Below are 144,179 nucleotides of genomic sequence, written 5' to 3'. Positions count from 1 at the left end.
GTGTGTGGGAGATCTGAGGAGAGATGAGAAGGTGACAAGTGGTCCACTTGAAAAGCCTACATGAGGGAAGAGTAGGTTGTCTGGTATTATAAAGAAATCATTTGAAAGGTGTGGAGGTAATTTTGAGGGGAGTCTAGTCAGCACAGTTATGTGCAAATGCCAGCTGCTCCAGGCTGGGAACAAGCTGACATTGGCTTTAATCAAGGCTGGGGCTTTAACCAAGGAGAACAGTGGAGGGGGTAAGGGAGGGGGCAGAGAAGTTAGAGGTGTTTTGCAAGGGAGTGTTTACTCATATGGACTATTTAATTTAAGCCGGATAATGAGGCATGTGAAGAGTGGAGTTTGGGGGTAGATGAAAAAGTAAATAGGATGTCTTATTGATGTTGGGAAGATACTAGTGTAAGTGGGCTAGAAGAGGACAGTTGAGGAGTAGGATGGGGACATCCAGATGCTGGAGGTGGTGATCTTATTGGTGATGGCGGGATCTAGGATATATGACCACGGAAGTGGGTAGCCAAGTTTGGGGTGGAAGAAGTGATGATTGGTATTACAGAGGCCAAGGAAATGTGAGGCCTGGGTGTTGGGGTAGATGGAATGAGTAAGGACAGTGATGGAGATGAAGATATCAGCCAGGAGTGAAAGTCCTCAGAGAATGTGAGGTGTGACCAGGAGAGTGGTGGAGGATGGCCACAGGAGGGGTGATGAGAAGTCAAGTTGGAAGACATGTGCTTCGAAGGCAGTGGGATTCTGAAGGAAAAGAAATAGGTGGAGGTAGCTATAGGGTTCAAGGAGGATACTTACCCTGCACCCAGGCCCTGAGGTATGTGGGAAGTGAGAGAGTGCTGAGGGGAACATGTTCAGGGGAGAGGCAGACTTAAACCTTTTTGATTTTTGGATTATAGAAATGGAATTTATGTAGTTGGATTAGGAGGAACTCCAAAGAATGATGAGACTGGTCAATGACATTGGTTTCTAAGCAGAAAGGAAACAACAGAAGGGAGGCATTATTGACTTCAGGCTTGTCCAAAACTCAATTGAAAGCAATTAACAGGATCTGGTGTTGTTTACCAAAGCACTAGTCTCATGAGGGAGCTCCTAGGAGTTCTTAAGAATTGTAAGAAGAGGAAGAAAACTCCCTCTCCAGAGGCATCTTGTGTTTTTGTTTCATTAATTCCTGCATTACCCCCCTAGCCATAAATCTCTTGGAGGGGACAGGGGTTTCTGTCCTTTCTTATCACCATGGTGCTGCGGCTTCTTGGTGACTTCCTTGTCTAGTGTGGCTTTGTGGATGGTGATGTTTAATGTAATAAAATGCCTATGGGAATAATGAGGATTGATGAAGAAGATGTACTTTCTTGTGATTCATGGGTGTATGCTTTTAGAAAAGGACTTTTTTGGGAAATGAAACATGTTTCAGGAAAGCCTGGGTTTTTTAAATGCGTGCCCAAAAATCTCAAAAAAGCACTCAGCAATCCCGTGGATGTTCACTTTCCCACTCTCCAAAATGACTAAATGTTCCCCCCTATACACTCTCCTTGGAAACCTCATCCAGACCTTGGCTTTAGACTGTTTATAAATGATGAGTCCAAAGCCTCTCTCTTACAGACATCTCAGAGCAAACTTAACATGACCCTATTTGAGCTCTTGATTGCTTTTCTCAAACCTACTTCTCTGCATTTTCCTTACATCCTTCTCCCAGTTGCTCAAGCCAAAGATTTTGGAGTTGCCCTTGGTTTCTCTCTTCCATTCCTTCTCTTGTCCAACCCAGGAGCAAATTCTGTTGGCTCAGTCCTCCAAAACATATTCCAAATCTTTCCATTTGGCTCCATAATAATAGCAGTTAGCCAGCATTTATTGAGTACCTTCTACCTGTCAGGCTCTGTGCTGATGGTATGTATTCATATTTGTATGCATTTAAAGCCTAACCATCACGAAATCCCGTGAGGTAGATGACATTATTAATCTCATTTTTGGAAGGATGAGAAAAGTCAACACATAATGGGCAATAAATATATCTTTGTGGGTTAAGTGAATGAATAAACTTTATAACTTATAACTAGGTAATGGTTACATAAACCTCTGGTTTATGATTTTTAAAAAACCAATTAATTTTTTTTGGTTTATTTTTCTCCTTTGTTGTAAATATAATAACCACTAGTGCTACTGATATACTTAGAGGAAGGTTTCTATGTCTGCTAAGCACAAATTACGATCTAAGTGCCCACAGGCAAACGTCCAAAGGGTGTGGGTATTATAGAATTTGTAGTCTCTTTGGCTTCCTCAAACCCTTTTTGACAATGGTCTTATGCATTTAAAACATTGAACATATTTATGTCTGGTAATGCCAATATTGTAATGTGCCCTACTAACACATTGTATCTTGTATGTCCTTGAGAAAAATAAGAATTCTTTTATTTATTACACCACTGCATTTCCTGTAACCTGTGCATATATTGAGAAAATGATATTGAGGATCCAAGATGTATTTTTTTCCTAAGCTTCCTTTCTGTGGAACTATCTTGAGAGTATTGTGCTCTGTGTTGGTCATCATACTTAACAGGGGGATGATGAGAAATGGCTGGGGCTCAGGAAAAACCATCTAAAGTGGTCAAACAGATGGAAACTAGTTCCTGTGAGATGGTTTAAAAGAATTTGTATTATTTAGACTGGGGAAGAGCAGGTTAAACAACTACTTTATTATGCTGTTTAGTTTAAAGGAAACCTTTAGTACGTTTGTACATAAAATAAGACCATCTTTTGTAATGTGAATAATTTATCTAGCTTTATAAGAGTAAGTCCCTTAGAGGGGAGAGAAGGAGACACACATTCATTTTTTCTTGGTAATTTCTGTTTCAGAAACCCTGGTGGCGTAGTGGTTAAGAGCTACGGCTGCTAATCAAAAGGTCGGCAGTTCGAACCCACCAGGCACTCCTTGGAAACTCTATGGGACAGTTCTACTCTGTCCTATAGGGTTGCTATGAGTGGTAATCAACTCCATGGCAGTGGGTCTGTTTTTTGTTTTTTTAAATTTCTATTTCAGCACTCTCTAAAGAATAAACCCTCTCTTAGAACTTCCAATGTGCCAAGGTATATATAACACCCTTACTATAGTCCTTCCCCTAGTTCAGTTGAAAGAAATATCCTGGGGAGTTTTATTCTGGGCAGTAAGATTCTTATATACAAGTGAACTCAGAAAAACTCAAAAGGAGCCCTAAGCCTCAGCGAGGGCCTGCTGACCTGACTTCTCATTCCAGCACTGCCTGTCCTTATGTTTATGGGTGACATGTGTCAGGTGTTATACATGTGAAACATTCCCACTAGAATTCCAAGATGTCAAAATAGAAGGGACCATAGAAGTCTTCCAGTCCAACCCTTAATTATAGAGATCAGACAAATGAAGCTGAAGAAGAAGCACTTACCCAAGGCCAGGCTGGTAATTAATGGCAAACTCAGGACTCTTGAAAAGCTATATTCTTCAGGGCCTTTCATTTCAAATGGTACAATCCCCCTTTTTAAATGTCGGTGTTTTCAGAATACTATTTGATTTCAAGAAGAAGAGTCAGGAAGAATATAAGTTCCTTATGTGTTCTTGTTGTGTACCCTCTAGTTGATTCCGACTCATAGTAACCCTATAGAACAGGGTAGAACTATCCCACAGGATTTCCTAGACTTTTTTTTGTATTGTTTTTAGGTGCCATGGAGTCCATTTTGACTCATGGTGACCCTGTGTGACAGAGTAGAACTGCCATTTAGAGTTTCCTAGGCTGTAGTCTTTACAGGAGCAGATTGCCAGGTCATTTCTCCCTCAGGACAGCTGGTAGGTTTAAACTGCTGTCCTTTAGGTTAGCAGCGAGTGTTTAACCACGAGGGTGGAGATGAGTGGGACCCAGGCAGTCTGTCTAGGTGGCCAAACCTCAAAGCTGACCCTTAGGTCTCATCTCTGGACTCTGGAAAAAGTTACAATGATTTTAAGAGTCAGTGATAAAGTTTTATATTTTAACTTTTGCTAAGAATTTATGCTTGTATATCCTATAAAGTCATGTCATATCTTTGGGTTCAGGAAAGAAAGAGAGAGAGAAAATACATTTAGAGCCCTGTTTCCCAAAGTAAATTCTATTCCTAAGATGTTCTATGAAATAAAATTTCCATGGTCAAAAGAATTTGGGAGAATCACTGAGCATCTAGGCTACAAAAGGCTCAGAGAGGTCCTGTAACAAGGACTTGTGTCTACTCTATTGATTTCCACACTTATTGGACAGGGAAAATTTTTGTTTGTATAACACCCTGTATTGGTTAAGAATTGCCAGCTGAATGAAGAAGAAACCAAGCCACAGTGGCTTAGCCAAGTAGGGCTTTATTTCCCCCACCTAGGTAGGCAGTCCAGGGAGCCCTAATGGCATGGTGGTTAAGAGCTCGGCTGCAAACCAAGAGGTCAGCAGTTTGTATCCACTGTCCACTCTTTGGAAACCCTGTGGGGCAGTTCTACTCTATCCTATAGGGTCACTCTGAGTTGAAATTGACTCAACAGCAATGGGTTTTAGGGAGCCCAGAGGCCAGCAGTAGGGCTGGTGCAGCAGCTCATGATGGCACCAACTCACCAGGCTCCTCTGTCTCTCTGCTCTGCCATGCTTAGCAGATGGCGTTCTTTCTCATGGAAGTTTGCAAACCAGCTACTGCATTTCCAGCCTTCCACCCACCCTCTAGACAAAAAGAAGGAAGAGGAAGTGGTGAGGGAGAAGGGGCAACACTTCCATGAGGAAATTAGACTTTCCCAGAAATTCCAAACAGGCTTCTGCTTATATCTTATTGACCAGAATGGTATTAAATGGTCACCTCTAGCTTCAGGGAAGGCTGAGAAATGCAGTTATTAGTACTGTGAGCAAAATGGGGTTTTGTTATGAAGGTTGAAAGAGAGCTAGTACTGACTGCCACACACATAACTTCCCATACATTAGTGACCAGGAGATCTCCCTTGTTAAACATTTGCTCCAGTTGTCCTCCACAAGAGTCTGTTTCGTATAGAATTCCAGATTTTAGCATCAGCCTCCATGTTTAATCCTGCCAAACATTTAGCTCAGCACAACTCAAGCAGTTGAAGAGTGCCTGTACTTGCATGGCTCCATGCTACACTAAGTGCTTTGTAAATTATTTAATGGCTTGATGTGTGTTTGCACTCCTAAGCTAATTTTATTTTCTTTAATGTGCTTTAATGGAATTTGGAACTGACCTCTCCACAACCCAACAAATCCCTTAAATACATAGCTGCCCTGTTTAAAGTTATATACTGGGAATGCGTTGTAGAAGCAACGCCATTTCTTCTGACCAACATTTAAAGCAGTGGGAAGACCGAGGCCTCCACCTTCTCAGAGCCAATGACTGCTGAAGAGCAGCTCAGGGGACCTCATCAGTGCCAGGGATCTTAATGATCACCATCATGGCCACACTTCTAATCATTAAGGGAGCCAAAACACATGGCTCCATTCTCAGCTATGGTGGACTTTTTGAATATAGATAAAATGAACCTGCAACGAGAAGCCAATTGAGGTACGAGAAGCCTGAGGCCATCTAACTTTTGAACTGTGTGGTTGCCCTTGTGAGACCCAAGGGAAAGGAAATATGATACTTAGACTCATCCCGTATTGAGTCTTAGGGTAGAAATAGGCTCTATTCCTATTCAACCAATGAAGTAATAAAATCCAAGGGCAAGATAGGATGGCCATGGGGCTCAAGCCAACCCTCATATTAAGTAAGCTAAAAGGGCCCTCGAAACCTTCCTGATCTAGCCCAGCACAGCTACTAATAAAAAGTATAACTTAATCTGAAGTGTCCTTCAGCTCTTAACTCTGAGATCAAATCCATCAGCTGTAGGTGTCTCTATGGGTTCAGCGACCATGGTAATCTATCATAATTGGACAGACCCCCAAATAGGATTAATTCAAATTCTCCACTGACAGTTGTTTTCAACCAACAACTATTGATTGTCTGCGGTATGTCAGGTGCTGTGTTAGGTCTGGGAATAGAAGAAATGAACAAGGAGATGTGGTTCTTGTCCTTCTGGAATTTAGTGGGGAGACATATTGGACAGGTCATACCAGTGTAATGAATATTACAAGGGAGATGGGCAGAGAATGAAAGACAAACCAACTAACAGAAAAGTGGGCCAAGGACAGGATCAGGCAATTCACAGGATAGGCAATTTTGCTGGCCAACAGACATGTGAAAAGATGTTCAACCTCACTACTGGTTGTTGTTGTTAGGTGGCATCGTGTCGATTTTGACTCATAGTGATCCCACGTGACAGAGAAAAACTGCCCCGTATGATTTTCTAGTCTGTAATCTTTATGAAAGCAAATTGCCAGGCCTTTCTCCCATGGAGATGCTGTGTGGGTTTGAACTGCCAACCTTTCGGTTAGCAGCCAGTGCTTAACCATTGTGCCATCAAGGCTCCTTTACTAAGTAAAATGAACATTGAGATACCACTTCCCACTCAACGGATAGGTAAAAATTAGAGTTATAATACCCCGTGCTGAATGTGTATAAAGGGCTGATGACAATAGGAATTTTGTGCCTTTTTGGAAAGTAATCAGGCAATAGGCTCCAAAACAAATTTGCAGTTTTTGATCCAGCAGCCTCATTGCTGGGAATATAGACAAGGATGTTATGCATTATTGTTTCTGGTGGTCAATATTTCTTTGATAATCTGATTCTACTGTATAGAAAGAGTTATTCTAAAAGCAACCAAGGAAGATACTCTCACCTCTCTGTGGAAAATGAGAACATGGTTTTTTTTTTTTTAAAAAATGGTGTTGTCAAATTTATGGCACTAATATGTTTGCCGTGATGTGGATCATACACCATGCTGATTTTCCTTAAAATCAGCAACTATCTCTGAAGGGAAGCTTTTGGTGGGGAACTTAAAGAGCTCTAGAATCATGACCTAATTCACCTTCATAACAACACGACACAAAGACGCAGTTCTGTTTAGTGGCTCAGGAATCACACAGATTTGGGTTCTGGCTCAACCAATTATAAAGTTTACAACTTTGAGTAAGTTATTTAAGTTCTCTAAACTGGTTCCTTACCTACAAAATTGAGACAAAATTTCTATGGTGGGCTGTTGAGAGGATTACTGATATGTGTTTTGTGCTTAGCATTGTTGCCTAGCAGGTAGTGTATACTCAACTAACAAGAATGTGGTAGCCTGTATTATTGTTCAAAATATTAATACAACTCACTGGGGAAGGATTATATACTTCCCTACTCTACTGATGTCAGGTTTGGGAGGGGGAAAAAAGAATATCTAGGGACCAGAAGGTTGATTATACTAAATTGTATTACTGTTCCATTAAATATTCCAGTTTTTCCCTCTTCAGTGCCCTTCCCTGCCCTGAGGATTACATATCCCTTTCCTGTTAAAGTCAGTCTTGACTATGCCATTTGCATTGGCTTATGAAATAGGGATAGATGTAATATATTCACTTCTGAGTGAAAGCTTTAAGAGTCTCTTCATATTCTGTAATACTTTCTTTTCCCTCTACAAAGAAACTGGCCATGTCCCAGATGATGCCTGTTCCATCAACTTGTGCCCTGGTATGAAGACCTGGTGGGGTAGAGCCATTGCCAACCCATGAAGAACATGTAATGTGAGAGAAAAATAAATGATTGCTGAAAATGTTGGTGTTGCTTGTTACTGCAGCACAGCCCAGCCTACCCTGACTGATACAGTAGATAATAATGTCAAAGACAGAGATATAGAGACATAGAACAGATTCCAGAGATGGTTTCCTATTTATCTCTGCTTGAATATGTGACATTTTTAATCTTTTCTGGAGACTTGGGGTGAGGTGGAGGAAAGAATTCACATCATAAGACAATTAAGCCATCAAACCTGAGAACAGGAATGTTCTTTAGAAGTCAGCAAGTGGAGCATGGTGGCACAGGGGGAAAACAACTGTGGATACTGTGTTGTTCTCTATACCCTGCTACGAATACAAGCTCTTTCCTTGATTCTGGGTGGAGGTAATGAATCTGGGATGTCAAAACTTCTGTTTTTCCTATCAGCACAAACTTGTCAAGATTTTTTTAAAAAACTTTAAAATTTCATGCTGTTACAAGTTTCCAAGAAAGCACAGTATAGATACCGGTCTTATATCCAAATGCAGCAGCTAAAAGAAGCAAAGGCCTTGTACCATTTTGATAGTTGACCTACTATTTAAAAAAAAATTAATTTCAAATTGTAATCACCCTGCATGCAAGGAGAACGATTTGTCTATCTCTGAGGAATATTTCAGAAAGGTCAGTCTGAAATTATAAATGGTTCTCAAGCCATTGATCCATAAAGAGATACCATCCCTGGAACACAATGTGTGTGTAGAAGGGAAAGAGTAATTTAGGAGAAGACAGGATGAGGTTTCTCTTGCCTGAGTGACTGTGCTGTGGCGTGATGGGAAAGCATTTACCACGTAGCTCTGGATTTTGATCTTGAGGCTCGTCTTCCTTGTGTGAATTTCCTGTTGGACTCTTAGCTCCTGGAGTGCAGGGGCCATTTGCTAAATCTTTGCTGTCTCCCTGGCACTTAGCCCAGTATCTCATTGGGATTTCAACAACTGTGAGAGGAGTGAAGAAATCAGGAGAGCAATGGTGCCCAAGTATGTTGTTATTGGGTGTTGTCGAGTTGATTTCAACTCATAGCAACTCCATGTGACAGAGTAGAACCATTCAAACAGAGCAAGGGGATACTGTGTGGTTTAAAGTCAGGAAAGGTGTGCGTCAGGGTTGTATCCTTTCCCCATACCTATTCAATCTGTATATACATAAAAACAAACAAACAAACAAAACCATTGCTGTCTAGTCGATTCCGACTCACAACCACCCTATAGGACAGAGTAGAATTGCCCCATATGGTTTCCAAGGAATGCCGGGTGGATTTGAACTGCCGACCTCTTGGTTAGCAGCATTCAACCTGTATGCTGAGCAAATAATCCGAGAAGCTGGACTCTATGAAGAAGAATGGGGCATCAAGATTGGAGGAAGACCCATTAACAACCTGTATTATGCAGATGACATAAACTTGCTTGCTGAAAGTGAAAAAGACTTGAAGTGCTTACCGATGAAGATCAAAGACCACAGCCTTCAGTATGGATTATACCTCAGCATAAAACAAAAATTCTCACAACTAGACCAATAAGCCACATCATGATGAACAAAAAAAGATTGAAAAATTTCATTTTACTTGGATCCACAATCAACACCCGTGAAAGCAGTAGTCAAGAAATCAAAAGATGCATTACATTGGGCAAATCTGCTGCAAAAGGCCTCTTTAAAGTGTTGAAAAGCAAAGATGTCACCTTGAAGACTAAGGTGCGCCTGACCCAAGCCATGATGTTTTCAGTTGCCTCATATACTTGTGAAAGCTGGGCAATGAATAAGGAAGACCAAAGAAGAATTGGCGCCTTTGAATTATGGTGCTGGCAAAGAATATTGACTATACCATGGACTGCCAAGATGACGAACAAATTTGTCTTGGAAGAAGTACAAATAGAATGCTGTTTAGAAGCAAGGATGGCAAGACTATGTCTCACATACTTTGGACATGTTATCAGGAGGGATCAGTCCCTGGAGAAGGACATCATATTTGGTAGAGGGTCAGTGAAAAAGAGGAAGGCCCTTAACGAGATGGTTCGACACAGTGGCTACAACAACGGGCTCAAGTGTAACAACGATTGTGAGGATGGCACAGGACTGGGCAGTGTTTTGTTCTGTTGTGTGAGTTGCTATGATTCGGAACTGACTCGATGGCACCTAATAACGACAGCAATCTTTACTGAAGCAGATCTCCAGGTCCTTCTCCTGTGGAGCCTCTGCATGGGTTCGAACTGCCTTTTGGTTAGTAGTCAAACGCTTAACCATTGTACTACCAGGGCTCTTTGATACCTAAGTAAATCCATCCAAAATCATTTGTCTGAGGCTAGGATGCTGATCTGGCAGCACTAGGCTTTGTGTCACTGGGGGGAAGCCCCACCTGGGGGCTGTTGCTATATTCCAGGTGAGTGTGGGTAAGAGCTGGAACTCTGGAAAGGGTGGGAAATTCTGATGGCCAAGGGCTCAATATGAGTGTGCTATGTCTACACAGGAACCTGGTGGCATAGTGGTTAAGTGCCACAGCTGCTAACCAAAGGGTCAGCAGTTCAAATCCACCAGGCGCTCTTTGGAAACTCTATGGGGCAGTTCTACTCTGTCCTATAGGGTCGCTATGAGTCGGAATCGACTAGACGGCACTGGGTTTGGTTTGGCATTTTTTTACGTCCACACAGCTAGTAAACTACCAAGTAAAGACTTGAATCCAGATATTTTGACTGCCAAGCCAGTGTTGTTCTGTCCTACCCGTCTGGGAAGCGGCAGAATGTAGTGGGTAAGGACATAGCTCTGGAGTCACATTGCCCGAGTTAGAATCCTGATCGTACCACCTACTAGTGGTGTGATCCTGGGCACGTCTCTTCATCTCTTTGTGACATGGTTTCCTCATCTTGATGGTACCTACTTCATTAAACTTACTGTGAGGATTAAAGGAGTTAATGCATGGAGTTGGTGCCTGGCCCTGTTAGCTGTCCCACAAGTGTGAGCAACTGCCAGCTCTACTCTACCAGTGCTTTTAATATTTGCATCTCCCTTAAAGCTCCAAAATGAGAAGGAAGATTAGTAGCGAGCAATGGGAGGGACCCATCGGAGAGACTGGCCATGACAAATATGTCCACTCCCCCGTGATGAGAGTTGTAAGGGCTCAGAGGAGAGACTTATTAATTCTGCTCTCAAGATCAGAGAAAACTTCAGACAGCGGCTGACATTTGAGCTGGGCCTTGCAAAGCAAGTTGGAATTCTCCTGCTTGGTTTGATTCCTTCTTGGAAGAGTCATTTTAAGCACAAAAGCTATTTTTTATTTATTGGTGCTATTTTATAAGTGATAATCACAATTGCTGGGAAGAAAAGGTACCAGGCTCACTAGCATGTTATTATTATTTGTATTCTGTCAAGTGGAAATCTATTATTTAAGACTTTCCCCCATCATTTACACAAACCTATTTTACCTGTAGGTTTTAAAATAGATTTGTTTCACAGTGAATTTAGGTTCAAACAGTCCTTGTTTTGGCAATAATCTCCATTGAGAGACATTTGTACAATGCATACAGTTAATCTGTTTCTGTAGCTATTGGCTACAGGGGTTGACTCAATTTATCTCCTCTCCGCAGGGTCTTTTGTTGCCCTTGGATACCTACCCTGCATATGTCCATGAGCGTATGTAACTGATTAATCATAAAAATAGTGACACTCCTTAGAGTAATTGGACATTATATAAAAACTGCCTGCTGTGCTTTCTCAAGAAAGAGGGGCAGGCAGTCTACCAGTTAGGACAGACAGCTGTTCTCCAGGGAGGATTAGTCTGGCTTAGGAAAGGGGTTTTCCCAGCACATGGTGTTTCTCTGCTTTGTGCTGGGACACTAGAAACCGTGCTAACCTCAGAGGTGGCCTGTGCCCCAGGAGGAGACCAGCCCACTTTATATCTAAGTACCATTTCCACGTTCCTAAGGCCTGCTCCCCACGGTGCAAGCTTGCTCAGTCTCTGATTCAGTACTTTGTGGCACTGTCTAGAAATGGGCTGTGGGAATGAAAAACAAGTAAGAAATGACCCTATAACAAAGATGGGGTTGTTGCTGTTACTTGCCATTGAGATGGCCTCTGACTCATAGCCAGGGTCAAATTATCCAAAAGGTATTCACATGGGTTTCATTACATCTGTGATGTGAAATTGTTCACTATGAATTAGTAAGTAGGCACAAGTAAGCCCATGTTTACCTTGGTTACTGGGTCATCCGCCCCTGTCAATGACTGTAATTTTGAAAAAGGCCACAAAGTACTGCATCAGAAACAGCAAGTTTACACTTGAGGTGGAGGCGTTAGGAGCACGGAAATGGTGCTTAGATATAAAAGGGGCTGATATTTTCCTGGGGCACAGGCCACATTTGATTCTGTAGGAAGGTGCTGTGGCGTTGGGAGAGAGACAGATGCCAGCCATTCCCAGAAGCAGAGTCTTTGATGTGGTGAAACAAATGTGAAAGTTTTTACTGGAGATGATCTGGTAAGCATGGTAAGCACTGTGCTTACCTTGCCTATTGGATAATCTGCCTTTGCTCTTGGTGACCCCTTGCACAGTGGAACAAAATGCTGCCCGGTCCTCCACCATCCTCATGACTTGTTGTAGATTGGACCATTTTGGATTTTCAGTGGCCAATTTTGGGAAGTAGATAGCCAGGCCTTTCTTCCTGGTCTGTATCAACCTAGAAGCTCTGGTGAAACTGTTCAGCATCATAGCAACACGCAAGCCTCCGCTGACAGGTGGTTGGTGGCTGCATATGAGGTGCTTTGGCTAAGAAGCCAACCTGGCTCTCTTACATGGATAGGATAAAAAACCCACTGCCATTGAGTCGATGGATAGGGTAGGGATACTTTAATAATTCACCTTGAAATCTTAGGTTCAGTTCCATTACCTGATCCGAATCTTGAAAGAAGAAAACCAGAGGGCACATCTAGGTCACCACCAAGCCCTGGTTGATTTTTGTCTCCTAAACATCCCCAAGGAGCACTGAGGGCGGCAGCTTGAACCCACCAGCCACTCCTTGGAAACCCTATGGGGCAGTTCTACTCTGTCCTATAAGGTCGCTATGAGCGGGAATTGACTCGACGACAATGGGTTTTTAGGCGGCTCCGAACCCACCCACTTTTCCCCATTTCCCCTGAGTCCCAGCCCCATCATCCCCACCTGAATACCTGCAGCAGCCTCTAACTGGTCTCCCCATGCTGACTTTATTTTTCCTGCTGTAGCCAATGTGAGTTTTTCAAAATACAAATTGGGCTTTGTGTTTTCCTGTTTAAAACCCACTAGTTATTGTTGTTGTTAGGTGTTGTTGAATCGGTTCTTATTCATAGTGACCCTATGTACAGCAGAATGAAACACTGCTCAGTCCTGCACCATCCTCACAGTGATTGATGTGCTTGGGCCCATCGTTGTAGCCACGGTGTCAATCCATTTAGTTGTGGATCTTCCTGTCTTTTGCTGACCCTCTACTTTACCAAGCAGCACGTCCTTCTCTGGAGACTAGTCCCTCCTGATAACATGTCCAAAGTATGTGAGACATAGTCTTGCCATCTTTGCTTCTAAGGAGCATTCTGGTTTTACTTCTTCCAAGACAGGTTTGTTTGTTCTTCTGGCAGTCCATGATATGTTCAATATTCTCCACCAACACCACAATTCAATGACATCAATTCTTCTCTGGCCTTCCTTATTCATTGTCCAGCTTTCACATGCATATGAGACAATTGAAAATACCATGGCTTGCGCCAGGCACACCTTAGTCCTCAGAGTGAGGTCTAGCTTTTCAACACTTTAAAGAGGACTCTTGCAGCAGATTTGCCCAATGCAATATGCTGTTTGATTTCTTGATTGCTGCTTTCATGGGCATTGATTATGGATCCGAGTAAAATGAAATCCTTTACAACTTAATATTTTCTGCATTTATAATGATGTTGCTTATTAGTCCAGTTGTGAGGATTTTGTTTTTTTTAAGTGGAGGTATAATCCATACAGAAGGCTGTAGTCTTTGGTCTACAAATTGGACTTTGTATTTCCCTGTTTAAAACCCACTAGTGCTTCCTGTTACTCTTAGAAAAAGAGCGAAAGTCCTCTCTGATTACACTTGCCTCTTGCCCACTCAGCTTCAGCCACACTGGGCTTCTTTTTACTCCTTAATTTACCAAGTGCTTTCTAGCCACAGGGCCTTTGCGCTAGCTGTTCCCTCTGCCTGAAATGCCCTTTCATGGGGTCCTCCTTGGCTAGTTCCTTCTTGTCATTTATATCTCCTCTTCAGAGGTGAATTCTCTCTCTCTTTCAATACAGAAAAATTTTGAGAATATAGAAAAATAGAACTGTTTGAAAATAAGTTGCAAAGATAATGGGCATTTACCCCTATATGATCAATTTTTTTTTTTAAATCCAGTGTGTATTTTCTAAAAAACTGTTATATAACCAAATGTAATGATCAAAACCAGGCAACTAATATTGGTACAATAAAAAAAAAAAGGTACAATACTATTGCTTAATCTAAGACTTTGTTTAAATATTGCTAGTTGTTCCATTAATATTCTTTTAAGCAAAAGAAAACTTTTCTTTTTTTCTGGTCCAGGATTTGATCTGAGATCATGCCTCTTTGAGCTCCCTTAGTCTGCAACAGTCTTTATCTTTTGTTAACTGTGACATTTTTCAAGGGTCCAGTTATTTTGTAGAATGTTCTTCAGTTTGGATTTGTCACGTGATTCTCATAAATGGGCTCAGATTATGCACTCTTGACAGGAAAACCACAGCGGTGATGCTGTCTCTTCTCGGTGTATCCTATCAGGTGGCACATGTTGGCTTTACTGGATTATGGTGGAGTCTACCAAGCTTTTCCACTGTAAAGTTACTGTTTATCTTTTGTAATTACTAAGTATCTTGTAGAGAAGATACTGTGAGACTGTAGATATCTTGTTTGTCATCATAGTTTTGCCTACCAGTTTAAGCACCCACTGATGTTTCCTGCTCGAAACAGTTATTATTATGGTGGTTGTCAAATGGTGAATACATCAACCTTCTTTTCTATTCATGGCTCTTATCACACTTTTGGAAACCCTGGTGGTGTGGTGGTTAAGAGTTACGACTGCTAACCAAAAGGTCGGCAGTTCAAATCCACCAGGTGCTCCTTGGAAACCGTATGGGGCAGTTCTACTCTGTCTTTTAGGGTCGCTATGAGTCGGAATTGACTCAACGGCAAAGGGTCAGGTATTACACTTTAAAAAGTGTGTTATTTATTATATGCATCTACGGTGTAAAAACCTAAACATCAACCCAATTGCTATTAAGTGGATTTCAACTCATGGCAACCACATGTGTTGCAGAGTAGAACTTTTCCATAGGGTTTTCTTGATTGTAGTCTTACAGAAGCAGATCTCCAGGCCTTTCTTCTGTGGCTCTGCTGGGTGGTTTGAGCCACCAACCTTTAGGTTAGTAGCCCAGAGCAAACTCTTTGCACCACCTGGGGACCTACATAGGATCCTTCCTATCTCGTCACTGCTGTATCTCCCCTGTTGCCTGGAACAGTGTCTGATCCATAGGGGAAAAAAAAAAAAAGGCTCTTAGTAAATATTTGCTTGATGAGTGAGTACGTGAATGGCTGAATGGCTGGATATAACCCAACAGAGTTTGGCTCTTAAATGTCACCCCCACTGGCCTCTCTAGGCTCCTCAGTTTTGCTCTGCCCACACTAGCCTTCCTTTGATCTCATGTGCTTACTTTGCTCTGATCCACCACAGGACCTTTGTACATGCTTGTTAGTGCCCCTGCCTGAAACAGTTTCTCCTTCTGCTTCATTGTTGATTTTTGTTATTTTCTACAATGTCAGCTCAAATACTACTTCCTCTACTAGGAGCCAATTTCTCCAAGTATAGATATTCCTGGCACTGTGTGTCTGTCCTTCATACCACCTATCACAGATTCAAGTACAATTGTTTCTGTGATTATTGAGAAATGCCTGTTTCTTGCACCAAACTGTAACTTCATCTTTGCTGGATTTTGTTTAAATCTTGCTAGTTCTTCCACTAATACTCTTTTTTTAACAAGAGTTACCTGGTTTTGCTCACCATTCAACCTTGTACATAATCACTTGTTGAGTGCTTTTTTCCTCAAAGTTGAATCACTGTCAACATCTAGCAGCAATGCTCATTTCTTCTCTGCAAGCGTCTAATTTGGATGGAGTTAATTAAATGAGCTCTGTAGTTAATTTAAGTCTCCAGTGTTTGGTAGAAAATTCTTCTCAGTGTGCTTTTAACACTATCAAATATTCAACAATGCTATTAAAAGTTTCCTTAGCCTTATTTCTGTCAGATACTTCCTTAGAGTTTTAAAATCATCAAATGCATTTTGTTTGGAATCCTAAGTCCAAATGTTTTTATTTTCAATGCTGAATGAATATGTAGGCAGGTAATATTATGACCCTAAGTTGCCAAATGAAAACTCATTTGATTTATCAAAAATATCAACAAGATATGCCAACGAGTGCACTCTTGTTACGTTTCAGAGACCTTTAGTTAAGATCTTCTTATCAGAAAAATAAATTCAGAGTAATTTTTTGTCTCATCTGAAATATTTACACCAACACCTTGCCTTGGAACAGCTAATCAACTTTAGAATGCAAAATGAATATATGGGCATTCACCGCCCAAAGTATTACAAGTAATTCTGAGAAGCAAGCCGTTTAAAGACAATGTGTTCATTTGCTTGGCAAATTAAAACCTTGATCAGAAAGGCACTGACACCTCCTTAATAGCCTGGCTTGTCTGTGCCAGCACAGTGAGTAAGATGCTGCAGCCAGAGCCTCCAAGAGGCTCTACCCCTGGTATTTTCCTCTGACAAATCTTTCAGACGTTTACAAACTTATTTGATAGTGTTAGACATGGAGCCAAATGCCTAAAACTGTCTTATCTTCTGCTACGAATTTTAAGTATTTTGAGCCAGGTCTTCCCCCTGTAAATGACCTGGGTGGCTGTAAGGTACCAAAGAAGTAGCATAGGGAGAACCACGTGACACCTCCTTCTTTACAGAAACCAAACATTTCCTGGAGAGCAGAGATGCCTAATGCTTACATTGATCTCATAGGAATTCAACTCCAGGAAAAACAGTAAAAATACAACCAAATTCTATTTTGCACATGTCCCTCCTTGAGTGGTACACTACACACATATTATACAATTACACATGCACATGGCAGTGTGGGGGTGATACATACAAAACCACGCTCTGCAAATCACGGCCATTGAGGAAATACATGTTCAAGAATAATTTTGAAAGAGGACAATACAAGGTGGGGCCAAGATGGCGGAGCAGTCAGACACTTCCTGTGGTCCCTTTTACAACCAAGACCCCCCAAAACAAGTGAATTGATTATATATGACAGGCTAGGAGCCCTGAATATCAAAGGCAAAGTTGAGGAATTAGACTGAGCAGCAGGGGGAGGGAGAGATGGTTCAGAAGCAGTGAGGAGTTGCCAGACCTGACCTGGTGGGAACGACACCCTGCAGGTGCCATATATGGGATGACATATATAAAGCCTTGAAGGAAAAAAAAAAATTGCCAGCCAAGAATTATATATCCAGCAAAACTGTCTCTCAAATATGATGGCAAAATTAGGACATTTCCAGCAAACAGAACTTTAGGGAATTTGCAAAAATCAAAACAAAATTACAAGAAATACTAAAGGGAGAAAGTAACATCAGATAACAACACAAAACTAGAACACAGGACAGAGAAACCAGATATCAACGAAGATAGGGAAATCACAAAAATAAATTAAAGCTAAAATACTCAAAACAGGGAAACAGAGATGTCATTATGTAAAAAATGACAACATTAAAACAAAAAAGAGGGACTAAAAAGTGTAGTCATAGATCTTTCTTATGGAAAGGAAGTCAAGGTGATATAAAGAAATAAAAGATTAGTTTAAACTTAGAAAAATAGGGGTAAATATTAAGGTAACCAAAGAGGAAACTAACAATCCTACACATCAAAATAAAAGACAAGAAAAACATAAAGACTCAGCAAATACAAAATAAACAACAATGAAAAAGAGGAAAAGAAAATGTATAAAGAAAAATGACTCAGCACAGAAAATTAAGTGGAACAAAGAAACTGTCATTAACACACAAAAAAAGACATCAAAATGACAGCACTGAACTCAGACCTATCAATAATTATGCTGAATATAAATGGACTAAATGCACCAATAAAGAGACAGAGAGTGGCAGAATGGATAAAAAAACATGATCCGTCTATACGCTGCCTACAAGAGATACACCTTAAAGACTCAAACTAAAACTCAAAGGTTGGGGAAAAATACATCAAGCAAACAACAATCAAAAAAGAGCAGGAGTGGCAATATTAATTTCTGACAAAACAGACTTTAAAATCCAAACAAAAGATAAGGAAGGACTTTATATAATGATTAAAGGGTCAATATAGCAGGAGATGTAAGCATAATAATACTTATGCACCCAATGAAAGGGCTCCAAAATACATAAAACAAACTCTAACAGCATTGAAAAGAGAGATAGGCAGCTCCACAATAACAGTGGGAGACTTCAACACACCAATTTTGGTGGAGGATAGAACATTCAGAAAGAAGCTCAATAAAGACATGGAAGATCTAAATGCCACAATCAATCAACTTGATCTCAAAGACATATACAGAACACTCCACCCAACAGCTGCCAAGTGTACTTTCTTTTCCAGTGCACATGGAACATTTTCCAGAAGAGACCACATATGAGGACATAAAACAAGACTTAACAGAATCCAAAACATTGAAATATTACAAAGCATCTTTTCTGACCATAAAGCCATAAAAACAGAAATCGGTAACAGAAAAAGCAAGGAAAAAAAAATCAAACACATGGAACCTGAACAACACCTTGCTAAAAAAAAAAAAAAAAACCCACTAGGTTATAGAAGATATTAAGGACAGAATAAAGAAATTCATAGAATCAAATGAAAATGAAAACACTTCCTACCAGAAACTTTGGGACACAGCAAAAGCCATGCTTAGAGGTCAATTTATAGCAATAAATGCGCACATCTGAAAAGAAAAAGTGGCCAAAATCAGAACATTACCCCTACAACTCAAACAAATAGAAAGAGAACAGCAAAAGAAGCCCTTGGACACAAGATGAAAGCACATAATAAAAATTAGAGCAGAATTAAATGAAATAGAGAATAGAAAAACAATCGAGACAGTTAACAAGACCAAAAGCTGGTTCTTTGAAAAGATCAATAAAATCGATAAACCATTGACCAAACTGACAAAAGAAAAACAGGAGAGAAAGCAAATAACCCAAATAAGAAATGAGATGGGCGATATCACAACAGACCCAACTGAAATTAAAAGAATCATAACAGAATACTAAGAAAAAGTGTGCTCTAACAAATTTGAACATCTAGAGGAAATGGACAAATTTCTGGAAACACACTACCTACCTAAACTAACAGAAACAGAGGTAGAACAACTAAATAAACCTATAACAAAAGAAAAGATTGAAAAGGTAATTTAAAAACTCCCAACGAAAAAAGGCCCTGACCCTGATGGCTTCACTGGAGAATCCTATCAAACTTTTAGAGAAGAGTTAACACCACTACTACTAAAGGTATTTCAGAGCATAGAAAAGGATAGAATACACCCAAATTCATTCTACGAAGCCAGCACGACTCTGATACCAAAACTAGGTAAGACACCACAAAAAAAGAAAATTACAGACCAATATTCCTCATGAACTTTGACACAAAAATCCTCAACAAAATTCTAGCCAATAGAATTCAACAACATGTCAAAAATATAATTCACCATGACCAAGTGGGATTCATACAAGGTATGCAGGGATGGTTCAAAATTAGAAAAACAATCAATGTAATCCACAACATAAATAAAACAAAAGATAAGAACCACATGATCTTATCAATTGATGCAGAAAAGGCATTTGACAAAGTCCAACGCCCATTCATGATAGAAACTCTCAGCAAAATAGAGTAGAAGGGAAATTCCTCAACATAATAAAGGGCATTTATACAAAGCCAACAGCCAACATCATCCTAAATAGAGAGGTCTGAAAGCATTCTCCTTGAGAACAGGAACCAGACAAGGGTGCCTTTTATCACCACTCTTATTCAACATTGTGTTGGAGGTCCTAGCCAGAGCAATTAGGCTAGAAAAAGAAAAAAGGGCATCCAAATTGGAAAGGAAGAATTAAAAGTGTCTCTGTTTGCAGACGGTATGATCTTATACACAGAAAACCCTAAGGAATCCTCAAGAAAACTATTGGACCTAATAGAAGATTTTAGGTATGTATCAGGATACAAAAATCAGTTGGATTCCTCTGCACTAAGAAAGACAACGACAAAGAGGAAATCACCAAATCAATACTATTTACAATAGCCCCCAAGAAGATAAAATACTTAGGAGTAAATCTAACCAGAGATGTAAAAGACCTATACAAAGAAAACTACAAGACACTACTGCCAGAAACCAAAAGAGAACTACATAAGTGGAAAAACGTACCTTGCTCATGGATAAGAAGACTCAACATTGTGAAAACGTGTATTCTACTCAAAGTGACCTATAGATACCACGAAATTCTGATCCAAATTCCAATGGCATTTTTTAATGAGATAGAGAAACAAATCACCAACTTCATATGGAAACAGAACTGACCCTGGATAAGTAAAGCATTACTGAAAAAGGAGAACAAAGCAGGAGGCCTCACGCTACCTGATTTTACAACCTACTATACCACCACAGTAGTCAAAACAGCCTGGTACTGGTACAACAACATATACATAGAAAAATGGAATAGAAGTGAGAATCAAGACTTAAATTCATCTACCTATGGGCAGCTGATATTTGACAAAGACCCCCTAAGTCTGCTAAATGGGGAAAAGACAGTCTTTTTAATAAATGGTGCTGGCATAACTGGATATCCATCTGCAAAAAAAATGAAACAAGACACATACCTCACACCATGCACAAAAACTGACTCAAAATTGATCAAAGACCTAAATATAAAATCTAAAATGATAAAGATCATGGAAATAAAAATAGAGACAACACTAGGAGCCCTTATACATGGCATAAAGAATATACAAAACATTTCTAACAATGCAGAAACACCAGAAGAGAAACTAGACAACTGGGAGTTCCTAAAAATCAAACACTTATGCTCATCCAAAGACTTCACCAAAAGAGTAAACAGACAGCTCCAGACCGGGAAAAAAATTTTGGCTACGATGAATCTGATCAGCATCTAATCTTTAAATTCTACAAGATGCTGCAAAACTTCAATAATAAAAAGACAAATAACCCAATTAAAAAATGGGCAAAGGATAAGAACAGACGCTTCACCAAAGAAGACATTCAGGCAGCTAACAGAAACATGAGGAAATGCTCACAATCATTAGCCATTAGAGAAATACAAATCAGAACTACAATGAGCTACCATCTCACCCCAACAAGGCTGGCATTAATAAAAATAACATAAAATAATAAAAGTTGGAGAGGTTGTGGAGAGACTGGAACACTTATTCATTGCTGGTGGGAGTGTAAAATGGTACAACCACCTTGGAAATTGATTTGATGCTTCCTTAAAAAGCTAGGAATAGAAGTACCATATGATTCTGTAATCCCACTCCTTGGAATATATCCTAGAGAAATAAAAGCCTTCACAGGAATAGATATATTCACGCCCATGTTCATTGCAACACTGTTTACAATAACAAAAAGATGGAAATGACCAAGGTACCCATCAACAGAAGAATGGATAAGTGAATTATGGCATATTCACACAATGGGATACTACAAAATGATAAAGAGTAACCATGGTTTCAGGAGACATCTAGGTCAACTGGCATAACAAAGTGTATTAAGAAAACGTTCTGCATCCCACTTTGTTGAGCAGAGTCTGGGGTCTTAAAAGCTAGCAAGCAGCCGTCTAAGATGCATCAATTGTTCTCAACCCACCTGGAGCAAAGGAGAATGAAGAACAGCAAAGACACGAGGAAAATATGAGCCCAAGAGACAGAAAGGGCCACATAATCCAGGGACTCCATCAGCCTGAGACCAGAAGAACTAGATGGTGCCCAACTACCAGCGATGATTGCCCTGGCAGGCAACACAACAGAGAATACCTGATGGAGCAGGAGAAAAGTGGGATGCAGATCTCAAATTCTAGTAAAAAGACCAGACTTAATGGTCTGACTGAGACTGGAGGGACCCCAGAGGTCATGGTCCCCGGACTCTCTCTTAGCCCAAAACTAAAACCATTCCCGAAGCCAGCTCTTCAGACAAAGATTAGACTGGACTGTAAGACGTAAAATGATACTGGTGAGGAGTTTGCTTCTTAGCTCAAGGAGATACACGAGACTATGTGGGCAGCTCCTGTCTGGAGGCCAGATGAGAAGGCAGAAGGGGACACGGGAAACACAGGGTGCAGAGAAGAGTGTGCTGTCACATTGTAGGGAGAGCAACTAGGGTCATATAACAATGTGTGTATAAGTTTTTGTATGAGAAACTGACTTGAACTGTAAACTTTCACTTAAAGCAAAAAAAAAAAAAAAAAAGATGACCCAAATTTTAAAATGGAAAAAAAAATTTTTTTTGACAAGAGCAAATTTGGGCCCTGCTAATGGACTTTGGAACCTCAAATATCATAAAATATGATGTTGCTGTGATAATTTTAATCTGCCTAATTCATTAAATACACAGCCTTAGATTCTCCCATAGACTGCTATCACATAGCAATACCACTGGCATTTTTGAAACTGGCTTCTTATTTAACGCATGTCCAGTAAGAGAAGGGACCTGGCTATCTGCTCCTGTAATGATAAACACCCTCCCTGCCACAAAACAAAAAAAACAAAAAACCAAACCCGTTGCCACAGAGTTGATTCCAACTTATAGCTACCCTACTAGACAGAGCAGAACAGCCCCATAGGATTTCCAAGGAGTGGCTGGTGGATTCAAGCTACTGACTTTTTGGTTAGCAGCCACGCTCTTAACCACTAGGCCACCAGGGCCCCAAAGCTCTTGCCGTGGGGTGGATTCCGTCTTATTCTACCCACAGGACAGAGTAAGACTGCCCCATAGGATTTCCATGGAGCCGCTGGTGGATTCGAAATTGCTGATCTTTTGGTTTGCAGCCAAGCTCTTATCCACAGCCTAGAAAACCCTAGGCGGCAGTTCTACTCTGTCCTGTAGGGCTGCTATGAGTCAGAATCAAAGACTGGGCACACGACAGCAAGCAACAGCAGCAGGGTCCGTAGCATAGGATTTAATAAGCTTTTTAGAGGGTTCATATGTTTTTCCCTCACGGGCAATGTTATACATGCATTGTCAGACTTAAAGAATATTGTGTGACTTAAAAAAATGTGTATATTAAGATGTTCTATACTGAGTGTGGAAACCCTGGTGGTGTAGTGGTTAAGAGCTTGGCTGCTAACCGAAAGGTTGGCAGTTTCAACCCACCAGGCGCTCCTTAGAAACCCTAGGCGGCAGTTCTACTGTGTCCTATAGGGTCGCTATGAGCTGGAATCGACTCGATGGCCACGGGTTTGGTTTGGTTTTGGATACTGAGTGTAGCTATGGACCTCAGTTTTAGGCTCACTGAGTACTGTTCAAATGATAGTGTATGGCAGGGACTGTTGGATTTCTCCATACCGAGCACGTCGAGGACTTCAGTGGATTTTATTGGCCAAAAAGGTGAGCCCCAAAGGCAGATATTAGCTGCTGTACTTTCTCGTCTTTGAGGTTTTTGGCATTACTTTCATTTCGTTCACTGTTCTGTGGCTACAATAACTGAAGAATCTGTAGTTGCCAGTTGAGTCTGACTTGATGTTTCACCTTGAACTTGATCAGTCTGGTCGCAGGCACCATCATGTTCTTTTTTAAAATTTCCTTTTCAACCAAAAGTCCATTTCTCTTTTTAAGGGCTATTGTTTCATCTCACCTGGAAGAAACATGCATAAATATTAAAAAGTTAAACACAAATACCTAGAACCAAGTTTTACCATGGCAAGAGCTGACTCTAAGCTGTTCATGGCGTTCACTGGGCCCAGTGCACATATTCTCAGGTGGTGTACTTGCTTTTTGAGCAGGCATAACAGGCTTTTCTCTATTAAAAAATGACCAGCCCAGAGATAGAACTGTCTTAGTCAAGGACATGTTTTAGGTAGTTCTCAAACCTATAGTGGCTGGCAGAGAAGCTTTACTCTGAAGTCGGAGAAGAGTCAGCACAAGATATTGCTGGTCTCAGGTATATTTAAATTAGGGATTTTAAAAGAGTGGTTTATTATAGTCTTTCAAATAGTTCCCTGGTGGCGTAGTGGTTAAATGCTGCGGTTGCTAACCAAAGGGTCAGTGAATCCACCGGGTGCTCCTTGGAAACTCTATGGGGCAGTTCTACTCTGTCCTATAGGGTCGCTATGAGTTGGAATTGACTCGACGGCACTGGGTTTGGTTTTTGGTTTTCTTTTTTTTCCAAATAGTTAAAGCAGATTGAGTCAAATGCTTGTAGAACACCTGATGTTCCTTTCTGGAACCCTCAGGGTTCTCAGAACACAGTTTGAAAACTTCCAATCCTGTCCAAAATCCTCACTTTATTGCCGATTAGAGAGGTGTCAACATTGGTTACTGGATTTGCCTGTTAACCCACAGCTGAGTGGAGTGTATGTGTGTGTGTGTGGGTGTGGGTGTGGGTGTGTGTGACTGGGATTATGATTCTGGCCTCCTGAGTCTAGGGTGGTTAAGAGCAGGTCTGAGGGGCAAGTGAAGTGAGGGAAGGAGGGGGAAAGGGAGAGAGGGTTGGATGTTAATTAAACGACAAAGGAGAGCAATAAGTAGTGATGCTTAGTTAGAGCTGCAGACGAGGGTCACTAGTTAGATTTTTTAAGTCCCTGAGTGACACAAACAGTTTGTGCTCAACTACTAACCTAAAGGTTGGCAGTTCAAACTCATCCGGTGCCGGGAAGGAAGGCCTGGTGAAATGCTTCCACAAAGATTACAGCTAAGCAAACCCTATGGAGCAGATTTCTACTCTGTAACACATGGGGTTGCCACGAGTTGGAACGCACTCGAAGGCAACAGGTTTGTTTTTTGTTTTAGTTAGATTTTAAGGAAGAGCTGAAATTGGAGGAGGGGTTTCCCTGGCCCTGGAAGGAGAGGTAGGGTCTGGATCCTCACCACCCACAAAGTTTTAGTGCACACTTGTACTTACATCTTGGGGCAGGTTGTTCCCCAGGTAGACTGCGGCTCCCTCTCACCTCTCCAATAACTAACGGTACTTGGTAAGCCAGTCCCATCTGAGGCGACCATGTTGATCTGAGGCAGTGTGACGCATGAGGAACTAGTCATGAGAATGCATCTGTTCTTCCCTCCCCAACAACTGCAAACCAGAACCAGATTGTTTTCTATGTTTAGAATGTACATGGAGTTTGTTGAAAATCTGACTCTCCCTAGAAGTTGCCAGATTAAATGCTAACATCCCATACAAATAAACAGCCATTTTCCAAAGCAAGGCCAATCCCTGTTTTCGTCATCTAGTGCTGCTGTAACAGAAGTACCACAAGTGAATGGCTTTAACAAAGAGAAGTTTTTTCTCTCACTGTCTAGTAGGCTACAAGTCCAAATTCAGGCCACCAGCTCCAGGAGAAGGCTTTCTTGCTCTGTTGACTCTGGAGGAAAGTCCTTGCCATCAGCCTTCCCTTGGTCTGGGAGCATCTCAGCGCAGGAACCTCAGGTTCAAAGGACGTGCTCTGCTCCTGGCACTGCTTTCTTGATGGTATGAGGTCCCCATGTCTCTCTGCTCACTTCTCTCTTTTATATCTCAAAAGAGATGGGTTTAAGAGACTACCTAATCTTGTAGACCTCATCAATATAATTGCCGCTAATCCATTTTATTACATCATAGTAATGGGATTTACAACATTTAGGGAAATCACATTAGAAGATAAAATGGTAGACGATCGTACAATCATACAAGGGAATCATGACCTAGCCAAGTTGACAGATATTTTGGGGGGACACAATTCAATCTATGACACCCTCCCTCTTGCGCCCACCTCCACCTCTCTCACTCATGGGCTGAGCTGACTTTGTTTGCTGGTGGTCTCTTCCTGCTCCTTTCTCTCACCACCCCCAGCCCTCATGAGTTTTTGTTATCTGTATATCATTTGATATATTCCCTTTCTTGTCTCCAGTTTTACATATTTGCTGCTTCTCTTTACTGAATCGCTGAGATGTGTCTGTTTAATTGTTACGAACTCTAGGCTGTATTTATCAATCTTTCTTTTTGTTTTACATTATGGTATTAATTCTTTCGTCTTAGTTATCTTTCGTTTTTCTAACTTTAAAGTTGAATGCTTATTTTATTTTTATTCTTATTTGTTAACAAAAGATCTAACATCTATAAGTTTGTTTCTAAAAATGACTCTAGCTGTAGCCCACAATTGTTGATACGTAGTGTGCTCTTCAGTATTTTCTAAAGAATATAAGATGGCAGTTTAGAATTCCTTTCTGAACAAAAGTTATTAAGGGAGAGTTTTAAAACTTCTTGGTGGCAGTTTTTTTTTTTTTTTTTATTGCGGTTAAAACTTATCTAGTTTTAATCTGTTTTAGTCAGAGAATGTCTTTTTCAATTTTTTGGGTGTATTGGAATTTCCTTTGTTGTCTAATATGTGATCAGTTTTTATAAATGTTCCATGAATGTAGAACCCAAGTATCTTCAAGACCTCCAGCCTGCTTTTAATATGCAGTTTACCTTATTTGTTTATTTATTATTATGCAATAGAAATGACTAAAACCCCTACTCTACAAAGTGTGGCAAGTGCGTTTTACAGATTCCCTGAGGTTTTCTGGGTGGAGGGGCTTGCCCTTCTCTCTTTACCCCCACTCCATGTTATTGCTGTTTCTGAGACTGTGACCTCACTCTGGCTAGTAGTCAGGACGGGGGAGCTACACTGTAGTATCGAGGCACCCCATGATCTAAATGTCTGAATACAACAGAGTTGTATTTCTTGCCCCTTCTACATGTCGGTGGAATGTTGATGGGGGACCTTACGCATGTCTTCCTTATCTGGAGACCTAGGCCGATGGAGGTGCCACCACCTGCAAAATCGCTGGAGGCTGCAGCAGAGGAAGGGCTTTGGAATGCTGCTTCCCAGAACTCCTGTTTATATTTCATTGACCACAAAAAGGTACACAACGCTGAACTGGAAGGGGGTGGAGAATTGCCATCCTCTCTTGTGCCGGAAAGTGGAGAGGACCAGACACTGGTAAACAAATAGTGTCCATCATACTTGAGAGCTTGCTTCCCAGAGGAGCTGCCCTCTTTCTATAATGCATTTGCCCTCGCTAAGCACTGTTCTTTGTCCTTTATTCTCCCAAAGCACCACTAACACAAGGCTCTTCTGCAGGTCAGACTTTTAATCAAAGGATTAGGCACATCAGAGGGTAATTAGAGCACAGGGCAGGAAGCCACTTTTAAATTCAGTGTCAAACATAAATGATTCTTGAAATTTATTGGTCGTTCTCTGTCAAGCAGAATTTCTCGCCTGCTGTTTCCTTCTGTGGAGTCTCTTGGTGGTGCAAAAGGTTAAGTGTTGGAGAGGAACTAAAAGGTTGGAGGCTCAAGGGCATCCGGAGGCACCTTGAAAGAAAGGCTTGGTGACCTACTGCCAAAAAACCAGCATCGAAAACCCTATAGAGCACATTGTACTCTGACACACATGGGTCGCCATGAGTTGAAATCAACTCAATGGCAACTGTTTTTTTTTTTTTTGTTTTTGTTTGTTTCCTTCTCTAGGTTTCAGTTCTTTGCCACACTCTTGCCCCTACCCTGCCACCTTGGTCTATCTTTAGATCACCCATCTTTTCCCCATTTGCTGTTGGTGCACCACTTCTGATTTCCTGATACTTGTTCTACAGGGCAATTTATCCCTCTTTTTGACCATCTTCTTCCACTCAGGCTGGTGAAATCTGGCAGGGGAGGGAGAAACTCATTTTTCATTTTTCTAACTTTTTAAAAAAATTTTGGTAAAATAAATATAACATAAGATTTGCCATTTTAATTAATTTCAAGTGTTCAATTCGCTAGCATTAATTACATCCAACATGTTGTGCAACCATTACCACTATTTCTAAAACCGTTTCTTCAGCCCAAATAGAAACTCCATACTCATTAAGAACTAACTCTCTCTTTCTCCATTCCCCAGACCGTGGTAACCTCTAAACTATTTTCTGTCTCCAAAGTTGCCTGTTCTAGATATTTCACATAAGGAGAATCATACAATATTTGTCCTTCTGTTTCTGGCTTTTTTCACTTAGCACAACGTTTTCAAGGTTCATCTATTTGTATTGTAGCATGTATCAGAATTTCATTCCTTTTCATGGCTGCCTAGTATTCCATTGTACGGATATACCACATTTTGTTCATGCATTCATCTGTTGATGGACACCTGGGGTTGTTGCCAGCTTTTGGCTAATGTGAATAACGCTGCTATGAATATCTGACTCCCTGTTTTCAATTCTTTTGTATATATACCTAGGAGTGGAGTTGCTGGGTCATTTGGTACTGCTGTGTTTAACTTTTTGAAGAACCGTTTTCCATGGTGGCTGCACCATTTTACATTTCCATCAGGAATGTATGAGGGTTCCAATTTCTCTACATCGTCAACCAACACTGTTATTTTCTGCTTTTTTTTTTTTAATAGCCATTCTAGTGGGTATGAAGTGGTATCTCTCTGTGGTTTTTATTTACATTTCTCTAATGACTAATGATGTTGAGCATCTTTTCAAGTGCTCATTAGCCATTTGTAGATCTTTGGAGAAATGCCTATTCAAGCCCTTTGCCCATTTTTTAATTGGGTTTTGTCTTTTTGCTGTTGAATTGGTGTTCTTTATATATTCTGGATGTTAAATCATTATCAAACACATGATTTGCAAATATTTTCTCCCATTCTGTGGGTATTCTTTTCACTCTCTTGATAGGATCCTTTGAGGCACAAAGGTTTTAAATTTTGAACTCCAATTTATCAATTTTTTCTTTTGTTGCCTGTGCTTTTGGTGTCATATTTGAGAAACTACTGCCTAATCTAAAGTCATGAAGATTTTTTTCCTTATGTTTTCTTCTAAGCAATTTATGGTTTTAGCTCTTAAATGTAAGTCTGTGATCCATTTTTTTTTTTTTTTTTGTATATAGTGTAAAGTAGGGGTCCAGCCTCACTCTTTTTCAAGTGGTATCCAGTGTTCCCAGCACTATTTGTGGAAGAGGCTATTCTTCCCAAATTGAATGGTCTTGGCAACCTTAAAAGTCAATTGATGATTTCTGGGTTCTCAAGTGTATTCCATTTGCCTATATGTCTATTCTTATGCCAAAACCACACTGTTTTGAGTACTATAGTTTTGTAATAAATTTTGAAATTGGAAAGTACGAGCCCTCTAACTTTGTTCTTCTTTTTTGAGATTATTTTATCTATTCAGGGTCCCTTGAAATTCCATATGAATTTTAGGATGGAATGTTCCATTTCTGCAAAGAACACCATTGAGATTTTAATAAGGAGCGTGTTAAATCTGTGTATAGCTTTGGATAGTATTGTCATCTTAACAATATTAAGTCCTCCTATCCATGAACATGGATGACTTTCCATTCATATACGTATTCTTTCACTTCTTTCAGCAATGTTTTATACTCTTCAGTGTACAAGTCCTTTACCTCCTTGGTTAAATTTATTCTTTTGATTGCTATTGCAAATGGAATTGTTTTCTTAATTTCCTTTTGGAATTGTTCATTACTAGATGTCTTGGGCTGGGTTCTCTAGAGAAACAAAACCAGTGAAGCATATATATATGTATGTTGGGGCCAACTCAAGAGCAACTAACAATGACAACCGCATCTTTGTTATAGGGTTGTTTCTTATTCCCACACCCCATTTTCAAACAGTGCCACGAAGCACTGAATCAGAGACTGAATAAGCTGGTGAACCCAAGATTGGCAGGTCAGACAGCAGGCCTCTGGCTCACAGGCTGCAGAGGCTGACCAATCTCAAGATTGGCAGGTAAGATGGCAGGCCTCTGGCTCACAGGCTGCAGAGGCTGAGAAATGCCAAGATCGGAAGGTAATCTTCTAGCTCAAGTCCCAAGAACTGGAGGTCAGATGCAGGATCCAGAGTGAGTAAAAGCCCACAAGTTTTGCCAGAAAGTCCACATACATTGAATGCAGGCCACGGACCCTTTCAAGGAAAGAAAACTCCCTTTCAACTAATTGGCTGCTCATAGCAGATCATACCATGGAGGTAATTACATTATTACATAACTGCCAAACTACATCATAATTGCCAAACCACTGAGAATCATGGTCCAGCCAAGTTGACACACAACCTTAACCATCACACTAGAGTATAGTATTTTACTGGGTGGCTTGCTTTTTGCTGTGATGCTGGATACTATGCCACTGGTATTTCAAATATCAGCAGGGTCATCCATGGTGGACAGGGTTCAGTGGAGCTTCCAGACTAAGACAGGCTAGGAAGAAGGACTTGGCAATCTACTTCTTAAAAAAATTGGCTAGTGAAAACATTATGCATAGCAGTGAGACATTGTCTAATATAGTGCCAGAAGATAAGCCCTTCATGTTGGAACTCACTCAAAATATAACTGGGGAAGAACTGACTCCTCGAAGCAGAATTGACCTTAATGATATGGATGGAGCCAAACTCTCAGAACATTCATTTGCTGCTGTGGCATGACTCAAAATGAGAAGACACAGCTGCAAATATACATTAATAATTGGAACATGGAATGTACGAAGTATGAATCTAGGAAAATTGGAAGTTGTCAAAAATGAAATGGAATGCTTGAAGATCTATATCCCAGGCATTAGTCAGCTGAAATGGACTGATACTGGCCATTTTGAATTAGACAATCATATGGACTACTAAGCTAGGAATGACAAGGCAAATTGTAGAGGAATGGCATCACATTCATTCTCAAAAAGAATATTTCAACATCTATCCTGAAGTACAGCCCTGTCAGTGATAGAATAATATCCATATACCTACAAGGAAGACCAGTTACTATAGCTATTATTCAAATTTATGCACCAACCACTAATGTCAAAGATGAAGAAATTGAAGATTTTTTACCAGCTTCTGTAGTCTAAAATGATTAAACATGCAATCAAGATACATTGATAATTGTGGTGATTGAAATGCTAAAGCTGGAAGAGACTTGGCAGCTGGAAAATATAGCTTTGGAGATAGGGACGCTGGAGATGACTTGATATAATTTTGCAAGACTAATGACCTATTCATTGCAAATATCTTTATTCAACAACACAGATGGTGACAGTACATGTGGATCTCTTCAGATGGAATATACAGGGATAAAATAGACTACATCTGTGGAAAAAGACAATGGAGAAGCTCAGTATCATCAGTTAGAACAAGGTCAGGGGCCAGCTGCAGAACAGACCATCAGTTGCTCATATGCAAGTTCAAGTGGATGCTGAAGAAAATTAAAACTAGTCCACCAGAGCGAAAATATGACCTTGAGTATATCCCACCTGAATTCAGAGACCATCTCAAGAACAGCTTTGACTCATTGAATGCTAACGACTAAAGAACAGACCAGTTGCGGGATGACATCAGGGACATCATACATGAAAAAGCAAAAGGTTATGAAAAAGATAAGAAAGAAAGGACAAAAATGGGTGTCAGAAGACTCTGAAACTTGCTCTTGAACACAGAGTAGCTAAAGTGAATGAAAGAAATGATGAAGTAAAAGAGCTGAAGAGAAGATTTCAAAGGGTGGCTTGCGAAGTCAAAGTAAAGTATTGTCTTAGTTATCCAGTGCTGCTATAACAGAAATACCACAAGTGGATGACTTTAACAAAGAGAAATTTATTCTCTCACAGTTTAGAAGGTTAGAAGTCCAAATTCAGGGTGCCGGCTCCAGGGAAGGCTTTCTCTCTCTGTCGGCTGTCGGGGAAGGTCTTTGTCATCAATCTTCCCCTGGTCTAGGAGTGTCTCAGTGCAGGGACCCAGGATCCAAAGGACGATCTCTGCTACCAACTCTGCTTCTTGGTGGTAGGAGGTCTCCCTGTCTCTCCACTGGCTTCTCTTTTGTATATGGCAAAATAAATTGATTTAAGACACAACCTAATCTTGTAGATTGAGTCCTGCCTCATTAACGTAACTGCCTCTGATCCTGCCTCATTAACATCTTAGAGGTAGAATTTACAACACATTGGAAAATCACATCAGATGACAAAATGGTGGACAATCATATAATACTGGGAATCACAGCCTAGCCAAGTTGACACATATTTTTGGGGACACAATTCAATCTATAACAAATTTTATAATGAAATGTGCAAAGACCTGGAGTTAGAAAACCAAAAGAGAAGAACACGCTCAGTATTTCTCAAGCTGAAAGAACTGAAGAAAAAATTCAGGCCTCATGTTGTAATATTGAAGAATTCTATGGGCAAAATATTGAAAGTTGCAGGAAGCTTCAAAAGAAGGTGGAAGGAATACACAGAATCACTGCTCTAAAAAAACTGGTTGACGTTCAGCCATTTCAGGAGGTAGCATATAGTCAAGAACCAATAGTATTGAAGGAAGAAGTCCAACTGTACTGAAGGCCTTGGCAAAAAACAAGGCTCTAGGAAATGACGGAGTACTAATTGAAATGTTTCGGCACACGATGCAACACTAAGTACTCACTGGTCTATGCCAAGAAATTTGGAAGACAGCAGTCTGGCCAACGGAATGGAAGAGATCTATATTTCTGCCCATTCCAAAGAAAGGTGAGCCAACAGAATGTGGAAATTACCGAATAACATCATTAATATCACACACAAGTAAAATTATACTGAAGATAATCCAAAAACAGTTGCAGCAGCACATCGACAGAGAACTGCCAGAAATTAAGCCTGATTCAGAAGAGGATGTGGTACCAGGGATATCATTGCTGCTGTGAGATTTATCTTGGCTGAAAGCAGAGAATACCAGAAAGATGTTTACCCTTGTTTTATTGACTACACAAAGGCATTTGACTGCGTGGATCGTAACAAATTTTGGATAACATTTTGAAGAATGGGAATTCCAGAACACTTAATTGTGCTCATGTGGAATACCAAGAGGCATTTGTTCAAACAGAACAAAGTGATCTGTATCACAAGGTGATACTGCCTGGTTTTAAATCAGGAAAAGTGTGTGTCAGAGTTGTATCCTTTCACCATAGTTATTCAATCTCTATGCTAAAAAAAAGAATCTGAGAAGCCGACTATATGAAGAATGTAGCATCAGAATTGGAGGAAGACTCATTAACACCCTGTCATATGCAGATGACACAACCTTGCTTGCTGAAAATGAAGAAGACTCGAAGCACTCATTGACGAAGGTTTAAAACTACAGCCTTCAGTATGGATTACGCCTCAACATAAAGAAAACAAAACCCTTCACAACTAGACAGATAAGCAACATCATGATAAACAGAGAAAAGATTGAAGTTGTCAAGGATTTCATTTTACTTGGATCTATAATCAAAGCCCATGGAAGCAGCAGCCAAGAAATCAAATGATGTATTGCACTTGGCAAATCTGCTGCAAAAGACCTCTTTAAAGTGCTGAAGAGGAAGGATGTCACTTTAAGGACTAAAGTGTACCTGACGCAGGCCATGACATTTTCTATTGCCTCATGCATGTGAAAGCTGGACAATGGATAAGGAAGACCAAAGAAGAATTGATGCCTTTGGATTATGGTGTTGGTGAAGAATATTGAATGCCCGAAGAACAAAAAAACTGTCTTGAAAGAAGTATAGCCAGAATGTTCCTTAGAAGCGAGGATGGCGAGACTTCGTCTCAAGCACTTTGGACCTGTTATCAGGAGGGACCAGTCCTTGGAGAAGGACACTATGCTTGATAAAGTAGAGGGTCGGTGAAAAAGAGGGAGACCCTCAACTAGGTGGATTGACACAGTGGCTACAACAACGGGCTCCAACATAGCAATGATTATGAGAATGGTACAGCCCCAGGCAGTGTTTCGTTCTATTGTACACAGGGTCACTATGGGGTGGAATCAACTTGATGACACCTAACAACAACACTGTTTAGAAATAGAACTAATTTTTTTGTATTTATTTTGTATCTTGCAACTTTGTTGAATACTTTTTTTAGTTTTAACAGTTTTTTGTGTGTGTGGGGAGACTCTGCAGAGTTTTCTCCATATAAGATCATGTCATCTGTGTCACTTTTCATATTTTAATATGTGCATCAAAAACATTTTAGACCCCCGAAATTAAAAAAAAAAAACAAAACTGTCTACCTTTGGATAAATGATGATTTCCCTAGAATGAAGAAATACTTCGCTGAAGTGTTTGTTTAACTAGCATTTCAGCCTACTCTAGATGCTTGCAATGAAATTACTTACTGTAACATAAATGTTGAATATACAAGTATATCTTGCTACCCAAATCTATGATTAGATTCCTGAGTTTGTATTGTGAGAATGTGAATAGTGAGGGATACTTTTTAGTCTAGTTAATCAACTTTATTAGTTTCCTAGGCTGCTGTAACAAAATACCACAAATTTGGTGGCTTATAAGAACAGAAATTTATTGTCACACAATTCTGGAGATTACTTGTTCAAATTTAGGGTGTTGGCAGGGCCATGTTCTCTCCAAAAGCTCCAGAAGAAGATCCTTTCTTGTCTTGGCTTCTGGTAGCCCCAGGACTTCCTTGGCTTGTAACTGCAGCATAACTCTGTGGTCACATGGTTATTTTCCCTCTGTCTCCGTGTCTGTTCTCCTCTTTTATAGGACACCACTCAGGTTAGATTAGGATCCACCCTACTCCAGTACGACCTCATGTTAATTTAACTGACAATGTCTTCAAAGACCCTATTTCCGAACAAGGTCATATTTATAGGTCAGGGATTAAGATGTCAACATAAATTTTTCTGGAAATCTATAACATCAATCTACGCAGGCTTTTTTTTTTTTTTTTTTTTAATACCTGCCCTTCCTCCTTTTTAAAACCTTTTAATCTATCAAGGAATGAGAATCTTATTAATATAATCCATTATTATTGTTTTTCTGTTATTTTCTTACCCATTGCTGACAGTTTTTGCTTTATATAGTCTAATATTATGTTATTTGCCACATGATAGTTTAATTCAATATTTCCATTGTGGAACTTACTCTTTCCAAATACAAAAACAATCTTTAAGTCATCTAGAGCTTTATCTAGAATTTTATTGTCTCTGATGTAAATACTACAATCTACAGTTTATTTCAATTTATTTTTTCTTTCCTGGTACATACATATCCGGCTGACCATTTTTAACCATTTTGTATGACTCTGACATGGATATATCTCCTTACAAGTAACTCACAGGTGGATTTTGTCTGACTCCCACACACATCCTGTTGCAGCCAACACTTATTTTTGTCTTCAAATCTCTGGTTGCAACATAGCATTGGAATCCATGCCTGCCCCTGGCCATATTGCATGCCTGACCCTGCAGTCCTGGTACAGGTGTGGCAAGAGAGATGCTAACAGGGGCTGATCTATGTGTGAAATGACTGTGGCCACTGGAGGTGCAACATCACAATGGGAAGGTCGCTAAGTATTTGGGAGGGTACAGACCCTGAACCAGGAGACAGGTGGTGGGGGAGGAACAAGGCCTCGCCTTCCAGCGCAAAGACAAGTGCCTGCCTCAGTCACTGTTGGTGCCTCTGTTTACAGCCTCATATATCTTGTGATGAGTAAATAAACGTTCCTCCATCATTCTGGCTGTAGGCTAATTGTCATTGTTGGAGTACTCAGGAGTGGTGATCTGATTTGTGCGTGAGCTGATGCTGGATTTTAGTGAGGAGATGGGGGAGGGTGAGTTATGAATCAATAGCCAGTTATGATCCTAAACTGGAATTTCTTATAACATTTGTAATAATTTTAAAGATTCTGGTCTTTTCCTACTGAATTTTTATTCTTGTTTAGAAGTAAGTCTCTGATGTAGTGTTTAATTTATTTAACAAAATAAGCTGTAGAAATGACTGGAGGCCTCATAGTGCACAGGGCTTTGAATAAGACAAAGTTCAGCTGCTAACTGAAAGATTGGCAGTTTGAGTCTACCACCTGCTCTGTGGAAACCCTGTGGGGGTTCTACTCTGTCCTACGGGGTTGCAATGAGTTGGAACCGACTCGATGACAGCAGGTTTTGTTTTGTTTTGTTTTATTAGACAAGTGTTCAGCTCTGCCAGTTACTGTGTGCTCCTGAGCAAGCTGCTTAAACTCTCTGGGTCTCAGTTTCATTTTCGGTAAAATGGGGATAATAACAAGTGACGGTAAAGATCACAACCTGCTCTCTTTGAGATTCACATGGATATGACAAGCTGAATCGCAATCAGATCTTAGGGAGATGAGATCAGAACACAACTTGGATGAATCAAATGTTTCAAAACAGTATCAATCCTGAAGAGTCCTTTTTATAACAAGGATGGTCTCCCTGTCTCCTAAATTGTGCTTTCATGGGCAGGGAGGGACACTACCTGTGGGCATCCTAGGTGAGCTAATGATTCTGCCTCCCTCTAAGCTGATATTACTTAGTTATTCATTCAACACATTTTTAAAAAGCAAGAATGGGGATAAATAGATTGTCTTCATGTCCAAAATAATGAAAATATTAAAAATTTTAGAATTAAAAATATTAAAATTTTGTGAACTAGGAAGCTTCTTGATAGGTATATGAAACAATTCTATTGCTGTTGTGTGCCGTCGAGTCAATTCTGACTCATAGCAACCATATAGGACAGAATAGAACTGCCCCATAGGGTTTTCCAGGCTACGGGAGCAGATTGCCAGGATTTTTCTCCTTTGGAGTAGCTGGTAGGTTCGAACTGATGACCTTTCGGTTAGCACCCAAGCACTTAACCACTGTGCCATCAGGGCTCCCTGAATCAAGCCTAAACATTATATAATAAGCTAAATCACACGCACATAGCACTATGTCATGTCTTACTTGGTTTAGAAATTTTGGTTGAATACAGTGGCCACCTTCAGGGGACTGTCATGGTTACACAGTGTCATGGTTATACAGCGAAACATAGAGGGGTAGTTTGCAAAACTACGTAGAAATTCTAGGTCAGAACAGACAAGAAACTATCACAAGTTTTCTGCTCAGGAGGGCTGTCCACTCAGTGGGAGCAGGACCAGCTTAAATGTCACTATAATGTGAGTTGTCATGCACGGAAACCTGAGTTAACTGGCGTTTTATTTCTACCTTATGCCAATCCTGTTTTAACACTGCTTGATGATTAGCGCTCCAGGCATCTGCCCAGCTGGCCCACCCCTTCATACAGCTCTGAGCACAGATACTGCCAACTACTGCCCCTGTGAGTCTCTCGTTTCTGCCTTCATGCCTGTCCCATTCTCCTGCTTCCTCATGTAGTCCCCATGTGATGGGACAAAAGTCATCACCATCTCTGATTGTTCTCAACATTTCTGCACCTCCCACCCCTCGGCAGTTAAAGAAGACTGTTTTTGTAGACATGGTTTCTTTACTTGCCCTGTTCTGCCCTCTTGAAGAGGGAAGTAACAGCTGCCTGTCAGCCCAGTTCTTCTGGCTTTTGTGATGGAAAATAGGGGACTGGAGATGGGGCTTGGGAGGTGAGGTGGGCAGAGTTGGTGCAAGAAGCCTTTATTCAATGAACTCTTTACATGATAAAGTTGAGGTTTGCAGGGAGAGGGAGAGGAAGGAAGGCAGGCACAAGTAAGAGTAAGTTAGAGCAGGCTGGGGGCCAGGAAGGAGGAGCTTTTTTTGTGTGGGGAGGTTGGGGGTTCGATCAAAAAGGTATGTGGGTAACTGTGGTGAGCGTGTAGAAACCCTGGTGGCATAGTGGTTAAGAGCTATGGCTGCTAACCAAGAGGTCAGTGGTTTGAATCCACCAGGCACTCCTTGGAAGCTATATGGGGCAGTTCTACTCTGTCCTAAAGGGTCGCTGTGAGTCAGAATTGACTCCACCACAACAGATCTGGTCTGGGGTGGAGAATGTGCAGAGGACAAAGGGGTGTACTTAATGGTTTTTGGTAAATTCATGTAAAAGATTTATTTTAAACTTTGGGTTGCATGAGCAGTGTCGCTACGACTATGCCATCCCTCCAGGATTGACCCAGGTGTGTGATGGCGTTTTGATGTGCCAGACACTGTCAGGTGAAAGTGGAGTCCTACTGGCCAAGGAGTCACTTTCTCTTTTAGTTAATCATTATGCAAATCTGTGCCCCAAAGCAAGGTGTGGGTCTCTTAGGGTTTAATCCATAAAAAAAAAAAATCCATAAGGTGATCTTATTTCCCTCATTTCTCTGTTCAAATGTCTCACTATAGCTTTTGTCACTTTTGCTAACAAAAATAATCATCACTGTCATCATTACTCTTGATAATAATAAGGCAACCACAGTCACAGTAGTTGAGGCGGTAGGACAAAGCCCCAGTAGAAGTGAAAACCCAGCTAATACTTTTTGAACTCTAAAGATGGGAATCTTGTGAAATTCTTTCTCACAATCATTTCAAAAATTTCAACACCTTCTGCATGTGGTTTCTTCATGTTTAGAATAAGAATTCATTCATTTATGAATACTCAGCAAACCCTCATCAGTCCCTAGCATGTGCAAGCTGCTCTTCCAGGGCTATGGGGGGTGGAAAGATGGGTCAGAAATTGATCCTTCAGGGCTGTGGTTTAAAAGGGCAGATAAAATACGTATCTAAATAGGTAAGGTAAACCAGTTGCCATTGAGGCAGTTCCTACTCATGGCAACCCTATGTGTGTCAAATAGAACTGTGCTCCATAGGGTTTTCAGTAGCTGATTTTCAGAAGTAGATCACTAGGCCTTTCTTCTTGGCACCTCTGGGTGGACCTAAACTTCCAATCTTTTGGTTAGCAGCCAAGCATATTAACCGTTTGCACCACCCAGGGACTCCAGTAGGTAAGGTAAACCAAAAAACCAAACTTGTTGCTGTAGGGTCAATTCCGACTCATAGTGACCCTATAGGACAGAGTAGAATTGCCCCGTAGGGTTTCCAAGAAGCAGCTGGTAGATTCCAACTGCTGACCTTTTGGTTAGAAGCTGAATTCTTAACCACTCTGCCACCAGGGCTCCTTGGGTAAGGCACCAAAACCAAAACCCACTGCCATCAAGTCAATTCCAACTCATAGCGACCCTATAGGACAGAGTGAAACTGCCCCATAAGGTTTCCAAGGAACGGCTGGTGGATTCAAACTGCTGACCTTTTGGTTAGCAGCAATAGCTCTTAACCACTATGCCACCAGGGTTTCCATAGGTAACATACCAAAAAAAAAAAAAAAAAACCCAAACCCGTTGCCATTGAGTTGATTCTGACTCATAGCGACCCTATAGGTAAGGTAAGAAAAAAAAAAAAAAAATAGGTAAGGTAAGAGGAGTGCTAAATTATTAAAGGGGGTATAGACAGAACAGTGGCTCTGGAAGTTCAGATCAAACCCATGGGTTGTTTTCTGGGCAAGATTATCATCAACAGATGTCATCTCAGAGCCCCCTTTAATTTATTCTCTGCCACTTGGTTTTCACAGAGCATATCTCTGAAGATACCTTTCTCCCTCTGTTCACTCCTCTCTATTAACTTGTTTCCTTTCCATGTCTGACTCCCCCTTCCTTGGTGTTAGTGATATTGGGGCCCTCCTCTCCCTCTCAGACCCTCATGCTACCTTGACTTTCTAAGGACCCCCTGGAGCTTTACCCCCAGGCGCTTCACCCCAAAAGGCTCCTGTGCACCCCACTCCTGGCCCCAGGTCAGAGTATCAGGTTTGGCTGATCGATGGGTGCTCGTGGTCTAACTCTCCCATTTGGAGAAATGTGGGGTAGATGTTCTGGAGGGAGAAAGTGCTGGGCTGGCATTGGTGGTGAAGTCTGTTCCCTTAAGCTTTTCCCAATAGCACAGGTCAATCACTTGGCACTTGTCACAGGCCCTTTCCAATAGTCCTCTCCCTTGCTGTGTTTTTTTTTTTTTTTTTGCTGTGTGGATTGGCACCCTGCTGGTACAGTAGTTAAGAGCTACAGCTGCTAAACAAAAGGTTGGCAGTTCAAATCCACCAGGGGCTCCTTGGAAACCCTATGGGCAGTTCTACCGTGTCCTATAGGGTTGCTACGAGTCAGAATCGATTCAATGGCAATGGATTTGGTTTTTGGTGTGTGGATAAATTCATTTTTGCATGGGTTTGTTTGTGTGACTGCTCATGTGTCTACTGTTGGTTTGGGCTGTCACTGGAACCCCTACTCCACTGGCCAATGCTAGAGATTTTGGGAAAAGGATCTTCAGTGTCCCCTGTGGCAAGAGATGGCAGGCGCACCAGGAGCAGTGGGCAGAAGGCTCTGCTGAGGCCAGGCCCAGGCTTTCTAATTTTAGTGCTAGCAACAGACGGGTTTCCTTGACAACAGAGACAAGTCTGCTCATCTGCTTCTGGGGGTGGGCTCTGGTGTGTCTGTGAAGAGCACATGAACTTGGGGACAGGAAAGGCAATCCATTCTTTATTGGTGCTGCAACCCATGTCTGAAAACCCACCAACTCTTACTGTATTGTTAACAATATTAAAAACTTTCCAGGTGGCACAGTGATATCAGTTATGTAACCTGCAAATTGGGAATCCAGATATAAAATCTTCCATTCCTTTCCACTGATCCTTGCCTCTGATCTTTGATGTATTTTATCTGACCTGCAGCACCTTTTTGACAACATGTTTTAAGCTGTCAGTCAGATATGTACTCACCCCTACCACTCTTGAAGGCTAACTCAAAAGCATTTCTTCCTCCTTCGGCTGGTGCTGATTTGTGTGGTCAGCTGCTGGGAGGCAATTAAAACTGGCATGTTGGCTCAAACTACCGCTTGTCAGATGACATCTTAAGAAAAGGCTTTGTGATCCAAACCCACGTTCTTGATGCAAACCAGAAGATTCAGGCTACAAGCTGGCCCATTTGTTTTCCTCACCAGGCCCGATTTCAAGGCAGTGAGTCTTGGTAGCAGCTTGGTGTTTTATTCATGCACCGCCTTTCTTTCCCATGCATGCATTATTAAAGCCTCCTTAAAAAGCAGCCTACAGCCTACGATCACAGGGAGAAAGACGTGGTGGCAGTGATTTCACGTCTCCCCCCAAGAAGCAACATCTGCTGCAGGAAAGACCCAGGGAAAAGAGCCTGTAAAATTGCAGTCCTATGGCAGATCTAATGGCCCTTGGCCCCCAGCTTATAAAGGAGCTAATTTGTTCACATGTGTCTTGTTTTTTTTCTATGCCAATGTGTGGAACTCTTGACTGCTTGATAAGATAGATGGGAAATTGTGATCAGGACTTACATGCCGAGAATGATTGGGATGAGATTGGAATTTAGCAAGGGAAGAAGGATTCAGTACGAAGACAGGTGGAGGCTAGACCCTGGTACCTTTTCCATCAGATGATTCCGTGACTCCATTTCCTCGTGTGAGGTTCACAGCATTGTATGTAGTTCAAGTTTAACTCCTGCCTGTCCCCCTCCCTCCAGTAATCAGGGGTGAGATGAGGCATTCCAAAGCCCTCTGCGCAGCTCCTTTGTTTCCTTCATCTTTCTGTATGAAAGACACTGACTTCCCCAGGCAAATAGTGGGCTCAGCTCAGAGGGGGCTTCAGCCTGCTGAGTCCTTTGTCTAGAGGCAATCTCCTTGTCCCCTCCCGTGCAGCTCTGACTACACTTCCCAGGACCCACGTCTCCATCCCACCTCTTGTGCCCCAGGATCAAGCTGGGGAGGCATTTCCCACAAAAGGGCATTTTCTCACTGACCTCAGGTCTTCCCTGACAAGGACAAAGCACAGAGACACCACTGGATATGCCTGAATCACAGACTCACACGAAGAGAGCATCTCTGAACTGGAAGGAATGCCAGAACCTGTCTTGTTCAGCTCTTTGTTTCACAGGTGGGAAGACAGAGGCCCAGAGAGGAAACAGAAGCTTGCTGTTGATCACAAAGCAAATTAGTTGGTGACCCAGGACCCAACCCCGGTTTTCTTGATTAGTCCAGTGGTCTTTCCCCAGGATGCAGCGCCTGGAATGCCATCTTAGTGCCCTGCCTTCTCTGTATGGTGGATAGTTCAAGGTCTACCCAGGGATCTGGAAAAGCTCTGTTTTATACGTATATTATCTGGATTGGTCAGGATACACATTGCGTTCAAATGTTCCTCATTTGGACAGGAATTAATTGAGGACTGACTGTGAGCTTAGCACTGAGTGAGGAGCTTCCTTGTGACTCTGGATGTCTGTAGATGGGCTTTACTTAGGAGTATCACTGGTCAAAGACAGTGCTGTTTTTGGTTGGTTGGCAGAATGGTTTTGTAAATTGTAAGGTTAAGATCCGTAAGTCACATGCTATATATTTTTGCACTATTTTATGGTTTGGTTGTAAATCATTAACTTTGTTTACTTTCCTACAGAATCATGACTAGGGTCTCACCTGCTGCCTCTCTGCCCTTTAATCCTCCTAGCCCAAGGAGAGGTGAGGAGAAGATTAAAAATATGGCCTTAAGCAGCACCTCAGGAGCGCTGGCTCCAACAGAATATCCGCACAGTTTCATTTTGCCTGCGTTGCCTCAAAAATAAAGGGTAGAAAATACCCCAAAGAATTTCCTTTGCTTGCCTTCTGGTTCAGAGCCTGCTATCTGTTGAACAACAGAAAGGTTCCATTAAGAGAAACTTAAGGTTAGTGCAGCCATAGTGCCATCAGCCAGGAAGAGGCCAGGGATGCCTGATGTGACAGGATGAAGGCTGGCAGTTTAGCAAATGCTGCCTAATGAAGGCAGCAAAAAGCCAGCAGAGTTCAACATCACATCTCTGGAGGGGTCTGTAGAGAGATGTTTCTTTTCTCCAGGAGCCCATTCATAACTCCTAGCTAGAGATTGTGCAACCATGAATGACCAGTGGGTCTTGAGGCATGACATGATTAGAAGGTCCTTGAGTGTTATCTTAGCACTTTGGTCTGCACTATCCCATTCAGTCAACCTGTATTTATTGAGCACTTCCTCTCTTTCAGGCGCTGTGCTAGGTGGCAGGGATACGGTGATGGGAAAAGTCAGACAAGGTCTTGCTCTCTTGGAATTTCCAGTCCAGTGACAGATAAATCTTGGTTTTGCTTTATAGTTTTTGGAGTTTCAAGAAAGAAGGTTCCACACAAACAGCTTCCCCCCAGGCACGCTCAGTCTTTGCTGTTATTTTTGTCTTCTGTCTCAGTGTCAGCCTTCTGCTCACGTCTCCTCCTTTCCCAAAAGAAGAAGCAATACTGGGGTGATATTAAGTCTGCATAATGGGAGCCTGTCTAGGTAGGGTGATCTTAGCAGAGCCCTGGGTAATCAGAGATTTCCACCATCCCATCTTTGGATACCTCATCAACCTCTAATTTCCCTTTTCCCTAAATTCCCTAGGTGTCCAGGGCCCCCTTGTTAAAATAAAATAAGGCAGCCTGGATCTTCCCAGTACCTGTCCCTAAGAGCTCCATGTTCTCTTTGGGTTTCCTGGCCCCTCAGGCCTCTGGTCTCTGCAAAGTACCAGGAAGAAAGCTGTCTCACTAGGTCACACTGATATAGGGAGGATTAGTAAGTATTTGAAGTCCCTAGGTAGCACAAATGGTTGAGTGCTTGTTTATTAGTGAAAAGACTGGAGTTCAGATCCACCCAGAGACACCTTGGAAGAAAGGCCTGGTGATCTACTTCTGAAAGGTCATGGCCTTTGAAAATCCTATGGAGCACAGTTTTGCTCTGACACACAGGGGGTTTCCATGAGTCAGAATTGAGTCGATAGCAAAAAAAAAAAATCTGTCTCAGGACTATTGACTTTTAAAAAGAAGAGACATATTAGCCAAATATACCTTTACTTGATAGACTTCCAGGCAAAGAGGAGCGGGGAGAGGGTGTTGAGATTTGAGGGCAGAGTGCCCCTAGCCCCCATTCCACACCTGTGGATTAGTTTGTCTTGCCTCCCAGGCTCACACAGACTAGGTTAAATTTGCCTGACTGACTGGCTTTTTCTTACAAGTGCTGTGGTTACGCCTTTGTGTGCATGTGCGTCCATTCTTGTTGTTAGGTTGCTTTAATTTATGTGCATCTGTGTAGCTAATCTTGGCCTACAGGCCTCTGGTGGGGATGTACCTTTTGAAGAACCTCAGTGTTCAAGTGTCCAGTGTGGTGCTGTGCTCACGTGTCCCCATCATCCAACCCTAGGGGATCACGTTCATCTTTCCCCACCACCCCCTTCACACGGGGTGGAATAGATGAGATATTTCACATATACTATCCCAGTGCTGCAATTTGGGAAACAAACGGGATTCATTTTCTTGACACTATGTTTCACCAGTTACAAACGGTACAAATTGCCTCTGGGACTCTCAAGAAATTATGAAGTGTTAATTAGCAGAAGGCCTGCATAGTTAAAATATGTGACATATTTAAATAACTATTAAATCAAACCTACTTTCCAGATTTGAGAAACCATCTGGTCAAAAAGTCTGAGGAGTTGAATTTTGTTGCATCTATTGAAAGAAATTTCTTAAGTTTTCTAGAAATGGTAATTCTGTATCATTTAACTTCCTTAAGTATGGAAACTGAGGCACAGAAGCAGGCTTCTAGGCCAGAAGCCTGGCTATGGTCACGGTCTGAACTATACTAATTGATAGAGAGTAGGGAGCCCCATCTCCCAGGGTGAAGGCTCAAACAGCTTCTGGTATCTAGAGGGCAGGTTTGGAAAGTGAAAGGACTAGAATTATGACTATAGTTGTTCCACATATTTAAAATTGTTGATACCATGATTCTGGGCACTTTTGAATTTAAAAGTGAAAAAAAAAAAAAAAAAGGCATTCCCTGCCATTTTGCAGAGGTGTGGAAGACAGAAATCAGGAAACCCAAGACAAGTAAATCTCATTGTGTCTTTCTTTGGACAAATCATACCCCTCTTGGCCTTGGTTTTCTCATAGGTTTAATGAGGGGAGGGTTGGGCTGTGTATGAATCAGGGTCTAACAAGGAATATAGAAACCACTTCACGTATTTCAACAGAGAGAATTTAATGCAGGAAATTTACACAGATAATAAACGAAAAACAAACCCTTTGCTGTCAAGTCAATTCCGACTCGTAGTCACCCTATAAGACAGAGTAGAACTGCCCCATAAAGTTTCCAAGGAGCAACTGGTGGATCTGAACTGCCAATGTTTTGGCTGGCAGCTATAGCACTTAACCACTAAGCCACCAGGGTTTCCTACACAGATAATAGGTGAGCTAAAAACAAAACAAAAACAGAACAGGATGTGACGGGGTAAACAGCAATTAGCCACAGCAGGAAGATACTTTCACCCTGAGGCTGGAGGGTAAAGGAAAAAAAAAAAGGAGAGGAGGTGGTATTATCCTAGCCTGGGGCCCAGGGTCACTCTGTAGAAGCTGGAAGCATGGTGGCCTCTCTGGCAGAAGCTGGTACCACGGAAGAGATGCCACGTGAGGCAGAGAACAAGGGAGGAAATACCCTGGCATCTCCCTTCCTCCTGGGTAGTGCCTCCCATTGCCCCAACCCAGCAGGCAGCCAGCTGACTCTGGAACTGCAGGGACCAGCCCTCCCCGAGACACAGGGAGCTGCAGGGAAGGCTGAGGAAGGGTTCTGAGAGCAAACAGGCTGGGAGAGGCACAGGCCCCTACTGTAGCTCTGACATTCAACGAGAGCTAGAAGCTCAGTGCAGCCTTCTGGGTTCCCCCTGGGAAAATCATGCCAATTAGGCCAGAGTGGCCCTTAATGAGACTCCGCCACTCCTACCATCAGAAAAAACATTACCAGCTGCGTCTACCTTTTTGTGCACTGGACTTGTAAGCCTTCAGGGAAGGGATGTGTGTGTGTGTGTTAGCATTTGTGTTGGGGTATAAGGGGAGGAGAAGGAAAAAGATAAAGAAGAGGAAGCATGAAAGGGATTATAACTGTGGGTGGAGAAGGAGAGATGAGACCAAACCCAAAGGCAAAGAGTTCAAAGGGCCTTATCCATGACCAGAGATGATCACTGCCTGAGAAAAAGGTGCTTCTCTTCATAAAATAATTCACAAAAGGGCAGTGTCCATAACAGGCTTTTCTGGAATGCTTATTTTTCACACAAAGCATCTTTTTGAGTGTCTTTAATCAATCAAATGGGACGGATTTGATATCCCTCTCTCCTGACAGGTCCCTGGGTGGCGCAAATGGTTTGTGCTGGACTACTAACCTAGAGGTTGGCAGCTCAAACCCACCCAGCAGCTCTGTGGGAGAAAAGCCTGGTGATCTGCGTCCATAAAAATTACAGCCAAGAAAACCCTATGGAGCAGTTCTACCCTGTGACACACGGGTCGCCATGGGTAGGAGTTGATTCAATGCCAGCAGGGTTGGCTAGGCCTCCTGACGGGTAGGTGGTATTTACAGTCACATTCTGATGTCAGCAGCTGCAGTGAAATTTGAGGTGTCAGCTGACCCCACTTCTCTGGGTCTCAGTCTCCTTCTCTATAAAGCAAGGGGGGAGGGGTGCTTTAAGGGCCTTCCCAACTCCATCACCCTGGGATCCACCCTAGTCCCTGGAAAATAGGTGCAGAAGATGGCCTTTCAAGTCATGTCAAAAAGTGAGCATATGAGGCTTAAACCTGTTTCAATTGCCACACCCATGAGGTCCAGACTGAGAGCACTGCTGTGGCCACAAGGACAGAGTTAAGTAACCAAAAGCTCTTTGTAATAGTCTGAGGTCCTGTGTTTCTTGAATATGAAAAGAGGAGTATGTAGACCATAGCAATATGTCTTATAAATCCATTTTCTCTGCTACCCAATGCCCTCGCGCCTCACAAAGCTGATCCTTTCTCAAAATAAGACCACTAAAAATGGACAAACTTCCTTGAAGTTCCCATCCTCTTGTTCTTTCCCATCTCCCTTCCCTGCGAATTCTACATCATAAAGCCCACTTGAGCCAGTGAGGTAAAGCAGGATCTTCTTGAAGTTCAGGAAGGATAAGGGCCTAAGGGGAAGGAAATGCTAGACCTTCACCCATTAATCATTTTTGTCCTGACTCACATGCAAAGATGAGTAATAGCTAAGAAGAGACACTGGTTTAGGGTCAGTGAGGGGTACTAGAGACAAGGAGAGGGAGAGAGAATTAGGCAATGGAGAATGGAAAGACCTTAGATCAGGCAGAGAGGCAAAGTTTGGCCTGAGCGCAGCCAGAGGCAAGGATGCGTGTGGAGCGTTGGGGGCTGGCATGGGTGGACAAGATGGGTGCTTGTCTGGGGTGGGTGTTTCATGTATAGAGAGGAAATGGGAGATGACGCCTTAGTGGTAGCTTGAATTCAATTGTTAAGGAGCTTGAAAGCCAAGATAATATGTTTTTACTTTATCCTGTTGTCTAGAAAGAAATGGACCCCCATGCCCTGAGCCCATGGCAGACACTGGAAATCAATCCCAATGTTTTTTCTGACTGAATTCAGTGGAGGACTCAAATTCCTTTTTACACAGCCTTTCAGACAGCCACTACTGATCAACTGGACTCAGTTCATCATGTAAAGCTTTGTGGCTACCTTGGCAAAGGGAAGTCATGGATGGTTTTGTGAAGCATTTTAGAAACATAACCATGTATGTGGGGTGGGTTGGAGGAGGGAAGGCTGGAGAAAGAGACCAGTAGGAAAACGTAGTAAGAATTCAGGCTAAGAGGTATCAGTATCTTCTTTTGACCATTTCTGCATTGGAATGGGGGGAATCAACATTTTTTTTTTTAAACCTAGGCTCCATTAGTGGGTAAAGCTACCATAGTAGGCTGAATTGTGGCCTCCAAAAGATATATGGACCTGGAACCTAGAATGTGACCTTATTTGGAATAAGGGTCTTTGCAGATGTAACTAAGGTAAGGATCTCAAGATGAGATCATCCTGGATTAAGGGTGGGCCCCAAATCCAATGGCTGGTATCTTTATAAGAGAAGGAGAGGGCGATTTGAGACACAGACACAGAGAAGAAGCCCCATGAAGATGGAGGCAGAGATTAGAGTTATGTAGCTATAAGCCAAGAGACACCAAGGGTTGCTGGCAGGCACCAGAAACTAGGAAAGAAGCATGAAAAGGATTCTCCCTCAGATTCCTCTAGAAGGAACCAATCCTTACAAAGCCTTGATTTTGTGGTTCTGGCCTCCAGAGCTGTGAAAAAATAAATTTCTGATGTTGTAAGCCACCCAGTTTGTGGTAATTTGTTATGGTAGCCCCCAAAACTACCCACTTCCACCCTCATCCTGGGGCATATAGGCCAGTGGTTTATCTCTCATCTACCAAACTGAGCTTCTCAGTACCCAGTCCAGGCTACGTTAGCATCAAATTCTCATCTCTTTCTTGGACTAAGTGTTTTCCACGCCATAAAAACACGAAGATAAAGTACTGACTTGTGAAAGTCCATCAAGTTAACTGAATTTAGGAAACTGTGGTTCTATTAGCACAGTTTCCATCCTCCCTGGAATTGTTCTGGGATGAGATAAAGTTTTTTTTTTTTTTTTTTTAAAAAAGGATGAGACCACTTCTTGGATGACCCTGTTAGAGAATGATAAACTGGAGCAGTCAGAACTCATCAGCATTGCCCTGGTGAGCTGCTGTTCAATTGAGAAGCATCGATCCATCCCAGGGAGAGGTGCCACCAAAGGTCAATGATTTGCATCTATTCTTTATCCTGTTGCAGGAAAACTGCGCTCCAACAATGGACTCAGACACAGCAATGCTTATGGTGAAGGTGGCACAGGGCTGGGCAGCATTTTGTTCTGTCATTCATAGGTCGCTATAGTTGGAACCAACTCAATGGCAACTAACAACAACAACACTGTCACAGTGGCCCAACATTGTGGCTGGCTGGGTCTGCCACTTCTGCACCTTCGTTCCAGTGGTCTCCTTCATCATCGTGATGCTGCTGACGATAATATGACCTTAATCCCTTGCTACTCAAAACGGGTGGTCCGTAGGCTAGGAGCATCAGCATCGCCTGGGAGTCTTTGAGAAATGCAGAATCTCAGGCCCCATCCGGACCTGCTGAATCAGAATCTGCAGTAAAGCAAGATCCTCAGGGGGTTTGTATGCACTGTGTTAACCGTTACAATATACTGAGGGGACAGGTATTTAGAACTTTAATCTGTAAGAACGCTGTATTAGTGTCCTAGGGCTGCCATAATAACTTACCACAAACTAGATGGTTTAAAATAGCAGAAATTTATTCTCTCACAGTCTGGAGGCCAGAAGTTCAAAATTAAGATGCCCATAGGGCTGCACTCCCCTTAAAGACTCTAGGAGAGATCCCTCCTTGCCTCCCCCAGCTTCTGGTGGCTCCAAGCATTCCTGCATAAATGCATCAAGTTCATTGCAATTAGGAAACTGGGATTCTGTCCCCCAAGTTTCCATTCTCCCAGAAATTGTTCTGGGTCCTACATAAGCCAGGGATGAGAAAATCCTTTTTTCACTCAAAAAGGATGAGTTGACCCTTGGTTGACCCTGTTAGAGAATGATAAACCAATCTCTGCCTCTATTTTCACATAGCCTTCTCCTTTGTGCTGTGATTGGATTTAGGGCCCACCCATATAATCCAGGATGACCTCGTCTCAAGATCCTTAATTTAATTACATCTGCAAAGATCCTTTTTCCAAATAAGGTCACATTCACAGTTTCTGGGGGTTCGGACATGGACATATCTTTTTTTTTTTTTAATTGTGCCTTAAGTAAAAATTTACAAATTAAGTCGGTCTCTCACACAAAAAGTTATACACGCCTTGCTATGTACTCCTAGCTGCCCTCCCCCTAATGAAACAGCACACTCCTCTCCACCCTGTATTCCTCGTGTCCCTTCAACCAGCTCCTGGGCCCCTCTGCCTTCTCATCTCGCCTCCAGACAGGAGTTGCCCACATAGTCTCATGTGTCTATGAGCCAAGAATCTCACTCCTCACCTCACTGGTATCATTTTCTATCTCATAGTCCAGTCCAATCCTTGTCTGAAGTGTTGGTTTCAGGAATGGTTCCAGTCTTGGGCTAACAAAAAGTCCGGGGACCATGACCTCCAGGTCCCTCTAGTCTCAGTCAGACCATTAAGTCCAGTCTTTTTACGGGAATTTGAGATCTGCATCCCTCTGTTCTGCTCCATCAGGGATCCTCTGTTTTCCCTGTCAGGACAGTGATCGGTGGTAGCTGGCACCATCTAGTTCTTCTGGTCTCTGGCTGATGTAGTCTCTGGTTTATGTGGCCCTTTCTGTCTCTTGGGCTCATCTTTACCATACGGACATATCTTTTGTTGGGCCACCATTCAAACCACTTTGAACATTCAGTCCATTCAATCTGCCTTGGAACATTCCTAGACAACATTCTCCTAGCCCCTTGCCATTGCCTACCCTGCTCAGCTGGACCAGCCTAGTTTTCTGATTTACCCATAGTGACTGAAAACTGCCACATTACGCCACCGTTGTTGAATGTTTACTGTATGGCAGGCATCGTCCTAAGTGTTTTACATGGATGAACTCATTTAATTGCAACAACTCTTTGGGGTTGCTACCATAATTACCACCCCCCCCCTTATAGGGTCGCTATGAGTCGGAAGCGACTCGACGGCAGTGGGTGGTGGGTTTTCACAGATGATGAAACTGAGTCACGGGGGCGTTTAGCAGCGTGCCTAAGTTATCATAGCTGGTAAAAGGTGAACTGGGGATACAAAGCAGACAGTCTACACCAGAGTCAGCATACTTTGCCATTATGCAATAACGTTCCTGAAATTATAAAGGGTTCAAAAGGTCATCTTCCAGGCAGAAAGGAAAAGAGGTGGAGGAGAGAGGTGGCATCGGGGGATTTTGTCCCACTTCCTTTGGAGGCTTGGGCTCTAAGAAGGCCAAGATATAGTGTGGGAAACTGTCCGGTCCCCTATTCTGCATGGTATGAAGGTTGGGAATCCCCCAGCTGTTTGTGCCTGGGGGTGGGGACCACATAGTACTCACCAGTGTGTCACTGGTACCTAGCACAGTGCCTTGCATTTGTGTCAAAGGAACACACGCATAGCCATGGCCAGAGACATTGCTCAGGGCAAGGGCTGGCAGGGGTCTCTCTCCAACCACTCACCCAGGGTGGATGCCCAGATCTCTAGGGGTTACAGAGCTGAGTCCTGCAACCCTGGGAGGGAGTTCAAGTCAAAGAGACCCAAAAGCAAAAACTGAGTCCAGGAGCCACAAGAGGAGATGCCACCAGGCCCATCGTGGTGTGCTCATTAACAGCCCGTAGAGCCACAAACCCTGGCTTGAGCTCTAGACAGCTCACATGCATGTGTGTGTTTGCAAGGGTTGAGGGGGAGGTGGGGGCGGTGCTCCATACATGCCCTGCACAGATGCACAGCTTCCTTAGGAAACTGGCAGCTGAGCCACATTCTGAATCCCTCATGAAGAGGCTACCCAGAAAGGGAAGGAGTGGGGTGGCCCCATCTTGATGCAGGTGGGACATTTCCCACAAGATATGTAGTGCTATAGTTGCCGTTAATAAATGAGGCGCGCAGTGGTGGAGGGGCTTGCTCAAGACCCTCAGCCCCAGCACAGGGGCAGGCTCATGGCAGGACAGAGTCTAGCACAATGCCTGGACATTGTGGCTAGCAGGCACTTTAAAAATATTTATTCCACCCAGCATCTGTTTCATTTAATGCTGCTGTAAGTACACATTTCCATGAGGCAGTTTTTTTTTTTTTTAACTTTTATTTATTGTGCTTTAAGTGAAAGTATACAAATCAAGTCAGTCTCTCATATAAAAACTTATACACACCTCGCTATGTACACCTAGCTGCTCCCCCCATAATGAGACAAAACATTCCTCCTCTCCACCCTGTATTCCCTGTGTCCATTCAACCAGCTCCTGGCCCCCTTTGCCTTCTCTTCTCACCTCCAGACAGGAGCTGCCCACATAGTCTTATATGTCTATTGAGCCAAAAAGCTCACTCCTCACCAGTATCATTTTCTGTTATAAAGTCCAGTCCAATCCTTGTCTCAACAGTTGGCTTTGGGAATGGTTCCAGTCTTGGCCTAACAGAGAGTCTGGGGACCATAACCTCCAGGGTCCCTCTAGACTCAGTCAGACCATTAAGTCTGGTCTTTTTATGAGAATTTGAGATCTACATCCCACTGTTCTCCTGCTGCATCAGGGATTCTCTGTTGTGTTCCCTGTCAGGGCAGTGATCGGTTGTAGCTAGGCACCATCTAGTTCTTCTGGTCTCAAGCTGATGTAATCTCTGGTTTATGTGGCCCTTTCTGTCTCTTGGGCTCATATTTACCTTGTGTCTTTGGTGTTCTTCATTCTCCTTTGCTCCAGGTGGTTTGAGACCAATTGATGTACCTTAGATGGCCACTTGCTAGCATATAAGACCCTAGACACCACTCACCAAAGTAGAATACTGAACGTTTTCCGTGAGGCAACTTTCATGGATAAATGCCATGTGGGTGTTCATCATCAAAGAAGGTTGTTAGATGGGTATTTAATATGGCTTCATCCTTTGGCACTTGTGGTCTGTTTTGTGCTTTGGGCTAGCACATTCCATCTGTTTACTAACCAGTATGTGAAACCTTATTTAATTTGCTTTAAATGTTCTTTTTATGAGAGGTGAGAAATGGGGCCTCCTCTACTGCTCCAATGTTAGGATATGGTGAGTAAATTTGCACTCACTGTCTCCACATCTGTTATGGATTGAATTGTATCCCCCCTAAATATGTGCTGAACTTCTGGCCCTTGTACAAGTGGATGTGATCTTGTTTGGAAATAGCAGGGTTTTTGTTGTTGTTGTTATGTTAATGAGGTCATACCAGTGCAAATGAGATCAAACCCATTGCCATAGAGTCAAGTCTGACTCATAGCGACTCTATAGGACAGAGTAGAACTGCCCCACAGGATTTCCAAGGAGTAGCTGGTGGATTCGAACTGCTGACCTTTTGGTTAGCAGCCGAGCTCTTAACCACTGCACCACCAGCACTCCATACCAGTGCAGAGTAGACCCTAAACCCAATCACTTCTAAGTTATCAAAAGACCAGAATAGACACAGAGACACACACGAGAGATGGCAATGCCATGTGGGGACTGTCTACAAGCCAGGGAACGAAGGAACCAAGGAGCACGTGGGGCTCCTGACAGGGAAGGAATCAACACAGCTGAGACTCTCATTTGGACTTGTAGCCTCCAGTACTCTGGGAACGTAAATTTTTGTTTTTCAAAGCCACCCACTTGTACTATTTGTGTTACAGCAGCCTTAGACAACTAAGACAACAGCCTTCGTAATTTTTCTGCCTTGGTTTCCCCTTCTTTGCCACATTTATTTTTCCCAGACTTAAAAACCCACCCCTTTCTTATGAGTTCCATACTTGATTGTCAAGAAGAACCAGAGCCCTTCTGGAGGCACAAGTGTGTCAGGAGATGGTCTGAGCACAGTCCCTTGTACCTATAATGAATTACCGGTCAAAGAGGTCAGGGAATTAGCTAGAAAAACCTCCAATCCAGGCATTCTCACCAGTGGTGTAAGCAGCATCGTAATCAGCTCTGGAAGCTCTAGATTATCTGCTAAGGTGGAAAAATTGTACCAACCATTTAAGACTGCACATTAGACAAAAATCTACCTGTATTTAGAGTGCAGGTCAGAAATTTAGCAGCAGATGAAACCTGCCTAATTCTATTACATTCAGCTTCAAGGATTCATTGAGATTCCTTTGAGAACATTTGATGGGGCGATCAGCCCTGACATATGCTTGCTGGTGAGATGGAATCCAGACTGTGATTTAAAAAAAATCAATTGTTACAATGTCAATAAACCATATGTGGAGTAATGTTGTCATTAGGTGCTGTTGAGCCGGTTCTGATCCATAGTGCCTCTATAAGAACAGTAGAACTGCCCCACAGGGTTTCCAAGGAGTGGCTGGTGGATTTGAACTGCTGACCATTTGGTTAGCAGCTGAACTCTTAACCACTGCACCCCCAGGGCTCCATGAGGAACAATAGCACCTAACATTTTTTGAGCCCTCGCTATTTCTCAGGCCCTGAGCAAACCCATGAGTCCCTGGGTAGTGCAAATGGTTAAAGTGCTTGTCTGCTATTCAAGAAAGGTTGGAGGTTTGAGTCTACCCAGATGTGCCTTGGAAGAAAGTCCTGGTTATCTGCTTTGGAAAAATCTGTCACTGAAAACCCTATGGAGCAGTTCAACTGTGACACACATGGTGTTACTATGGGTCAGAATTGACTTGAAGGCAACTGGATGTTTCGGTTGCGCAAAGCCTGAGCTTTCATGTATTGTCTCCTTTAATCTTCACACTAATCCTATGAGACGGTACTGTTCCTCTCCCTATTGTATGTATGAAGAAATGGAAGCTCATAAAAATGGCAACTTGCCCAAGTAAGGTCACAAAGCTACAAAGATGTAGAAGTAGGATTCAATTCCTGGCCCTTCGTGCGACCCACAGCCTGGATCCTTAGCCAGGAACTATATGGGGGAATCAATTCCCTGGGCCCTTATGTTAGTCATCTAGTGCTGCCGTAACAGAAATGCCACAGGTGGATGGCTTTAACAAAGAGAAATTTATTTTACAAGTCCAAATTCAAGGTGTCTGCTCCAGGGGAAGGCTTTCTCTCTCTGTCTGCTCTGGAGGAAGGTCCTTGTCCTCAATCTTCCCCTGGTCCAGGAGCTTCTCAGGCACAGGGACCCCGTGTCCAAAGGACGCGCTCTGCTCCTGGTGCTGCTTTCTTGGTGGTATGAAGTTCCCCCAACTCTCTGCTAGCTTCTCTCTTTTATATCTCAAGAGATTGCCTCAAGACACAGTCCAATCTTGTAGATTGAGTCCTGCCCCACTAACATGACTGCCGCCCATCCTCTCTCATAAACATCATAGAGGCAGGATTTATAACATATAGGAAAGTCACACAATTCTGGGAATCACGGCCCAGCCCAAGTGATACACACATTTTGGGGGGGACATAATTCAATCCATGACAGCCGTTAATGTAGTGAGGTAGTTTGGAACCTACACTGTGTTAATTACACCCCACCCCGCACCCCCCAAGTCCTTAATTTTCTCTCTGCCTGCCTTAGATCTCTCTACTCCCAACATTAAGAAAATGCAGGGCAGACTTGAACGGCAGAACTCAACAGTAGTTGGAGGGAGGACATAGGGGACAGGAACTAGCTTTGGTTGAGCACCTACTATGTGCTAGGTCCTCTGGCAATTGTGGTCTTCACTGGCTCAGCAAATCTGAAATCCAAGTAGTGGGCCTGTCTCCATTTTTCTCTCGTCTTGCTGTCTTTTAAACTTGGGTCTTCTCCTAGTCTGTTTTTACCTTATGACTTTATGCTCCTGTCTCACAGAAGAGGAAGATGCCTCATCAGTAAAACGTGGCTGTGCACTAGATGTTGGGGAACTGCACACATTAGTCTGCCCTGCTGCTGTAGATCTGAGGACACTGTACTGGGCAGAAGGAAGGGCTGACAGTCAGAGACCTTGTCTGTGATAAACCCTGAGTCAGGGCCTCTAGAGGCTTTCGTAAAGCTCTGTGGCCTGTTTCTCCTGTCTTATCCCTCAGCTTCGTGATCCAGTACATGACCCGCTGCCCTTGCTGTGATAGGCAGTCCCAAAGTGATGACATTAGTTTCTTCGTTGGGTTCCCTTTCTTCCCACATTTTAACATCTCTGAAATTGGGATTGTCCTGGAATCCATGATGACTTACAATTATCATTGGCAATGCCTTTTTTTTTTTTTCCTCTTAGTAATAATGGTGTGTCAATCAATGATGTCTTAGGTTTGAAAAAGTAAAGCGATTACAATGTTCACTTTATTTTTACCCTTCACTATCATATCAGTTCCTGGGCTTGTATCTCTCTGCATTCACTTCTGAGACCTGTATTAAATATCTTCCTTGTGCTTGCCTGTGTGACTCACCTCCCAAGTTATTCCTTCAAGCAGGAGATAATCTGGAAGGAGGCTGATATGAGTTTCCAGGATCTGATAGCCCCTCAGTTGGCATCACGATGTTAATTGCTCATTCCCTTCTTCCTATATCTTATGAATAGTTTCATGGTGTCCCAGGGAGTAGTAAAGCTGAGGGTCATATTTTAAGATTTGTGGGTTCATCTAAGTTATTCATCAAGTCTGCTGTTAATAACCCAATTGCCTCACCTAGAAATGAGTTTGATTGAACTTTATTACGTTTTCTATAAAAGAAGTACCCATTTTAGAGCCTGGATATGGGATTAGGCTGGTTTCCTTGATCATTGTTTTTTTAGATCCCTGATCTTAAGTGAACTGATCATTAAGATAATTGCCATGGTCAGGTTAGTGCAAAAATTACCTGGAGACATTAAAAGTCATTGTGTATTTATACTCCATTAATTATGTGTATACCACATGATCTCCAGGAAACATGTAGCTTCCTGATCACTTTTGACTAGAAACTACTTTTCCTGATGTTCATATCTTAGGGAACTTGATGTCCTCTTATTTGAGAATAGAGAAAAATAAAACATTTAGAAGTGTCTTAAGAAAAGAGATTTCAGAGGAAGAGAAATGATCTATCTGGAAGACTCAAAAGGAACATTTATCTCTGATAATAATCTGCTACAGGAACCAGAAGAAAAATGTCAGAGAACTGTTTGGCATTCTTCGTATAATTGAAAGACATGGCTTCTAAGAAACAGGAACAGACAGTCATAAGGAGAAAATAGACTAAGATGAAAACGTCTAAGGTGAAAATGGAGATATATAGAGTAAGGAAGATACATAAAAAGATAAAATGTTCAGTATCTGAATTAAAATCCACATTAATTCTGCAGAATTAAAATCAATGAAGTAGGCAAATAACAATGACAAGCCATCAGAATGCAAGGAAATGGTCGATGATAAAAACAATGAGAGGAAAAATGATAAATTTAGAGAACAGAGATTCAACATATGGATAACTGGTGTTTCTGAGGAGCCCTGAAGGAGACTCTAGAGTAAATAGAATGAAAACGGTAACCACAGATTTAATAGAAGACTATCCTGAGCTAAAGAAAAGGTGTGAGTGTGCTATTTAGGATATGTCTGTAACGATAACCCCTGAATCTCTAATCAGATGTCCAGCAGGCTCCCTTTGTGACACCCAGGCTTCTTCCATCTAGGGCTTTGGAATTTCCGCTGGGCCCTCTGCATCCAGCAGCGAGACAAGGAAGGAGAGAATGAGCTCTGGTCTGAATTGCCTCAGCTACAGGGGACACTCAGCACTTCTACTTACATTCCATTGGATAGAACCAATAGCATGGCCCTATCCAGATGGAAAGGGGGCTTGGAAAAATGTGGGGTAGGTGGGTGTCCAGGAAGAAGAGGAAGTGTGTTTGGTGAGCACATGGTGTTCATTGTCTCTGACACACTGGAGGTGCAAGCATGCACACACATTAAGTTTAAAATAGCTCTTCCCTCGATATCTCCATGATAAAATCAACTATGCAGAATCACAGGGGAGGAGAGTGGACAGTCAGACACTGTGCCTCCTAAATGACCATCTTGTTCCCGACACTCTGACAGCCTGGACCTCATTGCTCAGGCTTCTGGGATGTCTCCACATGGATGTTCCTTAGGCCAGCGGAGTTCCCCATGGGAGTGTTTAGACCCTCCCACCGTTTAACATATTGCCTCCAGCTCCCACCATCCCCTCTTCCTGGTTCCCACTAACTCTCCCCCTCCCTCAAAACAGCAAGTCCCAAGTCTTAGCTGTGAATTTTCACAAGTTCCCCAGTCTGAGGAGGAGAGAGATATGCCAGATCCCCCTCCAGTCCTAGATGCTAGGTGTTTTTAGTATTTTCTCTGTGGCCAAGCAGTTAAAAACAACAATAAAACAAAATCACTCTGACCTTAATGTTGGAAAAGAACACTTGTTTCCCCCTCTTGTGGCCTAGGATGTGACTTATTGTATTACAGATACAGAAGGACATTCTTGCCTAGCAGTGGGGATGGCAGCAAGGATAGTCCAGCCACATGGTTCAGTAGGTTAGACTTCACTTTCCTTTTGAAGGACAAATGCTCTCAGATTGGGCTACAACAGAAATCAACTGTTTTATGTTTGAATTTGACTAGTGTGAGACTCCTCAAAATATAGCTACATTGGTTTTAGGCACAGTCCTGCCTGAAGGCAAAAGGTAGACGTGGCAACCTCTTAAAAGTATCTGTGATGGGATTCTAGCGCAGCCTGAGGTGTGGAGCAGTGAATTGAAGGACGTGTCAATGCAATTAGACGGCCTTTTTGATAAGTGTTTATCTGCACAGTATCCAAGTTTGATGACATTTCACTGAAGGGACTGAATATTTGAGGGCTGAGTCCAGGCATCCTGCTAGTTCAGCACTGTCTCTGCACCTCCAAGGCTTCCTGAATGTCTCTTTCTTTCCCCTACATTGAAGACATGAGCTCCACGTGGTTCTGTGATCAGTGGCAGAGGCCTTTGTCGAGTGGTTGGGACCACCACGGAACTCCACGGTCACCTTCCTGAGCTGCTCCTGATGCACTGTCCACCCAGTGTTGTAATGATCTCTCTGTGGGCTCCCCCCACATGGTGGACTTTTTGAGAGCAGGGATTGTGAATTACCACCCAGTGGCAAACCGGGTCCCAGCTCATGGCAGGCAAAGGATTGTGTTTGAGTCAAGAAGAAACAGGTATGAGAGGTGGGTTGTATCTGCATTGCCATGACCTGGCAGCTGGGGCAGTGGGTGATCCATGGCCAGCAGTCACCCCTGCAGCCCACCAGCTCTCCTGTGGGGCCAGCAGCATCTTCTTTCCCTAACAGCATGGCACCCCTCGTCAGAGTGAGTGCTGGAGGTGCCCATTTTCTCACTTGCCTCCTAATCCCCATCTTATTCTGGGTGGGGAACAGCTCAGTTCTGAGCCCACATGTGACAGAAACAGGAACTGGAATCGTCCTTTCAGGAGCTGATCAAATCCTTAAAGCTTCTGCCAGGAATATGGAACCTGGGCTTTGGTCACTTGCTGGTTCCCATGCCTCACCTTCCTACCGGATCCCTTGAATCTGCTCACCGTAATTTGGATGAGGGGAGGAAAGTGACTCTACCTTTCACTAGCTCTGTGGCCCTGATCAAGTCACTAAATTTCCTGGATCCTTAATTTCCTCACCTGAAAAACCAGGACAATGGGTTCACCACTGCAGGGCTAGGGAGAAGGGCCCAGCACAGCACTGGGCACCTATTTGGGTTTAATATCTTTTGTTGATTGAATAATTTCTTCCTTTAAAGGTCTAACTCAGGACCCTGGTCGTTACAGATGTGAACCTTGAGTTTCCAGTCTCCCATTTCAACAGGCATTGAACACATTCATTTCAGATCACAGAATTTTCAGTTACCTGTATATTGTTTTGAATTTGGCAATTGATGACATATCTATGTGTATGTATCTATATCTATATGTATGACTCACCACCCTTCTGTCAGCTTGTCATACTGTGGTGGCTTTCATGTTGCTGTGATGCTGGAAGCTATGCCACCAGTATTTCAAATACCAGCAGGTCACCTATGGTGGCGGGCTTCAGTGGAGCTTCCAGACTAAGAGACTAGGAAGAAAGGGTTGGCAATCTACTTCTGAAAATTAGCCAATGAAAACCTTATCGCAACAGATCACAACAGAACATTGTCGGACTCACTTGCTTTGGACACATCATCAGGAAGGATCAGTCGCTGGAGGAGGACATCATGTTCCGTGAAGCAGAGGGCCAGCATAGGCATGAGAGACCTCCTGTAAGATGGCTTGGCACTATAGCCACAATGATGGACTCAAACATGCCAGTGATTGTGAGGATGATGCAGGACCGGGCAACATTTTGTTCTGTTGTACATAAGGTCCCCATGAGTTGGAGTCGACTCAACAGCAGATGACAACAACATATATGATCTTGTTTGTATTCTCTTTTACCTTAACATGACTGTGGGCCTCTAGCAGGCAGGGACCATGTCTCATTTCTTTCAGGTATCTTCTCTCTCACATCCCATTCCAGTTCTTGCTCACTCCCAGCCACCAGAAGATACTCAAGAAATAACTGTGCTTGTCCAGTGGAAGGGAATAGAACTGATTCCAACTGAATATAAAGAAACCTCGGTCCATTCATTCACAACTGTGCAATTCCTGGGTAGTAGGAGAAATGGCAAAGATGGCCTACTGACCATTGAGCTCTGGGCTCCTTGCTGGAAGGATTTAAAGATATACGAGGCTTCGTTAGAAGAAGGTGTGTTAGGGATGCTCAGAAATAAGCACTTGTTGGGTCTGCAGCACTCAGGGGATTAAAAGATATTTCCAGTCAAAGGAATTTCCAGAGATCGGACAGAAGGAGGCTTCACCACCTCTCTTCTTCCTCCTTCTCCCTTTATTCTTTAAAAAAAAATTTTTTTTTTTTTTTTGTCCTACATCATTACAGTAGTTACTGCCCACCATGAAATTTTGGAAAACTCAGAAGCCTTTTAAGAAGGTAAAGATAAGCTTTACCCATGATCTTACAACCCAGAGGTGTGAGTTCTTCTTTATCGGAGCAGACCAGGCAGGGTGTGGCCCACTCCTTATTGAGCCATCTCCATTTCTTCTGCGAAGTGGCAGAAACAAGGCCACACCAGTCTCCTCTCTCCCCTTGAGAAGTCTCACTCAGGGATCGGTGAGTTTGGGCTCCAAGTCCAGGGCTTGGAGGGAATGCTGTCCTTGCCTGGCATTGACTCGTGGGGCAAGGAACCTGGGGCTTTGAGATGCTGGCATGGCCAAGGGGGCAGCCGTGCCCATGTGGTATGTGGGGCAGGTAGGAAGTGACAGCTGTGGCGTCTTCAGGCTCAGGATGCTGAGTGATACAGACTGTCCCTGTCTGAGACGCCCACCAAGGTGGCAGGAGATAGGCACCGCCTCTCCTCAGGGTACACGGAACTTTAACAGATTTTAGCAAAAAGTTGGACAACTTGGGCATCTGTCACTCCCCTCATAGGCTTTTTGTTCCTTTTAGAGTCACAAGGAAAGATGCATAAAAATGTAATTTTATACTTTAGTGATTACGTATATCTGATCCTCACGAGCAGGGAAGAAGACTGTGGTAGGAAGCATTGCTTCGTCATTTATGGTCACTGCTTCCCAGGAGGGTGAATCCTGAGCAGGTCTTTGCTGAGTAGGGTTCAAGGGTGTGAGGATGCAAACTGGAGATGCTGTGAGGGAGCTCCAGGCTCCTGGAGCGAAGGGTAAAGGGGGAGGTGGGAGCAGGGGTTGGGGAGGGGCTGCGTGAGGGGAGGAGTGAGGGAGTCAGATAAGGTGTGTAGCTGAAAATGAACTTTGGAGAGAGAAGGGCATTGCTGTGTCTGGTGTGCGATGTATATTACTTTCTCCTTTGTCTCCCCATAGTCAACGTGGAGTTGGATTTGTTAGTTTAAGAGCTGCAATCAATTGTTGGAATTCTGTTTCAAAATGGGCAAGAAAAGCAGCTGCCAGAAGGAGCCCATCCATTTGTGTTATACTACAAATGAGCATTTTGTGTAAAAGGAGGTGACTGGTTCCTAGGAAACTGGCCAGATTACCTGCCAGGCAAACCTCCGTCAACACACGAGGTGCCTTATCCTGAAATGGGCTGCTTAGGGGTCCGTCTGCTGCCCTGTGCTGTGAGCTCCCCAGGGCCTGACTCACTCCTGGGACCTGTGGGCCTGGCACAGAGCTTCTTTATTAAATTGGCCTAAGTTGTCCCAATTCATGTTAGTTGAATTTTAGTTCAACTAACATTGATTGGGAGTCCCTGAGTGGTATAAATGGTTAACATGTTCGGCTGCTGAAAGGTTAGAGGTTTGAGTCCACCCAGAGGTGCCTTGGAAGAAAGGCCTAGTGATCTACTTCCAAAAAATGAGTCACTGAAAACCTTCTGGAGCACAGTTCTACTCTGACATACATGGGGTCGCCATGATTCAGAATTGACTTGAAAGCAATGGGTTCGGGTTTGTAGGATATCTGGGTAGACAAAGGCCCCCGAATGCTTTAATGACGTGGCTAGATTCACAATCCAGTGGGTGGCAAAATAGGACAAAATCCAGTGTCCCGGCTCCCTCACAGGCCTGCCATTTGTCTTCCCACCTTGCAAGATGACCAGTCCCATGGCACAGCTTGATGGCACACTGAAAACAGGATGCAAGAGGCTCCGATCACTTAGGAACTGTCAGGTACCCTGGGGCTGATGGCCCTGCTCCCAGTTCTTGGGGTACCATGGCTCACACTGCCCGTTGCTTCTCAGCTCTGTCTGATGGTACGGATGGCTGGAAGCTGGGGTGAGTGAGGCTCTCAGAGTTTTGGGTAACCAAGAAACCAGCCATGGGACACAATGCTGGGGAACCTGGAGGCTGATGGGTGGTGATGCTGGGCTTGATGCTGGAGCTAGAGAAGGCTCAGAGGGTCTGTTAGGTCAAGATCCTTCAAGGCCTACCTAGGGTGGCAGCCCTGCCCCAGGTGCCGGGACCTCCCTGTGTGGCATTGGTGTCAGGCCTTTCTCTCTGCCCTTTCCCTCATTACCTCTTGCTGCTCTGGGCCTGGTCAGGACCTGCAATTAGAGATCTGACAGCTTCATTGCCACAGAATAGTTTACGAATAATACATTCGCTTACAGTACCTCTCAGGACTATGTTCATCCTAATCCGGGGTCATACCATAACCCAAGGGCTGGAGCCCTAATAATGGGTGGGATTGCAACACCAAGGAGGACTGGGATGGGAATCATTTTGTTCATTGTGTACTCACCTGGGGGATAGGTATACAGTGTGTACTTATCTGTACTTGTCTGTGTTCTTACACGAAGGGCAGAGGTCACTCCTGGGGTGAAAGATTAATTCTCTCAATGGACACAAGACATAGTTCAGATTCTGAAATCTTAAAAGGTTGCTGCCATAGGGTATCCTCAGACCTCCGTGGCCAGCTGCTGGGGAAGGGAGGGAAGTTAGTGCTTCAGGGGAGACAACTTACCTGGCTGCAGGATAGGCCCTTAGGGAGGGCTGTGGCCACCCATCCAAAGAATGGCCTCCAGAGGTGTGTCAGCAAATGCAGCCCTAGGCCAGTCCTGGAAGGGAGGGCTCCCGTGTTGGTGGGGATTGGACAGAAGCAGCAACACGTGGTGGCTGTGACCCTGTTCTAGCTACCAATAAAATCACTGGAAGGAGGGCCCTAGCTGGCAGCTGGACGTGCAGAGCATTGAGACTAGCTCTTAGAAGCAACCATTAAGTCCCTAACTAGAGGGGCAAGCGTGAGAACTGGGCTCAGGAACATCCAAGCCCTGAAACGCTACAGCCTGGGTCTTTTCATTCTCCTGAAGAGGACGCTGTGCCTCTGGGTCCGTAGGTGTCCAGGGCTCCCCTTAGGCACACCATACCTAATAAAACAATTCTTGTCCCTCGTTGGTGGGGCAAGTGGGGCAAGTCTTTGCAAATGGCTCAGCTCTGGGCAGCATCCGTCACAGCACCTGGAAGGAGCTGAGCTGGCCAATGGTCCTGCCGTGCATGGCTTCGACCCCAAGCCATAGCGGCAGTGCGGGTAGGGGCAGGTACTGGGGGTGCTGCCAGCCTTGGGTGGGACAGCCCCAAGCACCTCTGGGTCTGAACAACAGGGTGTCCAAGTGAAAATGGAAAACTATCATTTGCCATTTAAAGAAGAAAAACAATTTAATAATTAACATTTTGAAGACTTTGATCCCCAGGATTTTTGGGGTAGTCACTCACCCTTGTTTGTAAGATATTAACAACTTTGCATTCCTCCTTCAGTAGTATTTATTTTTACTACCCAGGTATTAGCCAGTCATCATCAAGCCAATTCCAACTCATGGAGACCCCATGTGCATAGCTGAGGCCTTTCTTCCCCTTGAACTCTAGGTGAAATTGTCTTGAATCCACCAATTCATGGCCTGTGGAACTCTAAAACCTTCCTACTTCCCAGGGTGTGATATTCTTCAGCCTCTTGGACTCCATCCCAAATCCCTCACACCAGCATCTGAGTTCCACAGCTCTTAGTGAAGTGTTTTGGGGAGTATTACGAAGGGGGTCATATTCCTTCCAGCCCAGCAACTTGTGGTTCCCTCTGGGCTCACCCAGGAGCTCCCATTTGCTCCCTCTCCCACTTAGCAGCCCCCCTTCTCTGAAGCCTTGCCAGCCAGCTTCAGCACTGTTCCAATTCCTTCCTTTAAAAGGAACTCTGATCCCAACTATAAAGATCATGAAGCATTCTTGACCTTTTTATAGACATAATTAAAAAAACATATATCTATTTATTTATTGAGCTTTAGGTGAAAGTTTATAAATCAAGTCAGTCTCTCATACAAAAAGTTACATACACCTTGCTACGCACTCCTAGCTGCTCTCCCCCTAATGAGACAGCATATTCCTCCTCTCCACGCTGTATTCCCCGTGTCCATTCAGCCAGCTCCTGTCCCCCTCTTCCTTCCCATTTCGCCACCAGACAGGAGTTGCCCACATAGTCTCAAGTGTCTGCTTGAGCCAAGAAGCTCACTCCTCACCAGTATCCTTGTCTATCTTATAGCCCAGTCCAATCCCTGTCTGTAGTGTTGGCTTTGGGAATGGTTCCAATCTTGGGCTAACAAAGGGTCTGGGGACCATGACTGTCAGGTCTCAGACCATTAAGCCTGGTATAGACATAATTTGCTTTTAACATAAAAATTCAATTCAAGGTAATTCTTAAGAATTTGCCAGCAGTCCTTAAAATAAATCAGTGCTGCAAAAATAAGTGCTCCAAAAACATTGTTTAGAGTTCCAGTGGTGCCAACAAAACCCTGATGTTTGTCGTTTTTGTGTTTTCCAGCTCCCTTCAGATGTTTGAAGTCCTGTAGATGTGGTCAGCATCCCTGAGAGTGGAGCAGGTTGTACAAGCCAAGCACTGAGAAGAGCGAGTCTTGGACGAGGTTGGCCCAGGGTCCTGGTAATTAGTCGGCAGTTTGGGTGGTGATGGAGGGATGCACCCTTTTAGGTTGGGTATAGCTCACCAGGATGAGCTTCCTGACACTCAGGCCATTGCCATGAACTCCCCCCTCTTGCTCACTCATGAAGTACCACAGACTTGGAGAGACCTTAGAGGTCACTGGTCTAGCCTCCAGCAGTGGCAGAAGCTCCCTAGGACATCCCTGCAGTCCTGACCACCATCAACAAAGCAGCCTGTTCCACCTTCCCATTCCTGAGCTCTCCTGCTGTTAAAAAGCTCTCTCTCACGCACTCCGATCAAATCTGCCTTTCTGCAACTCCCACTGGGTTCCTAGTTCTGCCCGCCGAGGCTATAGGGAATCAGCCTAATCCCTCTTCCACATGGCTGCTCAACAGATATTTGGGGACAATATGATAGAGTGGAGGCAGGCAGGATCTGCACAGACAGTCCTGGATGAAATCCTGTCCCTACTGTTCTCTGTGCAATCTCAGGCAAGTTACTTAGCCTCTCTGTGACTCAGTTTCTTTATTTGTAAAACTGGGACAATAGTGTCTGCCACATCAAGTGGTTCTGGGAATGAAAATGAATTATGAATACAAGCTGCCTAGAACCACGCCTGGTCCGACAAACGCTGGTCGCCTCTGGTCTTCAGCGTCCTGCTGAGCCTCTTTTGTGTGGTCTCCAGTTGACACGTTCCCACAGACGTCCGATCAGAAAACAGTAGGCATTCTCAGTCTTTCCCTGGATGTTCTTTTTGTTAATATAGCTCAAGATTGAATTAGTTTTTTTGGACTAAAACATATAATTATAGTTATATTATTATTTTTATTTTTTTTTAATGTGCACCTGTTTACAATTGAATCCCAAGCCTCTCATTGCTCGAGTTCTAACACTAAGATGATTCTAGCCCATAAATGACATATAATGATAACAAATGCTTCAGGCTCTGTTTGAAGCACTTCACATACATTAACCCATCTAATCCTCACAATAACCTTACCAGGTAGCGAAATTGTTATAACTTCCATTTTATATATGGAGAAACTGAGGCACAGACAGGTTAAATAACTTGCCCAAGATCACACAGCTGATAAGAGGCATGGCTGAGATTTGAATCAGATAGTCTTGCTCCAGAGTCTGTGCTTTTAACCACCAAGCTTTGCTGTCGACAACTTTGACCACCTACATAACATTTTGGGAAAGGAAGGAAAGGACACAAAGGGATGCCTCTGGATCATAAGGCTGAAAGGGTTTGCCCAGGCCCCTATTGTCATGGAAGTGGAATCAGTGCTTCTCTGTCCAACCCCACCCCCATCAGAGCTCCTCTGGGGCAGCGCTCTGAGGGACGTGAACGCAGGCCAGTACATGGTCCTGAGGGCTCTTGCCCATCAGGCCCAGAACTTCTTGGTTCCTGGTACTCTGGAGACGGGAGAACTGCTTCAGGGCCTTCACAGGCCTGACCTTGGGAAGTGGAGCCACTCCAAGGGGAAGGGGAAAGGATCAGCCTTTTCCTGATCAGATGGAATGGGTTTAGGTTGGGAAGCCTCAGTCCCAGGCTGTGTTGGCCAAAAGGCTCCCAGTCCCGGAGAAGTTGAGAGTTCAGGTGTTTCTGGAGCTGGTGGGACCGGAGTTATCATTTTTTTTTTTTTTTTACAGTCCTCAGCTCACCCCCATGTCATGTCCAATCATTGGGGGGTGAGGAGGGGAGTTGCTTGTGGTTGTTTTAAAAATACTATCAAAGGTTCAGGGCTTTGAAAGTGCAAGGAGAAATTAATTTGCTTCGATAAGTCACTCAACAGAAAGGAGGTAGGGTGCAGTGGGGCGATGCCTCTGGAAGAATTCTGGTTGGCAGAGCTGCCTGCCCAGGAGACTCTGGGATGTGGCTGCCTGTCTGAGAGGCTCTGAGCACGCCTGTTGTGTTTGACCTTGCATTCCGTTCTTACTGCCTATGTTCCAGGGATGAGGCTGGTGGGGAGGGGGAGAGCACAGTGGAGGTGAAGTGTTATTAACTCACCGCACACACATGAGATTGACTCGAACCCACAAGGTAACTGCCAGTTGCTCACATGTGTTATTTCCAGATGTTTCTCTTTGGGCATCTGGCTTGAGGGAGAGGCATGGGGGGTTAGGGGGGTGGAGGGAGAGCAGGAAGATGGTTTCTTGCTCCGGGAAACTTGAATCATCCATCCTTCTGCCTTTTCTATATGAATCTGTCCCTTTGCAACTCAGACATATCATATTGTATCAGAGCTGCAAGGGACCCCAGAGATCATTCTGTTCACCCCTGAGTTAGAGATGAGCAAAATGAGACCCAGAAAGGGGAAATGACTTGCAGAAGCCCATGCAGCTAGAGAAGCAGAATTGTGACTTGAGTCCAGAGCTAATTCCACCAGGAACATCCCTTTTTGACTCAATTACTCTTTCTCCAATTAGATGAAAAGAAAATGTCTAGCTTTAATGGTACTCAGTACTACATCAACCATTCTAGCAACCTGCCAATTCTGTTTCAAAGTATTTCTTTAGAGAATCTTTTTTTGGCTGCTATTCCTAGCAGGCTCCCTCCCCTGGCCCCTACTCCCTGCTGCCAAACATCTCATCATGACTGGTAAGGGTGATGCTAGTTGGGAGCAATCCAGCGAGGGTTTTCATAAAGAGATGATTAATGAATGAAATAATTAAAATCAGGGTCATGGTCTGGCAGCCTTGGAGTGGTAGGGTCCAGGTGGCCTGTGGAGCCTTGTCCTGTCCCAGGCCTGGGTGTGCAGTGCCAAGTGGTGGTGTGAGGGGAGGAGGGGGCTTGGACAGCCATGGGAAATGGCCTGCGGCCCTAGAAACATTTCTGTGATGTCTTTGGCAGGCTTGCCAAAAATGGCCAGTACCTGGAACGGATACCTTCCATTACATGTCACAACATTTAACATCTAGGCCAGTGGTAGTTCAACCCTGGCTGCTCATTGGAATCACCTAGGGGAGTTTTTAAAAATCCTGATGTCCAGGTCACATCACAAACTAATTACATTAGAATCTCTGGCATCAGTATTTTTTTTTTTTTCAAAGCTCTCTAGGGTTGTGCACCCAGGGCTGAGAACCACTGCTTTAGGCCAATCCTTGGGGACCCTCTCCGTGTGCCTTTCCTCGAACTTGATATGGATGATGCTATTTGCCTGTCCCCAAAGGGAAGAATGCGGGGGGAAAAAAAAAAGTCCTCTGGGTATTCGGGGATGGGGTAGACTCCCACTTCTCCTCTATGGGCTTATCTACTGCACCACCCTCCACTCAGAGGGGCTGTAAGGGTGGAGTCCTGACAGCAGATGGAAGGAGAGGTCACATGCAGTTCAGGGACAACCAGAATATGCTTACCTGGCCATCCTTTGTAATGAGTTGCTGGCCAGAATAAAGGCTAAAGGCTGGGGCAAACAAGACTGTTGGAGCTAGGACCCTGGAGGCAGCTCGGCCCTGGGCAACCAGCAACTGAGGATGAAGGGCAGATAAAACCTGGGAGGCCAGGGGGGTAGAAAGAACAAGCAAGCACTCTACCTCCTCACAAAATGGAAAACCAGGAAGGTAAAGTGAGGTAGTGGCAGATTAAGGAGGTGTCCTGATCCCAGCTTAATGCTCTTTTGTTTGTATATATTAAGGAGTCCCTGGGTAGCATAAACAGCTAAGCACTTGGCTGCTAACTGAAAGTTTGATCGTTTGGATCTACCCTGAGTTGCCTTGGAAAAAGAGTTTGGTGATCTACTTCTGAAAAACCAGCCACTGAAAACCCTGTGGAGCACAGTTTTAATCTGAGATACATGGGGTCGACATGAGTTGGAATTGACTCAACAGTACCTGGTGGTTTTATATATGTTAAAAAGCTATTTACTGTTCAATCACCTATTTCTTTTTGCTGAAAAGGGGATTAGCCAGCAGGGGAAGGCTAACCCTCCCTAAGGCTGCCCAGGGTGTTAGTTCAGATTTAAGGGCCTAGCAGTGCCGACCCAAGGGAGACTGTCTTGGCCAGAGCCACACAGCTGGGGAGTGGAGGCCGGAGCTGCAGCCTGCTTCTTCAGAGGGGCCTCCACTATTGCAATGAAGGGCATCCATTCATTCATCAGTCATTTAAACAAGCATGAGTAGAAAAAATATGTGGCTTTTTCCCAGTTTAACTCTCTAAAGCCTGCCCTAGTCTTCACTCCAGGGATCATGTCAACGACACATGCAGACCTCTGGGTGGCCTGGCAACTTGGCACTCTTCAAACAGTATTTATTCTGTTAATATTTATGCATATTTATTTAGTGAGGTTTGGGAGAAGCTCGGAGACCTGGTGGCACAGTGGTTAAGAGTTTGGCTGCCAACCAAAAGGCTGGCAGTTTGAATCTACCAGCCACTTCTTGGAAACCCCGTGGGGCAGTTCTACTCTGTCCTATACAGTCACTATGAGTCAGAATCAACTCGACAGCAATGGGTTTGGTTTGGGAGAAACTAATTTTCCATTAGCAAAAACTGCATACCTCTTTTAAACTTGGAATAAGGATCTCATTCTGCATTAAGAAACATTTTACTGAAACAGATTCACCAATAGCTCCCTTCTAGAAACCAAAGCAAAGTCAAGGTTTTAAAGAAAAGTATTTAGCAAAACATTTCCCACACATTAGTAGTTCTTGTTCTCTTTTGGGAATTTCCCACCAATTTTTTTTAGGAGGCTTATTTTTTTATTAGAGGGTTTGCACTTTAGATGAAGTACTGGTTCCGAGCAAACAGCATTACACTACGTAGGAACGCACCACAGAAATGCTCAACGAGGTGTGCAAGTCAAGTGCAAGTCAAGGTCACCATCTATTCCAGTTGGAGTGTGGCCAGTTTAAACCTGGCCAGCTATTTAGTGAAGGTGTGGTGGACACCCGAGCCCTATACCAAAACCTTTATTTAGTCTAGTAATGCTTTAAGTGGTGGCAGTGGCTAAGCACTTGGCAGCTAACTAAAAGGTTGGTGGTTGGAACCCACCCAGCAGCACTGCAGAAGAAAGGTCTGCCAATCTTCCATAAAGATTACAGCCAGGAAAACCCTATGGAGTACAGCACCACTCTGTAACGCATGGGGTCGCCATGAGTCGGAATGATGCAAGGCAAAGGGTGATGATGCTTTAGCGCTCTCTATAGATGCATTCTGGGCTTCTGTCGGGGTCTTGCCCTCTAAGCAGCAGCTCTGGGGGATAACTGTGTCCCATGGTGAACTCAAGAGAATCCGACCCCTCTGCCTTAAGGAAAAGCTTACCCCAATTGGGAAGATTAACCTGTAACCTCACCTTCCCTTCTCTGCAGGGCTCCAGGAGTGGATTGCAAACCCACCAGGAAAATGAGTGAAGAGACAGTCCCCGAGGCTGCCTCCTCGCCGCCGCCCCAGGAAAGGCAGCCTTACTTTGACCGCTTCTCCGAGGAGGACCCTGAGTACATGCGCCTGCGTAACCGCGCAGCGGACCTGCGGCAGGACTTCAACTTGATGGAGCAGAAGAAGCGCGTCACCATGATCTTGCAGAGTCCTGTGAGTGGGTCTGCTGAGGCGGGGGTGGGAGGAGAGAGGAGAGTGGGACTGAGGTGAGGGTGCAGAGATGCGAAGGGGAGAGGGGCAGCGGCGCTGATTCATCACGGTGAACCTGTAAAGATAAGTAGCTCCTCTTCGGCTTGCTCAGGGTCGATAACAATTTAAACCAGTTGAGCTAGACAGTCTGGCAAAGTGGGTGTTTGACTCTTCCCTAACCCCGGAGGGCAAAACCTGATCTGTATGCAAGCAGTTTGGCTTGATGGTCGGAGGAGGGAGTACTGAGAGACAGAAGCCCCACCTCAGTTGCCTGTGCCCCTTCTGAGCCTCAGTTTCCATTCTTCCCTCCTCACCAAAAGCTGTAACGATGAACTAACAGACAAATTAATGTAAACTAGAGGCCAGGGGCCATCAAGTGGAAGGCTTGGGGCTCCCTTTACCAAACACCACAAAGCGGAACTGGCTGTGGGGACACATAAAGCTTTAGAATGCATAGGGCAGAGGTGGGGAGGGCCTGGAAGCCCCAGAAAGTGGGAAGCATGCCGGCTCAACAGGGCACAGGGGGCTATGCTGGGGACGGGGGGAGGAAGGGCAAATCGGCGTGTCCTCTCTGTAGCTCCAGACGTGAGGTGATTGGCGCCTGCCTGGCACGGGCACGGAGCTCATCCTTGAGAAGGGCTGGACTTGGGCCTAGCGGGCCCCTGAAGTAGGGTAGTGACGCAGGCCCTTGGGTGAGAGAAGGGAGAGCAGCGTGGAGGGAGGCAAGGGGCCATCTGTGGGTTTGGGGTCCTCAGGGAACAGTGATGATCCCAGGGATGGGAAGCCCCAAGATGAAGCTGCATACCCAGGTGCTTGCCACATGGGCGCAGGAGGGGACCTAGCTCTGCCTTGGGCGCTGCTGGGCTTTGGGGGTGGGTGGCAGGGCGTGCACGTGTGTGACCCCAGCTAAGACCACACAGTGAGTGCTCAGGCCTGTGTAGGAGTATTGAGGGGGGTGAGTCTGAGGTCCGGCAACATTGTGTTCAGGACCCTGGAGGAATATTTGTTGTTGTTGTTTTTATTTGCTCTGGAGTCAGTTGGACTCATGGCGGCTTCACGTGTGCAGAGAGAACTGCTCAGTAGGGTTTGGAAGGTACTTAAAAAAAATGAGGTGAGGAACCATTTTGGAAAACTCCAAGTGTGACCAGGCGGGATGGCAGGTGTGATAGGAAGGGTGGCTGTCAGCCCCAGCCCAGGTTTCAGGCCTGAATGGATGGGATTCCACTCTGCATCAGGAGATGGGAATGGGAGGAGGCCTGCTTCTTCCTGCCCTTTTATAGGTTCACCAACACTTAACAGGCTATTTCCTCCTGAACATGACCTGCTGCCACCTGGTGGAAAAAAGAAAAAAAAAACCGTTGCCGTGAAGTCAGCTCCGACTCATAGCGACTCTATAGGACAGAGTAGAACTGCCCCATAGAGTTTCAAAGGAGTGCCTGGTGGATTCGAACTGTCGACCTTTTGGTTAGCAGCTTTGGCACTTAACCATTACACCACCAGGGTTTCCACCTGTGAACAGCAGTGCCTTATTTGTGACCTAGTGTCTGAAAATCCAGGATGCCAGAGTGGAAGGGACCTCAGAAGTGATCAAATCCTACTCTTTTGTTAAGCAGAGGAGAAACTGAGGACCAGAGGAGCATGGCTAATGGAGAGGGAAGGTGGCACACTTTTTTATACAGTTCTGCTTTAAAACTCTCAATTTCTAAAGTGAAATTCTGCCATTTCTGGTATGGGCGCCCTTGGGCATCACTGAGACCTAGGACCTGGGCTGCTGTCTACAGGGCAAGGGGATGCAGGATCCATTCCCAGCATCGCCTTGTTTGGAGAGCCTCCTGAGGTCCCAGTGGACTTCGCACAGGGCTGGGGCACTTGGAAGACCTCTGAAGGGGCCCCGTGAAAGGCTGTGGTGGGACCAGCCCCTCGGGGCTCTGTTTCAGTCTTTCAGGGAGGAGCTGGAAGGCCTCATCCAAGAGCAGATGAAGAAGGGAAACAACTCCTCCAACATCTGGGCCCTGAGGCAGATCGCGGACTTCATGGCCAGCACCTCTCACGCAGTCTTCCCAACATCTTCCATGAGTATGTGGGTGGCTGGGGAGCTGCCAGGAGCAGAGGTGGAGGGGTGGTGGGGTGGGGAGGAGAGGAGAAGGAGCAGCCAGAGCAGCTTGGTCGCCAGGCTACAGAGTGGCACAGTTGCATTAGCAGGCCTGGGGGAGCTGAGCACTAGCTGGGGAGGTATCTGGCTCTGCTTCTGCTGCTGCTGCTAATTGAAGACTCGCCGGAGATTTATCCCAGATGTCCAGGAAAGGGAGAAGCTGGGGAAGGGTGGTGCTGGTGCCTTCAGGGAGAACCTGTTTCTGGCTCTGCTGGGGAAGAGGACACTGCTCTGGGAGGGAGAGAGCAGCCTGAATCTGACCCCCCGATAAGTGGATCAGTGGGTAGGGAATAGCTTTGCAACTCGAGGTCCCTCTGTCCTCACTGTGCTTGAAGGCCCAGGAGTTGAGAGTGAGGCTCCTGCTCCATGTTACTCTAAACCAAAAACAAACAAACCGCTTCTGTTGAGTCTATTCCAACTCATAGTGACCCTATAGGACATGATAGAACTGCCCCATATGGTTTCCAAGGAGCACCTGCTGGATTCAAACTGCAGACCTGGTTAGCAGCCGTAGCTTTTAACCATCATGCCACTAGGGTTTCTGCCGTGTTATACCTGCTATGGGTAAAGAAAACCCTCATGTCCTGGTAGCATCCGTCCCTGACTCAGGCTGCTCTTTCCTCGGTTCCCTGGAGACCGGGTGTCAGGGCTGGGAGGAGGCCCCTGAAGCCTGGCTCTGTGCCATAGACAGACTGAGGGGAACCGGGGCTATGCGTGAACCTTCTTTCCTGGGCTAGGAAGCTCTCCCCACAATCTTTAAAATAATGTGTCAAAAAATACTTTCCCCCAACAATATGAATACAAGACTATAGTAGAAAATTAGGAAAATAGTTGAGAATAAGAAATAAAAATCACTGTGCTACGTTCCTTAAAGAAAAAGAAAAACAAACAAACAGAAGCCAGTTGCTGCCCAGTGAGTTCCAATTTGTGGTGACCCTATGTGTGTCAGAGTAGCACTGTGCTCCACAGGATTTTCAGTGGCTGATTTTTCTGAAGTAGATCGCCAGGTCTTTTTCCCAGGCACCTCTGGGTGGACTTGAACTGACAACCTTTCAGTTAGCAGTAAACGTGTTAACCATTCGCACCACCCAGAAATTACTATTGTCAATATTTTGGTGTGTGTTTTTCCAGCCTTTCTCTCTTAACATATTTAGATTATGCAGACAAAAATAGAATCGCAGTAGACATACAATTTTAATAGCCTTACTGTATCTTGACTAATTTTTCATAAAAAATAGCTTTACCGTACAACTCTTAGTGGGCGCGTGTTATTCTGTGGCATGGCTGAATCAGTTATTTAATCTATTTCCTATTATTGGACTTTTAGGTTGTTTCCAATTTTTTGCTATTATGAACAACAAGGCAGTAAACATCTTTTTAAGTAAACCTGTGATTATACTCATGACTATTGACCTAAGATAAATTACCAGAGGAAGAACTGCTGGATCGAAGTATATGCACCTTTTAAAGGCTTTAATGTGTAGTGCCAAACCGCCCTGGAGACAGACCTAAGCAATATACTTTCCCACCACAACGCAATTTTCTCCACCCTGATCTGTAGTAGGTTTTATCGTTTATTTCTCCCCCCAATTTGAGAAGCGATAAATAGTGCTTTACTGGTGTTTTAATATGCATTTATTTGATTACTGATGACGTTGAATATATTCTCATGTGTATATTGGGAATGATTTTCTTTTGGTAATAAATTGCCTATTCATGTCTGTTGTCGATTTTCTTATCGGTGTATTTTTTTTTCTTACTGATTTGCAAATCTTTTATAAAATAAGGCTATTTCCCTGTTATCTGACAAATCTATTGCATTTTTTTCAGTTTGTATTTTGCCTTTTAGTTTTGTCCATGGTGTTTTTGTCTTGTAAAATTCTTTGATTCCCACGTATTTGAATCTGTTGTGATTTTCCTTCATGCTGTATGCTTTGAATTATGCTTAGAAGGACCTTCCCCGTATTTTATCATCTGATGGGTCAGATACACTTAATTATTCATTTGCCAGTTTTTCTTGGCTGTTTGTACTTGTTTATTCTTTCTACTCTGAAACAGATGGGGTCACCATAAGTCAGAATCGACGCAACTGCAACTGAGGTTTGTTTCCTTTTTAGTATGGTTTTAGAATTTTTTCATCAGGTACCCCCCCCAGCCTCAAAAAATTTCTTTTGGGGTTTTGATTGAAATTACGTTACACGAGTAGTTTAATTTGGTGGAGATTTGATAAATTTACAATTTCGTATTAGATGTAAACTCCATGGGGGAAAGAATATTGGTATGTTTTGTTCGTTGCCATATCCTAGCAGAGTGTCCTAGAGCTAGAGTGGTGTCCAGCACGTGCTAGGTGCTCAAAAAATATTTGCAAGAATACCTTTTAAATCCTTTCAGAAACAAAGTATGTCTTCCATTTATTTATGTCTTCATTAATGTCCATGAGAAAGGTTTTGTTGTTATCTTCATAACATCCCTACTAATTTTTTGTTGTTTTCCCTAGATATTTCATGTAACTTTGATATTGTAAATGAATTTTTCTCTATTCAGTTTTCTTTCTGGTTGTATTGGGCATTTAGGAAATACCATTGGATATATATATTTAAACTAGCCCCTTACTGAGCTCTTATGTAAATCCTAATATCATATCACTAAATTCTCTTGGGTTTTGTATGCAGAAAATCATATAATCTGCAAATGATAACTTGGCCTCCGTTGTTCCAACATTTACCCTTTGGTTTATTTTTCCAGTTTTCTCATTGTAGCCATTAGAACTCTCAGAATAATGTTTAATAATAGATTAGAGAGTAATCATCCTTGTCTTCTTTCTGACTTTAATGGAAATTTTTTTATCCTGAGAGTTCGAGACAGTTTTTCTTCATCATGTGAAGGAAATGTCTTTATTCTCATTTACTGTGAGTTTTTCTCAGAAATGGATGTTGAATTTTATAAAATTCATTATGGGCATTAATTTATTTTTCTTTGAACTTTTGAGGTGATGAATTGTATTCATAGATGTCTGAATATTGAAGTTGTCTTATCCCTGAAGGAAATCATTCCTGGTCAGGCTGCATTCTTTTAAAAAATACTCTTCCAGATTTGATTTGTTAGAATTTGACTCAGGAGTTTTGTATCCATATGCACATAGGAAATGGGTAAGCTGTTCACTCTTCTGGCTGTCTTCGTGTAGTTTTGGTATGAAAGCTATAATTTCATAGCGTGAACAGGATGGTCCCCAGCCTTTTCTTTGCTCTGATGGAGCTTAAACAATACAGGAAATATCTGTTCCTTGACGATTTATTGTCCACTTGTAAAGCTATCCAGATCTGGGATATTTTTATGGGCTACTTTTTGGACACCATTTTTTTTCTAGCTTCAGCCAGGGTGTTGGATTGATTTTGCTGCTTCTTGAGTAAATTTTGGTCATGTATTCCTACAAAATAATCCACTTCATGTAGCTTTTCAAAAATTGTTAAAGTGGTTTATAGTATTTTTATCATTTAGAACTTCTGCTGTGGATGAGATGACGTCTCCTTCTCTGTCTTGATGTTGTTTATTTCTACCTTTTTTTTATTGGCCTCTCTAGATGTTTGTCTACAGAATTTCTCACATAAGCCAATTCTTGTATTTATTTATTGGTTCTACTAAGTTTCCTGTTTCCCAATTCATTAATTTTTGCCTTTATATTTATTAATTCATAACTTTTCTTTGGTTTCTTTTGTTCTTTATATTTTTTCCTAGAACCAGACATAATAGATTTGATTCTTTTTCATATTTATTTCAATAATAAAGATATTTAAGGCTATGAATTTTTTTTTCCCTCTAAGCATAGCTTTGGCTTCGTTCTATGAAATTTGACAAATAGTATTTCGAGTATTAATTTCTAGGTAGTTTGCAGCTACTGTTTTGGTTTTCTTTTTATTCTAAGAGCTATCCAGCAGTATGTTTTTTCACTCCCAAGTGGTTGAATTTGTATTTTTAAAAAAAGATTTGTATTAACTAAGTCTAGTTTTATTGCATTGTGATTAGAAATGTGTCCTATTTAATTTCTGTGTTGGGGATTTATTGAGATTTTCTTTGTGGCCTAAGATTACAGTTGTTAAATACTATATGAGCAGAGACTCTATTTCTAGGGGACAATATTTGATCTATATCTTCATTTATAGTTTTTTGATTTTGTAAAAAAACAGAAATGTGTTGTTTGCCACTATAGTTGATTTCTGTTCATTTCCTTTTGTAATTTTTGATAGTTTTTGCTTTATGTATCTTGGTGAAATGTTATTCAGAGCATAAGCATTCTTTATAGCTATATTTTCATTATGGATTCTATCTTTAATCCTTATAAAGTGACCTATAAAATTTCCCTGTTTGCCCAAGAGAGTATTGTTTTGCCCAATTCTACTTTGGTAACATTCTTATAACCTCTGTTTATTTTTTGGTTTATAGTTGCCTGGTATACTTTTGATCATCTTTTTTTCCTTTTTTTGTGTCACTTTATTTTAGGTTCATCTCTTGTAAATCTCCCATAGCTTGGCCTAACAGCATCTGTGGCTATAGCAGAGAAATCCGAGGCAACCTAATTTTTGTTCCTTTGTAGGTAACCAAATCTTTTTTTTTTTTTTTTTAATGCTTATAGATTTCCCTCCTCTTCATTGTATTTCAGAAATGTTGGCAGGAAATGTGTAATTGGAGGTTTCTTTTTATGGGCGTTTTCCCCATGGAATGCAGTTAAGTTCTTACAATTTGTATACCCAGGTGTTTTTTCAGTTCAGAAAATTTTTCTTCAATTATATCGATCCAGATTATCTGTATGCTGGCTCCTTGGTCTTCATCTGTCATAGTCAGCCTATTCTCTCTCGTCATTTTCATGTCTCTGTCCTTATATTCAGGAGACTCTGGTGGTATAGTGGTTAAGAGCTAGGGCTACAACTCCACAGGGTGGGGGAGGGGGCCTCTCTTTGATACGGGACACAGAAGATGTGATGGAGTGAGTGTTCTCAGACCTATTCTGGCTTCCTTGCCCTCACTGGGACTCCATAGTTATTTTCAAGAAAAGGGTTCAAAGACGTCTGGGCCTGAATACTCTCTCAAAAACAGCCTTATTTGCCTGAGAGACTTAATGCTTTTGGTGTGCCTACCCCTGCTGCTGTCAGGGATGAAGCAAAGAGACCAGCCTCTTGCCTGGGAACTCATAGAAAGGATGAGGGAATCCCAGACTGGTCAACTTGAATTAGAAATCCTTGGCTTTGGAATTTCGTTGTTGTTCTTCTTGCCAGTCTAACTGGGCGTTTGGACCACTGCAGTCCTTGTCGACTACGTGTACTAGACACATGCCCTGGGGGAGTATCACATTGGTCAGCACAGGCCCTTCGTATGCATGCTTCTGACATGAGGTCTTTTGAGGCATGCTCTACTTGCTTGATGTTAGTCCAACAGCACCCATTCGCACTCACGTTTGCAGACCAGCTCATCATTTCAGCTAATGGCAAACCTGATACAGGACATACATCACATTGTGTAGCAACAAGGTTTACTGGGATGGTGAAAGCTTCCGAATAGCATTTTAATCTCATTAAAGTTTTTAGAGGGAAGCTGGGAAAGGCAGCGTCAGGCAGCTCCTGGCCAGAAATCATTTTAAGCCGGAACCCCTTCCTATTGATTATTTTATTGGCTCCTAGACACAGAATAGTCAGAATGCTAGGTATCAGATGCCCTGTTCTGCCTTCCTGAGGTGAGCAGGCAGTGGGCATCATGTTTAATGGAACAGACTGTATGTAATTCCTGGACCCACCATGAGGATAAGACTATCAAACCCCCTAAGCTCATTTCCAAATTCCATCCATACCACCAAAAAGTTCCTAGAAAGAACCATAAAGTCTCCAATGTACTGCATACTCGGAGAGGAGCAGACATGCCCTGTCTGAGACCTCAAGTCCTTCAGCCAACCTCAGACACACTGACTTCTGGGAGTTGTGACTTATCAGAAGAGCTGAGGATTTACTTCCTGATGACAGGGCTATTTGTTCTGTTTCCAAATCAGAGGAAAAGCTATTTTACGTGGTATAGTTAAAATAATATGATAATAGCAGGTATAACGATTAGTAGGAGCCCTGGTGGCGAAGTGGTTAAGAGCTCGGCTGCAAATCAAAAGGTCAGTTTGAATCCACCAGCTGCTCCTTGGGAATCCTATGGTGCACTTCTACTCTGTCCTGAAGTGTCACTATAAGACGGAATTGACTTGATGGCAGCAGGTTTGGGTAATGATTAGTAACCTCTTCATTAAAACTAACTTATGAAATATACCCATATTTCTACTCAGAAATTTATTCTGGCTTTTATTCGATTTTCACCTTTAGGATTTATGGTAAGCTTAGCAGTCTGAGAACCCTTCATTCTGTGATCTTGAATTTTGCCATGATTTTTGACCAAAAGCAATGCCATTCTTACCCTAATAAACAGAGGACTTATTGGACATAAATATTCAGTCTATGGATTTTCTCCTCCTGTATAAGGGCTCAGCCCTGAGAGCCAATGAATATTTAATTCCTTGCCTAGAAAAGTCTCTTGTGCAGTTGTAGTACTGGTGAGAATTTGGAGAGCACAGGGGCAAGGAAGCATAGGGCAATGGGAGCCCCTAACCCTGAGAGCTGCACCGTCCTTTCCCTTGCCCCCCGCAGACTTTTCCACGATTACGCCCATCAATGACCTCCATACGGCTGACTCCCTGAACCTGGCCAAGGGGGAGCGCCTCATGCGGTGTAAGATCAGCAGTGTCTACCGACTCCTGGACATCTATGGCTGGGCCCAGCTGAGCGACACCTACGTCACGGTGAGGACAGCATCCTGAGTGAGGGGCAGCACCAACATAATTCAAAGGGAGAACTCCTGAGCCTTGGCATGGCCATGGCACTGCTGGTGGCCTTTGGCTAAAATGCACTGAACCCTTCCAAGGTTTCTAACTTCTGTAGTCACCTAAAATAGCCTGTCCAGAGGATACTTCTCTGGATGAGGAGCCAAGAGCTCCTGGATCCTATTTCTAGGGCACCCCTTGGCCATTTTCAGATTCCTCTTGTGGCTCCACTTCCCTGGCTCCAAGTAAAGGGGGGAGTCCTCTTCAACTCCCATGGATGGGGAGGGAGATAAGAGTGCTTTGGAAGAAGACTTGGGCACAGTGGAATCAGGAAAAGAAGGGCTTCAAGCAGAGTGTCCTTGGAAATGACCCCTTTCCCTCCTTGCCCCTGAGAGTCTGTATCTTTCCTCCAGATGCGGGTCAGCAAGGAGCAGGACCACTTCCTGATTAGCCCTAAGGGAGTTTCTTGCAACGAAGTCACAGCATCCAGCCTGGTGAGTACAGGCCAGTGCCTCACTGCCCACACCTTACTGAAATGTCAGAGTCCCCTCTCTCCTGCAGTAACAGGTCATCTCCACATTAGCCACTGTTGTCCTCTCCCTCATGGAGCTTGCAATCTGACTGGGCAGAGAAGACACATGAACATCAAAGGAAACCAAGCAGCCAGTGCATGATGTGGCCAGGAGGCCAAGCACAAGTGCAGGCAGCAAATTCAACAGGCAGGAGCACAAAATAAGATGGCTTGGAGTCCTCAGAGCAGATTCGTGGGATGGCAAAGCCTGGGAATGGACTGCAAAGGCTGGGAGTAGAGAGGCCTTGTAGATGGGAGAATATATTCGAATGAGAGTCAGTGTTTTGTCTTGTCTAGCCCTGGTCCTAACAGGTACCTTCTGGATCCCTTTCAGTTCTTTTATGTGTGGTATGAAGATTCATGAAAGTGGTTTAGATCAGGAAATATTTTTAGGCGGGAGGAAGAAAGCATTGGAAAGGACTATCTTAGAAGCAAAAGAGGCGCAATCTTTCTTAACCATGTGAGCTATGGCTGGTGTGTCATGCACCTGAGAGAGGAAGATACCACGTTGGGGGGCCTGCCAGGCTTGAGATGTGCTGAGGTGTAGAGTCCAGCTATTAATTTGAAAAGTCTAGGCTGATGAGATCACAGAATACGTGGGCAGGGCAGGATCTTGAAGACTGCCAAGGCCACTGTACAGGAAAGAACACTGATGCTCAAGAAGGGTAATTGATGAGGTCATGGCCACCCACAGAGGCCACAGCCGAGTGGGACTGGGGCCACAGAGACAAGGACGACACAGGCCCTGTCTTTCAGGAGTTCATAATCGGGTTGGTAGAAACAGACAAGGCAGTCAGTGACTAAATTTCAGGATGAAGGGTTCTCTGATAGAGAAGAAGTTTGTGGGGATGCCTAGAGCATGAATTAGGAAAGATGTGTGTCAGGATTGTATCCTTCACCAGACTTATTCAATCTGTATGCTGAGCAAAAATCAGAGAAGCTGGACTATATGAAGAAGAATGGGACATCAGGATTGGAGGAAGACTCATTAACAACCTGTGACATGCAGATGACACAACCTTGCTTGGTGAAAGTGAAGAGGACTTGAAGCACTTACTGATGAAGATCAAAGGCTACAGCTTTCGGTATGGATTACATCTTAACATGAAGAAAACAGAAATCCTCACAACTGGACCAATAAGCAACATCATGATAAACGGAGAAAAGATTGAAGTTATCAAGGATTTCATTTTACTTGGATCCACAATCAACGCCCATGGAAGCACCAGTCAAGAGATCAAACGATGCATTGCATTGGGCAAATCTGCTGCAAAAGACCTCTTTAAAGTATTAAAAAGAAAAGATGTCACTTTAAGGACTAAGGTGTGCCTGACCCAAGCTGTGGTGTTTTCAGTTGCCTCATAGGCATATGAAAACTAGACAATGAATAAAGAAGACCCAAGAAGAATTGATGCCTTTGAATTATAGTGTTGGTGAAAAATGTTGACTATACCATGGACTGCCAGAATCCATTGCTGTCGAGTGGATTTAGACTCATAGCAACCCTACAGGACAGAGTAGAACTGCCCCATAGAGTTTCCAAGGAACACCTAGTGGATTCAAACTGCCAACCTTTAGTTTAGCAGCCATAGCACTTAACCACTACTCCACCAGGGTTTCCCTGACCTGCCAGAAGACCGAACACATCTGTCTTGCAAGAAGTACAGCCAGAATGCTCATTAGAAGCAAGGATGGCAAGACTTCATCTCACATACTTTGGACATGTTACCCGGAGGGACCAGTCCCTGTAGAAGGACATCATGCTTGGTAAAGTAGAGGGTCAGTGAAAAAAGAGGAAGACCCTAAACGAAATGGATTGACACAGTGGCTGCAACAATGGGCTCAAGCATAACAATTGTGAAGATGGGGCAGGACTGAGCAGTGTTTCATTCTGTTGTATGTAGGGTTGCTATGAGTTGATGGCTTCTAGGCTGAAACGATGGTGCTGGAGTGGAGTCCTCAAGAACCAACAGGAATGAACAGACTTGGACTAGGGTGGCAGCGAGTGGTTTGGGGAGAGGTGAATGAGTTCTCAGCAGGCGGGTACCATGCTCCCAGCCCAGATGCACGAAAGACCTCTGTACATTTGGGAGGACAGGCAAGTGGCTGAGTCTGGCTCAAGTATTCAGTGTCTGGAGGTAAGGCTGGAAGGGGACACAGACCAGATGACAAAGGGCACTGAATGCCTTGTCAAGACATGTGGCTTTATTCTGTTGGACATGCAGAACCACTGAAGTATTTTAAGCAGGTGAGTGATGAGATCAGATTTTCATTGTAGGAAGACCTTTTGGACAGCTGTGTGGAAGCAAACTGACAGCTGAATCACTGGGTGGGGGCCATTAATGTAAACCAGGGAGGAGATTCTGTGCCTGCAGGACATCCTCCTCCTATGGAGGAGGAGAGTATTTGGGAGAACCTGGTGATCTTTTGGATGGGGGATGTTGGATTGAGTTTGAAGAGCTTGTGGAACTTTCAAAAGGAGATGTCAGTTGCATATGGTCATCATAGGTTCAGAGGAGATCTGGCCTCTAGATACAGGTTTGGCAGTCACGGGCATGAGATGCTCAGGAAGCCCTTGTAGACTTAGGGCTGCTGCGTATGGTTGTACAGCTTGTGCACTGCACAAGGGAGCCTGGTGATGAGGGAGAGAGGAGAGGATGGAATACAGCATGTGCTCCACTCACTAAGCTGTATGTCCTAGCACTGGGCTTCTTTTTTGAATGTGAACAACGGCAATGCCCACACATCAGGCTTTGGCCCATGGGCTGTGTCCTCAAGAGGAAGTGCCTCTTGTACAAAGGCACCATATGATCTAATAGTTGTCCTGTTAGGCTGTAGAGATTCTTGAGTGACAACAGGTTACAAATCTGAGGATGACATAATGAATACACGAGGTCAGAGAGAGACTGCCTTAGTCATCTAGTAATACTGTAACAGAAATACCACAAGTGGATGGCTTTAAGAAAGAGACGTTTATTCTCTCACAGTCCAGTAGGCTAGAAGTCTGAATTCAGGGCACCAGCTCCAGGGGAAGGCTTTCTCTATCTGTCGGCTCTGGAGGAAGGTCCTTGTCATCAGCCTTCCCTTGGTCTGGGAGCATCTCAGCACACAGGAACCTCAGGTCCAAAGGATGTGGTCTGCTCCTGGCACTGCTTTCTTGGTGGTATGAGGTCCCGGTGTCTCTCTCTGCTCACTTCTCACTTTTATATCTCAAAAGAGATTGGCTTAAGATACTGATCTTATAGATCCTTATCAATGTAACGGTAAACATCTTATTATATCGTAGTGATAGAATTTACAACACATAGGGAAATCACATCGGATGATAAAATGGTAGACAGTCATACAATACTGGGAATCATGACCCAGCCAAGTTGACAGATATTTTTGAGGCACACAATTTAATCCATGGCAGAGACCATCCCAGAGAGGGAGCTCTGAGCAGGCCACACATCTGAGAAAGTGGGGGAGCTGGGTCGAAATGGTGGAGTAGCTAAAGGGGAAGCCTGGGGGGTCAACACTGGACACTTGCAGGTATGAAATACCTGAAGCGGGGGAGTTGCTGCTACTTCCAGGGGTTAGGCAGCTTTAAAGTCATGTTCATTCTGTCAAAGTTCACTTAAAATGGAATTTTGTAAAAGGGGATTTGTTGAGCATTTGATGCTTCTGCTTAAGCAAATGGTGTTGGCTGCGTGTTCTTTTCCCCGCACCAGAGTCTGCCTCCTTCCTGTGGTACTCGTCTTGTCTGTTTGGGCTGCCCAGCGTGGGGGCATTTCTTAGTTATCTAGTGCTGCTATAACAGAAATACCACAAGTGGATGGCTGTAACAAACAAGTTTATTCTCTCACAGTCTAGGAGGTTAGAAGTCTGAAGTCAGGCTGCCAGTTTCTGGGGAAGGCTTTCTCTCTCTGTCAGCTCTAGGGGAAGGTCCTTGTCATCAATCTTCCCCTAGTCTAGGAGCTTCTCAGCACAGGGACTCCAGATCCAAAGGATGCGCTCCACTCCCAGTGCTTCTTTCTTGGTGGTTTGAGGTCTCGTTCCTTTGTGCTCGCTTCTTTGTTTTATATCTTAAAAGAGGTTGATTCAAGATACAACCTAATCCTATAAATTGAGTCCTGCCTCATGAACGTAACTGCCTGTAATCCTGCCTCATTAACATCATAGAGGTAGGATTTATAACACACAGGATAATCACATCAGATCACAAAATGGCGGACAGCCACACAATACTGGGAATCATGGCCTAGCCAAGTTGACACACATTTCTGGGGGACACAATTCAATCTATATCAGGTTGGGGAGCAAATTAGAGAGGTGCCTCATGTGCTGCATTCAGAGTGCCACCAGTTCTCACATTTAAGGTCCAAAGCAGTGGTGATTTTTAGAAACTATAATCTAGCTAGTTAATGCCCAGGGAACACCTATAGTCAATAAGTTAGGGTAACTCCCAGCTGCAGGGAGATTGCACCCAGAGAACCATGGGCCATGTCAGGAAGAAGGTGCTAGGAGGAGCTGGTTTCAGGGTTTGTGTTTGTGTTAGGTGATTTGGGGGAGGGTTCTAAGAAGGCAGTTTGCCTTGGATTGGGAGCTGTCAGGATGCAGGGGCAATTTTATTATTGGATATTTTAATATTTTTTATCTGGAAGACGGGGAAAGTAGAGTGAGGCTCCTGCTAGCCAGGAGAAGGGGATGTTGGTCATTGTTGCGATTGCTCAGTTCTCTTGTTTTTGCCTATGCTTAGGCGTGAGTAAGCAATGGTCTTTTGTCTTGCTGTATCACAGTCACAAAGTGACCTTCTCTGATGATAGCTTTGTATGAAATTGCTTGTGTTAAATAGAGAACACCCTGGCTTAGCTGTCAGCACCAGGCCCAGCACCTGCTGACAACTGTCAGGGCTGCTTTTTTTCTTTCCCAAACTCTTGTGCACACACGTGCATGCACACATGCACATGTGTGCACACACACATAAATGTGTACACAACTTTTAGCCATGAAACCTACTAAACCCTTGGAGTCAAGGCAGATTATCAGATCAATGACTACTTTCTACTTGTCCCTTAAGATCTCATTTTTGGGTGACTAGTAAATGGATGTTCATTTTGCTATTTTCCTTATCTTTGTGCATGATTAAAATTTTTCAAAACAAAAATTTTTTAAAAGGCTCAGCTTGGAGGTCACCTCCTCAGGGAAGCCTTCTCGGATTCCCCTCTTATAGGCTGGGATGAAAGACATCTCCTATCTGCTGCTAGACAATTCTGTGAATGACTCTTTTCTAGTTCCTTACTACTCAAAGTGTGGACTTTAACCGATAGCATGGGCATCATGTGGGAGCTTGTTATAAATGCAGAATTTTGGGCCCCACCCTGACCTACTGGATTGGAATCTGCCTTTTGAGATCTCCAGGTGATTCACGTGCACAGCAAAGCCTGAGAAACTCTTCTCTAGCATGTTCATGCTGAATAATTGTAATCACCTGTTTACTCATCTGTCATAGATTGAATTATGTCCCCCCCAAAATGTGTGTATCAACTTGGTTAGGCCATGATTCCCAGTATTGTGTGGTTGTCCTCCATTTTGTGATTGTAATCTTATGTTGAGAGGATTAGGGTGGGATTGTAACACCACCCTTACTTAGGTCACCTCCCTGACCCAAGGTAAAGCGAGTTTTCCTGGGATGTGGCCTGCACCACCTTTTATCTCTCAAGAGATAAAAGGAAAGGGAAGCAAGCAGAGAGTTGGGGACCTCATGCCACCAAGAAAGAAGCACCGGGAGCACAGCGCGTCTTTTAGACCCAGGTTATGGCACAGAGAAGCTCCCAGTCCAGGGGATGATTGACGAGAAAGGTCTTCCTCCAGAGCTGACAGAGAAAAAGCCTTCCCTTGGAGGCGACACCCTGAATTTGGACTTTTAGCTTACTTACTGTGAGAAAATAAACTTCTCTCTGTTGAAACCATCAACTTGTGGTGTTTCTGTTACAGCAGCACTAGATGACTAAGACATCATCTATCTCCACCACTAGACTGTGAGTGCACTCTGGGTTGGGGAGGAACTTGTCTGCCTGTTGCCACCAGTCTCTCTTCTTCCCTTGCCCAGATCAAGGTAAACATCCTGGGAGAGGTGGTGGAGAAGGGCAGCAGCTGCTTCCCAGTGGACACCACAGGATTCTGCCTGCACTCAGCCATCTATGCAGCCAGGCCCGACGTGCGGTGCATCATCCACCTGCACACCCCCGCCACGGCCGCGGTAAGTGGCCCTCCTGCTGGGCACACGCTTCACCCAATGCCTTACTCCCTGAGGCCCCCCTCCCCGCCCACAACCCGTTTCTCTGAGATTCTCCCTGAGGAAAAGACATAAGCCACCCAAGCTAGTAGCAAATTCATGGCTTAAAAGTTCTGGCAAGATTTCTGGCACTCAGGCCAAGGTGAAGAAAGAAAATCCCCACTGTGGGGGTCCTCATTCTCTCCATTCTTCTATCTACCCAAGTCTTGGCTTTAGGAGGTAAGGTAAAGATGTGTAATTTCCCCAGCTCCTGCAGTCCCCACCCTGACATGTACACAACCCTAGACCACCTTCCCAGGTGATGGCACCTCCCAAGTTCCTACTCAGGTCAGTCCTGCTGGCCTTGCCTCCCTCATTCAGCCCAGGCTCTGGGGTGATGTTTTGACAGAAGATAGCACAATGGTGGGAACTTGCACCATGCCTACTTTTCATAGCCCAGGGGATTGGGAGCTGGGGACAGGAGCAAGGAAGGGAGACAGTAGAAGGACGACCTCAAGGAGTAAGTAGTCCCCAAGGGTGTCTGGTATTTCTCCATGTGCAGCTAAGACTGTCACCTGGAAAGACAGCAGACAACCAGTTCTGGGTGTTCCCCCAGCCGTCACCCCATCCTACCAAACCCCAGGCCACACACCTACAGGGGAAGAGCAGGCTGGCCACTTGGCCTGTAGTTTCCTCAGCAAAGCACACCAGTTATGAGAACTTAGACCTCCAGAATTTGGACTGAGACTCAGTGACCTGTTTGTGCTGAATGTTCATCTCTGCAGAGCCTGGGGCTGACACATGGGGCAGGACCAGGGAAGGCAGAGAAGCTCTTCTCAGCCTCGCCATGCTTGTGGCTTTTCATTCAGGCAGGGGTGGGCTTACACCCTGTGTGGTAACCCAGTTTCCTGGCACTCATATTGCCCCATCGTCTGTAGAACGGGGCTTCTTAATGGGCCTCCCTGTTAGTGAAGAGTTGCGGGTGTTTCTGCACTGACACCAAGGCTGAGGGGCACCAGGAACACATCCCAGGAGACCCTGGACCCTGCTTTCCACCAGCCTGGTGCAAACTCCACTACACGCGCTGCCTCTTCCCAGAGTCCAAAGACAAAAGCAGAGGCAGAGGGCACGGGCAGCAATAGCTGCCTTGAGTGCATTCTTTCCAGCAACTTCAAAAGATGGCATATTGACAAGGCTCCTGATAAAACTGTGACGGAAAGACATTACAGGAAGCAGCATGAGATCAAGACCCCAAGCTGAGTGGAGGAGTCAAAGTGCTGCTTGGCCCCCTCTTCTCCCTCCACCCCACAGCGCCAGCCAGCTGGCCCAACAGTAGAACCTGACCTGTTGCTCTGAGGAAGATGGGGGGTGCTGGCAAGTGCTGACAGAGAGGGCAGAGCCGCAGGTGCTAACCACTCCCGCTGTCTCTCACCAGGTGTCAGTCATGAAGTGGGGCCTCCTGCCTGTCTCCCACAATGCCCTGCTGGTGGGGGACATGGCCTATTATGACTTCAATGGGGAAATGGAGCAGGAAGTGGATCGAATCAACCTGCAGAAGTGCCTTGGACCCACCTGCAAGGTTTGGTTCACTTTTCTGGGAAGGTGCTGTGGGGTGGAACTGTAGAAAGCTGATGGCACAAAAGTGGCACACATGCTCATTGGAGAATGTTTAGAAGTTGCAGATAAACCAAAAGAAGAAAATAAAAATCTCATACAACTCAGAGATCTTGATGCATGCCCCAAATATAGTCACATGTATTTATAAAACTTGCATCCTAAAATATGCTTTTTCCCCATAGCAATATGCAGTAAATACCGTTGTAGGCTATTAAATATTTTTATATTATTATATTTAGTTATTAAATTATACCTCATTGTATGAATGACCACGTCACCATTTACGTAAACAATCCTTCACGGTTAAACACCAGAAGGTTGTTTTTCAAATTATCTCTTAATATATACAACACTGTGATGAAAATGTTTTCAGTTAAACCTTTGTGTGTGGTCGAGATGATTTCCTTAGGTTAAATTCCTAGGGATATACATTTTAAAGCTCTTAATTCACATGGTCAGATTACCCCCCACAAAGTTTGTACCCTCTTTCCCTCCCATTTCTAGTGTGTGAGAATACTGTTCCCTGCAGTCTCCCCAAACTTGAGTGTTATCATTTTTTTTTTTTTTTTTTGCCAACCTGATAGAGAACAATGAAGTCTCATTATTGCTTAGCTTAAGTCTAAACACCTATTTTGGAAAGTCCATAACGGGGGGCAGTGGTCAGCTTAGTATGGGAAGTGCTTTGGGACCCAGCCTGGGCTGATGAACTCTCGTTCCTGTCCTTGCAAGAGTCACCCTGCCTGCCTCATTTCCCCTCTGAGATTCCCAGTGTCCCCACTTCCAACAAGGGGTGAGAAACCCCTGCTGTTTTTTCTGTGACATTCTCTGAAGCGTCTTCCCGCAGTGCCTGGAGAGGGATGAGCTGTTCACAGTGATGAAGTGCTATAAGAATGTGAAAGATGGACATTTGTTATTCGCGAGATCTTTTGTGGGCCGGAGACATTATCTCTTTCCATTTCTCTGGTACAAAAGGGGAAACATCCAGCTCTTTTTTGCAAGAAAGGATGTGATGTTTAGAGCTACCCTGCCCCCGCCCAGGCTCCTGCCGGCACAGATCTGGCTGACACATGGATCTGACAGAGATCCCAGGCAGGCGTCATCTGGCTTCAGAGAGTTCTCGTAGGTAAAACCAGCCCAGAAAGGTGTCTGGCGGGGAGGGTGCACCTGGACCTTGGGGGTCCTGCTCTTGATATAAATTCATCCCCTCCTTCTATCTCCCTATCCCTGGCAAATCAGAAGTGTTGCTTGAATAATGAGGACACCTGGGTTCTGGTTCAGATTCTGCCCCTCCTTCGCTGGGAGACCTTCTGTTTCTTTGGGCTTCTGTTTCCTCATCCGTGAAATCAGTGAGTCAGATTAGACGGTCACTATGACCTCTTTCTTATAATTTCTTTGTCAGGGATGGCGGGGGCCTCATTGAGTTCAACCCCACATCTTTTACAGACCAGAGGTCCACGGTTCAGAGAATGACGGGACTCACCATCAGGCTCTCGGGTCCTTCACCTGTTTCTGCAGAGCCACCTCTTGGAGACCCACCCTCTTGGTTTTTGACCCCAAGTAGACTAAGTCATAGGGGGCAAGAGGTTGCTTTGGAGGTTGGACCCTTGTATTGGATCAAATAATTTCATTCATGTTAACGTGAACACCAGGTTTTCAGACTTCTAAGCCTTCCAAGGAGTCTTTGGGTGGTGCAAATGGTTAGCATGTTTGGCTGCTAACTGAAAAGTTGGAGGTTTAAATCCATGTAGGGGCACCTCAGAAGAAAGGCCTAGCAATCTCCTTCTGAAAAACCAGCCATCGAAAACCCTGTGGAGCCCAGTTCTAGTCTGATGCACATGGGGTTGCCATGAGGCAGAATCAACTCAACGGCATTTGGAAAGTGCTTCAAGGCCAAAAGATCCAGGCATTCCTCAAAGAAATCTACCCATCTATTTAGTCTCAGTTTTAAAAGGCATCTTCAGTTTCTTAGGGTGGATGCTTTGGGTTAACGTGTGGGTAGCATTGGGGTATTTACATAGGGAAAATGAACAAGGTGTTGGGGGGGAGGTCTGTGATTGGATGGAAATTGATCTAAATAAAATTGAAAATCTCCCTCTCCCTCATAACTAAAGTGTGGAAAGCTTGAGGCTTTAATTGGCTGTTTACTCCTTTACAGATCCTGGTGCTAAGAAACCACGGAGTGGTTGCTCTAGGCGACACCGTAGAGGAGGCGTTTTATAAGATCTTCCACCTGCAGGCTGCATGTGAGATACAGGTGAGCAAGTTCCTCTGGAAAGTGGGCCCAGGAGTTGGTTCTGACGGGCGTATGGGCCAACACAGTAGCTCTATTGGCTGTGATTCAGGGAGTCCTTTGAGCCTTGCTGGAGCCCTGGTGGCTCAGTGGTTAAGAGCTTGGCTGCTAACGAAAAGGTTAGCAGTTTGAATCCACCATCCGCTCCTTGGAAACCCTACGGGGCCATTCTACTCTGTCCTGTAGGGTCACCGTGAGTTGGAATTGACTCAACAGTAACAGGTTTGGTTGAGCCTTGCCATCTAAAAGCACTTGCCCTAGTTCTTTGCTTTGGTACCACTTTACCTTCTAAAGTTTCACACTTACAATCAGTTCCGTGGCTTAAAAAAAAAATACCACCATTGTGTGACAACCAGCATCCAACCCTTGGGAGTCAATGCCCAGGATGGGACAGCTGCTTGGGCCCATCAATGGGGAAGCTGTAATAGGGTATCTAAAAGCTCTTACCATGCTCATATGTTATGTGGGGGTGTACCTGCTATACCTAGTATGCTCAATAGACATTGTATAGGTAATTGTTTTTTGTTTTTTACAGTCAGGGGGATGCAAAGGCCAGGAGTATGGTCAAGTCTATAAAGAGAAGTAGAGAACAAGCCAAGGTGACTTGTTGCCATGGCAGGCCTGAGCAGCCAGGGGCAACCCTAAGGGGATATCCAGGGAGCCTATCATGAATTTCCCCTAATGGGTAAGGGACAGGGTGAGTGGGGAGTTTTAGTGATAATGGGACCACCTAGAGGAGTTTGGTGGAGAAGCAATGGGAAAACAGACAAATCCTATACTTTACCTGGTAACAAGGTGGTGCTGAAGAGGCCAAGCTCATGCTCTTTTAAATTTGGCAAGTGGATCAGGGGTGAGCATGAGGCTTTGCACAACTCTGGAAAGACGTGTTAACCAAGCAGACCTGGGTTTCATTGCTTCCAGCTCTGGACTGCGTGCCTTTGGGCAAAGGACTTGCCTTCTGTGAGCCTTTGTTTCCTCATTTGTATATTTGGGACCTGTAGGGTTGTTGTGAGGACAGGCTTTTCAGACAAGGAGGGATATTGCCAATGGTATTTTTAGGACTCAATAGACAGGTGAGGCAGGCTGCTCCAACATGAGTCAGCTCTGCAAGGGCCGCTCCGTGTCCTGTCTGCCCTCTGCTGGCTGGTCTGAGCAGAGCAGCACACTGAGGAGGAACACCTGTTCTTTCTCTGGGGAGTCACTTGGGGAAGAATGGGATTGGCCCAGAAGCATCGCTAGTGGAAGTTACACAAGTGGTGCCTTCTCAATAGTCTTTAGAGGAAGTGGTGTGAAATTTGCCCCGGAAGTAGCAGTAGTCAGAACTGAAGATGTGGACAAGGTAAACACAGGACTGGGGCAGCATCTTTCTAATGTTACCCTCCACCCCCAGCACACCAGCCAATGATACTGGCCCTGAGCTCCAGTTACTGCCCGATGTGAGAACCTGGCTGAGCCTCTGACATGCCCATTTCCCCTTCCCCACTTTTGAACTCTTTAAGAGTTCCCCATTTTCCTTCTCCAGATAAGGCTAGAATAAGAAATTTAGCTCATGAAAAAAATCTCATCCTTTTGCGAAGACAGCCCAGCCCTAAACGTGACTGGAGAAAGATGCCCATGTGTCCCACCCACAGTGAAGTATGCCTCTCCCAGGCTCCAGACCCTCAGATATGGCCACTATGCAATTTAACCAAAGGCAGAATGGCCATCTAGCAACTAGGGTATGATTGGAGAGCAGAGCTGACAGCCGCTGTCCCTGCCAGCCCCTGTCCCTGCCAGCCCTCCTGCCTGCTTCTCTTTGCCCTGCCCGCTGTCACTTTCTTTTTAGGACTGGTTTGATGTGACCTTATTAAAGTGCATCAGGAATTGGGGGCAGATAACCTCCAGACAGGCTCCAGTGGCTTTTTCCCAGTGGGTGGGACAGGGAGGCTTCTAGAGAGAGGAATAAGGCAAGTAGATGTAGAAGGTAGACAGGAAAGATTAGCCCGGAGTCACGGGTGGATTAAGGCATGTAAGATCCAAGAACCAGCAACCTGCAGGTGCTATCTAGATTGTAGCTCCTTCCAGAGCCATTTTTTTTGGGAATGGCCAGCACGGAAGCTCTGTCGTTCCCACCATGGACCTTATTTTCTCCCTTGGTGACTGACCTTGGCAAACAAGCAAACGTGGCCACGGTCATTTTAGTGTTTCAAAGCTAAGAGAGTATTCAGTTCTCTAGGGGACAGTGTTCTCTTTGCTCCTCATCAGTTTGGGGTTCTGGGAAACTAGGCCATCGCTGAGAGAGGCAGCTTCTTGCTCTACTTGCAGGCGAATGGGAAGAAGCTTGGGTAATTCTCCATCTGCTACCCATCACCATGGAAACTGATGGAAGAAGAGGGAGGTGGGAGGAGGCAGCCCTTGCAAGGATGTGGGCAGTTCTCTCCCTCTCTCCTTCTCCATTAGTGACTGGTCCCATGGGACATTGCTTCTCTGCCTTTCATGGTTCAAACCTCAGAATATATTTATCAAGAACACTTATATGGTACTCCCTATACACCAGAGACTATCCTAAGTGCTTTACAAGTATTACCTTAAATAATCCTCATGAGGTAAGTACTATTCTTTCTTTCATTTTACAGATGAGGAAACTGAGGCACAGAGAAGGTAAATAGCTGCCCAAAGTCACATAGAGAGTAAGTGGCAGAGCCAGGATTCAAACCCAGGGAGCCTGCCTGGCTCCAGAGTCTGTGCCCTTAAACACTACATTGTGCTGCCTCTCCGGAGCAGTCTGGTATGGAACCTGTGCCTATAAGCCAGGCCGTGCCTTCAGGGAGTTGGCACTTCAAGATAGAATGTCAGGGTTCCAGAAGAGTATGACCAGAGGGTGAAGCCCCTCATTGGCCTAGTAGGGATCCCACATGAGCTAGGCAGTTGACCAGCCAGCTGGGATTCACTACCTTTGAAGCCGTATTCCCACATGTTCAACCTCAGTGCTGAGTGTGAGGGACTTCAGAATTAAAAAAAATATATGACAGCAGAGGACAGAACTAGGGCCATTGAGTGAAGGTAATGAAGAGGTAGATTTCAACTTAAGTAGCCCTTCTGACATTGGACAAGAGTGGAATAGGCTGCCTCCCTAAGCATGGAGTTGACCACCTTCTAGGTATAAAAAAAATAAATAAATAAGAATTCTTACTTTGGGTGGGAGGATGGAATGAATAACTTCTAAGGCCTATTTGGAGCCCTGGTGGCACAGTGTTTAAGAGCTATGGCTGCTAACCAAAAGGTCAGCAGTTGGAATCCACCAGCTGCTTCTTGAAAACCCTGTAGAGCAGCTCTACTCTGTCGTATAGGGTTGCTATGAGTTGGCGTTGGCTCAACAGCAATGTGTTTGGTTTTAATTTTTTTAAGGCCTATTTAAGGACTCCTGGTTGGCACAATAGTTAAGCACTTGGCTGCTAACTGAAAGGTCGGTGGTTGGAACCCACCAGCCACTCTGCAGAGAAAAGACCTGGTGAGCTGCTGCTGTAAGAATTTCAGCCTAGGAACCTTTTGGGGCAGTTCTACATTATCATATAGGGTCGCTATGAGTCAGAATCAACTTGAAGGCACTCAAGAACAACAAAAACAAAGGCCTATCCCAATTCAAAGCTTCAGTCACACAGGATTATCTTTGCTGGGGTGTGGAGTCATCTTTATAAGCTAAAAATGGAACCTTCCATTGGACATGTGTCTTGGATGAAAAGGGTGTGGAAAGTGAGTGTTCTTGCCTCCTCCTCTTCACAGAGTGATAGGTACACCTGGGGAAGGTTGCCTGGCTGACCTCAAGAAGTCTCGTAGGAGGCATTTGTTACCCTGATGAATTTAACACACTTCAGGATCCATCCCACATCCTTGTGATTTCATAAACCTCATGAATTCATAAACCTGCTTTTGTCAACAAGCTAAATTGGATCCTTTAGTTTTCAGTAAAAAAACAACTACCCCAAAAAACTGGAACATCGAAACTTTATACAATCAGAGCAGTTCCCAGTTAATAAGCAGGCTTACATGGGAAATCAAATATTCATTAGAATGCTAATGCACTAATGTAGAGTGCAAAACTCCTGAATCACTACTGGGAGTATACTTAAAAACCGCCCTCTCTTTCTGTAGGGGGACCTATCCAGGAAGCCAAATCATGGCCAATAATATCTGAGTATAGATATGTGGGAGTAAATAGAATGTACCATTAGATGAGCATGGAATTAGAAACCAAGGGAATTGATTAGATCGATGAATGTTTGTAGTATCATTCTAAAATCACCTGATATATACATACATCTCTTGCCCTAAGATTTCAAGTTTATTGTCTGCAACCGCCTGCATCCTCTCTTCCCCATGGAATCTTGACAATGGGGCAGACCCTCCAAGTCCGTTGGGGAAAGCAGTGTAGCCCCTGCACAGGGCCTGGGTGTGCACTATCAACATTGTCACCCACCTCCTCATTCTGGGTGTCCTGGACTGACGATCCCCACTGTGAAGGGTTGTGCTCTTCTCTAGGCCTGTTCCTTCATCTTGTCAGGCCATGTTCAAATGCACTGGCTTAGAAGTCAGCCTATTTCTGGCTATGGAAAATTTTTCAAACACACAGAAAAATGCAAGAAACAGTATAATAGACACCCACTACTTTGATTTCACAAATACTAACAGCCTTTTTGCTTTAGATCTTTTTCTTTTAAAGAAATAGATAAGAGTCGAAGTTCCCTTTGGAGCCCATTCTGATTTCCTCCTCCTTCACTTCCCAGAAATAATTACAACTAGAAGTTAGTCTGTATTACAGGTGACTTTTCAGGCCTCTGTATTCATTTTTTTTTTAAATTGTGTTTTAAGTGAAGTTTACAAATCAAGTCAGTCTCTCATACAAAAATTTGTATATACCTTGCTACGTATTCCTAGCTGCTCTCCCCATAATGAGACACCCCGCTCCTCCTATCCACCTTGTATTTCCCATGTCCATTCAATCAGCTCATATCCCCCTCTGCCTTCTCATCTCCCTTCTAGACAGGAGCTGCCCACATAGTCTCCTGTGTCTACTTGAGCCAAGAAGCTCACTCCTCACCAGTATCATTTTCTGTCTTATAGTCCAGTCCAATCACTGACTGAAGAGTTGGCTTTGGGAATAGTTCCAGTCTTGAGCTAACAGAAGGTCTGGGGATCAAGACCTCTGGGGTCCTTCTAGTCTCAGTCAAACCATCAAGCCTGGTCTTTTTATGAAAATTTGGTCTACAGGCCTCTGTATTGTGTTGTTCTTAAGATTTAGCACTCATTAGCTTTTTCATTATAGTTCTATATCAGGAAATAAGCTACTAATACCTCTTTCCATGTTAATGGTGCCTGCCCAGCAAATGGGGGGTTATTTCTCCTGTAGGAGGAAAGAGCAAATGTGGCTCAGTTTTAGATGTTTGTGGTTCTAAGTTCTTCTCCCTGACTCCCCACTCTCCTGACACACGCATGCATGCACTCGTGCACACACACGACCTGAGGGCCCTCTCTCTTTGCCACAGGTGTCTGCACTGTCCAGTGCCGGGGGAGTGGAGAACCTCATCCTTCTGGAGCAGGAGAAGCACCGGCCCCACGAGGTGGGCTCTGTGCAGTGGGCAGGGAGTACCTTTGGGCCTATGCAGAAGAGCCGGCTGGGGGAGCATGAGTTTGAGGCCCTCATGAGGATGCTGGACAACCTGGTGAGTCTCCTGCCATTGTCCTTCCAGACCAGTCTGTTGAGGCTTAGCCCCCTAGAGCCAGTCAGTAGGAGGCTTTATGTAGGTGGACATGAGTTAAGATGTTGAAGCCTCATTGATTGGCAATTTGATTTAGAATTTGTGGTCATTCTAATAGTAGTTAAGTTTTCTTAAATGATGGCCTTTGCCCCTTTTTCTTAGAGCTGTGGATGTCATCATACCTCAGAGTGCTAGGAGAAGGGGTAAGGAGATATTGGCAGGTATTAGAGGTAGAATTGAGTAAATATCAGAAACAAAGAGCATCTCTTATATTGTGATTTAGTTCACTCCCCTTCTGTAGTTTGTTCAACCTTGCTTCCTAATATCATGACTTTAACACAGAAAAACACATAATACCACTAATTTCCTTATCCCTGTATATCCATGGTAATGATAGTCTATTGTAATAAGTAATGCATCAATCAGTCATGTAAGCAGTTAATTGGTATGTGTTAGGAATACTCTAGTCCTTTAACAGATATAAGAGAATTTGAAGACATTCTTCCTTCTTCTAGAGGCTAACAGTTTAGTTGATGATATGAGATATAAACAGGAGACAATTTGGGAAAAGGAGGAAAGCATATACAATGAAGAGCTAATTGCAGGAAGAGACTATGACTTTAGAGTACTCAGAAAAGTGAAAGATGAAACCTACCTTTGTAACGTTTTTTGTATCTTATGAATGTTTTCCCCATCCTCATGGCTACCGCCTTGGGCCCTTTTTACTGTGTCTAAATCATTACAATAATTTTCTCCCTGTCTCCAGTTCCTTTAAACCATCTCCCCCTTATTAACAAGGTGACCACGAGGGTCATTTTATAATGATGAAGGATACAATCCACGGTGAAAATACAACTCATTAACATTTGTGTGCTGAGTACTCAATGTCTAAATAAAGCACCAGGATCAATGGTTTCTTGTAGAAATTCTTTGAAACCTTTAAGAAACAGACAATTCCTATGCTATTAAAACTGTTTTAGAGAATACCAACCTGAACAATTATAACACTTTTAGACCAACCAACTTTGAACGTTGCATGAAAACTAGCAAATAGTATCTGGCAAGATGTTAGAATAATAAAACACAGTAATCAAATGAAGGTTCATTTCTGGTATTCAAGAATGGCTCAATATTATAAATCTTTTAAATATATTTCACAATATTAACAAGCCAAAGGATAAAAACCTTTTGATCATCTTAATGAATACCAAAAGGTACTTGATATAAATTCATCATCAAATTATAAAAATAAAAAAAACTGCTGTTAAATAGAACAGAAGAATACCTATTTAACATGATTAAAATGACTTTTTTTTCAAAACAAGAGCCAGTATCATGACGAAACTCTGGAAGTATTTCCATTAATCTCTGAAGCAAAACCATGATTCCTGCTCTCGGCACAATTATTATTCTTGGAATTCAAGCCGGTACAGTCTGGGGTAAGAATAGGGGCATAAATATTAGAAGAAAGGCCTGGTGATCTCATTCCAAAATCAGCCATTGGAAATCCTGTGGAGGCCAGTTATACTGTGACACATATGGCGTCACTGTGAGTCAGTGTCAACTTGACAACAACGTTTTTTTTAAAAAACTAAATACTGAAAAAAAAGAAGAAATTACGTTCTTTACAGATAATATGGTTACATATCCATAAAGTCCAAAAAAATCAACTGAATTATATTAGAAATATTAAAATATTAGAAATCTAATAAATATTAGAAATGGTAAGGTAGCTGATTATTAAAATACATGTGGAAATCACTAGCTTTCTTGTATCTTAACATAATCCACTTAGAAAATATAGTAGTGGGAGGAAATAATCCCATTTGCAAATAAGGAAAAATAATAAATTAGCAGAATCGTATAAAGAAAAGTGTAGAATTTACCAAGGGACAGCAGAGATAACCTGAAACCAGTGAAAAGGTATAACTTATTCTTGGTTAGAAAGTCCCAATAGGTAAAGAGGTTTCTTTCCCCTCTCCCCCAGTTAATCTATAAATAAACTCAATGTAATTCCCTCAAAAATGAGGATGAGAATAAGGACTTAACAAAATATTCTTCCAGGGGAAATTCAGAATGGCTCGAAAATCCTGTAGAAGAGTAATTAGGGATACTTGGTCCACTACAAGGTGAAGTGGTATAAAGCTTTAGTCATTAAACAGTATAGCACTAGTGAAGAATGGACAGGCAGATCATTGGGCCAGCTTAGAGAATCCAGAAATAGTTTCAAGAATATATGAGAATTTAGCATATGACATAGACTATTAGCCATTTGGGAAATAAAACTAAGCTGGATTGCTACCTCATTCCTTTCAATGAGATACATTCTTAATTTCTCAAAAGTTTAAACATAAAAGTGAAGTCATATAGGTATTAAAAAACATAAATTAATACTTTTGATAATTTTGTGTGGGGGAAGACCTTGTCAAGCATGGCAGGAAAGTGTGCAATCATGGTGACAAATACTGACAAATATGATTACGTTGAAAAGTTCAAAATTTACATTTCTATAAACCACTCTTTCTGCCCCCTCCCCCCCCCGTAAACAAGGTTAACAGGCAATGTATGGGAGGAAAATATTTGCAACATCTGTGACAGTCAAAAGATTAATATCCTTAATATACAAAGAGATACCACAAATCAGTGTGAAAAAAGATGAACATCTCAATAGAAAGACAATGAACATAAAACATTTATAAAGGAGGAGATTCAGGTGGCCATTAAATAGAATTTAAAATATCCAATTTTACTAATAATCAAAAAAAAAGAGAAAAATAAATAGACAATTTTACTTTTAATCCACCCAGTTGCAAAATATATATTTTTTAAAAAGCTGGACAGTATTCGATATGGTACAGGGGAAAGGGAACAGGGAGCTCAGACACCATTTGTAGAAATGTAAATGAGCTCAACATTTTGAGAAGATGGATGCGATAAATATATAAAAACTTATAGTGTATACCCTTTGAGCCAGTAATTTTAACTCTAGGAATTTATCCCAAGGAGAGGCTGATTCAATCGGCTAAAGAAAAACGTGTAAATATACTCATTTCCGGTTGATTTATAATATTAACGAAGTGTCCATTGGTAGGATATTGATTAGATAAACTATGATATATCCATTCATTGGAACACTATGCTGTTTAAAGGCTGCTATATGTTTTTTTATATGTTTATATGGAAACCCTGGTGGTGTAGTGGTTAAGGGCTACAGCTGCTAACCAAAGGGTCAGCAGTTCGAATCCACCAGGCGCTCCTTGGACACTCTATGGGGGCAGTTCTACTCTGTCCTATAAGGCCGCTATGAGTTGGAATTGACTCAACAGCAATGGGTTTTTGGTTTATATGTTTATACGGATTCAAACATACCAACAACCATGAAGATGGCACAGGACTGGGCAACATTTGATTTTGTTATACGTAAGGTTGCCTTGAGTTGGAGTCAATTTGATGGCTGTTAACAACAGTTTTTTTTAACACCAACGTGTGTTTATAGGTTCAATAACATGGAAAAAAAATCTCCAAAACACAATGAAGAGCTGGAAAAGCAGCTTATGTAGTAGGGTACCACTTATGTACACTTGTGTATATATTTGCATACATGTACACATATATTTATGCCTAGAGAGGTGACTGGAAGGATTTTTAATGGTTGTCTCTGGAGGTGAGATTTTGCATAAAACTCACTTTTTTCTTTATGCTTTTCAGTATTGCTTAATTTTTCTACATAAGTCTGTATTTTCTTTATAATCAGAAAAAAATTCCTTAATGCTATTTTAATTAAAAAAATAAATAAATGGTGAAGAAGACAAGCAGAACAAAGTGTACTCCAGCTGCTGCCAAGCTTCCTGCACACACGCTGTCACTGAGCCATCACTGCCTCTCTGGAGACAGGCATGTTCTTGAGTCAGATTTTGGGGTTACAAAAGGAAGATAGTTAAGAAGCTTGGGAGGTGAGGAAGGGAGGGGGTGACCATTAGAATAAGCTGGGAAGCTTTAAAAAACGCTGTAGCCCAGGCCACACCTTTTAATCCCCACGTCTGGGGTGGGACCCTGGAATCATAGTTTTTAAAGCCTCCCAGGTGATTCTAATGTGCAGCCCAACCTGAGAGCCACTGAGCCAGATGAGGCGGTGGACCTCTGTTTGGGTTAGGGGCTCTGTCTTGCTGGCTTTTGAGGTTCCAGGGGTTTCCTTAGCCCTGCTAGGAGGACTTGTGATGGACATGGAGGAAGGGAGGGATTGGGGGACTGTGTTAGTTCCCTAGTGTTACCCTAACAGAAATATCACACGTGGGTGACTTTAAAGAACAGAAATTTAATTTCTGACACTTTTGGAGGCTAAAAGTCCAAATCAGGGTCTCAACCCTGTTGATCCTTTCCTTATCGGTAGCCCCAGGTGTTCCTTGGCTTGTAGATGGTCCTCACATATCATCTGTCTTCCCCCTGTGTGTGTGTCTCTGTGGCAATTCTGCCCTTTTTTATAACTCAGAAAGGATAAGGTTTAGGATCTACCCTAAGATTGTGTGTTTCCAAACAGGATCACATCCACAGGTAGAAGGTCAGAAATTCAACACATATTTTGGGGTCCACAATTCAATCCATAACGGAGACCAAGGGGAGGGAATAATTCTGAAATATACCAGAGGAGCTATGAGGCCTAGGTTGTATTCGGGAGATTCCAGTTTAAATTGAGTCATTTAAATGGAAGGGAGCGATGTGTGTGTGCTGTGTGTGCACACGTCAAACCATTTCCCCCACTATCAGGGGCATTATTCTTGTCCTTTTTAGGGTTACAGAACAGGCTACACATACCGTCACCCCTTTGTTCAAGAGAAGACCAAACACAAAAGCGAGGTGGAGATCCCCGCCACAGTCACAGCCTTTGTGTTTGAGGAGGACGGCACCCCAGTGCCTGCCCTACGGCAGCATGCCCAGAAACAGCAGAAGGAGAAGACCCGCTGGCTCAACACCCCCAACACCTACCTGCGGGTCAACGTGGCTGACGAGGTCCAGAGGAGCATGGGCAGCCCTCGGCCCAAGACTACAGTAAGGAGAGGGGACCGGGAGGCTCCTGCTGGGAAAGTCCAGGACAGATGGGGTGGAGAGGGAGACTTAGGCTACATTTTGTGGTGTTAAGCAGCTTTAAAAGAACAGAGCAAATCTTGCCTGACTCTGGGTTAGTACGGTTTCCTCTTAGAGCTATCTGTTGGTTATCTGGGAGCAGCTGCTCATGCCTACTGAGCCTTTGGCCACCTATTTCTTGAACCTCTGCTATGAGCTTTTGGGTCTGAGGAGATTTCTCCAGAGGAGGGCTGGACCAGGTCTCTCCCAGCAGTACAAAACCCAGGAGCAGTTAGTTTCTGCTTCTTGCTTCCACATTCAGAGAGGGCTTCTGGGAAATTCAATGGCTGCAGTTGAGCATTTGGATAGCACATCTCATGTAAACCTAGGAATTGGGCAGGATATTCATTTCTGTTAAGTTATATTTTTCTGCCTCCCTACCTCCTTCTCTCTTTCTCCCTTGTCCTCCCTTCTTCCGTCCCTCTCTCCTGTCTCTATCTCTTTACTTCCTTCCCTCCTATCCACCCCTTCTCCCTCTCTGTCTTACATGTGCCCTGATTCTCAATACAAGTTTTTATTTACATAAAAGTGACTGACAGCTGGAGTTCTTGTGTAGTTCAAATGGTTAATGTGCTTGGCTGTGTGGTGCAAATGGTTAATGTGCTTGGTTGCTAACCGAAAGGTTGGAGGTTTGAATCCACCCAGAGGAGTCTGAAAGAAAGACCTGGTGATCTACTTCCAAAAAATCAGCCCTTGAAAATCCTATGGAGCATAGTTCTACTCTGACACACATGAGATTGCCGCGGGTCAGAATCAACTCAATAGCAGCTGGTTAGCTGGAAACCAATAGAATAGCTCTTCATAAAAAATGAAGCCCTGCAGGCTCAAACCAATGAGTTATCTACTACTGAAGCACAAGAGGTTGCCTGTCTGTCAAAGCTGGTTACCAAGGTCTGATCCCTGTTCTCTGGTGTTCTTCATGGCTGACCATTGATTGGCCTGAGGACCTTCTCTGGCAGATTAAGTTACTTGTTGCCCATTTCTGCTCTGGAAATCAGACATCAAAGAGGCCCAAGAGGAGAGAACATCTCTGTGTAGGCTTCTGACCTTCCATGTCTGTCGGTGGGTCCAGGGCTCATAGGGTGACCACTGAGGGAATATGTGGGCCTTGCTCCAGTTCCTTACCCAGCTGACATTGTGTTTGTTCAGTGGATGAAGGCTGACGAGGTGGAGAAATCCAGCAGTGGCATGCCCATACGGATCGAAAACCCAAACCAATTTGTGCCTCTCTATACCGACCCCCAAGAAGTGCTGGACATGCGGAACAAGGTGAGTGGGTCTGCTCACCCCACTGTCCCTTCTATCACAGGGGGTGGCTCACGTCCTGCAAACATGAGCTCAGTTTCCAGGATTTGCCTGACTTACCAACATCCCAGATACCTCATGTGGGAAGTAAACCACCATTTTTTAATCCTGTTCCAAGCACTGTGCTTATGTAGTCCTATATAATCCTCTTACTTATGGGGGTGATTGCTTTACACATTAGATGTGTCCTTAAGACCTGCCCAAGAAGCCCTGGTGGTGCAGTGCTTAAAGTGATCAACTGCTAACTGAAAGGTCAGCAGTTTGAAACCAACAGTGGCTCCATAGGAGAAAGATATGGCTGTGTGCTTCTGTAGACATTTACAGCCTCGGAAACCCTATGGGATCGCTGTGAATCAGAATCAACTGAAAACTTGTCTACACATTGAATTTTTATTAATTTGGTGCTGTTTTCCTTTTGGCTTATTTTCAAGATTGCCAAAGTCCTTTATATTTATTTCGGGACTTTTGCCTTACAGTTCACTCACTTATATTTCTAAGGTTACTTAAAAAACTTAAGTTGCAGCAAATCACTGCCAATAGGCCCCAAAGCTCACAGAACAGTGCTTCAGTGTGTGGTCCAAGGACCCCTTACAGCGCTTGTTTAAAATGCAGATTCCTGGGCCATGCCCTCCAGAGATTCAGATTCAGTAAACATGGGGTGGCCCCAGTAATCTTTTTTTAAACGAATTATTTGGGGCTTCTTAAAAAAGGCATATTAAAATTTGAGAGCCACTCCCTCAGGCATCTAATCTGCCTAGCTTCACTCTTTACCTCTTACAATTAATTACCTTCTCAGAGTTCATGAAAGTCTGATGTTTATATAAACTTCTCATTCACTCTGAAACAGACACGGAGACATCTTAGAGTAGACTTATTGTGTCAGAAATAGTGGAGACAGGCTTCCACGTGTTGGATGGCCTTTCTCAGCCACAGTCATTAGCGCAGTGGACAGTACCATGCCCCGGGAACACCCCGCTCCCAGCTCCACACTCTGACACTGAACAACCAGCTCACTCTCCCCTTACCCTCTCTGCACAGATTCGAGAACAAAATCGGCAGGACGTGAAGTCAGCGGGGCCTCAGTCCCAGCTCCTAGCAAGTGTCATCGCTGAGAAGAGCCGGAGCCCGGTACAGCAGACGCCACCCCTGTCTGGAGGGGACACATGCTTGCCTTCTGGGTCTGCAGTGGCAGGAGCTGGGCAGCAGGACCCCTGAGTCCTCGTGCCTATTTTCCCCTGTGTTCTTGCTGCAAAACAGAGGTCCACCTGACAGGGGTATTGTGAGGACCAAGGACAATGTCTAATTGCCCCCTTTGGGCACTAGGCAAGGGAGCAATAGCCCAGCCAGCCCATGGAATGATGCTGGCTTCCATGCCCCCTTCCACCACGGAACTCCACTTTGCCTGATATTGGTATTCTGCAAAGTGGAGAATCACAGGACTTGTGGCTGCTGGCTCCCAGGTGCTCCTGGCTTGCCCCGCCCTGCGTGTTTCTGACCTCTGTGTGTGGAAATGGCATCAAGTCATAGTTCTGGGAAGATGCCCATGCAGTCACAGAGACAGGCATACATATAAGGGCCCATGCTCCAACAGGATAGGAAGGGGCCGTTGCCAAGACAAAAAAAAAAAAAAGACAAACCCACATAGAATTAGAAAGTAGGAAGTCATTGTTTTCATGCTTGGAATAGAACAGTGTTGGTCTGGTGCTTAGCAAAAGGGGTGAAAATCAGAACCCTAGCTTGTGTTTGAAATAATTATTGCTACTCACTGGCAACAGGCATAGTATTTTCCTTAGCAGTAAAAAGGAAAAAAATACAGGGAAATGTTTCTCTTTGCAGAGCAGGTTGAGATCAGGCTGCAGCCCACAAGGTGGGTGCCCATAAGCAGGAGAAGTATGAAAATTCTATCACTGCACCCACCTCCACCCCACTTCATCTCCACCAAGATGGTGAACACACTGACTAAGCAACAGGGTTAGGGGTAGAAATAGGAGATAAGAGTTCAGCACAATGAGCAAACATGTTAAAAACTCTACTGTTTAGACCAAGTGCCCTCTTTGGAGTCCCTCTTCTTGGGATCCTGGTCTTGAATTCTCCCTCTATGCAGCTGATTCATTAAGATAAGCTGCTGCCACCCTTTTGGAAGGAATCCGTGGACCCCTCATCAGAAGGCCTGGCAGACAGGGCAAGGAGGCCTGGAGGGCACGGTGGAGGCCTGATGCTCAGACTTCAGGGAGAGGGAGGCTCACCTCTCCTTGGGATCCATTTGCCGTCCCTCAGCCTCAGAACAGTGGCTTCTGAAAGGCTAAGATGAGAATACTAAATTAGGCAAAAGGGCTCTGGAATCTGAATTTTCATCTCTGTCTCGGACTAGAGGGGGAAAACAATCCCTTAAAGCTTATAAAAGGTCTAGCTCACCAGCTGCCCATACCTACCTTTCGCAAAGATGGCGAAAAAGTCATATTGCTGATGTTCCCTCAGGGACCTGCAGCACAGGCAGGTTGGAGATTCCCAGTTCAGGACCTTTGCCTTCTTGTCATCCATGACCGTGTGTGAAACAGGACTGACAGTTCCCACTGACTCCGCTGTTTGTTTTACTTATGATTTAATGCCGTGTGTTGTGGCCTGCACTGCTGTTGGGGGGTGGGCAGGGGCAATGGTGGGGTGTGGCTGGCATGAAGCTTGCTTTAGCCAATGCTATGCTTGCTGGCCTTTGGCTGATGACTTTGGACCACCGACTGTATTTGGGTAGTGATTGATGGCTTAGCAATGTCCATAGAAGGGATTGCAATAAAGGTGTGTCTTCCTTCTGCTTGGGAGCATCTTTTGGTTTTATTTCAGGGGCAGAGGGTGGACCCTTGCGTTTATAGGCAGTTGCAAAGAATCTGGGGGTGAGGTAGCTATGGGGAGGAGTGAACAACCCCTACCCCAAGGCCCTGAGCTATTTCCAAGGAGCTGCATGCTGTGCTGTCCTAGCAAGACCACTGGCAGCCACGTGAGTCTGAAAGGAAGCTGGGCCTGGGCTCCACCCATGGCCTTCCGAGAGCGACATGCACTCTGTGGTTAACTTTCAGTCTACAGAGAGCCAGCTGATGTCCAAGGGCGATGTGGATACCAAAGACGATTCAGAGGAGATGATGCCCAACCCCTTCAGCCAACTCACTGACCAGGAGCTGGAGGAGTACAAGAAAGAGGTGGAGAGGAAGAAACTAGAGCTTGATGGTAAATAACCTGGGGCGGGGGGCACCATTCCTTCAGGATTCTCCCAGGATAGAGAGGGGAGGGAAGGAGCACCCAGAGAGGGAGCAGAGGAAGGCAGCAGATACTGATGTGGCCACCATCTTCCTGGGTGGCCTGAGGGGACAGCCTCTCTGAGCCTCAGTGTTCTTAGTTGTCAGCACCTAAGGTGTTTCATCTGTCTTATTTGCCAGGATGGTTTCAGTTTTTGCCTGTTGCCTGAATGTAATTATTCATAGTGCCCCTTTCAGTCTCAAAAGTGTCCTATAAAATGAGACAGAAGTATCCCAAAAGTAGACAATAAATCACACACTCACCCTTCCAATCAATAGCTACATGGTAGGCGTGTCCTGAAAATAAAACAGGACAATACATGTTCGCACATTTAGAAAAGTTAAACAAAGCCGTACAGAAAACGAGGCCCCGAGAACATAATGTGGCCACACAGTGCGGCAGAGAGGCAGTATTAGCACCATGTCTCTCAGTTATGGTTAGCGTGCTTTCCTCTAAACTGGAACTTCTGCTGGCCACTCAGTGTCTTCGCTAGGGTTGAGATCCTGCTTTCACTCTTAGGCCACACACTCAAACTCATGCCTGACCCACTGTTCTTAAAAAAAAAAGTTCGATCTTGCTTTTCAACTCAGCTTTCACCAGTGTTTTGTTTCACAGTATACAGAACACTCTAGGCATCCTGGGTTTTCCTAGAATGCCCGGTACATCCACCATTCACTGTAGATCGTAAAACTGAGAAGTTCAAACAGGGCTGGAACTATAAATGTGGTACATACTCAAGGAACACCACATCTATTGCAATTCTTGTACATTTGTTCAACATCTGTGGAGAATACGAAGGTAAGGAAGACACAGTGCCTGCCTTCAAGGAGCCTAAACTCTTGTTAGGGTGCTGGGAGATACATATATAAGCCAGTGGATGACTAAGAGCTCAGGTAACTCAGGAAAGGGAGAGGTTCTGGTGGGCCAGGGTAGGTGGTTTGGCAAGAGGGGTGAGAGGATGGGGAGGATGAGACTGGAGTTGGTCCCTTAAAAATCAGCTGGGTTGAAAGGAATGGGAGGAGTTATCAGGGCAAGAGGAGAGGCCTGAACAAAAACAGAGGAGAGAATGTATGCAGGGAAGGGAGCCCAGGAAGGGCCCAGCCCATGGAGCAGAAGGTGCTTGTAAATAGAGTTGGATGGATGGACCTTCTTTCTAACTTAGCATTGATGGTATTGTATAATGTGGCGGTAATGTGTGTTGCTGCCATTTTCCAGAAGTGGAGATGCCAATTGCTTTAGAGGAAATGAAGAGATCATAAGGGGCCCGCCCCATTGCCCTCTTGAATGTACCCAGCAGTCTGGCCTCAGAGGGATAGGTCCAGCCTGCTCACTGGACACTGGTTCTTGACTCTAACCAGCTCTGCTTGCAAAAGAGATAGGTCCCATATGCCAAACACTCCAGCAACACTTTCTCCCTGTTTTTGCTAAGGAACTGTGTCGTTAGTTCATCAAACTATTGGAATGTAGTGGTTTAGCAGCCAGGTTAAAAAATAACCCCCTTTGCTAATCAAGGTGTGTGTTTATTGTTTGTTGCTAAGTCTACTAAATGTAAATACATGTCACGCCTTCTATTCTAGCCATGTGTAGTAGGGCTGAGTAACATATGATCTTTAATAACAGAGTCTTTTTCTTTTAACAACTGAGTTTATCCATTTATATTTATTGATACGACAGATCTACCTGGCTTTAGTTCTTTGTCTTATTTTATACCATGCTACCTTTGAGTGGGGAGAATCCTTTTGTTTGGTTATATTAATAGGACATTCTGGGCTGCAAACTTTGAACCCTACCCATCCTAGCCTCTTTCCATTTAAAAGGTCTGATTTACTCCATTGTGCAACTGGCCCTCCCAGTTGGACTCTTCTCAAAAGTGATTTCAAACCTGTTTTTCTCTTTAGACCACAGGCTTTCTCTTCTTCCCCACCCTTTCCCTCCTTTACTCCTTGCAACTTGGTTTAAGCACAGCCTTGTCTTTTAGAAGAGGCTAGTGATTTCTAGTGGGGTAGGGGTGGAGGTAGAGGAACCTAGAGCCCTTTCCGCCCAGCAGTGCAGGTGGAATACACTCGGAATTCTGTATTCTTGGGTGTGTGGCTGTTAAGCCTTGGTGGGTCAGTCTAGGACTTTTGCAACTGATTCCACAGTCTTCCAGAACCATTCCCTGGGCCACACCTTGAAACCTGAGGAAAATAGTGTCATAATATTGGTAATTAAAACTTTTTAAAGAGATTCCTGGGGAATAGCCTCCTTACATTCAATTTCCCTTGGCAGCCACTCCTTGCCAGAGGCCCTAGATACATTCCTTCCTACCTGGGGAGGGCCTTGGTGGCTCTACCTAGCCTTTTCTTGCTTTCATTTTCAATCCTCACTTGCCTGCCCTCTTTTGATTAGTAGCCCAGTGCTTAACTATTTGCACCACTGAGGGACTCAGGCAATGAAAACACTATGGATCACAACAGTCCGATCTGCAACAAATCATGGGGTGGCACAGGACCAGGCGACGTTTTGTTCCACTTTGCATGGGATTTCCATGAGTCAAGAGCAGACTCTAGAACAGCTAAAACTATGCACAGTTAACTTTAGCTGCTGTTATGTAACAACCAGAGGTAGCTGGGCCCAAGGTTGGCCATGTCTCCGAGAGACCAAAGAAAGACTCTGGAAGCAACGATCATGACATATGGTTTATTAGGGGAGCTTACTTACAGGACAACCCAGGGTGGCAGCTGTACTGGTTTAGCACTCTGCAACCCTTTAGCAAGGGACACAAGCTTATATACCATTCCAGCTGAGGCTAAGGCTTATTGTTTTTTCTCCCAAGTCCTTGAGCAGCCAGTGCTTCCAGGGACTTCACATCCAGGCCCAGATGTTTTTCTTCTTGTTGCTAAGGCATTCCTTGGCCTTAGCCACCAGCCTACTCATACCACTCCTGGCCTTGTACCTTAGCCCGAGTCCATCCTGAGCTCATCCCTAGCATACTTCGGGGAGGAGCGAAACGAACTCCATTAGGAGGGGATCCATAGAGCCGAATAGAATTACCCTACAGCTGGAAAGTTCATTATTAGCCAGGAGAAATAACGACAAAGTAGAAAAAAGCATTTTTTTTTTTAAATGTGCACTCTCTCTCTCTCTGTCTGCCCATATGTCCTCTAGTTGACCTCTACCCTGAGATGGTTTTCTGTATTTTCAGGAGAGAAAGAAATTGCCACAGAAGGGCCAGAGTCACCTGTGAAGTCTGCACCTACTTCTCCTGTGAAGAGTCCATCAAAGTCAGAGACGAAAAGTCCCATGGTGTCTCCATCCACGACTTTGGACGGTGAGTCAGCTAGGCAGACAGGCTGGGAGGGAAGTGCATCCACAGGCCAAGAAAGGTGCCTTCGGGGAAAGCAGGGCAAGTACCCACACAATACTTTAAGCAGGCATTGTCCCTGACCTGAAAAACTTTCCCCTGTGCTGTTTCAGGGGAGCCTGAAATAGGGGTTACCAAATTTAAGCTTGTTTGATTCACAAGCTTAGACGTTAAGGCCAGGCTAAGCAATGATGAGTAAGTTGACGATTAACCCACAGCCCCCTCACCTCTAACTTAGATCAGGCTGGCTGATGAGCCTTCCTGGAGGCACTACCCCCGTTCTCAGACTTCAGTGTGCATAGGAATCACCTGGAGCATCTTGTTAAAATTCAGACTCTGACTCAGCAGCTCTGGGTGGGACCTGAGATTCTGCATTTGCAACAAGCTTCCAGGTGTGGCTGATGCTATTCTGGACCTTGGCTGCACATTGGAATCACCAACTATTGATGCTTGAGTCCCGCCCTCAGTGGTTCTGAGTTAGATGGTCTGAGTGGGGAAGGGGAAGGGGGAAGGGGCAGTGTGCAGCCTGAAGTTTCAAGACCTCTCCAGCAGAATCTAACGTGCAGCCCGAGCTGAGAAGCATTGCGCTAGAGAGATACTAGTTTAGAGAGCTGAATTCTAGGCCCAACTCAGCTGCTAACTTCAGCAAATCATTTAACCTCTCTGTGGCTCAGTTTCCTCATCTGTTATATGGGGCTACTCATATGTTCCTTTTTTAAATGTTGTTATGTGTATAAGGGAAGCTGTAGATGAGAGCTTACTTTGAATGAATAAAAACATGATTTAAATGTAAGATCTAATTATCATTATGATTAATAACAATCATTTGGTGGATAATGATCCTATTATAGTTCATAACCACCTAGACCATAAAACTGTCTTTAATACGGTCCTGGAGTCATTCCCGAGTAGGAACACTCTGCCCCTGGGCCCTCCAGGAACTGCCCTACTGCCATGAAGACAGCAGTCCCTCAGTGGCCTCTTGCAATCTTCTCCTGGGAAGCATGACCACATATGTGGACTCTGGTAGACTCTCCAGCCCCTGAGTCCCTCCGTAAACCAAGTGCTGCCTTGAGTGCAGGCCCAGCGTTGTCAGAGGAAACCCATCTGCTTGAGGCCAGATCCCCAAGTAGATGTTCCCGATTGTGTGTGTGCTCATTGTGTATCATCCTGGTGTTGTCAACTTGTCTCCACAACATCTTCCTTTCTCTTCCCATTTGTGCCTTCATCAAAGGAGTTTCCTCCGATTCTGAATACTTGTCTCTGTAGTAAGTATAGAGAGGCTGTTTACTAACTCACTCCAACCCTTGCAACGGGGGAGGGAGGACTTTTTCAAAAGAAATATATTTCTCCCATTTTTTTTTTTTTTCTTTTGCAACTTACAACCCTGCCTTTGGGAGGTTTCCTGGCTGTAAGATTCACCACCAGTCCCATATGTGCTATGCATGGATGAGGCTTCCCTCTGAGGGACATGGGTGTGCACACGTACAGCACGCACACACACACGCACATGCACAAACACACACAGCCACATGCACACCCAGAAGCAACAAGTCCCCACAGTGAGTGGCAGTGGGGCCAGCTCCCGGGCACTCTGTGAGATAGAGGGCTTATGACCCTCAGAAGCACACCTCCATCTCTATTTCTAATGTGTGGGTACTTCTAAGGAGCCTATGACCTCTTCTAGGGCTGTGGGCCAGAGCCTGAAGTCTCTTGGGGACCAACTGCCTTCTAGGGATGAGTGGATGGTCTGGCCTGACTCTATCTTCATCATCCCTCAGGGCATGTGCAGTTGCAGGAAGGAAATCTAGGGCTGAGGAGGAGGCTGATGGTAGGTGGGACTAGGAATGGCAATTCCATTTCAGCCCCTGGAAGCTCCTTGGAGTGACTTGTACTGCTCAGCGCGACAGAGGGCAGGAGGAAGGTGTGCAATGGGCAAGATAACTGCTTACCTATCATCTGATGTCATATCCACTGTGGAAGGATTCCTGGTTCTCTCTGGTCCAAATCTCCACCGCTGGGGGTTGGGGGGGGAACGACACTGTAGTTGAGTTATTAGAAAAGTTAAGGTCTTCCCTGAAGACACTTTCTGCAATGAAGACAGAGAGGGGACCTTGGTCCTCCTTGGAGCAGGCCCTGCAAGACAACAGCAGGAGCTGTGGCTGCATGGGGTGACTGGTGTGAAGTAGGGCTGGGTGGCCTTGGCCTTGTGGTCTGTGGCTGGCCCAGCTCCTAAGGGCAGACAGGGCTGACCCTCCAGGCAGCCTCTATACTTTCTAGTACCTAGCTGCTGTGCTCTCAAATCCTCTTGTGCTGAGTCACCTCAATGTCATTCCTTGTCTGTCTCCCTGACTCCTACCTCCTCAGCCTCTGTGAAAGAGTCTTTCAAATCCTCTTCACATCTGGTCATCCCTGTCATCTCCTTCTCTTTGAATTGTTCCTGACTGGCTCCTGCTGACTCCATTCCCCAGTGAGCCCCACAGGGGCACTGTCTAAGCCTGTGAGGAAATAGCCCTGTATTCAGCATCAGTAGAGCAGCTCTGCCACTTACTAATTTAGCCATCTCACTTAAAAATATGCAGAATGAGGGAATAACGTGAATCCTTGCACTTCTTAACTCACAGCATTGTTGTCAGGATAATATGAGCTTATGAATGTAAAAGTACTCCGTAATGTGTTTAGATAAAATTAGTTCTTATTATGTACCATGTTCTCAGAATCATAAGAGACAATATACTGATTGTTGTTCTAAGCTTTGGTTTTTTTTTTTTTAATGCAGCAATAGGAAATTAAATCATGGTGCATAATAAAAACTAGCTTAATGTAAATTAGTTCTTCTGTGGGTTGACTGGATTGAACTGGGCTTAACTGGAAAGTTCTGTTCTGTTTGATAGCTGGGGCTGTGGTCAGTGGGAGCTTGACTACACTAGAACTTTCAAGATGGTGCATTCACATGTCCGGCACCTTGGGAAGGGGAGCTAGTACACTGGGATGGCTGGTCCTCTCTGTCCCCTTGTGTGTGGGGTATCTTAGTCACCTAGTGCTGCTGTAACAGAAATATCACAAGTGGATGGCTTTAGCAAAGAGAAATTTATTCTCTCACAGTCTAGGAGGCTAGAAGTCTGAATTCAGGGTGCCAGCTCCAGGGAAAGGCTTTCTGGAATAAGGTCCTTATCATCAATTTTCCACAGCTGAGGAGCTTCTCAGCACAGGGACCCCGGATCCAAAGGACACACTATGCTTCCGGCACTGCTTTCTTGGTGTATGAGGTCCCCAGTCTCTCTGCTCGCTTCTCTCTTTTATGTGTCAAAAGAGATTGACTCAAGACAAAAATCTAACCTTGTGGATTGAGTCCTGCCTCATTAACATAACTGCCTTTAATCCTGCCTCATTAACATTATAGAGGTAGGATTTACAACACATGGGAAAATTACATTAGATAACAAAATGGTGGACAGTCACACAGTACTGGAAATCATGACCAAGTTGGCAACATATTTTGGGGGGACACAATTCAATTCGTAGCACAGAACCTCGCCATGTGGCCTCTCCACATGTGTTTCCATCAAGATAGCAGGACTTTATACGTGGCTCAGAGCTCCCCAAACTGTAAAGGTGAAAGTTCCCAGGCCATCTTGTCTTGGCCCTGAGGCTTGTGCAGTGGCACTTCCTCTACATTCTGTTGGTTACAGTGAGCCACAGAGCTGGTCCAGATTCATGATGGGAGGGGATTACACAAGCCTATGAATTCCTGGAGGCATGGTTCATTGGGGCCATATTTGGATAAAGCTACCACACATGAAAAGTATATTTGGGTGCTCAGGGGAATTTTTATGTCCCAACCATGGTGAGTGGGTGGGAGTTGCTAAGAGTTTACTGCCCGTATTTATTGGAAGCTCTGCTTTGCTTTGCTATCAGTGGTGCTCTCACAATCCTTGGGGAGGTGAAGATGGGAGGAGACATATTATTCTAGCCCCATCTTCCCAGTGTGTGGCCAGTACACCTTCCGGGCCTTTAACAAGCTAGAGCTTGCTAAAAATATATATTCATTGGCCCATCTTCTGTTTCAAACTCTGTGGCGGGGGTGAGACTGGGAGTCTGCATTTTCACAAAATGCCTAGAAACAGGATTCGCCAGAACCAAAGGTCAACTAGTTGGCACATCCTGTTTGTAGGCTCTCCTTTGTATCTCTCCTGTTGCAAAAAGAGGGCCTCCCTAAGCTGTGGGACTGGATCCAGAGACTGTGTGCTTGCCCCTGAGATATTAGTGGGCTGGGTTCATCAGGCCCGGGGAGGAAGGCAGCCTTGCTCCTTGAAATAGGTAAGGCCCATATTCCATCCTTACATACTCACCCCAAAGAATCAGCACAGAAGAGCACAGCTGCTGATGTGAGCAAGGGCATCCTCTGTTTAATCTTCATCTGTCTTACTTGGGGAAAGTCAGGACCCCCTACTCAGCAGTAGCAATAAACACGGCTTGAGCACATTGTTGCTGAGTTGTGTGATAGTTGTCCAGAGGAGTAAAAGACAAAGTTTCTGCCCTGAATGGTCTACTTGGATGGTGAATGGATTCTTAAAAAAAAAAAAAGACAAATGGCACATGCAAACATAAAATGAGTACATGGATACTAGGTTTAGAGAAGTATAGCCGGAATGCCCCTCAGAAGTGAGGACGGCAATACTTCGTCTCATGTGCTTTGGACGTGTTATTAGGAGGGCTCAGTCCCTGGAGAAGGGCATCATGCTTGGTAGAGAGTCATCAGAAAAGAGGAAGACTCTCAATGAGATGAATTGACACAGTGGCTGCAACAGTGGCCTCAAATATGACAATGGTTGTGCGGACAGTGCAGGACTGGGCAGTGTTTCGTTCTGTTGTATACAGAGTTGCTGTGAGTTGGAACTGACTTGATGGCACCTAACAACAGGTTTAGAGACAGGCAAGATCATTTCTGGGTGTCAGGGAGGGCTACACAGATAGCGTGGCTTGAGTCAGACCTTGGGGAGGTACGTACTTGGGCTGGCAGACAGGAATGGAGTGGGCTGTCCAGGGGTGGTGGCCAGGAAGTGGGGGGAGTGGGCATTCCTGGCAAGGGACATGGGAGGACTAAGAGACAGTGAGTGACTAGAAGCTATGGGATAATGAGAAATGCAGTCTGAGAGGTAGAGTAGAGAAGCTCTGTACCCCTAAACAGAGGCCTTTCTTTCCTCCTCCAGCTTCAGGAAGCCTTTTAGCCCTTTGTTTCACAACCCAAAGGGGTCTAGAGGTAGAGCCTGGCTTCCACTTCCAGTCTTGCTTCCAGTCACTGGCTCTTCAGATGCCCTCAGCTAGCTGACCTCCACCTCTGGACAGAGGCTCCCATGACCCAGCCTCTATCCCACTCTACCCACCCCCACACCTGGCCCCTAGTCCCAGAGCCGCAAGTGCCCCACTTAGGAGAGAAAGTTAATGGCTCGTTTTAGAGGTCACTGGAAGGTGAGCGTCCATCTGCCCCTAGCTCCTGGGATCCTCCCCAGCGTGGCCAGCCCCACCACTAGTTGAAAACTTTGTGTAGCCCTCACTGTAACTCCCCTGTGCTGCTAACAGAGAAGGGGGTCAAGGGCCCTTATAAACAATGACAAAAAACACCAAACCCATTGCCATTGAGTCATTTCTGACTCATGGGGGCCCTCAGAGCTGGTCCTTAGTACTTCCCAGGAGCCCAATAAGTGTTTATTTCTGGATCCCTGCCCACAGCCCCTTCTCTTGGCCATCAGTATCCTCGAGTAGTCTCTGCCTTCTATAGCTGAGGGAGTGTGACCACACTTTGGAACCTGGCTCCTCTAAGGCCCACTGTGCCTCCACTAGCCCCAGTTTCCATTTGCTGTTATTCCCCAAAACAACTCACTGTATGGGAGCCCTCTGAGATCCTGGCAGACACAGCGGTATGGTCCTCGCTTTCTGAATGGTGAGAAGAACCTTGAGTGCTACCCTCCTAAGCCAAGACACTGACTGGGGGATAAAGCTGAAGCTTAGGTTGACAAGTAGAGCAGGCAGAGATGAAGGGACATCTATGAAAAGTGCCATTGGGGTAAGGGTTACCATCAATAAAAAGGTAGGAAATGACCCCTGGACAGAAAGTGGGGACCCCTCTTTTCAACAGATGTGTTCTTGGAGCTAGAAGGCAAGTACTTTAATCATCTTGGTTTGGGTGGGATGAAATCATCTTTGTCATTTACCAAAATCATTTTTGGTTTGGGAGGGAGAGTGCCAAGGCTCAAGCTTAAGACACATGTCCCAATGCAGGGACCTGTAGTGGGGGGTCCAGACTGAAGCTGCAGAACCATGTTAGGTTCAAGAGCCAAGGAAAATGAAAGTGAGGAGAGGGGAATAGATGCAGGAGATAAGGGCCAGCACTCTCGGCCAGTGTTTGTTTTCACGAATGGATCTGTTTCTATTTAGAAGGCTCAGACGGGGGCTGGGACAGACAAGAAAAAGATGAGGTGATTTTGTTGGATTGTTCATCTCTTTGCTCATATATTCAACCACACCTGCTTTCCACAGACATCTGAGTGCCTTTTATAAGCTAATTATATAGATAATTAGATGTAGTCCTGTTCTCGTATATTTTAGTTTATAGGGAGAGATGTTGTTGTTGTTAGCTGCCATTGAGTCAGCTCTGACCCATGGAGACCTTATGTATATCAGAATGAAATGTTGCCTGGTCCTGCCTGAAATGAAAACCCTATAGAGAAAGATAACAAAGAAAGAAAGAAAACAGACCCATTGCTGTTGAGTCAATTCTGACTCATGGTAACCCCATGTGTTACAGGGTAGAACTACTTACTCCATATGGTTTTCTTGACTAATCTTTACAGAAGCAGATCATCAGGGCTTTATTTCGTGGTGTCCCTGGGTGGGTTCAGACTGCCAACCTTTATGTTAGTGGTCAAGTGCAAACCATTTGGGCTACCCAGGGACCTACAGGGGAAGATGTTGTTGTTGTTGTTAGGTACCATTGAGTTGATTCCGACTCACAGCAACCCCATATACGACAGAATGAAATGCTGCCTGGTCCTGCACCATCATCACAATCATTGTCATGCTTGAGTCCATTGTTGTAGCCACTGTGTCAATCTATCTCATCGAGGGTCTTCCTCTTTTTTGCTGACCCTCTACTCTACCCTCTTTGCTGCCCTTCTCCAGGCACTGGTCCCTCCTCATAAAATGTCCAAAGTATGTGAGACGAAGTCTCACTATTCTTGCTTCTAAGGAGCATTCTGGCTTCTAAGGGAGAGACAGGCATATGTAAAACAAACGTGATAGTTTTACAGTTGCTACGATGGAAGCTTATATAGTAGGGGGCAGAAATGAAGGAGTGATACGTTCTACCTGGAAGTGGAGTTGGAGGGTTAGGAAAGACTCAAGCTGATTCACTATATGCGGCAAGGGTTGGGGACACAGAGGAAAGAGAAGGGCTTTCCAGACAGAGGGAAACAGGCGGGGATGCAGGGACCAGAGGGTTGATGAGGCCAAATAGTGGGTGAAATGGGAAGAAGAGAGTGGACAGGTAGAATGTAGTGATCATACTGGTTTATTGCATTCAAGAGCACTGCCCCTTGATGGCCCAGGAGTACATGGGGGTGGGAGGAAGGGCTGTAGGAGTCAAGGATATTGAACTTGAAGCTTTGAGAACTTTGAAGCTAAGCTTCTGAATGATGACAGGACATGGATTGGGCAGTGGAAAAATGGAAACCAGAGGCCAAAGGTGCTAAGAGGGAGCTAGTTCTCAAAAGTCATCTGGGAATGGTTGCTAATTTGCCTCAGCCTGTTTCTGAAGTTACAGAATCTGTTAGCCCATTGCCATTGAGTTGATTTCAGCTCATAGCAACCCTGTGGGACAGAGTAGAACTGCCCCATAGGGTTTTCAAGGACTAGCTGATGGATTCAAAGTGCCAGCCTTTTGGTTAGCAGCTGAGCTCTTAACTACCATGCCACCAGGGCTCCAAAGTTAAGAAGACTTCCTTATAAGGAGATCTTGCCCCAGTAATTAAACTGGCCCTTTCTGTCTCCAGCTTTTTCTGTCCCATCCTCCATATAACCAGACATTTTCTCAGTCTTGACCCCTGTCAAGAACCCTAGCCTTTTCCTAAAACTTATTTCTTCGCCCATTTCTTCTATAGTTACCCCTTTTACCTTCCCCCATTGCACATATTCCTGTATAGTGGAGTGTGTTGGAGTTCCTTCTTGTGATGTGATCTCACACACACGTATGAACATACACATTCTCTCACACATACATGTGCAAATGCACACACACATACGCACTCATACATTCCTCTCATTTTCATTTAGTAGAAAGAACATTGGACTAGAAGTCAGAGACTGAGCCTACTCACTGTTTTACTCAGTTTTCATATCTGTAAAATGGGGAAGAGATAATCTAGATGATTTTTACATTCCTTTCTATTTTTCAAAATCTGTGATTTTATAATTTCCCCCTCTTCCCTTCCCAGGAGGTCTGCATTTCTGGGGTCTGAGAAGCCTAGCCTTGTTCACAGTTGCAGTCCTAACAGGTCTTCTGCACTATGGAACAAAGATTGGGGGGCCTGGGGGACTGCTAGAACAGGCCAACAGGGGTCTTCCCTGATTGGCTAATCCTATGTCTCAGAAATGAGGGGATCTCACTCAGGGATTTCCATCCTCCCTCTGCCTTCCTCTCTGCCTGCTGAGAAGATGCTCTCCATATTTCCAAAATTTTCTCCCCTATGTAAATGAATGGGTTTGAAAACATGTAATTTCCCTGTTTTTATTGGTGCAACCGAACCAGTTAGAACAGTTCTCAGATTCCTCCCTTGAGATGTCCATGACATTGCTCTCCCTTCCCATAGCCTTTCTCCTCCTCTGTGTCTCTTCCCTCTTTCTGTGCCTAGAAAAGTTCTGCTGAACTGGGCCCCAACTGGGGCCCCTGCCATGTTCAGACATCGATATCTGTTTAAATTTGTGGACAAGAACCCAGAGTTACTGACCAACCAAGGACTCGTTCCCCATGGTAGGCCACTTGGAAGTGGCTTCAGGGTTTGGATGAGAATCCAGTCCTTCCTTTTGTCTCTGAGAGAACTGCTTGGCCCCAACCCCCTATAGTGTCAATCTTCCCCTCCCATTACTCTAGACTTACTTTACAGAATTGCCTAGAAATGGTTCTGTTAACGCTAGGTGAAAGCTGTCACCTGAATGAAATCTTATGGGTCGTGTCTTTTTATCTTTTTCTAAAAGGTGATAAGAAGACAGAAACAAGCAAATCCCCCACAGAGCCCGAAAAAACCCAGTCAGAAGAGGTGGTGGTCAACGGAAGGGAGGACGAGCAGACAGCAGAGGAAATCCTCAGCAAAGGCTTGAGTCAGATGACCACCAATGCTGACACCGATGTCGATACCTCCAAGGACAAAACTGAGTCTGTCACCAGTGGCCCCATGTCCCCAGAGGGCTCACCTTCCAAGTCTCCCTCAAAGAAGAAAAAGAAATTCCGAACCCCATCCTTCCTGAAAAAGAGCAAAAAGAAGGAGAAAGTGGAGTCCTGATTCCTGACACTCATGGGCTCCCATCTGCATCCTCTCTTTCCTCTCCCCCCCTTCTCCCATTTCTGTCCCTGGAAGCACAGGGCCAAGGAGGGGTAAGATAGCACCCTGGATCACACTCTGAGGGGAATCTTAGAGGTGACCTAGCCAACCCCTCATTTTACAGTTACCCCAGAGAAATCAAGTGGTATGTCCAAGGTCACACAGCTGGTTAGTGGCAGAGCCTGCACTAGAATTCAGGTCTCCTGACTCCCAGTCCAGTGCTCTTTCCACTATACAACACTGCCTAGTTGTGGGCCATCTTTGTGAGGATGTTGCCCATTCATCTGAGCCCAGGGCACGAAGGCCAGAAATGGGTCACAAGCTTTCACAGGCTCAGGCTAAATCAGAGTGGTTAAGGATTCTCCTGAGCAAGATTCACTTTCTTTGAGAGAACCCAATCTCCATCTGATGGAGAGATCACCGTGTTTAGAAGCCTTTCTCCTCTTTTCTATTTAGGGTCCTGCCCTGCTGCTCAAAATAACCATACAAATTGACCCCAATAACAGAAGTTAACCTTTGCTCCCAAGGGCTGATGGCTTAGCTTGTACTTACCCAACCACTGACCCTGAGCTTTCTTCATGGAACCTCTTAAGTGACAGGTGGAAAGTTCTAAGAGTTGACAAACATAAGGGAAGGCCAAGTCAGACTAAGGATTGGGGATGGCTTAATTGATGTAAAGATGCCAGGAACTTGACCCATTCCAGTTGTGCATCTCAGGCACTTCAAAATTAAACCAAATTTAGCATAGATTAAAAGTTGTCTAATGCTTAGGGCATAAATTTGGGGAAATCTGGATTCTCTGTTGGCTTTGGGTTGTATAAGGAAGGCCAAAGCAGCAGGAGAATGCTGCGCCTTTCTAGCTTTGCATGACACACAGAGCAATGCAGCTTTCTTTGCTCTTGTCCTACAGTCAGGTGTCCCTGACCTGCCCTTAAACCCACGACCATTAGCTTACAGACCAGAACTGGTGTCCTCCTGCCTTCAGCACCTGGATCTTGGCTCCTTTGGGGTTTTGATCCTCACTTGGGGTCCAGCAGAGAAGAATCAGAGATGAGCCCTTCAGGATTAATCTCTTTGGACCAGCTATCAGAGAAATGCTTGGGTGTCTGTGGCCCTGTCCATCCTTGGGCCTGGTAACGGCCACAACTTTTGTTTTAAATGCCAGTGTTATCTTTTCGTATTCCTCCATGGGCACTGATTAATAAGCACTGTTACTCCTAAAAATTAGACAATCCATTCTCTTTAAAGCACAGTGTTGTCAAAGAATATTTTTCCCCTTTTGTGCTGAGTAATGTAAAAATATTTTTGAAAGCTCTTAATCATAGTTTTCCACTTTTTGAACATTTGCTAGGTATAAGCACTATGTGGGCTTTACATACATTGTGTCTCTTAGCCCTCCCAATTATCCTGTGAGGTGGATATAATCATTCCCATTTTATGGGTGAGAAACTAAGGCCCAAAAGGATAATTGACTTGCCCCAGATGACTTGGCTAGTAAGAGCCAGAGGCTGGATTTGAACCTAGACCAGACTGAGTCTAGAGCCCTTGCTTTTAACAGCTATTTAATCCCCAAGAGTGGTTGTTTTAGTTCAGAACCCATTTCCATGACTGGTTTTCACTGCAAAATATTAGCGCTTAATATGGCGGTAAGATGCTACCTGTGCTTACCCTCATTGCTATAATGGTAGCACTTAAAATGGAGGTAAGACACTACCTGTGCCTATTCCCATCGCTGCATGTTAAGTTCCTGATTAAGTGGGTTGTGGCGATGCCAGTGTGGCCCTCAGACACAGGAGCGGCAAGAGCCTCTGGCTGGGGCTAGGAACACCACCCATAGTTTGGCAATTTCTTGAGAAGAAAGGAAACTTACATATGCTGAAGGAAAACCCAGTACTCTCTCTAGCACAGATCCCTATCTGTTGCCCTATGCCCCTTCCCTCTCTGTCCCACTTCCTGATGGGACAACCCCATGGTCAGGAGCACTGATGCCTCAGAAAAACTTTTGATGTGGGAAATGCCTTTTAAAGCCAAGCCTTGATGCCTTCTTTAAAAAAAAGATTTCGTATTCATTCATCCTTTCACAATATTTGTTAAGCATCCATTAAGGGTCACGCGTTATGCTGACATGAAAAGAAAACAATTACTGTGGCTAGAATAGTAAGTGGCAGGCGATGTTGTGGGAAGTGTGGCGTGGACACAGCCCCTGATGTAGCTTTTTGTATTTGTGTGGTTGTAGTTCAGAAATGACATTGATTGGTTCCTTGTAGTCAAAACATCCTCTTTATTTCCTTTAGAACAGTGAGGCCTCATTTAGGTGAAAATACCAGTGCCTTGCTAGAGCATCATCCTTGGAATTTGTCATGGGTCCATCTTATGTTTATCAATTTGTTCACTACTCATCCATTCAAAAAGCACGCATTGAGCTTGGCTCATGGGCCAGGTGTGAGGCTAGGGCATAGCTCCTACCCTCAAGAAGTTCCTAAGAATAGCAGGCGTGTAGACAAATCACAAAGCAGGCGTAGGATATAGAGGTGGCATAAGGAAGCAACAGATAACTGTCTTGGGGGTCAGAGAAAACTTCCTGAAAGAAATGATGGCTAAGTTAGATTGTCAAAACAAAGAGGAAGTTTTCAGGAAGACGAGGGGTTAAAAGGCCATTCCATGATGCAGAAAGAGCATGCGCTAAGGCAGGGAAGCAGGAAACACCATGACGTGTTCCATGGAGCAATTTGGTATTGCCGGAGCACACTGTATAAAGCAGGTGGCAGTTCTCTTCAGAGGTGCACAGGGCTGGGTCATAAAGAAACTTGTATAAAGTACTGGGGAGCTAGCCTTTGTCACGTAAGGGGTTTGGAGCTGCAGAAGGCTTTAATTTTCAGGATAGTCATGATCTAACTTGGATTCTTACATTTTAGAAAAATCCCTCTGGTGACTGGAGAATGGATCGGAGCGGGCTGGGCTGGGTTGGAGGCTTGGGGCTTTCCTCATAACGAGGCTTTCTGAAGTGTCAGTACTAAGACATCTTTGATGGCCTGTCTTACACTACATTTTACATTATAGCGAATAGTGAGTGTCCAGCACAGAGCTCCTTTCTGTAAAATTCTTTGGATAAAGCATCTTACAATAGATTTTTGAGAGGAAGAGGGAAATATCCCAAGAGTTAATGTGTAGTGCAGTTTCTGGTTCTATTTTGTCTCGGTGTAGAATTGTTGGGAGAGCTGTTGAGTAATTCTGGAAATTTATTCTCCCTTTGTACATATAGGGTGTGGTGTGCTTAGCTCCAGGCTTGAGGATGTGCACCGAGGGCTGCTGAGACAGATACACAGTCCAAGCAAAACCAGAGGCTTTTAGGGTGAGGGGAAGGGGCATTTTCTTAGGCTCTGGATAGAAGGTGGCCGAAAGCTTTGACCACTGTCAGTCTGGAGAAATGTATGTATGGAGAGCTCAGAACTGGTAGGCAGTGGGTTCATTTCTAGTAAAGCCACTGTGCCTGCATATGCATCAGGAAAGAGAAGAGAAAATTGAACCAATCTGCTCCAAAGTTGCATTACGGCTAGCTGAGCTGGGAAGTGGAGAGGATTCTGAGCTTCTTACCCTGAGGAGATGGGTGGGGTGACAGTGGGGAGGCAGAGAGAGAGGTGGTTGTAGAGAGACAAGCCTGGCTGTAACCCAAGTACACATCCACACATGACGTTTACCCAAACTTTGCAAAAGGTGCTGCCAGGAGACAACCCTTAGCCCAGGTCAGGGCTCTGTAAGAGCCTCCTGGTCTGCAGGTAGCCAGGTTGTACACAGATATAAATGAACCCTCCTCCCAACACTCCCATTACTAAAATGGGATTCTTCCCCTGAGGAGGAAGAACTTGGGGGGATTTAGATGAGGAGCCTGATCCAATAAGAGCCCTACTGTAAAGCACCGCCCTTATGCCGCTGAATCTGGGCCTCGAATCCTGTACCCTGTGTGTATACAATACTGTGTCGTTCATTTACGATAGCCTAGCAAGACGTTATCCAGCACTGCCGTATCAGGGCTACCATTCCTATCTACATGGCAGGAGCTCTCTAAAGCTGCTTCCTCGGTTGCTGTGGATTTGAAAGAACCATCCATCCAGCAGCAAAGCTCACTTCTGAAAATTCAAAGATTAAAAATAAATGTGGGCGTTTCCGTGGATGTATGCAGAGGGGTAGAGACACACATAGATTACCACAGGCTTGTGCATCATGCTTTCGTGCATGTGTGAATTTTGTGATATTTCAGGCCAAGGGTCTTCAGGTTTTGACGATGGAACCAGTGAGAACACGTTCCCCCCTCGCTGATTTTACGCGTGTGGCTCAGCAGAAGCCCTTAATTTGGCGCAGCTCCAGTTGATTCTCTGAGCGTAAAGGAAACAGGTGTTCTTACATCTTCTCTGACTGCTCAAGTCCAACAGAACTCTCTAAAACAATAAAATTCAGAGCCTGAGGAGATGTGAAGTAGGGGATAAACCTGTTTGCTCCCACAGAAAGGACAAGGCACCCCAGAATTCAAAACCTGACGGGATGTCATAGCACCACTGTCCTACCTCTATTCTGAAAGGAATAATTGAAAACGGAAGAGGCCTGAACTGACTAGTTTCCTGAAATGTGCTCATTGGTTATTCATCTGTGCACCCCTTGCGTCACACTGTGAAAAAGCATATATAGCAGTGTGATTATTTCCAACTGCCCTGCCTAACCAACCTTTCCACTTGGTAGTGGCATACTTTTTTTGCAAGAAATGAGAACACATGGCTCTCGCGGCCCCATTTTGCCTCTGACAGTGGGAAGCCACCCTCACCCAGGGTCAATGGAGATTTCAGGTGGGTGTCCTTCTGTAGCAGAGAAAGCTCCTTCCACGATTTTTATGTGGAATTTTGGCACTTTTAGGAACAATTAGAATCCCCAGTTGGGAGTTTTCTCACTAATCCAGAAGTCATGGTTAGCACCAGCTCATCCTTAGGGCATATTAAGCTTTGCTAAATGGATGCTTAGTGTCGCTTGCCTTCAAGATTTCCCCCAAAGCTGGGTCATCGCTTTAAGAAATTGGGGCCTGCAGGTGGAGGAGAAATGATCACTACTGGGGACACGGGAGGGAGGGACTTGGCTGTGGCTGTAGTCAGAGCCTCAGGGTGGGAGAGTGCAGCCGGAGGCACAATCTCTCGGTGTAGTCAGCGCAGTCAGCACCCTTGGTTCCTTTCCTCACCCACTACTTCCCAAGCAGCAGGATAAGGCCAGCTGTACCATGACAAAGCCCTCATTTCTAAATAAACCAGCTGCTATCAAGTCAGCTCCAACTTATGGTGACCCCCTATAGGTCAGAGTAGAACTGTGCCCATAGGGTTTTCAATGGCTGATTTTTGGGAAGTAAATTGCCAGGCCTTTCTTTTGAGATGCCTCTGGGTGAATTCCAACCTCCAACCTTCTGGTTAGCAACTGAGTGTGCTAACTGTTTGCACCACCCAGGGACTCCTTATTTCTAAATAGTGTAAAGAAAAAATTGGGAGAATAACTGTAGAGAAGTCTGAAATCCTTATCCTCTCTAGAAAATCATCTTTTGTGACTTTTAGGAGCCCAAAGTCCAGATCTTCCCTTTAAAAATGAATCAGAAGGACAGCAGTTGGACCAAGGACAGAGGGGCCACACTTAACAAAAACGTCAAGGCCTTTTATAAAATGGAAATATATTTTGGCGAGCCCCACCCTACGTTTCAGCTCCACCTTATGTCTATTGGTCATTCTCTGTAGGTGATTGTTTGTTATTCTTGGACTGCTCCGCCTTTAAATCCCTGCAATCTATGCTACAACTGCTGAGTTTCAGTGTTTCCCAAGAAAAGGTAGGGGTCCAGAGCTCGGGTTGCCTGGCCGGTCTGGGTGGAGAGCAGTATTTTCTGAAGTTATTTGGATGGTTTTGGTGAGGTACCTGTGTCTGACAATCGTCATGCGAGAGTACTGTCTTCCCTTGTACATAATTGTCTGTGATTAGCTTTTCCTAGTATTGTGAGGTTTCAAATAGAGGTTCCATGTAAATACTCTTTCTTCTACTGAAATGCCAGCCCCCTGGACCACGCATCATCCCAGCAAATGGTTTTGCCTTTCTCTATGCTAACACTTTTTGAGCCACTGATGTGCAGATTGATGGTTAGTCTCTTGGGCTTTTATTTTGCAATTTTATATATATACACACTATAATATATATTTATGGGTTGGTTTTGTATAGTTTTCTGTTTGAATCTCTGAGCACCAAAGCTGCCCTGTGATTTTCAAGAGAACTTTCCAAAGCCGCTTCCTGAGCCCTCTTGCTGCTTTGGTGTCTGACTGTGTTGCCAGGGTGGGAATCTGCCCGGGGATTTCTGTATGTATGTGCTGTTACCTCACCTGCAGATATTACCCTAGTAAATCTAACGTGCTTGGCTTCCTGGTGTGTGACCCATCTCTGTCAACCATGCAGTTCTTCCGGCAACCAACCACACGGTTCTCCTGACAACCAGGGGAGCAGAAGCCAGAAAGGAGGCTCATTTATGGAAACACCTAACCATACAAAAAGTGTTTACCCTATAAACCATTGGTCACACGTGAACATATGTATAACTAAATTCTGGCTAGGAAAGGGAGGTAATAAAACTCTGAAGTCTTTTGAAAAGGGAAAGACAATGTAGATTTGATTACAGCTTCATAGAGGAAGATGGATTCACATGGGTTGGATTGGGGACATGTGGACCATCTCTGTAGGGAAGCGGCAGCAGCAGATTTGCAGGCTGGAGTGGGAAAGGTGTGTAAGATAAGAAATAGAGGGCTGGGGAGACCAAAGAGTGAAAGGGAAATGGCGATTTATCTGGAGGGGAGAAAGAAGAGAGAAAAAGAAGAGGAAAGAACCCATTTTGCACCTTCCCAGCTCTTCTTCCTTCAAATAAGAAGCCCAGTGTTTTTGAGCACCCACACATAAGTGTCAGGGGCTCTTTTAAGCATATTACACATCACCAGTTGCCACTGAGTCAGCTCCGACTCATGACGACTCCCTGAGTGTCAGAGTAAAACTGTGCTCCATAGGGTTTTCAGTGGCTGATTTTTCAGAAGTAGCTCACCAGGCTTTTCTTCTGTGGTTTCTATGAGTGGTCTCAAACTTCCAACTTTCTGGTTAGCAGCTGGACATGTTTACCGTTTGTAACATCCAGGGGCTCCATCTTACACATAGCACCTTGTTTAATCCCTACAAAACCCAGAGGCGTCCTATTACTACTACCCACTTTATAGATGAGGAAAGAGGCTCTGAAATAAGGAAGCTTTTTGTGGGTTACAGGCTAATACATGGTGAAGCCCAAATTCAAACAGATCTTTTAGGTAACCAAGCCTTTGCTCTTTCTGCTACACCCCACTGCCTGAGTGCCCTGAGCAACACTCCACAAAAGCAGTCCAGGTCATCACTGCTTCCTGGAAAAACCTGTTCTCCCAATGCTGCCTACCTCCAAGGTCAGAGCCCCACCTCCTCCTCCACCCAGGTGCCCAGGAGTTCCTATGGGCCCCTGTGGACCTAGCAGTAAAGAACCCAGGCCTTTACCTGCCCCAAAGCCAACAGTTTCTCCTTTCCTGATGCCACCAAGAAAACCACCTATAAGGAACAAGGCCACAATTATGTACACTGATCAGGTGGGGAGTACAATGAATGTGCTGATAATACTTTATAAAGCTTGTTGTTTAAGATGGTGATTCAAATCCACAAGTTGGACTCTTCTTCCTCCTTCTAAATTTCCATTGTGATGACTAAAGGGATACAAACATGGGAGCACAGCTTCCTGCCAGAAATGTTGAGAAATTTCTCCAAAGCAGAGCACAGGATAGAAGAGATTAAGTCTAGGAATAACCAACTAGCAATTCACTGCATGTAAAAGGAGAGGCTCCTGGAGCAGAAGTGGGAAGTACCCACAGTGGAAGGCAGCTCTCACATGAAGCCAGCTGACAGCAGTGAGGGGGCACTGGGAAGATCTGGTGGGGGCTCAATGATGGCCTCAAGAGCAGCCCATAAGTGTGCCAGGTGCTGGGGTTCACATTGCAGAAACCCTATTTGCAAAGTCTAAGTAAAGAGAAATGAGGGTGGTGGTGGAGGATGCTTCAGCACCAAGACCCTGACAAGGGTCAGAGAAGAATGCCATGGCCCTAGCTAACTCTGGACTACCCCAATAAATACAAAACGGAAACCATCAGCCAAGTTATTATAAATCCCACCACTGCCGCATAGATAACTAGGTCTCTAATCTAACAAAAATGTAACCATAACAAACATACATCTTCCCCTTTCTCTTCCTTTGGGCTTTTGGACAGGGACCCACACAGAAACCATCTTTAATCTGGATAGAGATATCACTCTGTTAAGAATGAGCATAGGAAAAATAATGTGGTAATGATTTAGCAGTTCAAAAGGAAACCAATCTAAAAATTAGAAGGCATACTCCTTGATGAAACTGAGTTATTCATTGTTAATATGACAAACTATCCAAATGTTTAAAGAGTACTTTATGACTTAAGATATATGATAAATTTCAAATAATAATTTCAAGCAACAAGGAGGCAAGAGATGCCAAATTTCTCATTATTGGGAGGAAGATTTTAATAGATTATTTTTTTTGAAAATTGTTAGAAGGAAACTGGTTCAATTACATATAAAGTTGTGAACTTAAAAGTGATTTATAGAAATTGAAAGACAATCTTCATTAAAAGGCTATATAGCCTCTAAATCATTAAAGAGAAAAATAACAGAGAGAAATTAATCAATAGAAATCCTGCCAATGTGGAGTAACAGAGACCAGATAAAATATTTCAAATAATAGTTTTCAAGACGCTTGACATCTGACAACTAAGGGCACTGATCCCAGGAAGGTGAGATATAAATGAGGCGAACTCTTTGATGATCCCAGCTTACTGACTTAAGAGAATTTCTAGGCCACAGTGGAGGGAGGGTGAACCAGACAGAGCCCGACAAACTCTCTTAGTTACAGAGTTGAAGCTGAGAGTTCAGGGAGACCAAGATAGCTAGAGTTTCCAGGATAGAGTACCAGAAAGAGAGAGTTGGAGATATAAGAGAGTTCCCCTTCAGTATTCAGTTGAGTTCCAATCAGTACATATATATAAGAAAACTACTCAAAATCTAGGAAAGAACTACCCAAAAGGATTAGAATTAACAGTGCCCAATGCTCACACAGGGCCACAGTGCCTGTTCCCACAAGACTGACTGGAAAACTTCGTGGTTCATAAAGCATTGGATATAGTACACAGAAGAGTACTCTATCTTGCCTCAATAGTGGGGAATAATTAGTCCTAGATTGACTCCTGCTCTGGTCCTTTTTAATAAATCTTAAAATCAAGACTTGAAAGGATCAAGTTTTTTCTTGGGAATTTAACTGCATCCCAGAGCTAAGGTCAAGATTATTTGTGGAAATAGAAAAATATCTCGCAGCCAATATGGTAAAATTTACAATGTCTGACATCGAATCAAAGATTACCAGGCATGCAAAGAGGCAGAAAAATGTGATTGATAATGAGAAGAAAAATCAATCAATTGAAATTTATCTAGAACTGACTCAGATGTTAGACTTGGCAAACGAGAACATTAAATCAGTTAGTATACTTGTATTTTGCGTGTTCAAAAGTTAAGTAGAGGCACGGAAGATATAAAAAAGACACAAATAAAACTTCCATAGGTGGAAGCTACAACATGTGAGATGAGAAATAGACTGTATGGGATTAACAGCAGATTAGACATTACAGAAGAAAAGATTAGTGAACTAGAAGAACTAGCAATAGAATGATCCTAAATGAAACACAGAGAGAATAAAGCAAAAATTTACAGAGCGTTAATGAGCTTTGGACAACTTCAAGCAACATAGTACATGTGTACTTGGAGTTCCCAAAGGAGAGGAGGGGAAGGCAGAACTATACGAAGAAATAATGGCCACTATTTCTCTAAATTCCCCAAATCCACAGATCCATGAAGCGCAAGAAACATGAAGAAAACTACTTCAAGGCACATCACAAGCAAATTGCTCAAAACTAGCAATAAAGACAAAATCTTAAAAGCAACCAGAGAAAAAAGACATATGTACAGACAAAGACAAGGATAATTGCAGATTTCTTGTGAGAAATGCAAGGTTGGTTTACAATGTAATTCACAATATTAACAAACTAAAAATTAAAAAAAGCCATATGATCACCTTAATTAAAAAAAAAAGTATTTCAAAGAATCCGTCACACATTCCTGGTAAAGACCCTTGCCAAAGAATAAATATAAGGAAACATCTTCAGTCTGCTAAAGTGCATTTACAAAAAGCCTGAAGTTAACAGTGGAAGACTTTACCCCTAAGATAGGGAAGCTCACTGTCACCACTCCTATTCAACATTATACTAGAGGTCCTGGCTAGTGCAAAGCAAGATAAAGGAATAAAAGGCATTTGCATTGGAAAAGAAGATTGTAAAAATGACTTGGCGTCAGAAGTTCTGTAAATTCACAATGGGGGAGGAGAATCAAGATCAACATCAGCACAAAGCTGATTCCTTTGAGGTAGAGGTCAGACATACCTCCACTCTCCAACCTTTTTACTAATTCTGATACCAGTTATCCCTCCCATGGCACTCTCTACTTCTCTACTGAGTTTGATAATTTATTTCAGTGGCCACACGGAACTCACAGACCATACTCACAGTTATGGGGTTTATTAGGGAAGTAATAGGCTGTAATTCAGGATCAAGATCAACTTAGAAGTAACACGAACAACTCAGGATAATTATTCGATCAGGACAGATTCTTCTCGGCAGTGCCCTCAGGCAGGCCTCTGCCACTGGTCCCTGCTCAGGTTGGCCTCTGCCCTGCCCTGGCAAGTGTTATACCTTTTCGGCTCCACCAAGTGCCCAGAGGGACTCCACTCTCCCAGCAAACCTCCTGCCCAAAGGCACTCAGCTTTCTCAAATCTGTGGGTCAGCATGCCCACTATAGCCACCTGGCTCTGTGGGCCAGGAAGCCGACAGTGCCATCTCATGCCAGTCCCCTGGTTCTACTGCTGCTGTTTCTCTGCCACTGAACTCTACTGTTCTTGCCACCGTCTCATGTTGTCATAGTCATCTAGTGCTGCTATAACAGAAATACCACAAGGAATGGCTTTAAAAAAGAGAAATTTATTTTCTCACAGTCTAGTAAGCTACAAGTCCAAATTCAGGGTGTCAGCTCCAGGGGAAGGCTTTCTCTGTTGGCTCTGGAGGAAGGTCTGCGTCGTCAATCTTCCCTTGGCTTAGGAGCTTCTCATACAATACTGGGAATTGTGATCTAGCCGAGTTGACAGATATTTTGGGGGGACACAATTCAATCCATGACATATGCCATCTTGCACCATCTTGCGCTGTCTCCTGTGTTCAGCTCTTTCTGTCACCTGGGTCTAGATGGTTCTCAGTGCAGGGAACCCAGGTCCAAAGGACATGCTCCACTCTTGGTTCTTCTTCTTGATGGTAATGAGGTCCCACTGTAACCTCTGGGATTAGTTTCTTTCAAGCCAAGCAGGATGGCAAAAATGACCAATCCCCTGCAAGGGTTCCATGTACCTTATTTGCATGGTCCCACCCCTGCAAGTATTCCATGCACTTTATTTGTATGGTCTCACCCTTGCAAGAGTTCCATGCACCTTATTTGCATTAGTGAAACTGTCCAATCCCCTTGGTGGGCTATGAGCCCCTTATTTGCATAGTCCTACCCAATCATTTTATGGAAGTTACGAGACCATGGCTAGAAGGACCATATTATAGTAATTTACTGCAACTGCAAAGATGCAAAACTGTTTTTGTTCTCAGACAACATGATTATCATATGGAAAATCTGAGAGAAATGGCTAGTGGAGTTAATAAGTGAGTTTGGCAAGGCTGAAGTATATAAGGCCAATATACACAAATCAGAGCCCTGGTGACACAGTGGTTAAAAGCTCGGCTGCTAACCAAAGGTTGGAAGTTTGAATCCACCAGCCGCTCCTTGGAAACCCTATGGGGCAGTTCTACTTTTTCCTATAGAGTCCCTATGAGTCGGAATCGACTCAAGGTCAACAAATCAATTATGTTCCCATATATTAGCAAAAATCAGAAATTTAAATTTAAAAACAGTATCACTGACAATAGAATAAAATATGTGATACTTACGGGGAAAAAATGACAGAAGTTGTGAAAGAACTGTACACTTAAAATTATAAAACATTGCTGAGAAAAATTAATGAAAATCTAAAGGAATTATGAAATATGCCATTTTCATAGACTTAATATTGTTAATATGTCAATTCTTCCCAAAGTAATCTATAGATTTAAAGCCTTCACAATCAAGCTCTTAGCAGACTATTTTATCGGAACTGACAAAGTGATTCTAAAATTCATATGAAAATGGAAAGGACCTAGAATAGTCAAATCAACTTTGAAAAGAAGAACAATGAAGACAGTGTGGTATTGGCGTAGAGATAGAAAAATAGACCAATAAAACAGAATCCAGAATCTAGAAACAGACCCACATGTATGTAGACAACTAATTTCTTACAAGGATACAAAAGGAATTTAGTAGGGAAAGGATAGACTTTTCAACAAATAGTACTGGAACAACTGAGTATCTACCTGCAAAAATAAAAAATGAACTTTAATCCATATTGCACATCATATATAAAACAGATCATAGACCTAAATGTAAAACCTAAAACCATAAGACTCTAGAAGAAAACAGAGGAGAAACCCATTGTGACTTTGGGTTAGGTAAATATTTTTTAAATACAACACCAAAAGCTCAATCTATAAAAGAAAATATTGATAAATCGGACTTCATCAAAATTGAAAACTACTATTCTTCAAAGCACTATTAAGAAAATGAAAAGATAAAACACAAACTGGGAGAAAATATTTGCAAAGCATGGATTTGCTAAAGCACTGTATCCAGAATATATAAAGAGCTCTCAAACACAATAATAAGAAAATAGACAACCCAGTTAAAAAATGACAAAAGATTTTAACAGACACTACACCAGAGAAGATATATGGAGGGCAAATAAGCATACGAAAAGATTATCAACATCATTAGTCATTTGGAAAATGCAAATGAAAGCCACATTGGATCCCTCCACACACCTATTAGAATGGCTAGAATTAAGACATGAAAATGTGGAGAATGGAAGTTTCATACACTAGTAAAATTAAAAAACCAAACCTGCTGCCATCAAGTTGATTCTGACTGATAATGACCTTATAGGACAGAGTAGAACTGCCCCATGGAGTTTCCCAGGAGCGCCTGGTGAATTCAAACTGCGCTGGCCTTTTGGTTAGCAGATGTAGCTCTTAACCACTATGCCACCAGGGTTTCCATACACTACTAATGGGAACATAAAATGGTGCAATTATTTTGGAAAAAATTTGGCGGTTTCTTAAAAAGTTAAACGTATACCTACTGTCTTAATTATCTAGTGCCATTATAACAGGTGGAAATACATATATATGTATATATGTATATGCACAGAAACCCTGGTGGCATAGTGGTTAAGTGCCATGGCTGCTAACCAAAAGGTCAGCAGTTTGAATCCAGCAGGCACTCCTTGGAAATCCTATGGGGCAATTCTACTCTGTCCTATAGGTCGCTGGGAGTCAGAATTGACTTGATGGCAGTGGGTTTTGGGTTATGTATGCACACACACACACACACACACACATATATATAATGTATACGGGGGGTTGAAGAATGTAACAAAAAATAATCTTAATTTAATAGATACAAATATATCCTATAAGCAGAGTGCAAATTCCTTTCAAATGGCCATAGGATATTTACAAAAAAAAAAAAAAAAAGAAAAACAAAAAATCATCCACCGGGACACAGAAAGCTTTCTTGCTTTGTCACCAGCTCCACACCTAAGATTGGTCTCCTACTGTCGTTACCAAAGGTGCCCACCGGGAGGCGGCATTTCCTTTCCACACGTCCACTTCGCAGAAAAAGTCCCAGCAGGACTCATCCATTTTTTTGGGCAGGCAGCCTTCCGCACTGTTGTTTGGAACTTTGGCCTCTTTTTGCAGCCAGTAAAGAAATCAAGGATGAGCAGCGAGCCTCCTTACTCATCCAAGACCTAAGAACCTATCTGATTACGACATCTTAGCAGCCCTTGACATATATCTAACTAATATCCAGTAGCCTCTGCCCGGCTTCCTGAGTCCCCGTCTTTGGGACAGCCTGACGGATGGCCCCAGGTCCCCCTGGGTCTGTTCTCCAGGTCAAGAAACCATGCAGAATAGTGAGTAGGAGCCCAGGGCTGTGGAACCACACTGCTTCCTGTAAATTCTGGTTGTGTGGCTTATGAGCTTTGCATCCTTGGGCAAGTCACTTGACATCTCTAAACCACATCTGTATAAAGGGGAAATTATTGCACCTACCTAACCAAAAGGTCAGCATTTCCAATCCACCAGCAGCTCTTTGGAAACCCTATGGGGCAGTCCTATTCTGTCCAATAGGGTTGCTATGAGCCTGAATTGACTCAAGAGCGTCAGGTTTATTTTGGTATATGACTGTGGTGAGCATTGAGTGAATAACGCATATAGAGCGCTTAGCATCGTGCTTGGTGTACAGCAAGTGCTCAATCAGTACTAGCTATTAGGACCTCCTTCTGCCATCACAGAATACAACCTGAGTCCCAAGAGGAGGCTACAGCTCCGTCCCAGCCTACCTGCTGCAGCAAGGATTTGTTGTTGTTGTTATTGTTAGGTGTTGAGTTGGCTCTGACTCATAGTGACCCTATGCACTACAGAACTAAACACTGCCAGGTCCTGCATCATGCTCACAATTGTTATGCTTGAGCCCATTGTTGCAGCCACTGTGTCAGTCCATTTCATTGAGGGTCTTCCTCTTTTTCACTGACCCTCTAGTTATCAAGCATGATGTCCTTCTCCAGGGACTGATCATTCCTGATGACATGTCCAAAGTATGTCAGACTAGTCTCGCCATCCTTGCTTCTAAGGACCATTCTGGTTGTACTTTTTCCAAGGCAAATTTATTCATTCTTTTGGCAGTCCATGGTATATTCAATATTCTTTGCCAACACCACAGTTCAAAGGCGTCAATTCTTGTTCGGTCTTCCTTATTCATTGTCCAGCTTTCGGATGCTTATGACGTGACTGAAAATACTACGGCTTGGGCAAGGCACATGTTAGCCATCAAGGTGACATCTGTGCTTTTCAACACTTTAAAGAGGTCTTTCACAGCAGAGCTGCCCAAGGCAATGCGTCTTTTGATTTCATGACTGCTACTTCCACGGGTGTTGATTGTGGAGCCAAGTAAAATGAAATCCTTGACAACTTCAATCTTTTCTCCATGATGTTGCTCACTGGTCCAGTTGTGAGGATTTTTGTTTTCTTTATGTTGAGGTGCAATCCATACTGAAGGCTGTGGTCTTTGATCTTCATTAGTAAGTGCTTCAAGTCCTCTTCACTTTCAGCAAGCAAGGTTGTGTCTTCTGTATAATGCAGTCTTCCTCCAATCCTGATGCCCCGTTCTTCTTCATATAGTCCAGCTTCCCGGATTATTTGCTCAGCATACAGATTGAATAGGTATGGTGAAAGAATACAACCCTGACACACATCTTTCCTGACTTTAAACCAATCAGTATCCCCTTGTTCTGTCCGAACAACTGCCTCTTGATCTATGTAAAGGTTCCTCATGAGCACAATTAAGTGTTCTGGAATTCCCATTCTTTGCAATGTTATCCATAATTTGTTATGATCCACACAGTCGAATGCCTTTGCATAGTCAATAAAACACAGGTAAACATCCTTCTGGTATTCTCTCCTTTCAGCCAGGATCCATCTGACATCAGCAGTGATATCCCTGGCTCCAAGTCCTCTTCTGAAACCAGCCTGAATTTCTGGCAGTTCCCTGTTGATGTACTGCTGCAGCCGTTTTTGAATGATCTTCAGCAAAATTTTGCTTGTGTGTGATATTAATGATATTGTTCTATAATTTCCACATCCGGTTGGATCACCTTTCTTGGGAATAAGCATAAATATGGATCTCTTCCAGTCAGTTGGCCAGGAAGCTGTCTTCCATATTTCTTGGCATAGACAAGTGAGCACCTCCAGCACTGCATCTGTTTGTGGAAACATTTCAATTGTTATTCCATCAATTCCTGGAGCCTTGTTTTTCACCAATGCCTTCAGAGCAGCTTGGACTTCTTCCTTCAGTACCATCAGTTCCTGATAATATGCTACCTCTTGAAATGGTTGAACATCGACTAATTCTTTTTGGTATAATGACTCTGTGTATTCCTTCCATCTTCTTTTGATGCTTCCTGCATCATTTAATATTTTCCCCATAGAATCCTTCACTATTGCAACTCGAGACTTGAATTTTTTCCTCAGTTCTTTTAGCCTGAGAAATACTGAGCGTGTCCTTCCCTTTTGGTTTTCCATCTCCAGCTCTTTGCACATGTCAGTATAATACTTTGTCTTCCTGAGAGGCCCTTTGAAAACTTCAGTTCTTTTACTTCATCAATTCTTCCTTTTGCTTTAGCTGCTTGATGTTCGAAAGCAAATTTCAGAGTCTCCTCTGACATCCATCTTGGTCTTTTCTTTCTGTCCTGTCTCTTTGATGACCTCTTGCTATCTTCATGTATGGTGTCCTTGATGTCATTCCACAACTCATCTGGTCTTTGTTCCCTAGTGTTCAATGTGTCAAATCTATTCTTGAGATGGTCTCTAAATTCATGTGGGATATACTCAAGGTCATATTTTGGCTCTCATGGACTTGTTCTGATTTTCTTGAGTTTCAGCTTGAACTAGCATATAAGCAATTGATGGTATGTTCCATAGTTGGCCCCTGGCCTTGTTCTGACTGATGATATGGAGCTTTTCCATTGTCTCTTTCTACAGATGTAGTCAATTTGATTTCTGTGTGCTCCATCTGGTGAGGTCCATGTGTATAGTCACTGTTTATGTTGGTGAAAGAAGGTATTTGCAATGAAGAAGTCATTGGTCTTGCAAAATTCTATCATTCAATCTCTGCCATTGCTTCTATCACTAAGGCCATATTTCCCAACTGCTGATCCTGACGGCAGAGGGATCCTTCTTTGTTCCCAACTTTCACATTCCAATCACCAGTAATTATCAATGCATCTCGATTGCATGTTCGATCAATTTCAGACTGCAGCAGCTGATAAAAATCTCCTATTTCTTCATCTTCGGCCCTGGTGGTTGATGTGTAAATTTGAATAATTGTCGTATTAACTGGTCTTCCTTGTAGCCGTATGGATATTATCCTATCACTGACAGCGTTGTACTTCAGGATAGATCTTGAAACGTTCTTTGTGACAATGAATGCAACACCATTCCTCCTCAAGTTGTCGTTCCCAGCATAGTAGACTGTATGATTTTTCAATATACCTAGAAGGCTAAAATTCTTTGCTAATTTATTTTTTGAACCTTCTGATGGGCTCCCCTCAGAGCTGTCATTATTACCCAATTATAAGGGCATTTCGAATCACATGGCTTAGTTTGCACATGCTACTAGTACCCACTGTTGTTTTCCTTAGGGCCTGTGTTTTTATAGTTGCTGATTTTCTCAAATTTTCTGGTTTTTTGGCTACAATATTGAAACCCTGATGCTGTAGTGTTTAAGTGCTACCACTACTAACCAAAAGGTCAGCAATTCGAATCCAGCAGGCACTCCTTGGAAACTCTATGGCAGTTCTACTGTGCCCTATAGGGTCACTATGAGTGGGAATCACCTTGATGGCAATAAGTTCGTTTTGGTTTTTGGGTCACTACAATATTGCTGTAATTAGTGTTTGTGAACCTATATCAATAACTTAAAAAATGGAGAAGTAATTAAAGGAAAAGGAGTGATATACTGGAGTTATGATTTACGATTACCGGTACAAAAAACATTACTAAGGAATCTGTATGGTCTGGTATGGGAGCAGGCCCATGGGGGATGATACCAACTGTAGTGAGACCTCTGGTGGCAGGTGATGGAGAGTTCCCTTTTAGCTCCTTAGGGAGAGAATCAGGGGAGAGCCAGGGCATGAAGAAGTGCTTTGGAAAGTTACACATCATACAGAAGGAACAGGTAGTCTGTGGATGGGACCTGAGAGCCAAAGCCAGGCTGTCATGCTCTAACAGAGAGTGTCATCATTACTTACAAAATCAATAATCTTTTCAATAGCAAAAGGAGGAAGCACACTCCCTTCCCCCAGCTCCAACTTTCACCATTGTCAAATAACATTTCTCAAGCCCTGGGGTAGGGTAGAAAGCAACACACAGCAGGATAATATTTTGATATTATCTTTTCCTGACTTTGACATTGCTGATTTAGGCTGGAATGGTTTGGCTTTCTTAAAGCCTATGATTCTGAAGCTGTTTGAGGATTTTAAAAGGAACAAAATAACATTTTAATCTAGGGCATTCTAGGCTGTTCCTCCGACATAATCAAACCACTAGAAGTCTGACTGAAGCTTGCATAGGCTTTAGCAGGGCAGTTGGGCCTGAGCTATTACAGGCTTTAATGTGGAATGTGTGTTGGTGGGGGGAGGCAGCATGGCAGCCTGGCCCCAGCACTCTGGTCCCATCCACCAACTCCCTTTTACTTCTGTGTAATATGTTACTTTCCATGCTCTGTCTCCTTAGATTTTCTTATGAGCCTGGAAGACAGGAAGACACAAGCAAGCCCTGGCTTTGCAGTTAGCTAACCTGCATTCAGAAACCAGCTGCTCTCCTTACTAGCAAAGTCAAGGACCAGCTTGAAGCCTTGGTTTTCTGCCCTGCAAAATGGATTGTGGCAGCACTGGCCTCCTGAGGTTCTGTGCAGGCCACCTGAGATAAGACAGGTGCAGCCTCCCACAGTCCCTGGTATGCAGCAAGTACTCCACAAAGGTCACTGTTTATTAGTATTGTTGCCCTTGTTGTTGTTATTTCTCCCGTTTTAAATATCATGAAACTAAGACTCAGGTTAAGGGATTTGCCTAAGAACCACAACATTGACAGGCCGAGGCTGAGCCCTGCCTCCTGGCTCCTGGCTCCCTGCCAGCACACTCTCCAGTGGGCTGTGATGTCCTCCATGGTGACAACTGTCTGGTTCCTCCTCCTTCAAAAGGGAGGAAGGTGTAATTAACACTTTCCAGAGATCCCAGATGCTCAGATGAAAGGTCTTGGGAAGCTCAGGTATGTCATTACTCAGGCTGTTTGTCTTATCACAGCCTTTGAAGTTTGTTTTGGTGGAAGAACATAATGGTTTCCACTGGGCCCTCCACTGGCCATGGCTCTTGCCAGCCCCGTGCCTTCCACCCCAGGTCCTCCTCTGGGAGAAGGGTTCCTGACGTGAGACCTCCCTGGCCACAGCAGTCAGAATTACTGGTGGGCTAAACGGAAGCCTTCCAACCCCGCAAACTGCCTTCTTGGGACGAGAAGCTCTGTCCTCTGTGTTCCTCTAGTTGCTTTTCCATTAACAGTAAGACGACTCCTGGAACGATGACACCGGTGAACACAAAGGCATGGCTATTGCGTTTAGGACTGGGGCAGTATATGAAAACAAAGGGGAGAGGGGTAGCTGAGAGGGGAACATGGAGGTCCCAGGATCAACTTCTCCCTCACAATTATGGTGAAGGCTGCATCATTAAAGATATGAATCAGATTTACTCCCATGGTTTTTAAAAGAAACACCACAGGGCTGAAATGACCCAACAGCCTGTTCTTATCCAGAGGTCTTTTGTGGCTTCGATTAAAGGAAAATAAAACACATAGCATATTCTAACACAAAAGATTGTATCATCTTAAAAGCGTGGGACTGTCATCCTTGCTTTTGTTTCCACATCATTGTGGGCCTGGTTGGGTCACTGGGGCAACTGGAGGGAGCAGGCCACTGGGCATTGGCAGCAGAGGCACAGGCCCAAAGCACAGGATGAAGGGGAGCATCTTTTGCCACCTAATTTCTCCAACCTCCAAATAAGTGTGCGTGATCTTGATCACCAGCCATAGTTGAGAACCTTGAGATATAGGGATGCTGAGGTACAGAGAACAGAAGGGAAGAGCTGCCCAAGCATTCCATCCTCTCAGATTTCCGTCCCAGAATGCATTTTCTGCATTCTGAGCTTATGAGTGTTGTTAGCTGCCATCAAGTTGGCCACCAACTCACGGCAACCCTACGCACAGCGGAACAACACACTGCCTGGTCCCGGGCTATCCTATGATAGGTTGCAGATTGAACTGTTGCAATCCCAGAGGCATCACTAGGGGGGTCCGGGGGTGTGGACCACACCGGGTGGCATTGTCAGAGGAGGTGACACCACGTGGTCCAGAGATGCATCCAAGACCAAACTATGCAGGACTTGAGCTTCTCCAGGAAGCCCATACCTGCTTCAGTCATGTTTCAAGGTGCCTGCAGCTGGGGCTCTCGGTGTCTGCTGGGATGATTCATTGCCTGGAGGCACAGCTGGTACTGCTACCAATGTCCCCCCTGCAGCCTGGGGACCTAGAGCCGGCCTGTCAGCCTGCCCACAGTCCTTCCCGGGGGCTCAGGAAATGGCGCATGGGTGCTTTGGCTTCTCCTTTTGATTGCTGCTATCAGTGGGTATTCATCTTGAAACTTGGCAGGGGTGGGGGGTGCAATTTAGATTGCCACTGGGGTGCTTGAATTGGGTGCATATAGCAATTCAGAGATTTGCCTCTGGGTGGCCCTTACCCTGGCTGTGCCTGTGTGATCCATAAAGTTTTCTTTGCACTGACTGATCTTTCAGAAGCAGCTCACCCGGACTTCCTTCCTAGTCCGTCTTAATCTGGAAGCTCCGCTGAACCCTGTTGTGCATCATAGCAACACACAAGCCTCCAATGACAGACGGGTGGTGGCTTCGGATTAGGTGCATTGACCAGAAATCAAACTTAGATCTCCCTCATGGTAGGTGAGCGTTCTTGCCTGAACCAGCGATGTCCTCATGAGCTTACGAGTGGAGAGAGCAGAAACTCGTGAAGAGTGATGGAGGGATTCCAGGAAGGACCCTTCTCAAATATCTCCCCTGCTACCTTTCACTGAGTTTTTACTCTCTTTTATTCATGTGTCTTTTGATCATTTATTCCATTTATTTAGCTTTCAAATGAATCTGGTGGTGTAGTGGTTAAACTGCTCGACAGTAACCAAAGGGTCAATGGTCAAAACCACCATCAGCTCTGGGGGAGAAAGATTTGGCAGTTTGCTTCTGTAAAGATTTATAGCCTTGGGAACCCTATGGTCACTATGAGCTGGAATCAACTCGACAACAGTGGGTTTGTTTTTGGGTTTCCCTAAAAAAGGAAACTCACCTTAGGTAATTTATTAAAGTATTTCTATTAGCAAACTTGGAAACCCTGATGGCGTAGTAGTTAAGTGTTGGGCTTCTAACCAAAAGTTCAGCAGTTCAAATCCAGCACTTACTGGAAACCCTATGGGGCAGTTCTACTCTGCCTTATAGGGTGACTATGAGTCAGAATCAACTCAATGGCAGCAGATTTTTTGTTTTTGTTTTTTAAATCAGCAAGCTGGAAGAGCCACCTTTACAAAGTGGTAGCAGGGGTGGAGCTAGGCCATCCTTCCCAGAGAGAGGCAGCCATGTGACCTCCTGGTAAACCTGCCAGGCCGGGGCAGAATGTCTGTTTTCCCCACCTACCTCAGCATCTGTCTAACTCATCGAGTTACCTGAGCAAAGTTGTCTCCTCAATGGGCTTCTACAAAGTGAGTAGTTGGACTAGATAAACTAGGATTCTCCAGCTCTAACAACAGTTTAAGGGTTGTTCTGAGGTTAGGAATAGTTCCTTAATTAAACAAATAATCTTGGAGAATATTTTGTGCAGGCTCAGGGTTATGAGCAGGACACTGCTCTCAGGGAGCTTAGGCTCTTGTCTCTCAAAGGGAAGATGAGCCCATTAGAAAGAATTGAACACAGGCTAAAGTCAGGAGAAGGCTGGACCCCTCAGAGACCCCCAGAGCAGGCTGAGAGAATCTGGGAAGTAAAAGGGGAGGGGAGAATGAAAGATTTCCCAAGAAGTCAAAAAGGAAATTAGCATCATAATGGTTCAAGTTTAGGAAGATGTTTTACTTGTTATAATTTTCTTACCTGTGAATCACTTTGTCCATTTTTTAAAATATTTCCAGTGCTATTCATATAGACTCAATGGCACCTAAGAACAACAACAAGAAATATTTACAACCACCAGTCATCTGTCAGTTTGTCATACTGTAATGTCTTGTGTGTGGCTGTGATGGTGGGGGCTATGCCATCAGTATTTCAAATATTAACAGGGTCGTTCATGGTGGATGGGTTTCAATAAAGCTTCTAGACTAAGACTGACTAGGAAGAAGGGCCTGGAAATTTTTTCCAAAAATTAGCCAATGAAAACTTTATGGATCACAACAGAACAGTGTCTGATGTCGTGCTGGAAGATGCAAACAGACCAATGACTATGAAGATGGCACAGGACCTGGCAAATTTTATAAGTTCACCATGAGTTAGAGTCAACTTGATGGCAGCTAACAACAATAACAACAACCAGTATTTCCAGTAGGGCATAGTTCTTTGAAATAATAACACTCTTGAAGTAATATACATGTATGGAAAAATAGGAAGCTGGTTTTGTTTGTTTGTTTTTGGGGGAAAGGTGAGAGATGGGGTTCTTTTCCAAGCGTTACCCTTGGGCCAGGGCGGTTAAAGGACTATATAGAAATAGCCACAATCCTTGCAAACAAAGATGCTAGGAGAAATTAATCAGTTTTTTTTTTTAATGAATTTTTGTTTTATCAATGCACATAGTTTCAGACGTCAGACTGTACTAAAACACTTATAACAAAATACAATGATTTCCTGATCCACCCCTCCCTACTCCACTTGTTCTCTTCCACAGCAGTAGCACTGTTAACTACTGTATTCCTGGGTTCATGCATCTCTGTGTTTCTAAATAACAGGTATATGCTGCTGCCTTTTACTTTATCGATTTTAGATGCTATCTGCTGACTTCCTATTGTGGTAGATGAAGATCTAGTTCTCTTGCATCACCATCCCCATCCCTCTGCTTCCTGTCCTTCCTTCTCCCCACGTAGTTATATTCCAGTTCTCGATCAGATCAATATTCAGTGTTTACATTATCATGCCTAGAAAAATATTATTCACAGGCAAATGTTGTGGTGTACTATGATTATGTTTCCTTTTTTAATTTTTGTTTTATCTGTAACTAATAATTGCCTAGGAATCCCTGGGTGGCGCAAACGGTGAAGCAGTTGACTACTAGCCAGAAGATCGGGGGTTTGAACCCACCCAGAGGCACCTTGGAAGACAAGCCTGGCAATCTGCTTCCAAAAGGTCACAGTCTTGAAGACCCTATGGAGCAGTTCTACTCTGCACACTCGGGGTCACCATGAGTCCGAAGCGACTCAGTGGCAACTAACTAACTAATCATTGCCTTGCTTTTTATTTGCTTGATTCTTTTTGGTATTTATTGCTAATTCATCTCACAACTTCTAAAAGCCTCTCAGAACAATTTTCCACAAGGCCAACAATGTCAAGCAATCTAACTGTTCCATTTTTTGTTGTTGCTTTTGGAGACATCTGTCATGAAGATCTGCTTGCTCTTTCTGTCTGGGCTGGTTGGTTTCTAAGCTTGCTGCATAGCTGTCTTCCCAGGTCTAACTTCTCTGTGCTGTCATCTTTGGAACTATTTTTGCCTTTCTCTTTGGGTTCAATTCTCTGTTTCTCAGGTGCTTCTTCTTTCTTAGCGTATACCTTGTTTTATGGAATACATGCTCTGGTAATCAGGTAGTTTCATCTGGTTGCTGACGTTTTGAGAAATGAATGAGGGAAGTAGTCTCCTGATTTTGGCATTTAATTTGTATATGCTCACTTAACCTCCCGTTTTCTGTACAGTACTCAAGCTTTTACTTTCTTTCTTTAAAGAAAAACCTCCAGTTTTCTGCCAGGGTGGGGAGAGGGCTGTTACCATTGGCAGAGGGCATGGAGATGGTTATCTTCATTATGTCTGTCCTTCAAGTAACGCTGCTCAAATCTGGACCAGTTGCCCTCTTTATCTGATCTACAACTGTTACTTTGGTATCCCCCTTCACCAAATCCCTGGTGATTTTCTGGGTTGAAATTTATTATTATTATTGTTTTTTATCCCATGTCCTTTTTGTTCTTTACTTCCAATAGCTCCCAGCAACTTCCTAAGAAAGGATATGGGAGAGGTAGAATTTTGAGACCTTGAATGTTTTAAGATGTCTTTGTTATGCTCTCACAGTTCACTAGTTTTTGGTTGACTGTAGAATTCTAGGTTGATAGTAAATTTTTCCCCAAGAATTTTGTGGGCATTGCTCCACTGCCTTCTTGTTTCCAATGTTGCCACTGAGAAGCCCAAAACCCTTTAGATTCCATGTCCATTGTATATGATCTTGTTTCTCTGTCTGGAAGCGTGTAGGATCTTCTCTTTTGTCTTTAGTGTTCTGAAATTTCACAGTGATGTGCCTTTATGTAGGTTAATTTTTAACCAGTTTTTCTGGACTCTCACTGGACACTTAGAATCTGGAAAGTTATGTCTTTCAGTTAATAAACTGTTTTTGTTTTTTAAGCTATTGTTGATTACTTATTTCCCTCAGTTTTCTCTGTTCTCTCTTTGCGAATTCCTATTGGACAGATTTCTGATCTCTTGGACTCACTCTCTAATGTGCTTATGTTGTCTCTCTAGTTTCTATTTCTTGGTCTTTTTCTCCATTTTCCCAGGAAATTTCCTCCAACTTACCTTCCAGTTCTTCTATTGAGTTTCACATTTCTTCCGTCATATTTTAATTTTCAAGAGCTTTTTTTTTGTTGTTGTTGTTCTTTGAATGTTTTATTTCTTTTTTTTTAATAACACATTGCTCTTGTTTCATGAATGCCATCTCCCTTCACCGGGAATATTAACGATAGCTTTTTATTTTTAAGTTTTCCTCTTCCTACACTGACTGTTTCCTCTAGGTTGTTTTTCACTACTTATTTGTTTGGGCTTCTTCCATGTTACAAGACTTTCTCAATCTCTTATAAGTCTTAGCTGTTTGCTCTTGACTAAGATTTGGGAATAAAAATCTGACTAAAAGTTCTGAGTGTGCGAAAGCCTTGAAAAGTTAGAGCTTCACTGTGGGGTGACCTGAATGGGTTGTGTGTTGTTGAATCTTCAACTCAGTCTTCTCTCTTAAGCTGGTCAGTTTCCTTAAGGAAGATTTTTCTCCTCCCCTGACTGAGGAAAAGTTTCTGGCTGCTGACCTTTTGAGAAATGAATGGGAGAAGTGGTCTGGGGATCTTGGCATTTAATTTGTATATTCTCACTTAATCTCCCATTTTCTATATAGTACTCAAGCCTTTATTTTCTCTCTTTAGAAAGTAACCTCCAGTTTTCTGCCAGGGTGGAGAGAGGGCAGTTACCAGCAGTGTGGCATAAAGAAAGGGAGTCAGGGATTTACTCACTTCTCAACAGCTTTCATCCCACTTATAATTTGAGCCTCTTTTTTCACTCTCTGTTCTGGAGGTACTCAGTGCGTCCATTTCTGAGCCTTTTGAGGATTCTGTGGAATAAATTAGTTTATTCTTTACTTTGTCCACAGCTGGCTTAAGATTCATCCTTATCATTTCTGCTAATTCAGATATCACTCACCCTTCTACTCTCCAGCTTTGAAATTTTTGTAGCTGTTCTCTCTATCCTCATCAGTTTGTTTTTGCTTTTAAATCTCTTTACTGTAGTTTTAGTGGAATTTTTGAAGGGAGAGAAGTTAGACATACATTGTATTCAGTC

General features: G+C 43.9%; 1 protein-coding gene across 1 annotated transcript; it reads left to right on the top strand.

Moving 5' to 3' along the window:
• The first annotated feature begins 64,553 nt into the window (after positions 1 to 64,553).
• ADD2 (adducin 2) lies at positions 64,554 to 120,178 on the top strand. Its single transcript, XM_064268699.1, has 15 exons — positions 64,554 to 64,672; positions 69,980 to 70,199; positions 72,173 to 72,311; positions 79,059 to 79,210; positions 79,645 to 79,725; positions 85,897 to 86,046; positions 87,497 to 87,640; positions 89,834 to 89,932; positions 95,491 to 95,667; positions 100,492 to 100,749; positions 101,974 to 102,093; positions 103,168 to 103,257; positions 105,201 to 105,348; positions 108,602 to 108,727; positions 118,013 to 120,178. Exons 2-15 carry the CDS (start codon positions 70,014 to 70,016, stop codon positions 118,315 to 118,317), a joined length of 2,175 nt encoding a protein of 724 aa, XP_064124769.1. The 5' UTR covers positions 64,554 to 64,672; positions 69,980 to 70,013; the 3' UTR covers positions 118,318 to 120,178.
• Positions 120,179 to 144,179: the final 24,001 nt, after the last annotated feature.

The sequence above is a fragment of the Loxodonta africana genome, chromosome 15 (assembly GCF_030014295.1).
Source record: "Loxodonta africana isolate mLoxAfr1 chromosome 15, mLoxAfr1.hap2, whole genome shotgun sequence".
NCBI classification, from domain to species: Eukaryota; Metazoa; Chordata; class Mammalia; order Proboscidea; family Elephantidae; genus Loxodonta; species Loxodonta africana.
The sequence above is the reverse complement of the archived record's forward strand: the minus strand, read 5'-3'. Positions and strand labels throughout refer to the sequence as shown.

Coding starts and splice junctions, on each gene's coding strand:
- ADD2 (XM_064268699.1), top strand. CDS start 70,014: ATGAGTGAAGAGACAGTCCCCGAGGCTGCCTCCTCGCCGCCGCCCCAG. Junction 70,200..72,172: donor CCATGATCTTGCAGAGTCCT/GTGAGTGGGTCT, acceptor GCTCTGTTTCAG/TCTTTCAGGGAGGAGCTGGA. Junction 105,349..108,601: donor GAAGAAACTAGAGCTTGATG/GTAAATAACCTG, acceptor CTGTATTTTCAG/GAGAGAAAGAAATTGCCACA.